General features: G+C 69.6%; 7 protein-coding genes, 1 long non-coding RNA gene and 2 other non-coding genes across 19 annotated transcripts; 3 read left to right on the top strand and 7 right to left on the bottom strand.

Annotated features, from left to right (window-relative positions):
* Positions 1-233: 233 nt before the first annotated feature.
* On the bottom strand, positions 234-1,605 carry LOC149128926 (uncharacterized). The gene is made up of 2 exons (XR_016226871.1): positions 1,488-1,605; positions 234-651 (listed from the first exon to the last, which is right to left on the bottom strand). It is a non-coding gene; the product is annotated as an uncharacterized LOC149128926 (long non-coding RNA).
* A 24,736-nt stretch (positions 1,606-26,341) lies between these two features.
* EGFL7 (EGF like domain multiple 7) lies at positions 26,342-32,675 on the top strand. The gene is given in 11 exon segments (XM_051841063.3): positions 26,342-26,503; positions 27,576-27,642; positions 29,875-29,996; positions 30,138-30,248; positions 30,752-30,867; positions 30,997-31,092; positions 31,228-31,270; positions 31,272-31,366; positions 31,794-31,858; positions 32,220-32,382; positions 32,481-32,675. Coding segments are annotated over 9 exon segments (792 nt in total). The 5' UTR covers positions 26,342-26,503; positions 27,576-27,642; positions 29,875-29,916; the 3' UTR covers positions 32,504-32,675.
* Positions 32,676-32,948: 273 nt separating this feature from the next.
* Positions 32,949-40,322, bottom strand: AGPAT2 (1-acylglycerol-3-phosphate O-acyltransferase 2). The gene is made up of 6 exons (XM_051841065.3): positions 40,031-40,322; positions 35,431-35,564; positions 35,115-35,290; positions 34,925-35,020; positions 33,860-33,932; positions 32,949-33,496 (listed from the first exon to the last, which is right to left on the bottom strand). Exons 1-6 carry the CDS (start codon positions 40,210-40,212, stop codon positions 33,321-33,323), a joined length of 837 nt encoding a protein of 278 aa, XP_051697025.2. The 5' UTR covers positions 40,213-40,322; the 3' UTR covers positions 32,949-33,320.
* Positions 40,323-48,762: 8,440 nt separating this feature from the next.
* On the top strand, positions 48,763-58,727 carry DIPK1B (divergent protein kinase domain 1B). The gene is made up of 5 exons (XM_051841056.3): positions 48,763-49,798; positions 52,538-52,672; positions 55,143-55,250; positions 55,356-55,532; positions 55,686-58,727. Exons 1-5 carry the CDS (start codon positions 49,736-49,738, stop codon positions 56,463-56,465), a joined length of 1,263 nt encoding a protein of 420 aa, XP_051697016.1. The 5' UTR covers positions 48,763-49,735; the 3' UTR covers positions 56,466-58,727.
* On the bottom strand, positions 56,590-72,186 carry LOC138843140 (histo-blood group ABO system transferase 2). Of its 4 annotated transcripts, XM_089322678.1 has the most exons (10): positions 70,154-72,186; positions 68,061-68,121; positions 66,389-66,445; positions 65,919-65,966; positions 65,055-65,090; positions 64,498-64,632; positions 62,603-63,499; positions 57,425-62,527; positions 56,978-57,093; positions 56,590-56,685 (listed from the first exon to the last, which is right to left on the bottom strand). In XM_089322678.1, exons 1-7 carry the CDS (start codon positions 70,401-70,403, stop codon positions 62,809-62,811), a joined length of 1,278 nt encoding a protein of 425 aa, XP_089178804.1. In that variant the 5' UTR covers positions 70,404-72,186; the 3' UTR covers positions 56,590-56,685; positions 56,978-57,093; positions 57,425-62,527; positions 62,603-62,808. The 4 variants fall into 4 exon arrangements, with proteins under 4 accessions (XP_089178804.1, XP_089178803.1, XP_089178807.1 ...); XM_089322677.1 differs by having other exon boundaries at positions 57,425-63,499; XM_089322681.1 differs by having other exon boundaries at positions 56,978-57,089; positions 57,425-63,499.
* LOC127489496 (small nucleolar RNA SNORA17) lies at positions 56,752-56,878 on the bottom strand. Its single transcript, XR_007917414.1, has one exon. It is a non-coding gene; the product is annotated as a small nucleolar RNA SNORA17 (small nucleolar RNA).
* On the bottom strand, positions 57,262-57,392 carry LOC127489495 (small nucleolar RNA SNORA17). Its single transcript, XR_007917413.1, has one exon. It is a non-coding gene; the product is annotated as a small nucleolar RNA SNORA17 (small nucleolar RNA).
* A 5,457-nt stretch (positions 72,187-77,643) lies between the features above and the next one.
* On the bottom strand, positions 77,644-80,017 carry MRPS2 (mitochondrial ribosomal protein S2). Its single transcript, XM_051841057.3, has 4 exons — positions 79,962-80,017; positions 79,769-79,885; positions 79,343-79,493; positions 77,644-78,442 (listed from the first exon to the last, which is right to left on the bottom strand). The coding sequence occupies exons 1-4, from the start codon at positions 80,002-80,004 to the stop codon at positions 77,884-77,886; spliced, it is 870 nt and encodes a 289-aa protein (XP_051697017.3). The 5' UTR covers positions 80,005-80,017; the 3' UTR covers positions 77,644-77,883.
* Positions 80,018-80,104: 87 nt separating this feature from the next.
* PIERCE1 (piercer of microtubule wall 1) lies at positions 80,105-87,401 on the top strand. The gene is made up of 3 exons (XM_051841058.3): positions 80,105-80,473; positions 81,051-81,129; positions 83,651-87,401. The coding sequence occupies exons 1-3, from the start codon at positions 80,331-80,333 to the stop codon at positions 83,837-83,839; spliced, it is 411 nt and encodes a 136-aa protein (XP_051697018.3). The 5' UTR covers positions 80,105-80,330; the 3' UTR covers positions 83,840-87,401.
* Positions 87,402-87,623: 222 nt separating this feature from the next.
* On the bottom strand, positions 87,624-95,581 carry PPP1R26 (protein phosphatase 1 regulatory subunit 26). Of its 7 annotated transcripts, XM_089322576.1 has the most exons (4): positions 93,251-93,597; positions 92,121-92,377; positions 91,744-91,853; positions 87,624-91,227 (listed from the first exon to the last, which is right to left on the bottom strand). In XM_089322576.1, exon 4 carries the CDS (start codon positions 90,988-90,990, stop codon positions 87,829-87,831), a length of 3,162 nt encoding a protein of 1,053 aa, XP_089178702.1. In that variant the 5' UTR covers positions 90,991-91,227; positions 91,744-91,853; positions 92,121-92,377; positions 93,251-93,597; the 3' UTR covers positions 87,624-87,828. The 7 variants fall into 7 exon arrangements, with proteins under 7 accessions (XP_089178702.1, XP_069922798.2, XP_069922802.2 ...); XM_070066697.2 differs by lacking the exons at positions 91,744-91,853; positions 93,251-93,597 and adding an exon at positions 93,635-95,581; XM_070066701.2 differs by lacking the exons at positions 91,744-91,853; positions 93,251-93,597 and adding an exon at positions 93,635-93,658 and having other exon boundaries at positions 92,121-92,373.
* Between the last annotated feature and the right edge of the window lie 36,085 nt (positions 95,582-131,666).

The raw sequence follows: 131,666 nt of genomic DNA, 5'->3' as shown, positions 1-131,666 counted from the left end.
GGGAGACAGCAGGGGGTGGTGCCAGTGATCGGGCCCCTGCCGCCCCCGTGGGAGACCCGGATGCAGATGCTGGCTCCTGGCTTCGGCCAGGTCCAGCCCTGGTCACTGCAGCCCCTTGGGGAGTGAGCCAGTGGACAAGGTCTCTCTCTCTCTCTCTCTCTTCCACTTCCTGTGTCACTCAGCCTTTCAAAGTAAACAAAATAAACCTTAAGAAAAAAAGACAGAAAACCATGTTCGCACAGAAACCTGCACACGCGTGTTCGTGTTCGCAGCAGGGGCCTGTGTGTCGGCAGGGGCCTCTCACAGTCAGGGCCCAAGGAAGCCGCCGGGACCCACGGGAGCGAGCGAAGCCCCAGAGCTCGGTGCGGCAGGGGCCGGCGGAGGCCTCCTCGGGCGCTGACCGCGGTGAGGGCCGTGGGCATCAGTGGGCGCCGGGCCGCACGCTGAGCCGGCTGGAGCACGGGACGTGGGCCATCTTGGTGCAGTGTGGAGGCCGGCCAGGCCGCGTCCCCTTCGGCCGGAGGACAAATGGCCGGTGGGGGGGGTGGCCCCGCGGTCCCCTGTGTTTGCTCAGCAGGCCCGGGCCCTGCTCTCAGCTGCTGGAGGCCGCCTCCCCTCCGGAACCTCCCAGAAGGATGTTTTTCCAGGGACCTGCTGAGCAAATGGCGTTTGGCCCTGGGCCCGGGCAGCCCAGTGGGGACAGCCCCCCCCCCGCTTAGAAGCATCTGGTTTCCTGCCACTTTGGGGAGCCCACTGCCCCTCCGAGCTGGACGGGCCAGGCCTCAGTGGGCTCTGTGTGCAGGGCCTGACCCAGCTTGTGTGGGAGGGGCTCGGGCCGCAGGCCCCGGTGGGCCCCGACCCCAGGCCCCTCAGGAGCTCGGGGACACCCTCTGCTGCGCTCCCACCCCAGACCTCAGCCCCACAGCCCAGCGCTGGGCCCTCAGACGCAGCAGGCGGCCTGTGAGTCACCAGCCAGCTTAGGACGTGGCCGCCAGGCCAGCGGGAGTGACCCGGGCTGGAGGCTGCTCGCACGGGGCCAGCCCCTCACCGTTGGCAGGCAGCAGGGGGGCTACTGGGGTGTGAGCTGAGCCTCCCCAGAGGGGAGCAGCCCGGGGCAGAGCAGTGTCCCAGGAAGCCGGGCGGGGGCAGCCCCAGCGCCTGCCTGGGGAGGACGGCCCAAGGCCTCATGAACCCAGGCCTGGGTCATCAGCTTCCGGGCCCCTCCCACCAGCGCGCTGGGCTTTGCAAGCAGCTGGACTGCACTGGGGGGGCCGCTCCGGGCCACGGGCCCTAGGGACGGTGCCCCGAGGGGGTCACAAGGACCCAGCCCCCGGCCTGTGCCCTGGGCACTCACACGGCCCTGACAGGCGCCCATCCTGGCATCATGGCCAGGTGCCTGGTTTTGCCGGGGCTGCCGGGTCCAGCACACACAGGTACTTCACCCCCTGCCCGCTCCTCCTGCCTCCCCCTCTCACCCAGGGGTGCACCTGGTGGCATGCAGATCAAGCCAAGGTCAGGAAGCAGCCCAGTCGGGGTTCCCGCAGCGCCCCCAGCCCCCCCAGCCCCGTCTGGGGCCTGGCGCTCCAGTTCCCAGGGTCCGCCCCCAGCTCTCCCGCTGGAGGGTGGGACAGGCAGGATGTGGGGGGGCTTTGCTGTCTCAGCCACAGGAAGATCACCTCCCCCTGCTTCCTGAAGCCAGAAGACGGCTGAGAGCAAACGCGGGAGCCCCTCCCCCTCTCTGGGGCCCGGGGTGCTTCCCCCCTCGGGCCCACCCCCAGCAGACCCTGCCCCGCCTCGGGGCGAGCTCTGCTCAGCCAGAAAGACCAATTAAACCAAAAGGAGGCAGGTCACAGGCGGCTCTGGTGCCCCAGCTGTCCAAACACCCGCAGCTTCCCGGCAGCCGCCGGAACGCAGGCTGGGAGCCTGGGGGGCGGCACCCACCTTCCCTGCACCGCCCCGGCCAGCTCTGCTCTCTCACCCAGAGAAGGTGGCTGGGGAGGCCCTCAGGTGACGGGGGTGGGGAGAGGACTTGGGGCTGCGAGGGCCCTGAGTGAGCCACCCGGTGGACCCCGTGTCTGGGGCCAGTGGAAGGCCGGAGCCTCGCGAACCCCACTCCAGGGGCCGAGCAGCCCGGGGCCCCAGCAGGCTGGCTGACCTCAGGCGACCTCTGGCCCTGTCCTGCGGCTCACCTGTGCACTGGGGACTAGGAGGAGGCCCAGGCCGCTGCCCAGCAGCTCCGTGGGGGCCCTGCCCCAGCCCCCACAGCCACGGCTCCGCCTGGGGACGTGGCGGGGCCCCAGCACCCGTGGGGGAGCCGGCAGTGGCTGCACACCGTGGCTCCTGGGCTTCTCCTGAGTGCCGACTGGCAGGGAGCCCCTGCCCCCGCTCCTCCACCCTGCAGGCCTGCGTCCACCACAGGCCAGCGCCCACTGCCCACCGCGCACCACGGGCAGCCCAGAGCCCGGCCAGGTGTGCAGGGGGCCCTGGTGCTGGCTGGGGGCGGGGGGAGTGTCCAGCAGAACAGAGTCCTCTGTGGACAAGACCGCTCCCTCCCCCGCGCCGCACCAGCCCGGCACCCACTGCTCAGTAAAGTGCTTGCCCAGGCACGATGGACACGGGCCAGGGGGCTGGGGCCGCTGCCCACGGAGCCCCTGAGTCCCACAGGCCCCGGCTCAGGTTCAGCAGGGCCCGGCTGCTGCAGCCGTCGAAGCCGCACTCACAGGCTGGGGCGGGGGGGGGGGGCGGGGGCAGTTCCGCAGGTGCACAGCTGGGGTCAGGAAGGGGCGTGAAGGCGGCAGGGCCCCAGCTGGGGGGGACGTGGAGGGCTGGGGTCCGCGGGGTGTGCTGTACACGGCTTCCCAAGCAGGGCCTCTTCTCCGGCTGCGGGAGCTGAGCTGGGAGCGTGGGGCCGGTGTGGACACAGCGGGGCCCCTTCCTGCTGTCCGCGTGGGAAAGGCAGGCGTGCAGCCCGCGAGGGTGCGCAGCCGGAGACAGCAGGCCTTGGCAGAGGGCCTGATGCATGCTGGGGCTGGCGGGGGAAGGCTGGCGGGGGAAGGCGGTCGGGGCCCACGTACCTGGTGTGCTCAAACGGCAGGGGTCCCGTCGCCCAGGGCAGCCGAGACCCTTTCTGGGAGGACTTCCTGCAGGAGGCGGGATTTCAGGGGTGCTTGGAGGAACCGACACTGGGACAGGGGTCGGGGGCGGCCGGGGGAGACGGGGAAGGGGCCAGGCCTGACTGCCTTGAGCTCACGGACAGGAGGGCGTGGGAGCCCCGAGCCTGCCAAGTGCCTCTGTCTCCCTTTCTGAGCTGGGCTCGGTGTGTACCGGCGGGCCGAGTCCTGGTGGCCCCTGCAGCCCCGGTGGCGGGGGGGGGGGGGCTGGGACAGGACGAGGAGGAAGCCGGCACGGGAGCCCGTGGTGCAATCCCCTGTCTGCACCGCGACCTAGGGGCTTGTGCAATGCACACCGGCCCGGAAAGCCGGCTGCCTGGGTCCGCACGCAAGGGGCAGGCCGGGGTCACCCGGAGGCTGCCCCGTAGCCGGGGAGGCTGGGTGAGCACTGACGGGGGCACAGCCGCCCAGCTGGTGGCACCACAGCTCCCCGGGCCTTCTCAGCTGTGAGGCTGAACCCTTGGCGCCTATGCTGCCTGGCCCGGGGGGCTCAGGGGCTCCAGGCCACCCTCTCCGCCCCCCGCCACGTGTGGCCACTGCCCTGTGTGTGAGACCCGCCAGGCCCAGCTCCCCTGCTGTGTTCTCCTGACCCCGCGATGCCCCCGGGGGCACTGCACCCCCACTTTCTCCCTGGGAAGTGTTCCCTCCTTAGCACACGGAGAGGGGTCCGCCCTCGGGCTGGGGGCTATCCCACAAGGAGGCCAAGGCAGGGCTGGGGGCCGCTGTGCAGGGAGGGCCAGGGGCCAGAGCTGGCCTGGGGCCTGGCGTCTTCCCTGACCAGCGAGGTGGCCGGGGAGGAGGCGGCCAGCACTGCCCCACTGCCCCTGGTGGTGACCTTGACACAACGGGGCAAGGAGAGGCCAGACCAGACTTCCCCGTGGCCCACAGCCGTGGAATGTGAGGGCAGAGACGGTGGGGAGGGGGCTGCAGACCCTCCCGGGAACACGTGGGCCCCGTCTGGGCTTGGTGGGCATGCTGGCCGCAGAGCTCGGAGCCCCCGGCCAGGCCCACATGACCTCACAGGCCCGGCGGGCACCAGGCGGGGTGGGGGCCTTCCCGCCTGGCCCAGCAGTATCTGGGCTGCCCCGCCTGGCCGAGATAAGCCGGGGGCGGGGCGGGGGGGGCTCCAGCCCCGGAGGGAAGCTCAGAGGGCTGCAAGCTGGGGGCTGCGGGGGGGGGCACCCAGGACACCTGAGCCCCCGTTGCAGAGACGGGAATGCGGGAGAAGCATGCTGGATCGTGGTCACAGCCATAGTTTGGGCAGACGGAGCTGTTCCCCCCCGGCTGTCACCCGCAGGGCACTCCCCGCCGGGACCCTGTGCCACCTTGGGACGCCTCTGCAGGTGTCGCCGGGGCCTCCCTGTGGGGACAGAGCCTCGGGGTGTGTGGAGCATGGCCCAGCTCTGCCAGGGCGTCCCTCTGCCAGGCCCTGCGGGAGATTCCTGGCTTGGAGAGGGGAGGGAGGCCCTGCCTGACCCTGGCCCAGGGCCCAGGGCTTTGTGGGAGCAGAGACGTGGCCTGCCCCTCCCCCATGGGGGGTCCAGAGAGAACAGGGATGGGGGGCTCTCAGAGGTCCCACTTCCTGCTGAGGCCAGCCTGGCTGCCAGCTCCCAAGCGAGTGTCGTAGCCCCACGGCCGGGGCAGAGGCCCTGTGGCGACAGACGAGGCCCCCAGCCCCCGGGGTCTGCCCAGACCGCAGCAGCGAGGGTCTCAGAAGAAACTGGGTCCTTGCCCACCCAAGACCCTTGCTAGACACGTGGCCACCTCTGGGGGACCCGATGGCCCCACCCCCGGGGGAGGGGTCCCTCTCGGCTTAGAGCCCACCACGGTCTGTCTCCTGGAAGGGGTAGGGGACCCATGGGGGGGTCCTGCTCCCAGGCACCCTGGTGCCAAGGAGAGACCGTGGCCCTGCCCAGGCATGCCACGGACGCCAGAGCCTCTCCACGTTGGCTCAGAACGCGGGGGCAGGTGTGGAGGCGCCGGGGGCAGGTGGACCCCGGCTGGACGCCCAATTGCATGTGCAGCCCAGGCCCAGCTCGCCTTCCCCTCCTGCCCATCCCAGGCCGGGGGCAGACAGCAGGTGGGCAGGTGGCCCCGGCCTCCTGTCCCCCGCTCCGGGCTCTGCAGGTGGCGCCCGGTGCCCAGCACCGTGGGGAAGGGGCAGCAGGCAGTGGGGACACTGCTGGGGCAGGGTCCTCAGAGGTGGGCTCTGTGCAGGAGGAGAGGAGGCTCCCAGAGGCAAGGGCCCCTCCAACCTGGGCCGGGCAGGCCCTGCCCACCAGACACCTCTCTCGGTGCCAGCCGATTCCTCCTGCCGCACCAGCTCAGCCCCGTGTGGCCCACGACGCACACATGGAGCCGAGCGCCCTGCTGGCCGCCGGCTGCCCTGTCTCAGCCTGCAGGCCCCCGCCGACTCCCCCACTGCCGGGAGCCCCTCCGCCGTCCCCACCAGTGCCGGGGTGTGTCCTGCCCGGCCTGCAGGTTCTAGAAGAAGATGCATCAGGCCCCCCAGTGCCTGGGTGGGTCCCGCACCCGGCGTTGTGGGGGGCCCAGTTTTGCTTCCAGGGGGCCCCAGGACTGGGGGGCAGGCGGGCCCAGGGAGCCTGTGGTCAAGGCCGGACCCAAGCTGCGGTGAGCGTGGGCAGGCACGGGGCCGAGGAGGCCCTGGTGAACGTCAGGCCTGGCCCCGGTCACGCTCCTGAGGGCCCGACCGTCTCACACGTGCAGCTGTGCAGAGAGCAGAGCCCTGCACCTCCTGGCCTTGACCCTGCCCCCCGCCTGGTCTCTCCCCTGCAGCCACCTCCTCTCCATGTTGTGTCTGGGCCTCAAGACCCAGCACAGGGCCCCTTCCTCCACGGAGCCTCCCAGGAATGCCGGGCCCTGCAGGGGCTGGGGCTGACCGCTCCAAAGGGGTCCCCAGGGGACTTCCTGGTGCAGGTGCAGAGGCTGGGGGGCTGCTGTCTCACTGGTTGCCTCAGTTTCCCCACTTGAGGACCAGGGTCTCGTTATCGGGGGCCACACACGCTGGGCTCCCAGGGACACCTGGGCACGTCCCCACTGGGCAGCTTCTCCCGCCCAGACAGCGCCCGCTGCCCCGGCTGCTCGGCCACTGGCCTCCTGCCCCCCACCTCCCACGGCACTGCAAGCCCTGGGCCCCCTCAGGGTCCTGGACCTCTCGGCCTGTCTCCCTTCCTCTGCCCAGTGGCCCACGAAGGGGCCAGGGGCAGGCCTGGGTGTGCTGGGGCAGCGCATGGCCCACGGGGAGTGTGGCAGCTCCTTTGCTGGCGTCTTGGGGGGCAGGTGAGCCGCTCACGTTGGGGAGCGGGGCCCTGGGCGCCCGGCTCCGACTTCAGCGGCCCTGACGAGGGCTGCTGTGGACCCCTGCTGGCCACAAGCCCACACTGCCCTGCTCTCGTCCTGTTGAGACAACGACTGACCACCCCTGTGCGTAACAGCGGCCGTGGGAGCAGCCCCCAGGGCCCGGCTTGGCAGCTCCAGCTGCAGGAAGGGGGGACTGGGCCAGGCCCTGAGAGACCGGGGGCGGGGCTGGCGCAGGGACGCACACCTGGCCACCTGCCACACCTCCTCCTCCTCCTCCCGGGCCCAGCTTTTTCTCACGCTCGGAGCTGGCAGGGGAGACCAGGCCACGCCAGGACTTGCTGTCCTGGGCCCGGGGAGGTGGGCGAGGCCTTCCTGTACAAGCCGAGACACAGACGCGGCTGGCGGGGAGCTGGGTTGCGACACCCACGGGGCCACTGCGGAAAACCCCGCCTGGCCGCACGTGTCCCAGCCCGCCCTGCCCCCAGGAAGGGGCAGCCCCACCCTGCCAGGGCCCTGAGCGCCGCCCCCTGCCCGAGGTCGAGGATGAGACGGGCATCTGGGGCCTCACTGCCCCTCTCTGGAGGATGGGAGGGCGGCCTCGGCTGCCTCGGAGCTGCTGCTGCGAGCCGGGCATGGCCACCCTCCCACGGCACACCTGCCCCAGGCCTGTCCCCACACCAGCCGGTCCCTTCTGGCGACAGACCCCAGACCTGGTGCAAACACCTGGCCGTCCAACAGGCTCTTCTCTGGGCACCCTGGGGCTGCCAGGGGCTCCCAGGAGCAATCAAGACCCCGGGGGTCGGCCGGCACCGCGGCTCACTAGACTAATCCTCCACCTAGCGGTGCCAGCACACCAGGTTCTAGTCCCGGTTGGGGCGCCGGATTCTGTCCCGGTTGCCCCTCTTCCAGGCCAGCTCTCTGCTGTGGCCAGGGAGTGCAGTGGAGGATGGCCCAGGTGCTTGGGCCCTGCACCCCATGGGAGACCAGGAGAAGCACCCGGCTCCTGGCTCCTGCCATCGGATCAGCGCGGTGCGCCGGCTGCAGTGCGCCGGCCGCGGCGGCCATTGGAGGGTGAACCAACGGCAAAGGAAGACCTTTCTCTCTGTCTCTCTCTCTCACTGTCCACTCTGCCTGTCAAAAAAAAAAAAAAAAAAAAAAAAAAAGACCCCGGAGGTCCCTGGCCTGAGAGATGTGTCAGCACAGGGCATGTGGCAGGTGGGAGGGACCCTCACAGACCCCGTCCACCCCCCGCCCCCGCCACACGCTCTGTTGCCGTGTGGGAATGCTGAGGCCCACACCGGCCCCCGGGGAGGATCCGGCCCTTCCAGCCTCGGTCTGTTGGCTGCTCTGCCTCCCCCGCCCCGACTCACCGGGAGAGGCCCACCATCCCCAGAGCCGGGCAGGGTGGGCAGCAGGTGCCCGGAGGCCACCCCTCGACGCCCTGCCCTCTCCGGCACCCTCCCAGGCAGGTGTGGGAGCACGGCCGGCAGGAACAGGGCCACCCGCTGAGGGTCGGCGCTGGGTGCGGCCAAGATTGCTCTGATCGGCAGAAGGGAGGGTCGGCCACTGAAGTCTGACGGGGACCCCGCGCGGCACAGGAGTCCTGGGGGGCAGACACTGAGGCACTGATCCCGGATCCCAGCTACAGTCTGAGCCTGCTCCCACCCTGGCCAGCTGGAGCGTTGATGTCACGTTGACCACAGACCACAGCTGCCAGCTGACCAATGTCCGATATTAGCGGCAAGTGGTCCCTGGCTGCCCTGATCTCCATGCTGAGCCCTGATCCCAGACACAAGCTGAGCCCTGCTCCCAGACATAAGCTGAGCCCTGATCCCAGCCACCTTGGGCAGATGCAGCAGGGCCGCCCTGGGGCGGGAGCCCTGGGGTGGGGTCCAGAGGGGCTGGAGACCCCTTGGTGGTGGGCAGGGATGTCAGAGGCTGATGAGAGCCCTGGGGTGGGGTTGAGACCAGGGTCCACCCTGAGTCCCCGAGCACCCCCAGGGTCCGGCTGGGAAAAGGAGCAAACCACGCCCTCTAATCTCTGCCTGTTTGCCCAGCGAGAGTTCAAACAGGAGTGTGGGGTCACAGGGGTCACGGGAAGGTGCCCCCCCTCCCTCGCCGTGTTTGCACTCCCGAGGGAGGGGTCTGCCCACGGCTGCCAGCTGGTGAGCTGAGGTGTTGACATTCTCTCTGATAGCGGCCCCGGGGCGCGGCCCTGGGGAGGGAAGACCTGAGACACCCCTGCCCTGATTGGCCGCGCCCGGGGCTGTTCCACACACACCTTGGCCGTGAAACCGAGGCCTTCATATTGGGGGTGGTGTCCAGGGGCTGGGCTGGGAGTCGGGAGCTGGGGCCAGGGCCAGGGAAGCCCCGGGAGAAGGCAGGGCCCAGCCCAAGTCAGCCCCGGGAGGCAGTGCGGCCTGGTGGTCAAAGCATCCGTAGGCTCCCTGACCTTGGGTGGCCAAGTGACCTGTGGGCCCTCAGCTTGCCCCGCTGTGACCCAGTCAGCCACCCCAGCCCAGTCCCCCTCTGGATAGCCCCTCCTTTCTGCTGACATTGGGGCCTATCTACCCCCCCAGGTTCCCAAGAGTCGTGGGACTCCCCCCAAGGGGGCTTTAGGCCCCCAGAGCTGGAGAGGGGCAGGGAGATGCCGGGCGGGTGTGCCTCTGCGGGGCAGCCCAGCCTCAGGCCCCGCCCCCTGGGTGCGGCACCAGCTGGTGGTGTGAGCGGCCCCCTCCTCCCAAAGAAATTAAATTGGAGCTGCATCTTTATTTTACTTTTATTTTTATTTTTATTTTATTTTTTGACAGGCAGAGTGGACAGTGAGAGAGAGAGACAGAGAGAAAGGTCTTCCTTCCGTTGGTTCACCCTCCAATGGCCGCTGCGGCCGGCGCACCACGCTGATCCGAAGCCAGGAGCCAGGTGCTTCTCCTGGTCTCCCATGGGGTGCAGGGCCCAAGCACTTGGGCCATCCTCCACTGCACTCCCGGGCCACAGCAGAGAGCTGGCCTGGAAGAGGGGCAACCGGGACAGAATCCGGCGCCCCGACCGGGACTAGAACCCGGTGTGCCGGCACCGCAAGGCGGAGGATTAGCCTAGTGAGCCGCGGCGCTGGCCATTTTTATTTTATTTTATTTTATTTTATGTTTTGTTTTTTATTTTTTGACAGGCAGAGTGGACAGTGAGAGAGAGAGACAGAGAGAAAGGTCCTCCCTTGCCGTTGGTTCACCCTCCAATGGCCGCCGCGGCCAGCGCGATGCGACCGGCGCACCGTGCTGATCCGATGGCAGGAGCCAGGAGCCAGGTGCTTTTCCTGGTCTCCCATGGGGTGCAGGGCCCAAGCACCTGGGCCATCCTCCACTGCACTCCCGGGCCACAGCAGAGGGCTGGCCTGGAAGAGGGGCAACCGGGACAGAATCCGGCGCCCCGACCGGGACTAGAACCCGGTGTGCTGGCGCCGCAAGGCGGAGGATTAGCCTAGTGAGCTGCGGCGCCGGCCTGTTTTTTATTTTTTGACAGGCAGAGTGGACAGTGAGAGAGAGAGACAGAGAGAAAGGCGGAGCTGCATCTTACAATGCCTGGGCGCACTGACTGGGCCGGAGACCGCGCCTGGGCACCCCACCTGTGCCCTCCCCACCCGTGCCCCCCACCTGTACCCCCCACGTGCACCCCCCACGTGCACCCCCCACCTGTGCCCCCCACCTGTACCCTCCCCACCTGTGCCCCCCACCTGTGCCCTCCCCACCTGTACCCCCACCTGTGCCCTCCCCACCTGTACCCCCCACCTGTACCCCCACCTGTGCCCTCCCCACCTGTACCCCCACCTGTACCCCCCACCTGTGACCTCCCCAACCGTGCCCCCACCTGTACCCCCACCTGTACCCCCACCTGTACCTGTGCCCCTCACCTGTGCCCTCCTCCACCCGTGCCCCCGCCCCCCCCAGAGAAGCCGCCGTCCATCAGGCCGGCTCTCCCACATCCCCTGGAGGACACTGAGGCCGGACCCCAGCCCCAGGACAGCGGCCTCCGTCCTTGTGTAGCCCGGGGAGGCCCTGACCTGCCTGACCATTTCACAGGTGACCAAGCCGGGCTCACTCAGGGTCACCACGGCGAGGTCCCCCGACTCCAGGCCACGCGTGGGGCCCAGCCCCGTGCTCTGGGAGTGGGGGGGGGTTGGGGAGAGCCGGGCGGGGGTCAGCAGCGCCCAGCCCCTCTCAGCAGCTTCCCCCAGCCTCCCCTGCAGGGTCTGCATCGAGCGCCTGGCGCCACCTGCTGGGCCGCGGCGGTGCTGCGGAGCTCCGGGGCCTCGGATCCGGGGAGGGCTCAACGGGAGGGGAGGGGCTCGGAGCCTGGGACCGCGAAGCCGGCGCTGGGCGGGCGCGCTGGTTCCTGGGGCTGCACTGCCGCCCTGTGGCCGCCGGCTCCGGTCTGGAGCACTGGGAGAGCCCCGCGGACCTACGGGACCCCTTGCTCTCACCCCTCGCCGTCTGGGGCTGCGACTCCTGGCCTGGCCGCCCCGGACGCCCGTCCCCACCCCACCCTGGCAGAGGAGGCAGGCCCGGACCCGAGCAGAGGGAGGTCGCCCGGGGCCAGCCAGGGCCGGCCGAGGACAGCAGGAATGGACATCAGAGCACAGGATACGGCCCGGAGTGGACAGGAGCGAGAGCGGACAGGTGGCAGAGAACCAGCGCCGCCGAGGCTGGCTACCAGAAAGCAACGAAGCGGCGACAGAGCAGGACAGACAGCGGGAGGGAAGGGAAGAGGCGCCCACTCGCCCCGCGGAGCTGAGAAGCCGTTGCCACGGTCACCAAGGGCCAGGCCACCAGATGACGCGGGGTGGGCGCTGTGGTGCTGCGGGTGGAGGCAGCTTGGGACCCTGGCGTCCGGTGTGATGAGCCTGGTTCACCCCCACTTCCAGCTCCCTGCCGACACGCCTGGGAGGCAGCGGGTGACAGCTCACGGGGTGGGCCCTGACACCCACGTGGGCACCTCGTGGCCCAGCCCTGGCTGTTGTGGGCATCTGGGGAGTGAACCAGTGGATGGAAGACCTCTCTCTCTCTCTCTGTCTCTCCCTCTCTCTCTCTCTGTCTCTCTGTCTGTCTCTCTCTCTGTCTCTCTGTCTCTGTCTCTCTCTCTATCTCTGTCCCTCTCTCTCTCTGTCTCTCTCTCTGTGTCTCTCTGTCTCTCTCTCCCTCTCTCTCTGTCTCTCTGTCTGTCTCTCCCTCTCTCTCTCTGTCTCTCCCCCCCCTCTGTCTCTCTCTCTGTCTCTCTCTGTGTCTCTCTGTCTCTCCCTCCCTCTCTCTCTCTATCTCTCTCTGTCTCTCTGTCTGTCTGTCTCTCTCTCTCTGTTTCTCCCCCGTCTCTCTGTCTCTATATATCTCTGTCTCTCTCCCTCCCTCTCTCTGTCTCTCTCTCTCTGTCTCTCTGTCTGTCTCTCTCTCTCTGTCTCTCTCTCTCGTCTCTCTCTCTCTCTCTCTGTCTCTGTCTCTCTCTCTGTCTCTCTGTCTGTGTCTGTCTGTCTCTCTCTCTCCTGCTCTCTCTCTGTCTCTGTCTCTCTCCCTCTCTCTCTCTCTCTGTCTCTCCCCCCCTCTCTCCTGCTCTCTCTCTCTTTCTCTCTCTCTCTCTCTAACTCTGCCTTTCGAATACATAAATGCATCTTTAGAAATGGAAGTGCGGGCTGTGCCAAGTGGCCTCCTGCCAGAGAGGACTCCATGGCTAGAGCTCGTGGGGCAGACACCGAGAACACCCCCAGGGGGACAGCCCGGCCGGCCGTGGGTGACGAGACGGGCACGGCAGCCGAGGTCTCCCCCAGACTCCCCACCCTGGTCAGGAGGGACGCAGGCGAGCCCAGGCCGAGGGCTGAGCCACAGGACGTCAGGGCAGCTCCCTCCAGGGTCAGCCGCCTGCAGCAGGAGGAGCACGGGGCCGGGCCGTGCGGTGGCCGCCATGGTCCTGGGACCCCGCGCGGTGTTGGGGTCAGGCTGAGGGCACCTGAGTGGGTTTGTCGGGGATGAGAATGTCTGAGCCTGCGCGCTCGAGCCGCCCCCCCCCCAGGAGGAAGCTGCCCCAGCGGCAGAGGCGGGACTTGAACCCAGGCACCCGCCCTCCTCTGCTGGTGAGAACACAGCCCAGTGCGTGCACCTGCTCAGCCGTTCACGGCCGGGAGCCGCCGTCGGCAGGAATTCCCACACTGGTGCTGGGTGCTCCGCGGGGAGCTGTCTCAGTGTAGGGAGGGGGCTCCCGCGACACCCACGTCTCCAGTGCTGCACACACGCCTCCCTCAGGAGTGTGGCGGCTCCCGCCAGGGGCCTCGGACCACAAGCGGTTCTGCTTTGAGACGCACGCCTGGTGGCCAGAGCGGAGCTGGCTGCTTCCCGACGCTGGTGGGCCTCGTCCACTCCGGCGAAGGCTGTGGAGGAGGGGACGAGCCCCTGGCCGCTCTCCAAGGTCCCCGGCCTGGTCCGTGGTCCCGGGCGCCGACGCCGGTGGTGAGCAGCCGTCTGTGCACGTCCTGCCGGCTCTGGTCTCTGGAGAAGCGCACGCAGCCCCCGCGGTCCCCGGGGTCATCAGGAGGCAGGATGGGGAGCAGGGGCGCGGGAATCGGTGTCGAGTGGGGACGGAGTTTGGGCTTGTGGGAAGTTCCGGAGGCGGCTGGTGGTGGCGGCCACACAGCCGTGCCCAGTGCCACTGGCCTGGGCGCTCAGCACGGTCGGTGCTTACCCGCTGTGCTCTCCACCCCGGCAAACCCAAGCGCCGGAAACGCACAGCTCGCTTGAGCCTCGGAGTCTGGCCGGGCCTGCAGGAAGGCGGTGCCGGTGCCTGTACCTGCTGAGCCCGGCACCAGGGAGTCACGGGGCCCCGGCCTCCCGGGTACCACAAGGGGCGCCACGGGATGCGGAGTGCCACGCCCCCCACGCGACAGACAGTGACGGCTGTGTCCAAACCCAGCAGCCCTGCTGCCCTGGAGCCAGGACCTCCATCGCGCAGCCGGTGCCGTGGCGATAGCGCAGGCCCCCTGGCAGCTTCCGGAAGCTTCTGGACTGGCTGCGACGCGCCAGGACTGATGGGCAGTGCCCTGTGCTGGGGGCTCCCCGTGGCTCCAGTCCAGGCTTCCAGGGAGATGAGGAGCAGTGAGGCGGTCGTGTGAGGAGGGGGCAGGCAGGGGCCGCCACGGGGGAGGCTGCGACTGGACAGGGCCAGGTTGGACGGGGACAGTAGCCCGAATCTGCCTGGCTTTGGGGCCTGGAGTCCAGTTAGACCTGGGGAACCAGGGAAGGTCGGCCATTCTGTCACCCAGATACATGTGTCCCTATCTAGGGATTGATTTATTTAAAAGCCAGTTACAGAGAGGAGAGGGAGAGAGGCCTTCCACCCTCTGGTGCACTCCCCCAAACGCCAGGACAGCCAGGCCAAAGCTGGGCGCCCAGAGTCGACACAGGTCTCCCGCATGGGCGGCAGGAACCCACCCGCTGGGCCATCACTCAGGCTCCCGGGGGCAGCAGAGAGCTGGAGACAGGAGCTGAGGCTGGGACGAGAACCCTGCTGCTCCGGGGTGGGAGGGGCGCGGACGTCGTGGCCACGGGGCTGGAGTCCTGCAGCCCGTGCGGCTACTCCTCCTGGCACACCCGCTATTCCTGAATCAAGTGGGTGCCGTGTGGGCCCCGGAGACTCCCTGATTCCCACGAGGGGTGCGGGTTTAACCCCGCGCCTCCCCACCTGCACCTGCATTTCTCTACCCTGCCCCTGTGCAGCCGGGATCCAGCGTCGGCAAACCCCGTTCCCACCTGAGCCGCGCGGTACACGCAAATGCCTCGCCGACCCTCTGTGTTCCCCGGAGTTGCCTCCTTCTCTGTTTATTTTTTTTACGATTTATTTATTTATTTGAAAGTCAGAAAGTTACAGAGAGGAGAGGCAGAGAGAGAGAGAGAGAGAGAGAGAGGGAGAGAGAGAGAGGTCTTCCATCCGCTGGTTCACTCCCCAGATGGCCGCAATGGCCGGAGCTGCGCTGAACCAAAGCCAGGAGCCAGGAGCTTCTCCCGGTCTCCCACGCGGGTGCAGGGGACCAAGGGCCCGGGCCATCTTCCACTGCTCTCCCAGGCCGCAGCACAGAGCTGGATGGGAAGTGGATCAGCTGGGTCTCGAACCGGTGCCCACATGGGATGCCGCCGCTGCAGATTAGGGCTTTACCACAGCGCCGGCCCCAGCTGGTCTCTCCTGTGTGCACGCCGCTCCGAGCAGCCGTCAGGATCTGCTGGGTGTCTCCGCCCCTGCCCGCCCTGGCTGCACTGGCTCGTCTCCCACCTGGGGGTGGGGACACAGGGCCAGAGGGGGCGCGGCCCCTTCTTGTAAGGGAAAGACCTAGAAGTGCCATCTCTCGGGGGCGTTGGCCGAGGCTGGTGGTGCAGCGGCCAAGCCCAGCTCAGTGAGGGCTCTGTCTCTCTTGGGCAGCTGCCAGGGCCCCGCGGACGTCGAGGGCTCGTTCCCCACCAACGCGCCCACGAGCCCCGAGCAGAAGGGTCCTCTTCCGCACTCTGCCAGGGACCAGCTCTGCCTCTGTCACCATGGCAACCCCCCCCCAGTGTCCCACCCTGGAGTCCCAGAGTTCCGGGGGCCAGTGCCCCCGCCTCCAGAGCAGGGCGCGCTGCCGGCGCCTGGACGCTCCTCTCCAGCCGCAAGGGCAGGAAGCAAACATTACCGGTCACCTGCGCACCGCGGGGGGGGGGCCCAGAAGCACAGGCATCGCGGGGAGAGTGCACGCGTGGGAGGAGCCCCGGGGCTGGTGGGGGGGAGCTGAGGTTCAGCGTCCGGCCCGGGGCCTGGCCGTGGGGTGGGGCCTGGCCTGGGGGGCGGGGCCTGGCCGTGGGGCCGTGCCGGGGAGGACTGTGGCAGCGCTGGGTCTCCCTTCCTTTCCCATGCATCTTGTTAAAAAAGCAATTGTTTAAAAATACGTATGTATTCCTTTATCATATTTCAGAGGCAGAGAGGCTCCCGCCCGTGGGCCACTCCCCAGGGAGCTCAGTCCGGGTCCCCCGCGTGAGTGGAACTGGACCCCGGGGGCTCGGATGGGGTCATGGGTGCCCAGCCACCCTAAGCCCAAAGCCCATCCACCCCCGATCCTCGGGCAAGGGCCCCCAGGGCTGCTCAGCCCACGGAGGCGGGGACCACAGCCCTCAGCCCAGGGGCCCCAGGCAGGCCCCCAGGGTCCAGACGAGGCCTGGCAGAGCCTGGGACCGGCGCTGGTCAATCTCAGCTCCGAAGCCGTGGTCCACTGGGGAAGCAGCGCCACCCTGTGGGCGCGGGGTGAACTGCAGCAGACCTTCAAGACCAGACGCCAGCCCCCTCCTCCAGGCTGGACAGGACCTGTGTGAAGGGCCAGTCAGCTGACCCCAGGGGCAGGCCCCGTGTCTGGGTGCAGGGCTCCAAGAGGACTGCGTGCTGAGACCCCTGTCCCAGCGGTCTGGTCAGGCCAAGGAGCCTGCAGAAGGGAGTGTCTCCCCCTGCCCCCAGCTCTGCCACGGGGCCAGGGCTGCCCAGCACCCCCGGGCGCTTCCTGATGGCCCCAGATGGGCGAGGTCAGCCGAGAGGCCGGCATGGACTTCCTCCGGCCTCCCAAATTAGCAGCGCCAGGGCCTGCGGCCAGGCCGGGGCTCAGTGCAGACGTGCCTGGACGCCCGGCCGCCACTCCTCGGGCCCGCCTCCAGCCCCCATGGACGGGAAACTGAGGCACAGTGGACAGCGGCCCGAGGGACCCCGCCCACGCTCTGTCTCTGTCAGATGGCTGCGGGGGTCCCATTCCAGGCACAGCTGTGGGTCTGGGGTCGCTTGTCGGTCTCCTCCCCACCTCCATCCAACCTCCACTGAACGGGAAGCGTGGGGGTGTTCATGGGGACCCTGCAGGGGCTATGGCTCCAGCCTGGGGGCCCGGCCATCACCTCCCACTCCTGGCCCTAGGCTTAGCGGGCTGGGGGTCACCCCCAGGGAACTGGGCCTCTCCCCGAGCTGGGTTTCCTCCAGGGCGGGGGCAGCGGCAGGGAGGGGGGGCTCAGGGGTGCCTGGGGTGGAGCAAACCACTGGCCACGCCTCTGGCCCAGCCCCCGGAGCCCCCTTGGTGGCTGAGCCCTGAGCCTGCAGGTCCCGGGTCCCCCGCCCTGCCCGCCGGGCGTCCTCCAGGTCCCCACCGGCCTGGAGCGAGCCAGTGTGGACCACGCTGAGGCCCCGTCCACCAGGGGGCAGCTGGGGCCCGCGGCCCACGGAGCTGCGGGGTCTGAGCGTGGCTCCCGCACCTGCTGAGTTTCATCACCTCCCAGGACCCCAGGGCGCCCGCCCCGCCCCCGCCCTGCCCCGCTCGGCCGGCAGTGCCCTGCAGGGGGAGGGGCGGGCAGGAAGGCGGGCTGTGCGCGCTTCCCGCCGGCTGGGGTGCTGCGAGTGCAGGCCCTGATAAGGCGCACATGGCCGGCTGCACGTCCGCCTTTTGTCCCCGGCCCCGACCAGCCTTTCCTGAGCCGGCCTGCCAGGGCGGGAGGGCCGGAGCCGGGCGCCTCCTCCCCTCAGCCTCCCCTCTGCCGGGGTTCCGAGTTCTGGGCCCAGGTCGCCCTGGGGTGCAGCCCCCAGCCTCAGCTCCCCGGGAGGGTCCCCGGGCCCCGCGCCCGGCACAGGCACCGCCATGCCTGAGGTCCAGGGCAGTGGCCCGGCTCAGCCCTCCCCGCGGCCCCTGCCCTCCGTCCCAGACTGGCCACCTCAGCATCTTTACTGTCCCGGCCACGGCGACCACTCAGGCCACGAGGTGACCCGGCTCCTGAGCTCCGGGAGCCGCCCTGGGCTGAGGAAGGACCCCAAGGCCAGGGTGGGCTGGGGGCTGAGATGCCCCCGCCCTGTCCACGTTCAGGGCCTCCTCTGTGTGGAAGGTGGACCTGGGCCCGGGATGCTGCCCTTCAGGGGCCACCAGCCCCCCGCCCCAGCAGGGCCCGGGAAGGGCGGGCTCCATCCACTGCCCCCTGCCCACCGTCCATGTCCACCGCGGGGCAGGGGCGTCCCTGGGGGCCTGTTCTTTCTGCACCACGGCTTTCGGACAATCTCAGCCACATCGTCACCCGCGCTCCGCAGGGCCCCACGGCTCTGACACCTTACTCATTCCTCAGACCACGGCGAGGGCGCCAGCAGCGTGGAGTCCAGCATTTTCTAAGATTTTTATTTGAAAGGCAGAGTTAGAGAGAGGCAGAGGCAGAGAGAGGGAGAGAGAGAGAGGGAGAGAGAGAGAGAGGGAAGCCTTCCATTTGCTGGTTTACCCCTCAATGGCCACAACGGCCAGAGCTGAACTGATCTGAAGCCAGGAGCTCCATCCGGGTCTCCCACGTGGGTGCAGGGCCCAAGGACCTGGCCATCCTCCACTGCTCTCCCAGGCCACAGCAGGGAGCTGGACCGGAAGTGGAGCAGCCGGGATTCAAACTGGCACCCACATGGGATGTGGCCCGGTTTGGCTTTACCCGCTACGCCACAGCCCCGGTCAAGGAATCTCCCGTTTCAACCACGTTTTTCCCGATCACATTAACTTTTAGGACACGGCTAAGAAGCACCCCGGCCTCACCCAGGCGCTGTTTGGGGGTTTTTCTTTTCTCTTTTAATTTTTCTAATACTCATTTTCCATGGGTTTTGCTGTGTGCATTTCCTTTTTTTTTTTTTTTTTTTTTTTTTGCACCAAAACGCGCTTTTCTTTCGATTCCATTTCCAGCAGACTTCTCGACGAGCCCTGGGCCAGGCAGGGCATCGGCTGGAGCCCAGGCCGAAGCTCCGAAGTCATGGTCGGGGCGCGGAGGGGGCGCCCCAGCACCGAGACACCGGACGCAGCGCCCCTGTGGCGGCCTGGCCCAGCCCCTTCCTCCTGCTCGGGTCCCCTGCCCAGTGCCCTGGCTGTTATCTGACATAACGACAAGTGACAGGTGGACGTGTTCATGGCGGACGTGTTTTGAAACGTGGCGCCCTGCGGCAAGGGCGCGTTGAGCTAATGAACACGCGAGCCGCCTCCTGTGCCCAAAGCCCAGGCTCCCAGCCGCTGGCCAGGCGCAGAGCGCGGCCGCATGGTGTCCAGGCCGGCCTGGCGCGCGCCGCCCACCCCTGCTCCGGCACACGGGGGACCGGGCCGAGGTGCTGCTCCACCAGCTGCAGGCCCCGCCCGGCTGCTGACGGCCCCTGGGGAGCAGGCGGCGCTGCCGCCACCGGCGAGGTTGCTTCTGCACGCGGATTTCATTTCCCTGGGCGTGCGGCTGGTGGCGGGGTTGCCGGGTCTCACTGCTGTTCTATTTTTAATTCTGGGGGACCCTCGCGCTGTTTCCCGCACCATTTTAAAGTGTGCTTAGGGGCTGGCCTTGTGGGGTTGTGGGCAAAGCTGCCACCTGCAGTTCTGCCATCCCGTACAGGCCCCGGTTCGAGTCCCAGCTGCTCCATTTCCAATCCAGCTCCCTTTTAATGCACCTGGGCGAGCAGTGGAAGATGCCCAAGTGCCTGGGCCCCTGCACCCGCGTGGGAGACCTGGAAGAAGCTCCTGGCTCCTGGCTCCGGATCAGCCCAGCTCCGGCTGTTGCAGCCATCTGGTCAGTGAGCCAGCAGGTGGAAGATCCCTGTCTCTCCTCTCCCTCTAACTCTGCGTGTCAAATAAATAAATCAACCTTTAAACAGCCAGAAATACGGTGCAGCCCCCGCAGCTGCCTGCCAGCCACTCCCTCTGCACTCTGGCCCCCAGCGACCACCAGGCCGGGTGTCCGGGACACTTCTCAGTGCTGCAACCACAGGCCGGTTTCTTCCCCTGGCCTGGCTGCGTCCCGAGGTCCCCCCACTGTCCCTGGCCAGGGCTTCGTTCCTTCCCATGACTGGACGGCGCCCCTGGTCTGCGGCAACCCCGTTGTGTGTGGGCTTCTGCCGCTGGGCGTGTTCCAGCAGTGGGGAGCCGCACACAACATGGCCGCCGCCAGGGAAGGCAGAGGCGGATCTGGGGGCTGGGGGTGCTTCCGTGCCCCCCAGCTGGCACTCAGGACAGGCGACGACTCTGCGAGCCGCGATGATGGTGCCCACGTGGCCTGAGACACCACAGAACGTCCAGTGTCGAGTGACCCCTGGTGCGCACTGGACTCTGGGATTGTGACGTGGCCGGGGCGGTGGGGGGGGCTGGGGCACGTGGGGACTCTGGGGGCCTTTGTCCAGGCCACTGGGAGCTGTGGGCGTTTCCTGAGTGGGTGCCTGGGACAGCCCCAGGCCACCTATTTGCCTCTCCTTGAATCACAAAACAAAGCAAGTTTTCTTGTCCAGGTGGCCCCTGGCCTCCCCCTGGCTCCTGCCTCTCCCTGCCCCCCCACTCACCATACCAGGTGGGGCCTGCCCCCCACCCCCAGGTCCTGTCTGAGGCTGGGCCCGGCCGCCCCCAGGGGAGGGGACCCCCTTTTCCTTTAGGAGCGGTGGGGAGGGCCGGAGCTCCGTGGCTGTCCACCAGCCCAGCAGTCCTGGGGGCCGGGACAAAGGCCCCAAGGCCGCCCCTGGACATGTCTCTGTGCGGGCAGCTGGCGGGGGAGGGGCTGGCGCCCATTCTGGCCCCCGCCTCTCTGGGCCGCACGTGCCCGTGGGCCGCAGCCTGAGCCGGGGTTTCCTGCCATTGTCCAGAGCCGGGCTCGGCTCAGGAAGCTGCGATCCCCAGGCCAGGCCTGGCTGGGTGGGGGCGGGCTGGCGCACATCCTGGCTGAGTCCAGCAGAGTCACGTGGGGCTGCGTGGTGGCCGGTGGCTGTGGCCCTAATCCCCCGAGGTGGAGAGAGCCTGCCCTGCAGAGTGACCGCCAGGGCCTGGGGCAGAGACAACCCCACGTCCCCCCCCCCCCGCCCACCAAGGGCCCAGGGCCCCTGCACCTCGTCACCCACGGGGGCGGCTTGCTGGGTGTCCTCGGCCTGCCGCGGCCACTGGCCTCCCAGAGCCAGGGCTGGGAGGCGGCAGAGCGTGCAGGGCTCTGCTGGGGACCTGGGCCCGGACTCTTCGCCGTGTGCCCCGCAGGGCTCAGGCCGGAGCCTCTCTGGGCACAGTGGGGCTCCCGGTGAAGCCCTCCGGGCCTGCTGCGTGGCGTGAGGGCTCCCCACACAGGGTCTGGCCTGTGCTGGAGTTCAGAGCATGGACAGAGACCCAGACAAGATGGGGGCTTATCTGAGACCACCCAGGACCCTGCCCAGACAGAGCCCCTGTGTCCCAGCACTGCCTGCTGTCCCCAGACTGCTGGGCAGGGTCCTCGTCTTCCTGGTCCCAGCCCGCCGTGGCCCAGGCCGGGCCAGGCCGGGCGCAGCGAGGAGCTGGCTGTTCTGAGAACATTCCAGGTGGCGGCCGGTGGTCACGGCACATCCTGGGGCCCCCTCAGCCGGGCCAGCACCGCCTGAGCTGGGCGGGTGCCGTGAGGGCAGGGGCTCTAGGCCGGCCTCCTGCGCCCGCCCGCCGGCCCAGCCTCTGACACCAAGCGGGGCGGTCAGGCTCGCCGGGCACCGGCACTTGGTGTCCTTGCTCTGCCTGCAGGCGCCTGTTCGGGGGAGGGCACAGACCTGGCTCTGGAATGCAGCCTGCGTGCCAACGCCCAGGCCCGGGCACTGGCGGCAGCCTCGGGCGAACCTCGGCCCCTCCCTGTGCTCACGCTGCCCTGCGGGAGGGGGGGGCAACCCTGCTTCAGGGGGGCCTTGTGCCCGGCAAGGGCAGCTCCCGGGAGTCCCCTGCTCCGTCCGCCCGCCCACGGGCCTGGCAGGACCAGGAACCACTGGCTGGGGATGGGAGCTCGGGCACTGGCCGTGGAAAGCACGGAGTGAGTCGTGGACATGACAGCCACCGCAGGCCTGCTCCCGCCGGCCACGGGGCGGGGCCTTCCGTGGGCAGGGCTGTCTGTGGCACAGGGCGCCTCGAGGCCACGCTCAGGGGAGCCCCGCAGGGCGGCAACGCCTCCCGCCCCCGCCACCACACACAGCGGCGGGAGCAGGGCCGGGCACTGCGGCTCAGATTCGGGATTCCCTCTGAGCTGGCTCCGTTTGTGCCACGGCACAAGCTACACCCCCGTGACGGCCGTGGGCCCCGGGGTCACCTGGCAAAGACCCACAGCCCCCAGCCCGGCCCTCTGCAGCCCCCAGCCCGGGCAGCGCCGGCCCGCCCCCAGGAGCCCCGTGGACGCCCGGGCCCTGAGAGGCCGGCAGGGAGAGCCCGGCTTCCTGCGCGCCGCCGCTGACGCGGTCGCCTCCCCCCACCAGGGCGGCCATTGTTCTCCGGGCCCCTTCCCGATCTCCCCGAACACTCACTTCCTGTTCTCCAGGCCCCTTCCCGATCTCCCCGAACACTCACTTCCTGCTTCCGGTAGGAAACAGAGATTTCTGGTGGGGCCGGGCAGATGCTGGGTCCTCCCTCCTTTCTAAAGGATGTTAAAAAATAGACCGTGGGGGCTGGGGGGGCCAGGGCCCAGACCGTCCACCACACGGCCAGGGCTCCCGAGACCCCCCACGGCCTGACCGACACCCAGCTGAGGCGCGAGCCGCGGCCCTGGCCGGAGCCCCACGCCCACCCGAGCAGGGGCAGCCTTGGAGACGTGGGCTCCCGGGAGGGTCTCCCCAGCTCCACCCCGAGGGCTGCTGCCTCCAACCACTCGGAGCAGCGGGCACCCACGGTGGGGGGCTGCTGAGGCCTTGGGCTAGGACCCGGCCCCACCAGCCGCGGGCTCATGGCCCGAGCGGTGTCGGTGCCTGGCCACTCGCGAGCCCCACAGCACTCAGCCGGCCTGGGCCCCCGGCTCCCGGCTCTCCCCCTGGGGCAGGCGCATCTGGCTCCCAGTGGGGGCAGGGCTGCTGCACCCTCACCGCCCCCACACCCTGACTTCCTTTCCTGCCCGGGGAGATAAAGTGCCCCCCGCCCGGGTTCACGGCACAGAGGGGCTTCCGCCCAGGACGCCTGCCAGGTGCGAGGGCGGCCCCCTTCCTCAGCCGTCACGGGGAGCTCACAGGGCTGGGAGCAAGCCCTGGCCACGGGGGCTGGCCGCAGCTGCATGGGGTCCCCGCGTGGGGCTGCCCTGCTCGGGAGGGCCCACCCGGGGACCCCGCACCCCCAGTTTCACTCCCTGGAGCGTGGGACAGCCTGAGTCACTCCCACGCTTCAGCACTGAGACCCCACTGGTGCCTGCAGTGTCGCAGTCGGCACAGAGGCTGCGGTGAGACGGGCAGGACTGCGAGAGCCGGCGGGCGAGGGACACTGCGAGGGCGGCTGGGGCGGCGGCTCCCCGAGGGCCAGCCCGACGTGACGCCCCAGAGAACCAAGTCTGTCCACCTGTCCGTCCGCCGCGGGCCTGAGAGCCCGGGCATCCTGCGGGTGCACACGCACTCGGCTCTCCGCCACGCCCCAGGCTGAGGATGGCTGAGGGCGCCATGGCCCTGGGCGTATGGCGGCGGGGGTTCCTCTCCCAGCTGGCGTGAATGCCCACGTGCTGTCCACCCCCACCCCCGCACCTCGCTGTGTGCACGGGAACCGGCTGTTCTCCAGTGGAGCCCGGGTGTGGGGTCTGACGTCACCTACGAGAGACTGGACTTCAGGAGGGGGCTGCAGAGGGGGTCACGACCCACTGGGCACGAGTGGCAGGGCGCCCTGGGACAGGAGACCTGGGCCAGGGTGAGGGCCGCGGGGGCAGCAAGGGGACAGCCGGGTTTGTTCAGGAGCCAGACTCCTGAACAAGGACTCCGGCCACGCCTCAGCCCGAGAAGTGCGTGGGTGGCCCCGAGGCAGGGAGCAGGGGCCGAAGGCTGAGCCCCGGGCCCTGTGTCCAGTGCCTCTGTATCCCAAGAGCTGGCCCCAGGCAAGCGGCCGACGAGGGGGCTTCTCAGCTCGGGGTGCTGTTACGTGAGGCTCTGCGCACACGGGGGCTTCTAACAGACACGCGGTGCTGAAGGAGAGGACACGGCAGGGGATGGACGGAGCGAGCGGGCACCGCCGCGGACGCCTTGCTGCCCGGCGGACACCCGCTTCTCCCACCCTCCCTGCTCAGCCTGCGCAGCGCGTGGGGCTCGTGCTGCACCCGGCTCGGCCGCCTCCCTCCCAGCCCCGCCGAGAACCGGTCGCTGAGCCAGGCGGGCCTTTGACGGGAAGGTCCGGCCACTGTGGCGGTCCTGACCCGCGGGTCGGGTGCTCTGGGGGCAGACAGGAAGCTCCATCCCTCCACGGGCTGTGCGCCGTCCCTCCTTCCTGCGGCCGGGCTCACACGGCCACCCGTGCCCTCCGCCGCGTGCGGCCTGGGATGCCCCTGCTCGCCCTGCTGCGGGCTTGGTCTTTCCTCTCCTGGGGCTGCAGAGCCCAGAAGCTCAGCAGTGAGGGGTCCGACGAGGGGCCTGGGGAGGCCTGGGGGGCTCTGGACCACTGCCCCCGCCCCTCCTCCACTGTCCCGCCCCGACCGGCACATCTGGGAAGGTAAGGCAGCTGCCGGCACAGCCAACGCCAGGAACATCAACAGGAGGGCCCCCACACGGCCCAGCCCCGCCAACAGGGGGCCACATGGGGGACGGCCCCGGGCTGGGGCGTGAGCGGGGCTAGGACTGCCCCCACTGTCCTGCCCCTGGGCCTCCGTCCCGGGCTGGCCTCCGAGGAGCCGGGAGGGGGCCAGGCACCGGGCACAGCGGGCAACGGGCACTACTGCCAGCCCCGCCCCCACCGCTGCTGCCCAAGTGGAGGCGAGGCTTCCTGTTGTGTGTGGGGGGGTGGGCGCCTTCAAGCTGGGGGCGGGGGAGGGGACATAGCCCCAGCAGAGCCCCCTGGGCCTAGAGCACAGAGCCCATGGCACCCTGGGGGTGCCCGTGGGGCAGAAAGTGCTGAGTCAGCACCCGCCTCTGTCCTCTGCCACCCCGTACCACCCTGTCCCTGAGGTGCCCCTAGCACTAAGACCCCTGCCCACCGGCCTCTGCCCCCGAGGGCCCCAGGAGGCCGGCATGACGGGGCTGGCGCTTTGGGGAGCCGAGCAAGGGCCCTCTTCCTGGGTGGTTCTGGGCTGGGGCAGGGCAGAGCTGGTGGGCAGCAGGCGGGGTGCGGGCCCCTCACTGCCGGCACCCAGCAGCCCTGCACCTGCAGGGCAGGTGGGAGGAACCTAGGACAGGGAACCTCCCCTGCAAGTCCGCCATTCAGTCCAGCAGAGCGCTCCCCGGAGGCAGCCCGTCCCCGTAGCCTGTTCCGTCCTGGCTGCCGGCTCCCAGGGGCAGGGGTCTCGCCCAGGGGAGTCCTGATCCCACCCACCTCTGCCCTGCCCTCTCCTGGGCTGCTTCTCTCTCTCCCAGCCTTGGTTTCCCCTCTGCACACAAAACCAGGCTGGCTCCAGCCCCAGGGGGTCAGGGCAGATCCCTGGGGTGGGGGCCGGGGAGGGGAGGGGCAGGCGGGGCAGGGGCACCTCCTGAGCAGCTGAGCTCTCCGTAGAGAGAACGGGGCCCAGCGAGGTGAGGGGGTGCTGAGGGCGTGGCCAGTGAAGTGAGGCTGGACCCCGGCTGGGGGCGGCTGATGCAGGACAGATGGGGGGGCTGCAGCCTCGGGGGGGCACCTCCCGAACACGGCCCCCAGCTCCCCGTGCTCAGACCGGCATCTGAGCACCTCCAAACGCCACAACCACCCCGCAGCTGCTCTGTCCCCCGGAAGAGAAGGGGCAATGCAGGCCGTCCCACGCGGCAGGGCTGGACGCCCGGGGCACGGACCACAGCCTGGCACCTGCAGTGGACGCATCTCTGGCCACGGGGTGGGGTGGGCGCTGGTCCCCGGGGATGGTGACAGGGCCAGTGGCAGAGGGGACATGTCCCTCCTGTCCTCAGCGGTCCAGGAGGGGTGGAGTTCTCAAGCTGTGCAGCTGGGTGGGGCCTGAGAGACCTGGGGGCCAGACAAAGGGAGGCGGTCCCAGGCAGCGGGCAGCAGGGGCTGAGCCTGAAGTGGGCTCCAGCCCGGGGACACTGGGGCCAGCGGGGCTGCCCATGGAGCAGCCCGTGGCCTGGGCGCGTCCTCTGCAGCTGCCCCGTGCACCCCGCATCCTCCCGCCCCACCATTGTCCCGGCGACTGCTCCGTGGCCTGTGGGCTCCCGCGTCTCCCTAAATGGGGGTGCAGAGGCCGGGGCCACAGGCACTGCCTGAGCACCCCAGGTGGCCAGAAAGGCCCCACATTCCTGCTGCACCCCCAGCCCGCTGGCGTCTGCTGGGAGAGTCCAGGAGGGGTCTGGGGCCGGCCCCGCGGCCCCCTGGGAGGCTGGGGCTGTGCCTCTTGGCTCTGCTTGCACCCCTGTCCTGGGGTCCTGGATAAGTCCCTCCCATCACCCCCACTGTGGCCAGCACTGGCCCCTAGGCCCCTCTCTTGGACTGCCCAGCCTGTCATGCCCACCCCAGCCCCTGCCGCCCCTGCCCCGGCCAAGGCTCCAGCAGTGCCGGTCCCTCTCCTGGGCGGCTGTCCCTCTGGGCTCCCACGCGATGTCACACACATCTTGGGGACCCGAGGGGAGGGCCCAGGGTCCTGTGGCCCAAAGATACAAAAGGTCTGCACTGCTGGCCTGGGAAGTGTGGCCTCTGGCCCTGGCTCCATGTCCCCTGTCCCACGCTGTCCCAGGGTCACCGGACAGGCCGAGCAGAGCCAAGCCTGCCTCTGACTGCTTCAGGGCCACACTCTGAAGTCCCAGGGGATGGCTCCCCCTCCCCAGCCGGGGCCCCCGCCCGCCCCCCGGCCTCCTGTTTGTTCGCAGACAGCTCCCGTTATCAGCAGAGAACACACACAGGAAGTCCGGCCGGGAAGGGCCCGTCCCAATCCCGATTTACGGGGGACGGAGCATAAAAAGCCGCCCTTCCTTGGCCGGGAGGAGCCTCCCCGGCCGCAGCGTCCACCCGCTCACGAGATGCAGGCTGCAGTGCGGTGGACAGGCGGGCAGTCCTTGGGAGGGCGGCCGCTGGGCTCCAGGCTCCGGCACGGGGCAGGGTCGTGGCGGTGGCCATGGCCAAGCCTCGGCCCAGGCAGCATCAGGTATGGCGGGGGGCCCTGGAGGGGCAGGGAGCGGGCAGGGCTCTGGAGCCTGCTCCCTGGACGACGGTGCCGTCCCCACTGCGCACGGGGGCCCTGGGAGGAGCATCCTTGGCTGAGCGAGCACCTACCGGGGGCGGCCCGGTCTGGATCCCAATGCTGTCATCCCACGGTGACGCCGGAGCCCCAGCTGCCCAGGGGCTGCCGCTGTGGCCCGGCACCCTTCCTTCCCCTTGACCTCCCACCTCTGACCCCACCCCGCTTCCCTGGAGAAGCCCCCGGGGCGGCTGTGAGGCTGAACCCAGCAGGGGGGCTGGGTCCCTTCACTCGCCTCTTCCGAGCCCCGGGGGGCACCAAGGGCTGGTGCTGCCTGTTTCCCCGGCAGTGGAGGCGCACTCTCGGTGGGGGGGCATTGGGGAGGGGGCTTGGCCCCAGAGGAAGGAACCCCAAAGCCGGATCTATGGCCAAGATGCTCCCCTGCTGGGCTGGACTTGGGGTGCCCATGCCTCGGCAGGGGTGTGCACGGGCAAACGGGAGACCCTGTCAGCCCTGTGGACCCGGGGTGGGGGGTCCCACGCTCTCCCTCTCTCTCAGGCTCCGCCCTGAGCAGCTGAAGCCCCATCCCAGAGACCCCCGAGCCCCAAAGCTGCCACAGGCCTCCCGCTTCCCCCACTGTGATCTCAGAAGAGCAGGCAGGAGCTCAGGCCTCGGCCCCAGGCCGGACAGAGGCTCAGGCAGCAGAGGGCGGCAGGGATGTCAAAGGTCAGGCGGCCACAGGTCGGGGGGTGCCCAGCCAGCCCCCACAGCGGCGGGCCCTTCCTGGGGACGTGTGTCTGTCTCACCGCACAGAGCCGACAGCGAGAGCTCCAAATGGCACTGTCCGGTGGGCAGGCGGCCGGCTGGCACAGGCTCAGCTTGGAGCATGGTGGGGCAGACGGGTGGCGGGGGCTCAGGAGGGGGTCTGCAGGCCTGGGGCGGCCCGAGGCTGGACCCGGGGCCCATTCCCAGGCGGTGGTCATCAGAAGGACCAAAGCTCTGCCAAGGCACTGACCCACGCCCCGTGTCTGGCCTGCAGGTCCCGGCACTGCCCGGAAGCGCAGCAGCCGCCAGTGTCCGGGGAATGACGAGCCGCCCCTTGGCAGGTGAGTGGGCAGCCCTGTGGCGCCTCTGACCGGGGCCCAGGCTCGGGCTCCAAGGACTGGGGAGGTGATGCACACCCTGGGGTCCCCCGCTAGGAACTCAGAATGGGAGTGACCACAGGGCTGGGAGGACGTCCTGGGCTGCGGAGCGACCCCGGGGAGCACGGGGGTGGCCCTGCCGTCCCCCCCACGCTGGCCGTCCCAGCAGCTCCTACTCTGGCCCTGCCTGTGATCTTGGGCCAGTCCGGGTCTCTGGGCCTGGGGGTGGGGGTGTCCACACCCCTACCCTGCCCACAGCTCCAGGGACGTCATTGGTCGCCAGCTCCCAGGGTGGGATCTGACCCGGCCGTCAGTCTGGGTGCTCTGAGCCGTGAGCCGAGGCACCCCCACCCCACGTCCCAGAGGCCACACTCCCCGCAGCGACTCCCGGGGTGGGGTGCGCTCAAGCAGGGGTCGCAGCCCCGACTGCTCGCTGACTCACTGCCCCGCCGCGGGGCCTCAGTTTCCCCATCGGCGCAATGGGGGCGGGGCGAGCCGAGGCCAGGGTTGAGGGGGCCGCGAGCCCACGGGGGGGGGGGGCGGCGGGGGCAGGGCTCCGGCAAGGCCGCCAGGTGGGGCGGGGCCGGGGGCGGGCCGGGGCGGGGCTCAGGGCCCCCACAGCGCGGGCTCGCGCGGCAGCGGCGGCGGCGCGTGCGCGCCCCAGATCGGCGGTGAGTGCGGAGGAGCCGGGCGCGCGGGCGGGGGGCGCCGGGGTGGGGGTCTGCTCGCCGCTCGGCTGCGGGCGGCGGCGGAACCCTCGCGGCGGGAGAGGCTGGAGAGCCGCTGGGCGCGGCGGTGGGGGCGGCCCCGGGGGGCGGGCGCAGAGCGATCGCGGGGACCCGGGAGGCGAGGGCCGGGGGCGCCCGCACCCCCAGTCGGGTCCGGAGAATGGGCCGGTGGCCGTGGGGCGCGGCTCCCCCTGCCGGTGACGCCGACGCTGCCGGCCTGCGGGGGGCGGGGGCGCCGCAGCCCCCTCCCTGCCCGGGGCGCGCGCATCCACCAGGGCCCCTGGGCCGGGACCCCGCAGCCCAGTCCTGGGGGGCCGCCGACGCCGCCCATCTTCCCGCCCCCATGGGGTTGGCCGTGCAGGGGAGGGGGCGGCGGAGGGGACGCCCCCACAGAGGCCGTCGGCTCGCCCCGCACCTGACGTCCCGGTGCCCTGTGGCCCCGGGCTCCCCCTCCTGGGGCGTGGGGGGCGGGGGCGCGGGGGGCGCCACTCGAGGGGCCAGGCCGGGGGTCGCTCAGCGCCGCGACACAGACGGGAAATGAGATTTGCCGAGGCCAGCAGCGGCTCCTGCTCCTCAGCCCAGTTCCCTTTCCAGACGGGATCACGAGGGCCTGGACGGGCGTGCGTGGGGCCTGCGGCTCTGCCTGGCACCGCTGCCCCCTGCCCACTGCCAGGCCTGCCCTTAACGGAGCCCCCAGGACCCCCACCCGTGCCCCGACACCTGCACCCCCCAGAGGACCCTGCCCTCGCCTCCCTTGCACACGGTGGGGCCTGGCCAGCAGCCAGGGATGGGCACCTGCCCTTGGGGTCACTGTTTAGGAGCCGGCCTGTGAGCCACCGCAGGGGCCACGGGGAGCTTGGAGCTGGACAAGCTCTACCCCAGGCAGTGGCCGGCCTGAGGCTGGGGGAAGGGCAGCCCCCACCGTGAGAGCCCGGCACTGGCCTCCCCGGCCCCCAGGCCCCCTGACTGACCAGGATGCGCCTGCCACCCTTCCCCCCACTCCCTTCGTGGCCACATTCTGGCCTGGGGTTTCTCACATTCTCAGGAAGTCTGGCCAGGCCTCCTGGCTCCCCCCACCCCACAGTGGCTCTGTCCCCCTTCCCCGCCCCTCCCCACGTGGGCCTCCGGCGTGGCTGCTGGCCCGGCCACAGGTGCACTCCAGAGGGGAGGGGCCCCTCCTAACTGCAGCCGCTCCCCACACCTGCGCCCTGAATCCACGGGTCCCAGCCGGCGGGGCTCCCGGTGGCCCGGGACGGCCCTCGCCGACCGGGAGTGGGGTGCAGCCGGCCCTGCCCCGCCGTTACCAGGAGGACACTCACCCTGTGCCCCAGCTTCCCGGCCTTGGGGGCCCCAGGAGCCCCCCGTGGGGGCCCAGCATCTGTGGCTGGTGCTGCGTGGAGGGCAGAGCGGGCACTGTTGGGGGCTCAGCCCCTGTGGGGGAACTCACGGGCTGCTCCTTTGTGTCCAGGCCGCCCCGCGTGCAAGGCCATCCCAGCCGGACACCCCGGCCATGTGGGGCTCCCGGGAGCTGCTCCTGGTGTGGTTTCTGGTGCTGGCGGCTGGCGGCACCGAGCACGTCTACCGGCCCGGGTGAGCAGGGCCTGGGAGCCTGCACCTGTCCCCCAGCAGCCCCGAGACCTGGGGGCCGGGGGCCGCTCTGCTCTGGGGCTCTGGGGCGGGGAGGGCCCTGGCTCCGCCCCCTCCGACCCCCAGCTTCCCCTGCCTCCGTAGCCGCAGGGTGTGTGCGGTCGGGGTCGCCGAGGCGCCGGAGTCCTTCGTGCAGAGAGTGTACCAGCCCTTCCTCACCACCTGTGACGGGCACCGGGCCTGCAGCACCTACCGGTGAGGCCCCAGCCACGCGGCCCCGGGACAGCTGGGGGCGGGGCCAGTGAGGAGAGGGCCCGCCCCCTCCGCTTTTGGCCACCTGCCCATCCAGCTCTGCAGACTGCCCAGTTCTCATTCCCCTGGGATGCCTGGCTCGGGCGGCCCGGCCTGGAGACCCCCGAGCCCGCCCACCTCGCCCTGCGCCGGAGTGACCGGCCTCCAGCAGTGTGTGAGGGGCCGGCCCCGGGGCGGGGGGGAGCCATCGGCCACCCAGGGCTCAGGAAGGAAGCGGTGGGGTGGGGCCCTGTGGGAGAGGCTCTGGGCCCAGCTGCCCCTCTGGTAGGAGGCCCCAGGTCCTAGGCCACCGCCTGGCCGTGCAGTGCCTCGGGCCAGCTGGGCCATCCCTGGGGAGATGGCCTGTCTGCTCTGGGCCTCGGCTCCAGGTGTGCCTCACGTGGGGACAGCCCCTGCTGGGCCGCTGCACTGCCTGGGCCCCTCTGAGCCGCCCCCCTCGCCCCCAGGACCCTGTACAGGACTGCCTACCGCCGCAGCCCGGGGCCGGCCCCAGCCAGGCCTCGCTATGCCTGCTGCCCCGGCTGGAGGAGAAGCAGTGGGCTCCCTGGGGCCTGTGCAGCAGGTGAGGGCGCCCTGAACCCGCCACCTGCTGCTCTCCTGTCCCCCGGGAAGCACCCGCCCCCAGCCTTCCCCCTCACTCGTGGGGCCCTGGGGACCCAGAGTGGGTGTGACAGACCTCCCCCGCCCACAGCCGTATGCCAGCCGCCGTGTCGGAACGGAGGGAGCTGTGTCCGGCCCGGCCGCTGCCACTGCCCTGCGGGATGGCGGGGTGACACCTGTCAGACAGGTGAGGCTGGCTCCGCCCTGGGGGCCCCTGGAGAGGCTTCTCCCTGTAGGGCCTGCGGTCCCTGCAGCCGTGGCAGGCGGGCCTCCGGAGGGGCCGGCTGCGGCCCTGCCCCATCTGACGCCCCGCTCCCTGTAGACGTGGACGAGTGCAGCTCTGGCAGGTCCGGCTGCCCCCAGCCGGTGCCAGTGCTGGGAGGGGCACAGCCCCTCTGCGGACGGGAGGCTCTGCCTGCCCGAGGGAGGGGCCCCCAGCTCGGCCCCAAGCCCGCCGACAGGTGACTCAGCCCCTCCCCCCTGCTTTGCTGGGCCTGGGGAGCTGGCTGCTGGGGGGTGGCGTCTCCCTGGGGCTCGCCTGCACTTGGGGGGGGGAGCGGGGGCCCCAGGCTCAGACTGAGGCCCGGGCTCCCGCAGGTGCCACGGTAGGCGGGGGCCTCCCCCGGGACGGGGAGGGGGGCGGCTCTGGGTGGGGGTGGGGGCCTCGTCTCAGCCCCGTGCAGGCCCCACGGCCTGGAGGACACCGGCCGCGCCTCGCTGGTGATGGGACATTATTACTTTCGGTACGCGCTGTGCCACTTCAAACTCGTACCGTGAGTAATAATGCGCCGTCAGCAGCCCAGCACCGCAGCGCCGGGCACCGCGAGGACCTCCCGGCGCCCCGCCCAGCGCTCTGCCTGCCCGACTCAGCCCCTCATCTGCCCCCAGGGGCGGACGGTGCCGTGAGGGAGGAGGTGCGGCAGCTGCGGGCCAGGGTGGACGCGCTGGAGCAGGTGAGGCCCCGACGCTCCCTGGGACACGGCTGTCACCCGCGGGGTGGGGGTGGGGCTCCCTGTAAGGACCCTGTCCCAGGGGAAGCATCCTGGCTGCTGTCAGCCCTGGGGACTCCCCGGGACGGGACCCCCCCACTTCACCTGTCCACACCAGGACGGTCCTGTGGGGCCTCCCAGCGGGACTCTGGCCCAGCGACCCTGTTGGCTTCGCAGCAGCTGGGCAGGCGGGCACACCCGAGCCACCCGGCCTCTCCGAAACGCAGCTCTGTCTGGGGCGTCCAGAGCCCTGCTGGCCCCCGCTCGGCTCTCGGGGCGCAGAGGGGCGCGGGGCTGGCCGGCGTCACACGTGCCTTCCCTGCAGAGGCTGCAGCTGGCGCTGGCCCCGCTGCACAGCCTGGCCGCGCTGGCCTCGGAGCACGGGCTGCCGGACCCGGGCAGCCTCCTGGTCCACTCCTTCCGGCAGCTGGACCGCGTGGACTCTCTGAGCGAGCAGATCTCCTTCCTGGAGGAGCAGCTGGGGTCATGTGAGCGCCGGCCACGCCCCCAGGGGGCACTGGGTGCGGGGGGGGTGGGGGGGCTGAGGCTGGAGGGGGTGCTGAGCCCGCCTCCTTGTGCACCCCAGGCTCCTGCAGGAAGGAGCTGTGACAGGCCGACCGGCCTCCTGCGCCCCCGCCTGTGCTGGGCAGAAATCCCCTTCGTCTTCCTCAAGACTCGGGCATGGGGCGGGGCCCCTACTCCCCACGACCCCGGGGGCTTCCAGGGTGGGTAACTCGCCCCCAGTTCTTTGTCAGAATAAAAACAAGGCTTGATTGGCGGACGGAACTGGGCCCCAGCAGGCCCGGGGCTCTGTGTGTGTGTGGGGGGAACGGAGCTCCAGGGCAGCAAAGGGCCTGGTCCCCATGCCCAGGGGAGGCCACAGGGCCAGGCCGGCCCCACCTGCACCTGGGGCCACAGGGCAGACCCCAGGCTCCTCCCCGTGCACGCCCCCTGGATGAGGCCCACCCCCCAGAAGGAGCAGGGTGTGTGTGTGTGTGTGTGTGTGTGTGTGTGTGTGTGGCTGCTCTGTGAGTGACCGCAGCGTACCCGGCACTTCCCAGAGTTCCTTTATAAAAATAACCGAGACAGCGTTGACAGCGAGCAGGCCTCGAGGCTGGGGGGAGCAGGCCCCGCCCTCCGGCTCCAGTGAGACCACCGGGAGGGAGTCCCAGCCCCTGCCGGCCTGTGGTCTGCGCACGCAGTGGGCTCTGTCCCCGCCTGCTCCGAGCCGTCCCAGGACCTGGTGCTGCTGCTCCTCCGCTGGCCTGGGGCCCTGGGCGCGAGGCCAGTCTGCCCCGGGCCCTGGCCCTGAATGACAGCCAGGCGGCCAGTGGGCGGTGCAGTGCTACTTGGCAGCCGGGGGGGGGGGGGGTCCCTCAGTCCGTCCTCGCACAGGCCCTGCCCGTCCCCCCAGCTGTGGCCGGGGCTACTGAGCGGCCTGGGCCCTGGACCCCTCGGCCGCCCCGTCCCCCTGGGGCGTCTTGGATATGTGCAGAAAGGTGCTGCGCATGGCCTGGTGGCAGGTGTCCAGGAGCGTCGGGACGTCGGCCACGGTGAGGCCGCTGGTGGGGACGGCGTCCAGCACTTCCACCCTGATGGTTCCTGGCGGGGGGGGGGGGGTGGCGTCAGCCCGGGGCCCCTGCTCCTGCCGCCCACGGCAGCGTCTCCGCCCCACAGCGTCCCCAGCCCCCCTGACTTCCGTCCCCAGAAACCCGTGGGGTCTTAGATATGGGAGACAGAGTTGGCTTCCGCCAGCCCGGAACTGGAGGGGTTCGCGGGCGGAGGCCATGTGCTCCCGGGTGCCCCCTGCCCAGCACGGTGCGCGCAGGCCCCGGCCACCAGGGACAGGAAATGAGGGGAGGCCGTAGGGGGCCACAGCTGCGTCCTGGGAAGCTCTCGGGGCCCCCAGCTGCCCAGTCCTGGTCCCCGCGGTGCCCACCCAGGCCCCGGGCATGCGGACCGCACCTGAGGTGAACAGCTTCGTGCTGATGTCGTAGAAGGAGGAGAAGGACGAGTAGACCACGGGGATGATGGGCACCTGTGACAGAGACGGGCAGCGGGGGCGGCGGCAGGGGACCCGCCCCATCCCGCCTGGCCTGGGGCAGCTGCAGGTCCACAGGAAGCCTTCCTGGGTCAGCCCCGGGCATTCAGGGGCCGGAGGCAGCACCCTCCCTCCCCACCCGCTACCCCGCCCAGGGAGGAGTAGGGGGCGGGGCCTGCTGGTGCCCGGCAAGTCCAATGGCGTCCACTGGTGCCTGGGGTAATCATTAACCCCAAGGCAGCCACAGAGGCTGTAGGGAACAGGCCCTGGGGGAGGGGAGGGGGACGGCGGGAGACACAGCCCGGGCAGCCCAGGGACCCCAGGAGCACACGGCCTCCTCCAGGACCTGTCCTGCTCCCTCCCCTCCCCCACTGCCGCCGGCAAGGGGGTGGAGACCTCAGCCCCAGGTGGTGCTGGGTGGAGAGCCCAGGTCTCAGCCCCACCCCACTAGCTAGGAGCCTCTGGAGGTTTCCGAGGCCTTGCACCAGGGGGCGCTAGAGCCCACCTGGCTGGGCTGAGGGCAGAGAAGCTGAGACCCCAGCCCTGCCTGGACCCCTGCCCGCAGCCTGGGCACCCGTCAGCACAGGGGCAGGGTGGGCGGGGCAGCCTTCGCCCACCGGACGCCCCGCCCACACCCCAGCCTCATCACCCCCTTCCCAGGTGTCCCTGGAACACACTACAGTCCCGAAGGACCCAAAAAGCCCAAAGTGCAGAGGTGGCGCCCGCGGCTCTCTCGGCCTAAGCCCCAGTCTGGCCCCACCAGGTCCAGGCTGCCCACTGCCAGGCCTCCATCCCCGCCGACACGGGCGCGAGGCTCCTGGGACCCGAGAGCCCGGGCGTGCAGGGGCCACCAGGGTCGGGCGCCTAGCGTGGAGGGGAGGGGCTGGCCTCGTGGGAGCTGCAGGGGCGGGAGGCCCGGGGGACAGCAGGCCTCTGCCCGTCCGGGCAGTCCCCTGGGCCTGACCCGTGCGGCCCGAGTCCTGGCCTACCTGGGCCTGGATCGCCAGGTAGAAGGCGCCTTTCTTGAAGGGTAGCAGGTCGCCGTTGGTGTTGCGCGTGCCCTCGGGGTAGATCCACACTTTGAGCTGCAGGGGGCAGAGGCGGGCGGCTGCGGCCTGGGCTGTGCCACGGAGGCCCCCGGGACACCCCCCCCCCCCCCCCGCCCCGGCCGGCACTCACGTTCTCCCTGACCATGCGCTCGCTCAGGTCGGCCATCACGCTCACGGCGGTGCTGGAGCGCTGACGGTTGATGAAGAAGACGCCGCCCAGGTACATGATGAGGCCCACGGGCCCCAGGAACAGCAGCTCCCGCTTGGCCACCTGCACACAGCGCCTGGGGAGCACCTCCATGAGGCCTGCGGGGACACGGGACGCGGGGCGGCGTCGGAGCAAAGGCCACGCCCCCGCACCGCCCCCTCCCCGCGGCCCCGCCCCCCGCCCCGCCCCCTCCCCGCGGCCCCGCCCCCGGCCCCGCCCCCCGGCCCCCCGCCCCTACCCATCATGTCCAGGATGCTCTGATGGTTGGAGATGATGACACACGGCTGCTCCACCTCCAGCTTCGGCCGGCCCCGGACCTCAAAGCGGATGCCGTACACGTACTTGAAGCCCCGCACGAACCAGCTGATGATGCTGTGGGCAGAGCTGCCGTGAGCCGGGGGCCTGGGGGCCTGCGGAGCCCCGCGGCCGCCGCCCCCACCCCAGCTGGCCGGCCAGAAGCAAGCAAGGCAGCCACTGAGGGTGGCCCTCCCTGCCCGGCCCCGGGTGCTCAGCCCGGCGCGGGGGCGAGCTGGCGGGCAGCAGGAAGTGCCCGGCTGCTCCTCTCGGAGCCCGGGCAGAGGTCGCAGGGCCACGTGGGCGCAGCGGGGCCCCCACACTAACGCGAACCGGGCCGAGCGCGTCAGGCCAAGCCAGCGTTCTTCCTGCTCAACCGTGGTGCAACCCACTTAACGCCGAGTTCCACCTTAACCGCCATCGGGCCCGGCTCAGGGACGCCGGCACCTCCACGCCGCACCACGGCCATTTCCGGAACTTTCCACCGTCCCAAACCGAAATTCCAACCCACCCAACACTGACTACCCCTCTATCCCCCAGTCCCTGGTTCTCGGCCCACCCCACCCTGCGTCCGGGGAGCCGGGACCCAGAACAGCCGTCAGTCCCCGGATGGAAGCTGGGGGACGCCCCCAGGACCCCCAGCCGGAAGCACCCCCTCAGCCATCAGGGCACCTGGGGCCCCAGGTCCCTCGCCAGCTCCAGGGTCACCACGGGGACAGGAGGAGACGCCAGCGAGCACTTCCCCAAAGAGCGACAGCCCAGCATCCAACACCCAGGACCAAGGGCCGACCCGCGAGCCGGCAGACGCAGGCTGCGACCGGGGCCCTGCTTCTGGCCGGCACAGGAGCGCGGTGGCTCGGCCTCCGCTGCGATGCCCGCGTGCCTTGGAGAGCCGGTTCGGCTCCCGGTCCTCTGAGGCAGCTCCCTGCAAACGCGCCCGGGGAAAGTGCTTGGGCCCCGGCCACCCGCGTGGGAGACCCCGGTGCAGCTCCTGGCTTCGGCCCGGCCTGGTCCCGGCCGTGGCGGTCATCAGGGGAGTGAACCAGCGGGTGGAGGATCTCTTTCCCCCTCGGCCTTTCAAATAAACAAATCTTTGAAAGACAACAGTGGCCCTGCCCCATGCTTTCTGTGGGCGCAGCCGAGGGCCCCGCCCGCCGGTGCTGGCACGGCGCTGGGCACCGTGAGCTGCTGGCCGTGGGCGCCCTCGCCCACCGGTTCCCTCGGGGCAGCTGGCAGTGGCCGGGGCACTTTGATCTCCTCCAGGAATCCCGCCTGAGGCAGAGCGCCTGGGACGCAGGGAGGAGATAGCCCCGGGCGGGCGCACCCCCAGCCCCGGAGTCTGATGCCCCACACCTGAGCTGAGGGGCCAGGTGACTCCCAGGTGCACGGAAAACGTCACGGTCACCTTCAGGCTGCAGAGGGCGCTGCTGAGACACCTCAAGTCCAAAAAGAGCCCCGACCCCAACCCTGCTCCCCGGCACTGGAACCACAGCCGGCTGGACGGACCGCCCCCCCAGCCTGCCGCGCGGGGCACCTGCTGCGCACCAAGCACCCTGCCCAGGGCCCCACAGCTGCCACACGAGGAGCTCCCCCCCCCCGGCCGGGGTGTCAGGGCAGCACTTCCTGCCCGGCTGCCTTGCCCTGGGCACCCAGTCCTCCTGTGTCCACACACGCCGTCCCGCCCCGAGCTCCCACGGGAGTATGGGCTCCCCTCTCCCCCACAGGAGCCGGGGCCTCACAGCCTGGGGGGCAGGTGTCACTGTGCTAGGCCCAGGGCACGGTCCCAGCTGCCGTTCCTCACGGTCCCCCCTTCCCCAGCTTCTCTGGGAGCGCCACTGGCCACTGCCAGGCCCGGCGTCCTGGCTGCCCAAGCCTGGCCCTGGGTTGGACTGGGAGCGGGTCCTGGATCCTCCCTTCCCGCTGTGACCTTGGGCAGTGCCCTTGCCCTCCTCTCACTTCCCTTACCGCGTGAAAAGGCGGGGACACAGAGGTGCTACAGGGGCGGGGCTGGCACAGCCAGTGGCCCCTGCTGGACACCGAGGGGCCCCCCGAGAGTGGCTGTGACGGCAACGAAAAGCAAAACCCCGCATAAATCAAGGGGAAGCCCCCCTGCCCCAAGACGGCCAGGTGCCCCATGGCTCCACACCTGCCCGGAGCTGCCGGGAGGTCAAGGCCACGGCCAGAGCACTGCCCCGGCTGTCCTCGTGGGAGGCCGCTCGCTGACCCTTGCCCTCCGCTCCTGTTCCAGGAGACCTGGGTTGGACCCCACGGGCCAGGCCGGGCTTTCACAGAGACGAGCTGGGGCTCTCCGGGGCCTGCGCAGGAGCCCCGCCTCCTCCGGCGTAGGGGACGGCGCCCTGCGAGGACGCCCGGCATTGCAGCAGGTTTCCCGCCAGCTCTTGGGAAGGCTGGAGCTGCAGGGCAGGGGCGGGGAGGGGCGGGAGACTCTGCCCCAACTCACCAACGCGTGGCAGGGCCTGGCCCGGGCGCTCAGGACACCCGTGGGGAGGCCCCACCTCGTGGTCAGGGCCAGAGCCGAGCCGGCCGCACACAGGGATCCCAGTGTCCCCGTCCCACCTGCTGGGACCAAACCTCTCCGGACACCCACGAGTCCGCTGGCCTGCTGGGGGCGGCACGTGCTGCCCAGGGCGGGAACGACGCCGGCCCGGCCTTGGGGAGCGGCTGGCACCACCAGGTGGCCGTTCCATTCTGAGTCCGGTCCCGGGGGTCAGGCTGCACACCCCGTTCCTCTCCGGCCACAACAGCTGTGCCCCTGGCCCTGGGAACGGCCAGGCCAAAGCAGGCGGCAGCTCTCGGGGCCCCCGGCTGCCCGGTCCTGGTCCCCGCTGGTGCTCCAGAGTGCACTCCATCCGTTAAGCGGCGTTATCTGGCTTCCTGGCCCTGCGGGGCACCCAGAGGCAACACACACAGCCCCTCTGGGCTCTGGGCACACGGGGGCGTCCTGGGGCAGGGGGGCTCGCGTGCACCCAGCCTGGGAGGGGTGCTGCCCTGAGGAGCCCCTGCCTCAACAGCTCGGCCTCCCTGGGCACCCGGCTGCTCGGCCGTCCATGGGCAGGGGCGTGGGCAGAGTGGGGCCGCCCCTCCCAGAGTTCCCTGCAGAGGCCACGCCCCCAGCCCCTGGCCCCGGGCAGCACGCACAGGAAGTGAACAGAGTCCGGGCGGTGGGACCGCGGGCAGCTACCTCTCCTGCTTGCGCACTCAGGCCTTGCTCAAGTGGGGCACGTGCCATTGTGTTCCTCGCACCGGGTGAGGTCCTGGCCCACCCAGGCTCAGGGGGCCCGAAGTGAGGGGGGCAGGGGGCCGGTCGGTCAGCAGCACCCGCCACTCCCACCCTGGACGGGCCCCTCCCCCACTCTGCCGTCCCACTGCCACTCTCTCTGCTGGGACTTGTCAAAGGGACACAGGGCCTGGGGTGCAGCCCCTGCGTCCAGTCCTCCCTTGTCCCCGGGGACCCACAAGCCACCAGAACAAAGCACCTGCTGTCGCCCAGCCCGTCCCGTGGCCACCCGGTCAGCCAGACTCAGGGTGGGGCGCGCGGTCCTGCTGGTCTGGCCAGCCTGCCAGGCCCAGCCATCGCCTCAACTTTGAAGTTCAGTCGGCAGCCGGGAAGGAGAGGCCAGGCCTCTAACAGACAAGGAAGCCGCCGGCCCTGAGGCCAAGTCGGGGCCCCAGGATCCCCGGGACTCCCTGCAGGCCTCCCTGGGCCAGCGGGCAGCACCCCCCCAGCAGGCCCTCCCTCCCACTCCGCAGCTCCAGGAGCTGAGTGGGGGTCCTGGCCTCAGCCTCCCCCCCAGCAGGCTCCCCCCAGGGAAGAGGCTGGACCGGCATCACCCAGCTGGCCCTGGACGGGGGAGGGGGCCCCGGACACACACCGGCGCCGCTCTCTCCCCCTCCCCCTCCAAGAGTGGCGAGGGCGGGAGCAGTGGTCGCTGCCCCTGGACCCCCGTGAGTCCCAGTGCCCTCTGACCCCGGGCCACGGCCAGGAGACCATTGCAACGGCCACCAGCCGAACAGTCCAAGCGGGGCAGAGAGACATGTGGCAACAGCCCCTGGGGATGGCAAGGGGGGAGAGGCCGGCAGGAGCCTCCCCTCGCGCAGCCACGCCCCCCAGGAGCAGCCCCCGGCCGACCGTTGGAGTCCGCCCAGCCCGCCCCCGCCCCCGCGCCCTGAGGGCACTCGCTCGCCGCCGGAGCCCGGGCGCCGACTCCCCCTGGCCGGCCCGCACCGGGGCAGCTCCGGTCCGGTCTCCCGCCCTCCCGGGAAGCCGGTGCGGACGGGAGAGGAGGGGGCACCTGCAGGCGCGCTCGGACACAGGTGCATCCCTCCCCTGGGGCGGCCCGGGGCGCGGGGGCCCCGTCCGCGCCGTCCCGCCTCGCTTTCCCGGCCCCGCCCCGCCCGGAAGGCGCCCGGCTCCCCGCACGCCGCGGCCGAGGCCCGGGCGCCCGCTCGCGCGGGGCTCTGACGCAGCTCGGCGGGCCCCGGCGGGGCGGGCGGCGCGGGCGCCCCCTCCCCGGCCCGCTTGCCTCATGTTCTCCACCGTGCGGCCGCCGTGGCGCAGCAGGCAGACGAGCGAGGCGAGCGCCGACACGGCCAGGCACAGCGCGCAGTAGAGCGCGATCCTGGCGCAGAAGTTGGCGGCGCGGTGCAGCCGCAGCAGCAGCAGCAGCCCCAGCAGCGCGGCCGTCAGCCAGGGCCACAGCTCCATGGCGCGGCCGCCACGCTGCCCCGACGGCGCGGCCCCCCCGCGCGCGCCCGCGCCCCTTATTGCGAGGGCGGAGGGCGGGGCGGCCGGGAGGAGCGAGCGCGCCCGCCCCGGAGGCGGCAAGGTGCGCCCCGCCCGCCCGCGTCGCCCGCCCCGCCCCGCGCCCCGCCCCCGGGCCCCGCGCCGCGAGCCCCTGCGCCCGGAGCCGGGGTCCCTAGGGCGAGCGGGAGGCGCAAGGGCGCTGCTACCGCGCGCCAGTCCCGGCGCCGCGCGGAGGGGCTCTGGGGCCCCGCCCCGGCAGCCAGCGCCCCCCCCCCCCCCCCCCCCGGCAGGACGCCAGGCCCCCTGGGTCTCCACGGGAGGGGCACCTGGGCGGGTCGCCGAACCCCACCCGCGGGGCCCGGAGGGCGCGGCGGCGGCCCGGGGCGGGGGCGGGGCGCAGAGGGACCGGGCGAGCTCCGAGGCGGGGCGGCGGGCGGGGTTCCCGGCCTCGGATGCCAGGGGCAGTGTGTCACCGCGGACGCTCCTGGTGCGGGGCCAGCCTGGACGTCAGGCGATTGTGTGCGCACCAGCCCAGCCTGGCGGCCAGCCGGGCCAGGCAGCCGTGGCCTGGGCAGCGCAGGTGGCCCCTCCCCGCGCGATCCTGTGCCCAGACGCCGCCCGGAGCGCAGCTGGCCGCTGCGTGCGTCTTCCCCTCGGGCGGGCCGTGCGCCCGGCTCTTGGGCCCTGCCTGGGTGGTGCTGGCCCCCTGCGCCTTCCAGCGGGAGGTGACCCGTTTCTGAAACCCCGCCCTCCCCCCCACCATGTGCCTGACTCCCAGGCCGCGGGCGGGAGCGCGCACTTCCTCTTCGGAGGAGCGAGGACTCCGCCCCGGGGGGCGGGCCGGCCCGCCTGGCCTGGAGCCACCGGCAGGTGTTCTGGGGCTTTTGGTCAGTGGTGCACTGTGCCACTGCCTCACACCGCCCAGTCTGCCGTCTGCCTCGGCCCTGGTCCCGGTCCACCCCGACGGTGGGACTGGCCAGCCTGTCTCTCTTCCAGTTCCTGGGACAGGATCGGCCCCACCCCAGGCCCGAGGGCCCTGGGCCTGCCCTGCTGAGCCTGGGCCGCCGGCTGGCTGCTGTGGGATTTTCTGCTTCCTCCACGGCCAGCAGTGAGGCCGGGGAGAGCGTGCAGGCGGGCACAGGCAGCGCGGTGGGCAGATGCTGGGGTCTGGAAGGGGCGGATCCCCACGGCCCTGGGACGCCCTTGGTGCTGTCCGTCTCCCTCTCCCTCACCCCAGGGCCCAGAACGACCCCTGGCACGAAGCTGGTGCACCAGACGGGCTCCGGCCGGCAGCCGCCGCTTCCCTGGGGTAGTGGGGGGGGGGCAGCAGGAATGCAGGGGCTCCTGACGACCCTGCTCATCCCCAGACCAGGGGCATTTGCCCGGTGACCCCTGCGCAGGCCGTACCCAATGTCACCTTTGCCACCAGCATGCTCCTCCCCAGGGAAGGAAGTGTGGAGAGCCGGCTTCCCTCCTGTGGGGCCGGGGGCGGGGCAAGCATGGGAGGGGCTGGGGGAGTGGCTCCAGGGAGCATTCCGGGCGGCCAGAGATTTTTCTGTAAAATCAGAGCTTCTCGGGCCCAGTGGGTTAAGCTGCCACCTGGGGTGCCAGGTCCCTGTGGGAGCTCCGCCCCCGATCCAGCTCCCTGCTCCCGCACCTGGGAAGGCAGCAGAGTGGCCCAGGCACTGGGGCCTCCGCCGCCCGGGGGGAGCCCCGATGGAGCTGCTGCCTCCTGCTTGGTCTTGCCTGGGCCTGGCTGTGCGGGCATCTGGGGAGTGAACCAGCAGGTGGAAGACCTCTCTCTCTGTCATCTGCATTTCAAATAAATAAATCTTTTAAACATTAATTAAACTGAGTTTAAAAGTTAATTTAAAGCCGGCGCCGCAGCTCACTAGGCCAATCCTCCGCCTGCGGCGCCAGCACACCGGGTTCTAGTCCCAGTCGGGGCGCTGGATTCTGTCCCGGTTGCCCCTCTTCCAGGCCAGCTCTCTGCTGTGGCCCGGGAGTGCAGTGGAGGATGGCCCAAGTGCTTGGGCCCTGCACCCCATGGGAGACCAGGAGAAGCACCTGGCTCCTGCCTTCGGATCAGCGCGGTGCGCTGGCTGCGGCGGCCATTGGAGGGTGAACCAACGGCAAAGGAAGACCTTTCTCTCCGTCTCTCTCTCTCTCACTGTCCACTCTGCCTGTCCAAAAATAAAAAAAAAAGTTAATTTAAAAAGGAAATCCAGTTCTCAGCGCATGGCTTCTACGTGTGTTTGTTCCCAGAGTAGAGAAAGGCGCAGGCCGGGTGGGCGGAGCCAGGGCCTTCTGAGTCTGCCCCAACTCCCCGGGTGGGGGTCCTGCGGTCAGCGGCTGCTGGCCCTCCTGTCCCCCGCCTGCTGCCCGGGCCTTCGCTGGACCCCTGCCCCGGGCATTTACCCCTCTGCGTTGAGGCGCTGGCTCATTGGGGAAGCAGAGCGGGACCCAGTGCCGCCCTGGCTGCCGGTCGCTCCGGAGAGTAACCCAGCCGCGGGGCCTCAGTTTCCCCGTCTGTAAAATGGCTATGCTTGCATCGCCTGGCGTGGCTGGGCTGGGGGAAGCTCTCTGGGAAGCCACGCGGGACCCCACCCTTCCCTGTAAACCTGCCCAGGGCGGAAGACGTGGGGGAGCCAGGAGCCAGCGCAGCTGGGAGGGGCCGCCCCAGGCCACCCCTGGGGTGGGCGGGGCGGGCCTGCCCGCGTGTGGTCGGGTCCCTGGGTGGGTGTGCACGGGCCCCGGCTCTGCTCCACCACCTGTAAACAGACCAGGCTTGAATCTTTCATGAGCTCGAGCTTAAAAATAGATGAGGTGCCGCGTCCGGGCCCGATTCCCGGCCGGGTGCGGGCGGGGCCGCCCACAGCGTCCCCAGGCAGGCGGGCTCCCAGGGGCCCTGGCCAGGGTGTGCGGCGGGGCCCGGGCAAGGACACCGTCCGGAGCTGTCGGGTCATCAGCTGCAGCCGGGGTGGGGGCCGAGGGGCCCCCCATCAGCAGCCCCTCAGCCCCAGCCTCTCCTGCGCGTGACCTTGCGTGTGGAGGTGACACGGCCGGGCGACAGCTCACACGCGTGGCGGGCTGGAGCTGAAGCTCAGACCTTGGGAGGCCGGAGGTGCCGGAAGGCTGGGCATGGCCCCGGCGTCCTGGGCCCACAGCACTGCTCAGAGCCGGCCCCCAGCGCTGCCCCGGCCCCTGGAGGGCCTCGACCAGCAGAGGGCGTCTGTGGGGGTCAGACGGGCAGTGCGTGCTCCCCGTGTGGGGCGGCCTGACCCCTGGCCCAGCTGGCGTCCTGGGCTCAGTCAGCTGCTCTGGCCGTGCCCCAGGCCCCCAGCAGGGCAAGGAGGTCCCAGGCCCGGCTGTCACCTGCGCAGAGGTCGCCCTGGCTGGGGGAGGGCTGGCATCACTCCCACCCCCACCCCCACCCCCACCGAGCAGGCAGCACCCAGTCCCGCCCAGTGCTGGCCCCCACTGCGCACCCAAGCCAGCCGAGGTTGGGAGGGGGAGGGGCAGGGGGAAGGCCCTGCCCCTGGAGCCTCCTGGTGGCTCTGGCCAGGAGCCCAGCCTGGGGACGCCGCGGCCCCCCTCAGTCCTCTGCAGGGGAGGCCAAGGCTGGTGGTTTGGATTCAGCGGGCCCTCCCAGGCTGGCCACCTCGGCACGCCCCCTCCGCCCGTGGCCCTCCGTGTGCTGTCCTCGGTCAGGGAGATGTCCCTGGGGCTGCTGGGCCCTGGCTGCCTTCCTCTGCCGGACGCCGGGGTGGGGGTGGGGTGGGGCTTGCTCAGGGCTCAGAAGAGAGCAGCCGGGGCCTGGCATCGCCTGCAAGCTGGGCCAGGCCTGGGCGGTGGGAGCTGGCGCCGGGGTCCTGCGAGGTCCTCCCGGGGTCCCCAACCTCCCCTGCCTGCCTGCACGCCCTCTCTTGCCGGGGGCTCCCCGAGGCCGCTCTGTCTGCCTATCTGCCCCGGCACTGGCTCCTGGTGGGTGCTCAAGGCCCTGGGGAGTGAATGAGCTGCACCAGGGGAGGAACGGAGGCGCCTGCCACTCCCAGGGTGCGGGTCGGGGGGAGGCCAGGGCGCTGAGCTGAGCCCGGCCCACAGCCGGCCCCTGAGCCACGCACGGCACCTGCAGGGCGGCCCCCAATGTCACCCTAGGAGCCACAGTGCAGCCACCACTGGGCAGAGCCGGCCACAGGCGGCCCAGTGCCTCCGTCCCTCCTCTCCCTGGTGGAGACCCTGGGCTGTCTAAGCTCCGGCTTCCACATCCCGCATGCTCAGACACAGGGTGGCGCGGGCTAAGCTACCACTGGGGACACCCACGGCCTCTGTCGGGGCGGCCGGGGTCCCGTCCCGCCCCAGCTCCCCATCCAGCTCCCGACTGGGCCCCGGCACCACGCGGGAGACCCCAACGGAGCTCCAGGCTCCTGGCTTCGGCCTGGCCCAGGCCCGGCTGCCGCAGGCCTTTGGAGGGTGAACCAATAGGTGGAAGACCCCCGCTATCTCTGCCGCTTTGCCTTTCAAAGAAATAACTAAAAGAAATGTCGATTCTATCAAAAACAAAATCAAACACTGGGTGAGTGACCCAGAACCCTGCCTCCGCTGTAAACCCAGCTGATTCCACAAGGACCTGCGACCTCGTGCGACCCAGGGAGTGCCAGCACGAGACACGGGCTGTGGCGGGAGTGGGCAGGCCCAGGGGGCAGAGGGGAGCAGAGGACTACCCGGGACCACCGGCCCCGAGGCACAGGTCACGCACTGCACAAGTCCACAGGGTGCCCGCCGTGTGGCAGACCCAGAACCGCGGCCTTTGGCACCCGCCACACCCTGCTCTACGGGAGTCCTGTGCCAGCCCCACCCGTCTCTGGCCCAGAGGTGAGAGGCAAGGTCCAAGGGCTGGGCCCCCACGTGGCCCCACCCCACTGTGCACCTGGGCCTGAGTCAGGGCCTGGAGCAGATGGGGCACCCTGGGGATCCAGCCGGACCCCCGAGAGCGGGAGGCACAGCCCCACCCGCAGCCTGGGAGCAGCTCCTGGGCTGTCCCCCCGGCCTGGGGTCCCCAGAGTTAGCAAAGAACGGGACTCGGAGTTCAGAAGAGGGGGTACACGGGGCACGCATCCTTGTGTGTCCCTCCCTGCGCTGCGGTATCACTGGTTGTTCACACGACGCAGGTCTAAGCAGGTCCGGGGGTGCGGGGGTGCGGGGGTGCCGCCTGCTGGGCGCCTGTCTTCAGCCTCCGGCCCTTCCTCCAGCCGGCTCTTCGGCGGGCTGGGCAGCACTGCCCCCTGGTGGCCAGGCCCCAGAATGACGATGGCCGGCAGTGCGCGCGCGGCTCCCCCGGCCCTCGCTGTGTGGCGGCCCACGTGGCACCTCTGGCCCTGCAGGCAGCTGGCCAGCAGCGGAGGGTATCTTCGGCTCGGCGGTCACCCCTGGACTGTGCGTAGGGACTGAGCACTGCTTGGGTCCCACCTGTAAGATTTATTTACTCATTTTGAAATGCAGAGTCATAGACCTCTCATCCGCTGGTTCCCTCCCCAGAGGGCTCGTCGGGGGCAGGAGCCCAAGCACTTGGGCCGTCCTCCTCTGCCCGCACCGGCGCGTTAGCAGGGAGCTGGATCGGAAGCGGAGCAGCCGGGACTCGAACCTCTGCCCCGATGTGGGTGCCGGCGTCGCAGGCGGCAGCTCAGCCTGCTGTGCCGCCAGTGCCAGCCCCGGGGCCCCGCTGTGCCCCCCCCAGCAGCTGGTGCAGTGTCCCGTGGCTCTGGTGGACAGACCAGGCTGCATCTGTGGCTGCCCCGGCAGCACTGTCCCGGGTGTGGAGTCGGCGGCTGGTGAGGATGACCAAAGAAGCAGCCGGGCCTGAGCGGGGCCTGAGTTCAAGGTCACACACTCAGGGGTCAGCAGCAGCCACACAGCCTGCGGGCGGGAGCAGACCACACGACCAAGAACTGGGGGACAGGGAGTGCAACGGGGGACAGGGAGTGCACACGATGTCTCTGTGCCCCCCCAGGGTGACAGTGAGCTCTGAGGTCCCCTGTCCCCCCCCCCAGGGTGACAGTGAGCTCTGAGGTCCTGTGTCCCCCCCCCCGGGTGACAGTGAGCTCTGAGGTCCCCTGTCCCCCCCCCAGGGTGACAGTGAGCTCTGAGGTCCTGTCCCCCCCCAGGGTGACAGTGAGCTCTGAGGTCCCCTGTCCCCCCCCAGGGTGACAGTGAGCTCTGAGGTCCTGTGTCCCCCCCCCAGGGTGACAGTGAGCTCTGAGGTCCCCTGTCCCCCCCCAGGGTGACAGTGAGCTCTGAGGTCCCCTGTCCCCCCCCAGGGTGACAGTGAGCTCTGAGGTCCTGTGCCCCCCCCAGGGTGACAGTGAGCTCTGAGGTCCTGTCCCCCCCCCAGGGTGACAGTGAGCTCTGAGGTCCCCTGTCCCCCCCCAGGGTGACAGTGAGCTCTGAGGTCCCCTGTCCCCCCCCCAGGTGACAGTGAGCTCTGAGGTCCCCTGTCCCCCCCAGGGTGACAGTGAGCTCTGAGGTCCCCTGTCCCCCCCAGGGTGACAGTGAGCCCTGAGGTCCTGTGTCCCCCCCCCGGGTGACAGTGAGCTCTGAGGTCCTGTGTCCCCCCCCAGGGTGACAGTGAGCTCTGAGGTCCCCTGTCCCCCCCCAGGGTGACAGTGAGCTCTGAGGTCCCCTGTCCCCCCCAGGGTGACAGTGAGCTCTGAGGTCCCCTGTCCCCCCCAGGGTGACAGTGAGCCCTGAGGTCCTGTGTCCCCCCCCAGGGTGACAGTGAGCTCTGAGGTCCTGTGTCCCCCCCCAGGGTGACAGTGAGCTCTGAGGTCCTGTGTCCCCCCCAGGGTGACAGTGAGCTCTGAGGTCCCCTGTCCTCCCCCAGGGTGACAGTGAGCTCTGAGGTCCCCTGTCCCCCCCCAGGGTGACAGTGAGCTCTGAGGTCCCCTGTCCCCCCCCCCAGGGTGACAGTGAGCTCTGAGGTCCTGTGTCCCCCCCAGGGTGACAGTGAGCTCTGAGGTCCTGTCCCCCCCAGGTGACAGCTGAGGGTCCCTCTGGGACGGAGCAGCACTTTTCCAGGAGGAGACAATCCTGGGCCGAGGCGTGGGCACGTGGGTGCAGCCCGCCCTGGGGGCCGCGGTGACGGCCCAAGGCCCACGGGAGACCCGGGTGGCGCCGCTCTCCTGGCTCAGCCCGGCCCGGCCCCCATGCTGCAGGCTGTGGCAGCGAAGCCGCGTTGGTCCCTGGGTCTCTCCGTCACTCTGCCTTCACAGGACCCGGCAGGGAACTACTAAGTGCTGTGGACGCAGGTTCCGGGACACCGGAAGCAGTCACGGCGGGCAGATCCCGGCCGACTCCGCTCAGATGAGGTCCCCGGAGACGCAGACAGGAAGTTGTGTCCGCCGTGATCGACCCTGTGAGATGCCCGTGGGGTCACCCGGGGGCGGCCTGGAGCAGCTCTGGAGGCCAACAGCTGGCGGGGAGGTTAGGAGGCCCAGGGCAGCCCCAGTGGTCACTTCTCGTCCAGCAGGGACGGGACAGAGACTGTGGAGGCCTGGCCCTGTGACTGAAATGCCTCTCCGCCTGAGCCCCTCCTCCAGGAAGCCCTCCTGGGCTCTCCAGCTCACGCACCCTGCCCGCGGTGCAGATCGGCTCTGGCTGTGTGTTGGTCCCTCTCTCTCTCTCTCTCTCTCGCTCTCGCTCTCTCCCCTCTCTCCTTTCCCTATCTCTCATGTTGGGCACCCTGGGGGCCCTGAGGCTCTGTCCATCCATCAGTGATTAACCCAGCGGAATCCCAAGTTCATTGAGAAATTCCTGTTAGCTGCTGGGTGTCCCCTGGGGAGCTGGCCGGAGCTGACCGGAGCTGGCCGGCCTCTGTCCAGTGTCCCCAGCACACTTGCCAGGCCGGGGGTTCCGCCCGCTCCCCTGGCTGCCAGGCAGCAGGGCTGGGTCGGGCCTGGAGCCGCCTGTCCCTGAGCACGGCCGGCCAGGGGCAGCGGCTCTCACGGCCACTCTTCCCTCCAAGACAGATTCCACTGCCATGGCTGCCGGGGTGTGGGCTCCGCCCCCGAGCCCCTGCCCCATGCTCAGTGTGGTGAGACCCACAGCAGCCAGGACCTCCCGGACACGGACGGCCCTGGGAGCCAGGGGCGGGGTCCCAGGACCCCCCTGCAGATCTGCACTGAGCAGCTGGTGGGAGAGGGGTCCCCCCCGCCTGGGCCCTGGACACCCCCAGGAGCCAGCACCCAGGGTCGCCCTGCTTCTGGTGGGGACGGTGGCGGGGCGCCAGGTCCCAGGCCAGGGTCACACCACCACTGGGACGGCTCCGCGCAGCCCAGGGCGGCCGGACGTGCCGGGCTCCTATGCAGGTTCTGGCCCCCGCTGTGGCCGCGTCCCGGGCCGGCCAGGTCCTAGGGCTCTGGACGTTTGTCCCCATTCTCCCGGCCATGGATCCCAACAGGGGACGATGCATCCGGTCACTTCCCGCCACCTCAGCGCCAAGGTGTAGTGAGAGGCCAGCGGCACGTGGCGTCACCGGAACCACCTACGCCGGCCCCCGACTCCACGGCCGGCACAGTGCCGCGCAGGCCAGGGTCCCCCGTGGGCGCGGGCTCCACAGCCAGGCCAGGCAGCCCCTGATGGACTTCCGCCTCCCTGCACACCCGCCGCTCCCGTGGGGCACTTGGGGGCGTCTGCGGTCCGGCCCAGGCCTGGCTGCTGCGTGCCCTGGGGACTGAACCAGCCCCTTCAAGACGCAATGAGAGCGAGCGTGAGCGAGATGAGGCTGTGGACCGGCCCCTGCTCTGGAGCCGCGGGCGGCCCGGCGCGGGAACACGGGTTCTACTGATCGGTTCGGCACCGCCTGCTTCCCGAATCCCGGGCGATGTCACTCATCAGAGATGCGAGTGACAGGTGACAGTCACGGGAGACGCCCCCTCCCCCACGGCGACACCACCGCGGGGAGAGGAGGGTGCCGGGCCCCTCGCCATCCCACCCGTGACCGCGCCTGGCTGACGCCGCGCGCGAAGCGAAATCCGAGGCTCGCAGTGGCTCCGCCCTGCAGCGCCCCACACGCGTGGCCGAGGGCGCGGGGCGCAGGGGCCGCGCGCGGATCCGCACCCCGCGGCTCGCCGAGGTCCGGAGGAAAAGGCGCCGGGCGCTCGGGGGCCGGCGTTGTCCGCGGTGGCCGGCGGGGACTGCGGCTGCGCAGCTGGGCCCCTCGCCGGCGGGGGCTGCGGGCTTCACCGCGCGGCTGCCGCCCCCGGAGCTGCCCCAGCCTGCGGGGACCGCGCGGGGCCTGGGTACCCTCCCCGCCCCCGCCGCCGCCCGCGCGCGCCCGCGCCGCCCGCCGCCAGGCAGGCGCGCGCTCGCCTCTCGCGGGCCCGGGACGCTCGGCCCGCATGGCCAGGGAGCGGCGGCCGCGGCGGGCCGGGCCCGGGCTGAGGCCGAGCTGAGCCGCGGGGCCCGCGCGGCCCGGCCGGCGCCCACCATGCGGCGGCTGCGGCGCCGCGCGCACCTGGTCCTCTTCTGCCCGTTTGCCAAGGGCTTGCAGGTATGCGGGCGCCCCCTCCCCGCGGCGCGCCCCTCCCCGCCCTGCCTCCGCGCCCCCTCCCCGCCCCTGCGCCCCGCGCGGTACGCCTCCTCCTCTCTGCGCCCCACGCCCTGCGCCTGCTCCCCTCTACGCCCCCTCGCGCCCCCGTCCGCCTGCGCCCCGCGCCCCTCCCCCGCGTGGGCCCCGCAGTGCGCCCGCGCGCCCTCTCCTCGCCGTGCGCGGCCCCGAGCCGAGCTCCCAGCGGCGCCGACCCCCACCCGCCTGCCGGGGAGGGCGGTGTCTAGACCCGGGGATGGGTCCAGCGCGCGGAGACTGGGCCGCGGACCCAAGATCTGGCTGGGGAGAAGGGACCACCCCGCAGTTGCTGCGGTGGCTGTGAGGCCTGGGGGTTGGGTGAGGGGCGAGGGCTGGGCCGGGTGGCAGCCGGTGCCGCCCCTCCCCCGGCCGGGAGACCCCAGGGCCAGGGCCGGCTCCTCCTCTTTGCAATAACGTTCGCTCTTCTACTGCAGCGAGCTGGGCACAGAGAGGCGCCCTAGGACGTGGCCGCCCTGCCCCGGCCTCCCGCAGGCCACGCCAGCCCCCCTGGCCCTTGGGGGGCCCCTGGTCAGAAGTGCCCCCGGCCTCCTGGGAGGTCAGGGCCGTGGTGGGCCTGGGCCAGCCCTGAGGGCGTCCTAGGACGTGGCCGCCCTGCCCTGCCCAGGGTGGCCGGCAGTGCCCAGAGCTGGGCCTCCCTGTGGGGCTGGGTCAGGGAGGGAGCCCCAGCCGCCCCCCGCCCCGCCCCGCCCGTCCTGCATCCATGCAGGCCTGGTCCCAGCCTGGGTTCTGGGTGAGGAGCATGGGCCTTGCGCTGCCCCTGGAGCTCCCCTGCCCGCCCTCCAGGCCCCCCAGGAGTGGCCCCCTGGCCCTGGAGCCCAGGGGTAGGCTCTGGGGGGCGGGGGTCTCCCATTGAGGCGGGGGACCCACCTATGCGCCTGGGTCTGTGGGAGTCAGGGCTGCTCCTGGGGCAGGCCAGCTGGTGGGGGGAGGGGCAGGGGATGCCCAGAGTGAGCTGGCCCTGCGCCCCTCCCCCCACCCGTCTCTGCTTTCCTGTTTTTATTTTTTGGAGCAACCTGGCGGAAACAGATGCGGTGCTGGGGACCGCGGGCCCCAGGCCAGAAGGGTGCCACTTCCCTGCCAGCTGCTTCCCTCTGGCCTGTGAGGCTCCGGCCCCTCGCCTGGCCCTGGGGGGTCCTCCTGGGAGAGGTCGTGTCCAGAGGGGCCCCTGCCCCAGCCTGGAGCTCGCCAGGCTGCCCAGCAACGCCCCAGCTGTCGGGATGGGAGGCCTGGCGCCGTGGCCGGGCTCCCTCCGGGGCTCCTTGTCCCCCGGCTGTGGGTCGGGGTGCCCCAACCCCCTGCGTGGGGTCAGCCGTCTGGAATCCAGGCCCCGCTGTCCCCGGCGGCTTTGCTGGGCAGCTCCGGCACCAGGCCTGCGGTGGGAAGGGGGCGGCGCTCGGCTCTCCCCGGAACTGCACTTGGAACACCGGGGGCGAGGCAGTGGGCGCCCCGGCCAGGAGCTCGGGAACCCCAGGCCCTGCGCCCCCATCTGCAGCCGAGGGTCCCAGGGAAGACCTGGGGACCCCCAGAGCGTCGCCCCTGGGCCCACCCTGCGTCTGCCTCAGTGTAGCAGGTGCACAGGATCCGCCTGCACAATTCTCTCACCTCCCAGACTGAAACCGGGCGCAGGCAGCACCCCCCCGCCCCGCCCGCCGTCTGCGCTGGGCAGCTGTGGGGACCTGGGGCGGGGGGGCCCTTGTGCTCTGCCCGCTGTCTCGTGTGACGTTCCCATGGCTGTGCCCTGCGCCAGACTCAGGAAATGCCTTTTTTTTAAAGACCTATTTATTTATTTATTTGAAAGCAGAGAGGGAGTCTGGTTCACTCCCAAAATGGCCGCACGGCCGGAGCTGAGCCGATCCAGAGCCAGGAGCCAGGAGCCTCTTCCGGGTCCCCGTGTGGGTGCAGGGCCCAAGCACTTGGTCCATCTTCCGCTGCCTCCCCAGGCCACAGCAGAGAGCCGGGGCGGAAGTGGAGCAGCCAGGACTTGAGCCGATGCCTGAATGGGACGCCGGCGCTGCAGGCGGCTGCTTTACCCGCTACGCCCACCCCGGGGTTCCGCCTTTTTAGGGCCGAGTGCTGCTCCGTGGCTCAGAGGGACCCTGCCGCTCCTGCGCCCCCACCCACTGGCTGCTTGGGCTCCTCCGCCCCTGGCTGAGCGCCTGGGGTTGGGGTCCCGGTCCCGTCCTCCGGGCTCAGCCTGCAGTGGGCAGGCCAGGGCCCTGCTGGGATGGGCGTGTGGCACAGCGGCTGAGCTGCCTCTTGGGGCACCCGCTTCTCGTGGCCGAGTGCCGGTTCGAGTCCAGGCCGCTCCACTTCCGCTCCAGCTCCCTGCTCATGCGCACCCTGGGAGGCAGCGGGTGACGGCCCCAGTGCTTGGGCCCCTGCCACCCACACGGAGACCTGGACGGAGCCCCAGGCTCCCCGCTCTGGCCTGGCCCAGCCCTGGCTGTTGTGGGCATTGGGCATCTCTGCCTTTCCAATAAAAACTGGAAACATCCGTGTGTGAAAGGACGCGGCCGGGGCCTGTCTGGGGGAGGACCCCGCCTGCCGGCCACCCCCATGAGAACTGCAGGTGTGTGGGGGGAGCCGGGAGGGGCGCTGGCCCTGAGACCCCCGGTGCTTCCTCATGCACCCCCACCCCTGCAGGGTCGGCTGCCCAGCCTCAGGGTCAAGTGCGCCCTCCTGGTCTGGCTGGGCATCTTCGCGGGCAGCTGGCTGGCCTATGTGCACTACACGTCCTACTCGGAGCTCTGCCGTGGCCACGTGTGCCAGGCCGTCATCGTAAGTGTGCGGCCGCGTGGGGTCATGGGGGCGGGGCCTTCTTCCCAGGCCCCTCCCCCCATCCCCGGGGAGTTGGGCCCAGGGTGCCTGCTCTGGGTGGGGAGGGGAGAGGCTGACGGGGAGGGGGCTGCTGCGGGAGCCCCAGCAAGCACAGGCGGCTGCGGCCCGGCCTGTGTCTGCGGGAGCCCCGGCCTGTGGCTGGGAGGACGGGGGCGGCCTCCAGACACAAGTGGGAGGGAGGTCACTTCTGCCCGGGGCTGGACCAAGGGCCCCGTCCTGAGCTGCCCTCGGGGCTCCCCTGGGGCTGGGTCTTCCAGGCCCTCAGTGGGTGAGGGCAAGTGCTCACATGTGTCCGTGCGTGTGTACATGTGTTCAGGCGTGCCTGCATGTGCTGATGCGTCTGCATAACCACACGTGCACTCGTGTCTGTGCATGTCTGAGCGTGTTTGCGTGTGCTCACGCGTGTCTGGGGAGGCCGTGCAGGCACGGGGTTGGTTCCTGCTCTGCTTTCCCCATGCCCGAGGCTCCCCCTTGGCCTCCCTAATCCCGCTGCTCCAGGGCGGTCCCTGCCCACTGCCCACTGCCGCGGGCCCTGGAGGGAGGGGGCGAGCGGAGGCCAGCGCGCCCGTGTGCACAGGGCTTTCGGAGCAGCTGCCGGAACCCTGGCCTCTGCACAGAGGACACCGTGGCTTCCACTCCCCAGAGGCCACGCCCGACTCTGCTGAGTCCTGGGGGCTCCATCACCACCTGCGCTGGGGGGGGGGGGGGCGTTACTGAGCAGCTGGCCAGGTCCACACACCCGGGGCAGCGGGCAGCGCCAGCACTCACCGTGTCTCAGGTGCCGGCTGCACTCGGCCTGGTGCTGGACACTGGCGCCCACAGACGGGGAGCCAAGGCCGGCTGGTGAGGGGAGGGGGCAGGCTGCACGCACTGCCTGCCTCAGGCTCTGGGCAGGCACTCCCCAGCCTGGCCTGTCCCTGCGGCCTGCAGGGTGTACCGGTGGCAGGTGTACGGCCACAGGTGCGTGGTAGCAGACGCCCCCTCCCGTGTTGACCTGGGCAGCCACATGCGCAGGCCTGCTAGCAGGCGCCCGCGTCCCCTCTTCCCTTGTGAGCGCTGTCAAGGGCAGAGGCCCAGGCAGGGTCCCCAGCCTCCACTCTGTCCCCGTCCTGGTGTGGAGGCCCCCCTGGGGCCCTTCCATGGTTGGGACATCCCAACACCCTGTCCCTTCTTCCAGGCCTGGCGCCCAGCGCCATGGCAACTGGTGGTTCACACCCAGGAATTCACCCTGTGATTCAGGGGCAGCCGGGCCCCCTGTGGGACCTGGGGGTGGGGCACCATGGGACAGCCACCACCCCCAGCCCGTTAATCACAGGAGTGTGCATCTGGCTAATGAGGTGGCCTGGGGAGGGCCTGGCTGGGGGCTGTGTAGCAGCAGTGACTCAAAGCCGGCTCCATGCACGCCAAGGCCTGAGTCGGGGGCCTGGGCCCTCGGCCCTCTCACGGGTGCACCCTGGGGGCCATGGGCCTCTGTGGCAGGGGGCTCCACTGACCGCACGGCTGGGTCTGCCCGTGTGCCCCCGCTCTCCTGCTCACCCCAGGGGCATTGAGATCGTCCAGGGCAGGGGCCTGTGTCGCCAGCGTCCACGTGGGCACCCACTCCAGTCCCGGCTTCTCCTCTTCTGTCCAGCTCCCTTAATGCTGGGGCCCCTGCACCCACCCGGCTGCTGTGGCCATCTGGGGAGTGAACCAGGGGGTGGAAGAGGTCTGTCTCTCCTGTCACTCTCCCTTTCAGATAAACAATGGAGGGGAGGGGGTCATCTGCTGCTTCACTCCCCAGTGGCCGCAATGGCCGCTCAGCCAGGAGCTCCATCTGGGTCCCCCATGAGGGCACGGGGCCCCAGCACTTGGGCTGTCACTGCTGCTCTCCCAGGTGCATTAGCAGGGAGCTGGACAGGAAGAGGAGCAGCCGGGACTTGAACTGGTGCTCACAGGGGATGTTGGCACCGCAGGCCGGGGACCCAACCCAGAGCCACAGCACCGACCCCAGCACCATGAATCTTAATAAAAGCTCGGGGAAAGTGGAATTCAGGTGTAACACGCGGTTTCTGAAGTTGTGGGACTGTGCGTTCACGATGTCCCACTATTCCCACGGACTTTGTGAATGGGGAGGAGACAAGGTGGGGGTCGCTATGTCTGCAGCCCGGGCCACGAGGATAAGCCAGGCAGGGCAGGGGCCTCCGGCTGGGGCTTCCACTCCCAGGCAGAGCTGGGAGGCCACCCCATCCCAAGGCTGTGGCCGCAGGTGCCAGGGAGGGTGAGGTCCTGGCTCTGAGCCCACCTCCCCGCCACCCCCACAGCCTGTCCCGTGCCTTCCAGGTACCCCTGGGCTGTGGCCGGGCCCTGGGCCGGCGGGCAGGGGCTCTGAGGGCGCAGTGTGTGACCCCGCTCTCCTGGCTCCTGCCCCCAGTGTGAGCAGTACCGTAAGGGCATCATCTCGGGCTCCATCTGCCAGGACCTGTGCGAGCTGGGCAAGGTGGAGTGGAGGACCTGCCTCTCCGTGGCCCCGGGCCGGCAGGTAGGGCGGGAGGCCCCGGGCTGGGGGCAGGGCTGAGTGGGGGTCTTGGGCCAGCATGGAGGCCTGGGTGGGCGGCGGGAGGGCCACGCCTGCGGCCTCGCACAGGTGTACAGCGGCCTCTGGCAGGACAAGGAGGTGACCATCAAGTGTGGCATCAAGGAGGCCCTGGACGGCCAGGCCCAGTCGGACGCGGCGCCGCGGCGGGAGCGGGCGCTCTTCGACAAGCCCACCCGCGGCACCTCCATGAAGGAGTTCCGGGACATGACCCTCAGCTTCCTCAAGGTCAGCCGGTGGTCCTGGGGGCGGGGCTCAGGCGCTGAGCGGGTCCGTCAGGAGCAGGGGAGGGTGTGCGGGCCGGGAGCCCGCCTGGTGGGTGCGAGGACGCGTGGGCCGGGCTGAGGGAGGCGCCCACGGCCGCTCTCGGTTCCCACACAGGCGACCCTGGGGGACCTGCCCTCCCTGCCCGCGCTGGTGGGCCAGGTGCTGCTCATGGCCGACTTCAACAAGGACAGCCGCGTGTCCCTGGCCGAGGCCAAGTCCGTGTGGGCCCTGCTGCAGCGCCACGAGTTCCTGCTGCTGCTCTCGCTGCAGGGCAAGGAGCACGCGGCGCGGCTGCTGGGCCACTGCGGGGACCTGTACCTCACCGAGGGCGCCCCCCGCGGCCCCGGGCCCGCCGCCGCCCTGCTGCCCCCCGCCCTGCAACGCTGGCTGGGGCCCGCGTGGCCCTGGCGCGCCAAGATCGCCGTCGGCCTGCTCGAGTTCGTGGAGGAGCTCTTCCACGGCGCCTACGGGACCTTCTACATGTGCGAGACCACGCTGGCCAACGTGGGCTACACGGCCACCTACGACTTCAAGATGGCCGACCTGCAGCACGTGGCGCCCGAGGCGGCCGTGCGCCGCTTCCTGCAGGGCCGGCGCTGCGCGCAGAGCGCGGACTGCACGTACGGGCGCGACTGCAGGGCGCCCTGCGACCGGCTCCTGCGCCAGTGCAAGGGCGACCTCATCCAGCCCAACCTGGCCAAGGTGTGCGCGCTGCTGCGCGACTTCCTGCTGCCCGGCGCGCCCGCCGACCTGCGCGAGGAGCTGGGCCGCCAGCTGCGCGCCTGCAGCACGCTCAGCGGCCTGGCCAGCCAGGTGGAGGCGCACCACGCGCTGGTGCTGCGCCAGCTCAAGGCGCTGCTCTGGGCGCGCATCTCACACACCAAGTACTCCTGAGGGCGGGCCGCGTGCCCGGAACGCGCCGCCCACGAAGCGCTGACGCCCCCCGCCCCGGCCGGGCTGAAGGTGGGCTCCAGGCCAGCGCCGCGGCCCGCCCCAGGGGACAGCACTCGGACACCCGTGCCACCAGGCGCCTTTATTGCGTTCCGCCGAGTCCATCGGCTCCGTCCAACCCCGTGTCCAGGCTCCGGCGTCGCTCGCCGTCCTCCGGCCGCACCTGCGAAGTGGACAGGGCTGGAGGCGGCCGGGCCGCGCCCCCCGTCCCGCCGGGGCCCGCCCCGCTCGTGTCAGGCTGCAAACCATTCTGAGCGCCCACGGTCTCCGGGCACCGAGCGTAGAAACAGCCACTTGCTCTCTGCCCGCGGCCACGCACAGCTCCGCGGCCGCTCCCGCGGCGGTGCCGGGCCAGGCCGAGCCCGCGGGCAGCGCCCCCCGCCCCGCTGCAGGGACGGGATGCCCAGCCCCTCGAGTGGGGGGACACGGCCCAGCCCCCGGGCCCCGAGCCTCACCTGGAGCCGGCGGCAGGCCACGCTCGTCCTCACGGCCCCGGCGCGGGGGCCCATCACGCACTCCGCCGCCAGCCGGCCGCCCCGCCTTCACGTCGGGAGCTTCCCACGCCGCCTTCCTGGGCCGGACAAGTGGAGGTGAGGGCGGCGCGCGCAGCACCGGGCCCGACCCCCACCCCGTCCGGCCCCACGCCGGGACCCCCGCGGTCAGCCGGGGGCGGGGTCCGAGCGGCCGCGCGGGGCCCGGCTGAGACCACGAAGCCCCCGACGCCTCGGCGCCTGCGCGCCGTGTCCGGCTACTAATCATTCGGGCGCTCACGGGCCAGAGCGCCGAGCGTAGACATAGCCGCGTCCTCTCCGCCACCTGCTGACACAGGCGGGGCACGCCAGCCGCGCCTGCAACGCCTCGAGGGGCAGCCGCCCACCGGGACCCCCGCGCCGCGGCCTCACCCGACTTCCGCGCCCTCCCGGGGCGCGCCGCGGCAGCCCCGAGCCCAGCGGGCCAGGCGGGAGGCCAGGCGGCCGGGGCCAGCCCGCAGCCGCGTCCCCTGCCCGCCGCCATGGCCGCCGGAAAGGACGGAACGGCGCCGCGGCGCAGCCTTTATAGCGCGTACGGCGGCCCACGAGGGCCAAGAGACGCCGCCCCGCGCCCGCCGCCGCCGCAGCGCCCTCTAGCGCTGAGCTCCGGCGAGGCACGCGGGGCGATCCGGGCCGCGCTGGCTCTGCCCCCACCGACCCCGGGCTGCGCGCGACCCCGAGCCAGAGTCTGGTTCCCCCGCGGGGGCTCTCAGCGCGCCCGCCCTCGTGGGTCGGTCCCCGCAGAGGCCGTGGCCCCTCTCCTGGCAGCCAGGTGGGGTGGGGGTGTCCCGTCTGCTCTGCCCACCGCTGGGGTTTGTCTCCGCCGAGCTGAGATTTGAACCTGGACCCCAGTTCTGACCCGGGGAATGGCGAGTCTGTTGCAGAGGGACCCCTGCCCTGCCCCAGGGACGACCAAGGTGGGAGGCCTCTCCCTGGAGCCGGTGATAGAGGGGCAGGGGCTTTGCAGAAACAGAAACCCCTCCCCCAGCCCAAGACCCCAGGGACTCCAACTGTGAGTGCTGGGCGTGTCTCAGGGCCTCAAAAAAAAAAATCTGTGCTTGGTGCCGGCGTCCCATAGGGCGTCAGTCCAAGCCCTGGCTGCCCCACTTCCGGTCCAGCTCCCTGCTGATGGCCTGGGAAAGCTGCTTGGGCCCCTGCACCCGCGTGGGAGACCTGGAGGAAGCGCCTGGCTCCTGGCTCCTGGCTGGCCCAGCTCTGGCCAGTGTAGCCCTGTGGGGAGGGAACGAGATGACGCAAGATTCTGTCTTTCCCTCTCTCTGCAACTCTGCCTATAAAATAAAATGCATCTTAAAAAATGTGCTTTATGGGCCGGCGCCGTGGCTCAATAGGCTAATCCTCCACCTTGTGGCGCCGGCACACCGGGTTCTAGTCCCGGTCGGGGCGCCGGATTCTGTCCCGGTTGCCCCTCTTCCAGGCCAGCTCTCTGCTGTGGCCAGGGAGTGCAGTGGAGGATGGCCCAGGTGCTTGGGCCCTGCACCCCATGGGAGACCAGGAAAAGCACCTGGATCCTGGCTCCTGCCATCAGATCAGCGCGGTGCGCCGGCTGCAGCGGCGGCCATTGGAGGGTGAACCAACGGCAAAAGGAAGACCTTTCTCTCTGTCTCTCTCACTATCCACTCTGCCTGTCAAAAAAAAAAAAAAAAAATGTGCTTTATGGCCGGCGCTGTGGCTTACTAGGCTAATCCTCCACCTGCGGCGCCGGCACCCCAGGTTCTAGTCCTGGTCGGGGCGCCGGATTCTTTCCCAGTTGCCCCTCTTCCAGGCCAGCTCTCTGCTGTGGCCCCGGAGTGCAGTGGAGGATGGCCCCAGTGCTTGGGCCCTGCACCCCATGGGAGACCAGGAGAAGCACCTGGCTCCTGCCATCAGATCAGCGCGGTGCGCCGGCCGTAGCGGCCATTTGGGGGGTGAACCAACGGAAGGAAGACCTTTCTCTCTGTCCCTCTTTCTCACTAACTCTGCCTGTCAAATAAAAATGTGCTTTATGATCTGAAAGGCAGAGAGAGGGAGAGAGAGAGACAGAGCGAGGGGGAGAGGGAGAAGGAGAGCGAGCGAGTGAGCATGGGGGGGGAAGGGGAGAGAGAGAGACAGGAAGCCCCCATCTGTGTCCCCCCCCCCCCAGCCTGGGGGAGCGCCTCCTGGTGAGGCCCTGCCCACCACTGCCGTGGTGCTGGCTTTGGCACTGGCACCGGGCTGGCTGCAGCTTGAGAAGGCCCTGCGCCTGCCCTGGCTTCTGGCCATAACCAGAGTGGGGCTTAGCTCTGGCTCTGGCCGTGGGGCTGGCCCCGGCGCTGGTGCAGAGCCGGCTGGAGCCGGTGCCCACGGCTGCTCGCTCTGGCGCTTTACACCTGCGCCGGCTCTGACCGCAGAGACGCCCGCGCTGGCCCTGCCTCTGGCTGCCGAGTGGGCTGCGCTGGCTCCTCCTCTGGACCTGGCGCTGCTGTGCGAGCTCCTAGTAGCCAGGACTGGTGCTGGCGACCCTGCCGGAGCCGGCCCTGGGCAGGTGAGGGCCCTGCTTCGCGGCGGGAGAGCCGGGGCGGCGCCCGCTTCCAGCGCCCGTGCTGGGGGTGCACAGCCGGGGCCACAGCTGCTTTGGGTCCTGGGCTGCGCGGCTCCATCGCTCAGCCGGTGCAGCGGCCGGCACTGGTGCGGCTGCAGGGCTGCAGCTGGTCCTGGTTCTGACCCGGACTCTGCCCCTGGAGCTTTCCCAGAGTTGGGTGTGGCCGGGGTGCGGCCGGAGGCGGTGCTGACGCCGGGTTTCCTTCTGAAGCTGCCGCTGGCTGCATGCGAGTGGCTTTGGAGCGAGCTGGCACAGAGCTGGTGCTGGAGCCGCCACGGAGCCAGCCGGACTCGTGGTGGCGGAGGGGACCCTGGCTCTCGGCTGAGCGCTGGCGCTGGAGCCAGCACTGCACGTGCACCGTGAGAGCTGGTGCAGAAGTCGGCGTGCTCAGTAGCGGGCCGAAGCGCTGGAGAAGGTTCTAGAACGAGCTGGCTCTGCGTGCAGAGGAGGGTAACAGGCGGGTCTCAGGCTGCCCCTGGCGCTGGCGCTGGCGCTGCGGATGGCACTCACTCTGGAGCAGGTTTGGTCGGCATTGAAACTGGTGGGGGCCCCTCCAGAGAAGCCCCTGCCCTGGGCCCCCCAGGTCTCTGCCCAGGCCACGCCCCAGCCTGGCACCTGTCCCCACACGTGACCAGGACCACAAGGGCATTGTCTCGGGCTCCGTCTGCCAGCACCAGCCCTGGGCCCCTCCGAGGACCGCACACCCCCAGCCCGGCCCTCCTCACCCTCAGGCTCGGCCTCAGCCTCCGTGGGCTCCCGGTCCCCCAGCTGGGTCAGGGGCGGGTGAGCACGGAGCGCCAGGGCCCAGCCAGGCGTGTGGGCTGACTCAGGCTGACGGGCGCCCGGGGCAGGACTGTCAGGTGCCCAGAAGCAGGGGGCCCTGGGAGGGGTGGGCAGGCAGCAGAGCCACGGGCTCACGGCCCCTGTGGGTCTGGGCTCCCAGCAGAGAGTACACCCAGCTCCACGTGCAGCCAGGCGGGTGGGAGGCCCTGGTGGGAGCCGGCTGCTGGTGCCTTGGGCCGGGGACCAAGTCTCGGGTGCAGCTCTGAGCCCCGGGCCCCTCCCCCACTGCCCCGGGGGGCCAGTCCTCCCTCCCCAATCTGCTCTCCTGACCTCCGCTGTCTAGGGGGAATCCCACAACTGTGGGAGCCGGGGGCATGGCCAACCCCCAGCCACACCCAGTGTCCTACCGTGGGGGCGGGAGCCTCCTTCATGCTCTGGGTGGGAGCCGCCCCCCATCCCGGGTGGGCATCCCGCGGCCCCTCCTCCACAGAGGTCTCCCCCACTTCCCTGGGGTGGGGTCCGTGAGATTCTTCGCACTGCTGGACACCCTGGGACCCAGACACATCTGGAAGGTGAATGGACGGCGTGGCCGGCTCACTGGTGTAGACCGTGTTCTGGTTTCTCCACCGTTTGCCGCTGTGAGCGAGGCTGCTCGCTCAAGTCCACGTCTGCCGGACACGGGCCTCGGGCGGGGGACCTGCTGGAGCCCGCGGCAGCTGTCTGCGTTTGAAGGATCGCCAGACTGCCGTCAGTGTGTTCTGGGTGTCCCCGTCCCGCAGCGCACGAGGCATCCGACGGCCTCCGTCCTCGCCACCGCCTCTCCTTCCTGTGTCCAGCCAGAGCCGTGCCGGGGCCTCTCCCTGCCGTGTCCCCGCGTGGAGCGGGCGCCGGGTGCTTCTCGGCCACATGGACAACGTCTCTGGGGAGACAGCCGTCTCTCCTTTCCCCAGTATTTGAGATCAGCTCATCTGGGGCCGGCGCTGTGGCACCGGTTCAAGGCCCGGCTGCTCCACTTCCGGTCCAGCTCCCTGCTAATGCACCTGGGAAAGCAGTGGACGATGCCCAAGTGCTTGGGCCCCTGCGCCCACGTGGGAGACCCGGAAGAAGCTCCTGGCTCCTGGCTTTGGATCAGTTCAGTTCTGGCCTTCGGGGCCATTTGGGGAGTGAACCAGCAGATGAAAGACCTCTCTCTCTCTCTCTCTCTCTCTCTCTCGGGAGCCCGGGGCTCCATCTGCGTCTCCCACGTGGGTGCAGGGACCCAGGGCCGTCTTTGCTGCTTTCCCGGGTGCATCAGCAGGGAGCTGGGCCAGGAGCGGAGCAGCCGGGACTCAGACTGGCGCCCAGCATGGACGCTGGCGGCATGGGCGGCAGCTCGGCCTGCGGTGCCCCGGCACCAGCCCCGGCTCCGCCGTGTGTGTTTCTGAAATCCTTGCTTCTTGTGCTGTGACCTCAATGTCTCGTTCATGACTGGCCAACCAGAGGTGTTGGGAGGGTCGCGGCGTGGCCTGTGCGGGGCGCAGAGGGGGCAGCCAGCGTTGGCTGTGGTGCATAATGTATGCACTACACATAATAATGCACACGCACAAACACGCACTACACACACACCACATACATAATGCAGACGCACACAACGCACACATCACAACACACACAACACACACAACCTACACACAACACACACACTGCACATGTACAGCACACCCACGCCACACCACGCTGTACCAGTGTACGCACTACATACAACACACACGAGTGCACCACACGGCCCACAAGAGAACGCGAATGGGTCACAGCTGAAGGCGAGAAACAGAGCGACGGGGTCCTTAGAGGCAGCACAGGAGGAACCCGGCCCCCGACCTCGACAGTCTCTGCACACGCCTGAGGCCTCGTCCCAGACCACGGCCACCGCCCGGCACAGGGCCCGGGCACGCTCGGCGGGAGCTGCTGGTGGCCACTGGGAACTTGTGCCGGAGAAAGCGCCGGGGCTGAGTGTGTGTCCATGTGCATGGCTGTGTGTGCATCTGTGTCTCTGCACGTCTGTGTGTCCACGTGCACGTGGCTGTGCATGTCCGTGTACCGTGTGCGTGTCCACATGGCTGTGCGTGTCCGTGTACCTGTGTGTGTGTCCACGTGGCTGTGCGTGTCCGTGTACCGTGTGTGTGTCCACGTGGCTGTGCGTGTCCGTGTACCTGTGTGCGTGTCCACGTGGCTGTGCGTGTCTCTGGGGGGGGCAGAGGGCTGGGCCTGCCTGGACATGGGCTGGGCAGCTCGGCTGCAGCCGTCTCTCTCCACGGGGACAGGAAGTGGAGCCCCTGCCCCCTTTCTCCCAAAACCGCTTCTGGCGCGGGGCGGCCGGGAGGGAGCGCAGGCGGCCAGGCCCCGCCCTCCACGCCCCTCACGGGCTCCGCATCTCCTCGTGGTTCTTGGGCACAGCCATGAACCTCAGCTTCTTCATGACCGAGGGCCAGCCCAGCAGCCGCTGGTCCCACAGGTACTCGGGGGACAGCACCTTGGTGGGCTTGTGGTACAGCAGGTACCTGTTCAGGTGGCTCTCGTCATGCCACACGGCCTCGATGCCGTTGGCCTCGTCCAGCACCGTGGCCTGGTGACAGGCGCTGGCCAGCCGCTGCACCTCGGCCACCGAGCCCCCGAACAAGGCCCCCATGTAGTAGAAGTCGCCCTCGTCCGGGGGGATGTACGCCTGGGAGCGCGGCCGCCGCTCGTAGGCGAAGGCCCGGCGGTCGGCTCTGTAGAAGCCGGGGTGCAGGGTGCCGAACAGCGGGCTGAGGATCTCCACGCCCACGCGGTCCCGGAACTTCATGTCCACGTCGGCGCACACCAGGTAGTCCACCTCGCGGCGGAAGCGCTGCTCCGAGAAGCGGCTGATCACCTCCATGCGGTGCATGGACACGTCCTGCCAGCGCGCGTGGCTGCGCACGGCCAGCACCGCCAGCCGCCGGCCCTCCCGCAGCAGCACGTGGGGCACGTCGGCCGGCCGGTCGGTGAAGACGTAGTAGGTGACGCGGTGGCCCACCATGAAGTGCTGCTCCGCCGTCTCCAGGAACAGCCGCAGGAAAGCCACGTACCTGCAGGGAGGCGACGGCAGGCGGGAGCGGGGTCACACCCACCCAGGAGGCCATGGGGAGCGGGGTCACCCCTGCCCCAGGAGGCCACAGGGAGCGGGGTCACACCCACCCAGGAGGCCACAGGGAGTGAGGTCACCCCTGCCCCAGGAGGCCACAGGGAGCAGGGTCACACCTGCCCAGGAGGCCACAGGGAGCAGGGTCACACTCGTCCAGGAGGCCACAGAGAGCGGGGTCACACCCGTCCGGGAGGCCACAGGGAGCGGGGTCACACCCACCCCAGGAGGCCACAGGGAGCAGGGTCACACCCACCCAGGAGGCCACAGGGAGCAGGGTCACACCCGTCCAGGAGGCCACAGGGAGTGGGGTCACACCCACCCAGGAGGCCACAGGGAGCAGGGTCACACCCGTCCAGGAGGCCACAGGGAGTGGGGTCACACCCACCCCAGGAGGCCACAGGGAGTGGGGTCACACCCACCCCAGGAGGCCACGAGAAGCGGGGTCACCCCTGCCCCAGGAGGCCACAGGGAGCGGGGTCACACCCACCCCAGGAGGCCACGGGCTGCCTGGCCCTGGGGACACAGGACCTCCTAGGCTGCAAGCAGCACACGCCACCCTGTCCTGCACTGTCCCAGGGGTGTCCAGGCTGCGCCCCACTTAACCTCTCCTCCAGGTTGGGGAGGGGCCCCCAGCTGGGGGCAGGGAGCTGCGGCACAGCGGGTGTGTTCACGGCAGCTCAGATGGGCGGGCAGGTTAGACTCCCCCCAGGGCAGCTCTGATGGGTGGGGCAGGTTAGACTCCCCCCCCAGGGCAGCTCTGACGGGTGGGGCAGGTTAGACCCCCCCCCCCCCCCCCCCGCACCTGAGCCCTCCTGCTGGATCCACTGCGCCGGCCCTGGGGCGACAGTGTCCACTGCCCACAGAGAGCAAACCACCGCCCAGGCGAGTCCTGGGTGCAAGGCGGGCGTGGAGGCCGAGGTGTCCCCCCCCCCCCCCACTCACTTCTTAACGGCAAACACGGTCAGTCCCACGGTCACGTTCTGCAGCCGGAACTGCTCGTCCAGGATCTCGGGGCTGAAGGTCCCCTCCCACACGATGGGAGCCAGCCAGGGGGTCAGCACGAGGACATCGCTCCGTCTGCACAGGGACAGCCACGTGGCAACGTGGGGCCGGCAGGAGGGTGGGCAACACAGCCGCCCCCACCCGGGACCCCGACTCGGCCTCCGCCCCCAGGGCCGCCCCTTCCGGAGGACTCGGCAGGACACCAAGCCGAGGACACCCAGACTCCAGCCAGCGGCTCGCGGCCGGCTCAGCCCGCCCCAGCCCCGCTGCCCACTCGGGACCAGGAGGCCCCTCCCACTGTAGGAAGACCCCCCCCACAGCCCCCAGGCCCCAGGGGGATGAGGACAGCAGGGGCCGGGCCAGGGCCAGAGAACAGGACAGGAGCACTGTGGCCGAGCCTGGAGGCCCCGCAGAGGACGGGAGAGGGAACGCCCCCCCTGCCCCGCCCAGGACCAGTGCCCGCCCTTGCCCGACCCCAGGACACGCCCGGAACTCACGAGGGAGTCAGCACCTTCGGCTGGGGGTACAGCATCCTGCAGGACACAGCGCGTGGTGAGTGCCGGGAGGGGCGGGGCGCGGGGGCGTGCACAGCACGGCCCACACACGCTGCCTGAGCCCACGCGGTGCCTGTCGGCCACCATCGGGGACCCCGGGAAGGACAGGCTCAGTGAGCTGGGAGAGGACCGGGCCCCGCAGGCTGCAGGGAGGCCCACGGGGTCCCTGTGAGTCCGTGTGGTCAGGGAGGGGCTGGACATGGCCCAGGGAGGGGCAGCAGAGGCGCGGACCACGGCCAGCTCAGCGGTCACAGGAGCTGCTCTGACGGCCCCCACCTGAACCCCGCGGGCCCCCCCAAAGGCAGATGTGGAGGGAGAGGTCCACGGGGTCGGGCCTGCTGGGAAGATGAAGATTCAGGAAGCCCCACAGTGACCAGGGAGCGGCCAGGCAGATGACCCCCCCCCCTGCCAGGACTCTGGTCTGTGGCAGGTGCAGGGGGGGTTCCACAGATAAATACAGATAAGCCCAGAGCCAGGGGAGGGGCAGGCCCTGCCCCCACTGCAAGCTACACCCCACTTAGGCCCACCCACATCTAAACCCCACCCACGTTGAAGCCCCACCCCCACTGCAGTCCGCCCACACTGCGGCCCCGCCCCGGGCCCCACACCCTGGCCAGGGCTCCCCGTGCTGCTGGCCGCCGCCTCAGAAAGCTCAGGACCCGCAGCAGGGCAGACCCGCAGGCTGCACTCGGCCGCCCAGACGCGCGGGACGGACGAGGGCGAGGTCAGAGCAGAGCCGGGAAGGGGCCGCGGGATTCCAGGCCGAGGGCAGATGCGCAGCTGGGGGACGGCACGAGGCCACCGTACCTGGACAAGGCCACCACGGGCCGGCCGTCGGGGTCCCCAACTGCCACGCTGCAGAAGGAGAGCACAGGAGACGGGGTTGGCACCGGGAGCAGAGGCCGGGCCCACGTGCACAGAACCTGGGCCCGGGGGACAGCGCAGGGCGGGGCTGCAGCGGGGTCTGAGCGGTCACAGCGGGCGTCCTGGGGTGTCGGGCCTGGCACTGTGTCCCGGTGTCCCTGTCCCGTCAGACACTGCTCACTAAGCACTGCCCAGCAGGGGCCACTCAAGGGCTCCAGGGAGGCCGAGTCAGGGCCGCAGGGCACAGGGAGGTTGCGGCTGGAGCCAGAGCCGAGGGCAGCAGTCCCTGGGCCCCTCCAAGCCGTGGAGGGGCCGGGGCTGCTCTGGGCAGAGCCTGGAGGGGAGGGGCGGGGGAGCCCAGGGAGCAGCGACCAGGCCTGAGGCCGGCACCCCCCCCACTCACCCACACTCACCCAGGCCCGACTCCCAGGCCTCCTGGCATCGGGCGTCTGGAGCTCAGGAACCCGTAGCTGCGGGAAGGGGGGAGGGGGTCAGGACGCAGAGCCCAGCCCCCCGTCCCCCTCCTGCACACAGCACAGAGCCTCCTGGGAGGCTGCCAGGTCCCGGCCCAGCCCAGGCGGCCGCAAGGTGGGCTGGGGCTGTGTGGGGGCCCGTGGCAGCTGCAGGGTCCCCCCGCCGGGTGTGTGCAGCCTGAGGCCACGCCAGCACCTCTCCTCCCTGTGCGGCACACGCCCCAGGAGCCCTGGCCGGACCTCACTCTGGGGTTCCAGGAGCCTCTGGAAGCAGCTCACGGCCTGGCCTGACTCGGCTTCCCCTCCCGGCCCTGGAGGACGGAGTGCCCTCCCCACGCCCCCTCTGTGCCCGGGACGGAGTGCCCTCCCAGCGGCCCCTCTGTGCCCTGGACAGAGTGCCCTCCCAGCGTCCCCTCTGTGCCCGGGACGGAGTGCCCTCCCCACGCCCCCTCTGTGCCCGGGACGGAGTGCCCTCCCCACGTCCCCTCTGTGCCCTGGACGGAGTGCCCTCCCCACGTCCCCTCTGTGCCCGGGACGGAGTGCCCTCCCCACGTCCCCCCTGTGCCCGGGACGGAGTGCCCTCCCCACGTCCCCCCTGTGCCCGGGACGGAGTGCCCTCCCCACGTCCCCCCTGTGCCCGGGTCGGAGTGCCCTCCCCACGTCCCCCCTGTGCCCGGGACGGAGTGCCCTCCCCACGTCCCCCCTGTGCCCGGGACGGAGTGCCCTCCCCACGTCCCCCCTGTGCCCGGGACGGAGTGCCCTCCCCACGTCCCCCCTGTGCCCGGGACGGAGTGCCCTCCCCACGTCCCCCCTGTGCCCGGGACGGAGTGCCCTCCCCACGTCCCCCCTGTGCCCGGGACGGAGTGCCCTCCCCACGTCCCCCCTGTGCCCGGGACGGAGTGCCCTCCCCACGTCCCCCCTGTGCCCGGGACGGAGTGCCCTCCCCACGTCCCCCCTGTGCCCGGGACGGAGTGCCCTCCCCACGTCCCCCCTGTGCCCGGGACGGAGTGCCCTCCCCACGTCCCCCCTGTGCCCGGGACGGAGTGCCCTCCCCACGTCCCCCCTGTGCCCGGGACGGAGTGCCCTCCCCACGTCCCCCCTGTGCCCGGGACGGAGTGCCCTCCCCACGTCCCCCCTGTGCCCGGGACGGAGTGCCCTCCCCACGTCCCCCCTGTGCCCGGGACGGAGTGCCCTCCCCACGTCCCCCCTGTGCCCGGGACGGAGTGCCCTCCCCACGTCCCCCCTGTGCCCGGGACGGAGTGCCCTCCCCACGTCCCCCCTGTGCCCGGGACGGAGTGCCCTCCCCACGTCCCCCCTGTGCCCGGGACGGAGTGCCCTCCCCACGTCCCCCCTGTGCCCGGGACGGAGTGCCCTCCCCACGTCCCCCCTGTGCCCGGGACGGAGTGCCCTCCCCACGTCCCCCCGTGCCCGGGACGGAGTGCCCTCCCCACGTCCCCTCTGTGCTCAGCAGAAGGGAAGGGTGGGGTGGAGCTTGAGTGACAGCCATCGCCGCCCCTCCCCACTGCTGCAGTGCTGGGGTGGGTGGCTGGGGGTGCCCCCGTGTCTAAGGCTGCCCCTCCCCCCGCCTCGCCCAGCACCGCAGGTTTCTTACCCAAAGAAGACCAGGAGGAGAAGGAGCCCAAGGAGCAGGGGCTGCAGGGGGCAGCGTTTTCCTGGAAAACAGCAGGGGGCGGCGATGAGCCCTCCCCCACCTGCCACCGCACCTGTTCCCTGTGCCTCACACAGCGGTGCCCCCAGCAGGCGGCGGGGGACCCCAGCCCGGCCCCATGTCTCCCGCCCCGGCCCAGCCCCAGCTCCACGCCGCTCCCCTCCCACTGCGCCGAGGGGGGCGCCGTCTGTCCCCCAGCTCCGTGCCCGGGGCTCCTCCGGCCTCTCCAGGGCTCCGGGCCCTGCCCCCGCTCGCCTGCCCTGGGCCCTGGGCCGTCCTCAGCTCACTGCTGGGCTGGGGGGGTCGCCTGCTCACAGGGTGGAGGTCGCTGTGCCTGAGAGGCTGCTGTCCCCAGGTGGGCCCCTTCCTAGGGACTGGGCGCTCCTGTCTCAGCGCCTGAGTCCTGTGCCCTCGGAGCCCAGGAGCAGGGAGGTGGGCGCCCGCGGCGGTGTGCACCTCCCCCGTCTGCAGGGCGGGAGACACTGGCTGTGGGAAATCTTATTGTTTTTTTTTTTTTTTTTTTTTTTTTTTTTTTTTTTTTGACAGGCAGAGTGGACAGTGAGAGAGAGAGACAGAGAGAAAGGTCTTCCTTTGCCGTTGGTTCACCCTCCAATGGCCGCCGCGGCTGGCGCGCTGCGGCCGGTGCACCGCGCTGATCCGATGGCAGGAGCCAGGAGCCAGGTGCTTTCCCCGGTCTCCCATGGGGTGCAGGGCCCAAGCACCTGGGCCATCCTCCACTGCACTCCCTGGCCACAGCAGAGGGCTGGCCTGGAAGAGGGGCAACCGGGACAGAATCTGGCGCCCCGACCGGGACCAGAACCCGGTGTGCCGGCACCGCTAGGCGGAGGATTAGCCTAGTGAGCCGCGGCGCCGGCCTGGTTTTCTTTAAAATATTTATTTATTTATTTATTTGAGAGGCAGAGCTAATGAGAGGGAGGGAGGGAGAGAGAGAGAGGGAGAGGGAGAGACAGAGAGAGAGAGGGAGAGAGAGAGACAGAGAGAGGGAGAGACAGAGAGAGAGGGAGGGAGAGAGGGACAAAGGGAGAGAGAGAGAGGGAGAGAGAGAGAGAGAGAGAGGGAGAGACAGAGAGAGAGAGAGAAAGAGAGAGAGGGGGAGACAGACTCCCCAAACGGCCACAATGACCAGGGCTGGGTCAAGTTGAAGCCAGGAGCTTCATCTGGGTCTCCCACATGGGCGCAGGGCCCAAGCACTGGGGCATCTTCCACCGCTTTCCCAGGCCACAGCAGGGAGCTGGATGGGAAGAGGAGCAGCCGGGACTCGAACCTGCGCCCGTGTGGGATGCCGGCATCACAGCCTCACCACAGGGCTGGCTGTTTTTCTTTTAGGTCTCAGGTTTTAGCTGTCAGCTGCAGGCAGTGTGCCGCTCTGGGGGCTGTGTGGACGGCGGGGCAGGGGGCTGTGTGGACGGCGGGGCAGGGGGTGGTGTGGACGGCCGGGCAGGGGGACTGTGGGAAATCCCTGCCCCTTCAGTTTCCTGTGGAGCCAGATCTGCCCTAAAGGTCAGGTCTGCGAGCCACAGGCTCTGTGATACGGTGTTGAGCCTCACTGGGGGGTGAGGGAGCAGTGACGTGGGGGAGGGGGGCCGCAGGCCGGGGGACGCCCGGGCAGCTGGCAGGTGTGGTGTAGACTGCACGGGCGCTTAGGAGGACAGTGGGCTCTGCCTACCCCGTCACCCAGGCGTGTGAGAAAGAAAAGTGGGCACGAGTGCAGCTCTGCCGGCTGACCCGGCCGTCCAGGGGGCCGGCGGCAGGGGGACAGGGCACTGCCCTCCCAGCAGGATGTCTTGGCCAAGGGTCCGCCCCCTGCCCTAACTCGGCCATGGCCGCGTCCTGCCTTCCACCGCCTCCTTCCCTTCGCAGACCCAGCCCCACACAGCAGCCCCCAGACCCCCGGGCTCTGCCCACTCTGCTGGCCAGGCCGTCTCTGAGCCTCCGGCTGGAGCAGCTGTTGAGACGGTCAGACACCGCGGAGGGCACAGCAGCCCAGCTCCGGGGCCCACGCCGCTCCCGCTCACCTCGGCCGTCCATGGCTGCTCGGGGCCCTGCTGGCCGGAAATCCGGAGGTGGAGGCCGCGATGCGAGGCGGAGGTCGGCCCAGCCGGCGCTCGGACTTGGAGCCAGATCCACCTGCAGGAAGAAGCTGGCTCCTTCCCCACCTGTGCCTCCAGGGCGTGTTTCTGATTTGTCCAGGACTGGCTGGGCAGCCGGCCAGGTCCACAGCCAGGACAGGAACGCAGCAGCCCAGCAGTGCCCGGGCCGGGGCATTCGGGCTCACGGAGCCTTAAGCGTATGCCGGCTTGTCTCCCGGACGCTACGCAGAACACTGACACGTACGTCAACTGTGACAGCCAGCGACGCTCCCCAGGGCCCCGGTCCTGTCTTCATCCCTTACCGAGGTGGTCCAAAAACATACGGCTCTGCCTGTAACCGCCCGGCCGGGGCCCTGCATCGCCACGCCCGGTCGCTGGCCTGTCGGCACCCGATAGCCGACACAAACTCGACCGACCACTAGGAGAAGGCCCCCAACCCCTGGAGGGAGCTCCTGGATGTGGCCTTTAGGGGTCTAAGAGCTGGAAAACGGGACAGGAAAACTAAATTGAACACGCTGGCCTCGGCCTTCCGGAACCAGCACCCCAGCACCCAAAACAAGGCCCCTGCTGGCCCTGCCTCCACGGCAGCCAGGCCGGGCACCGGGCACGAGGTTGCCCCTAGGGGAGGCCGCCGGCCAGGCCAGTGGGGCTGTCCCGGAGCCACCTCGACTCCTCGGGGCACGGCGGTTCCGATGAGGGGCCGGGTTCTTCCACCCTGGGCGGGGTTCCTGACTCAGGGAGAGGGCTCCGGGGCGTTGGGACGGGGGGCGCCCAGCTCCCTTCTTTTGCGCTGGACACGGGGCCTCTTTCTCTCTGTGGGCAGCATCCTCAGGCCGCACTCTGGACCCTGACACCTCTGCCAAAGTGGTCTCGGGCCTCCTCATCAAAGCAAGAGTCGCCCGACTCCTCCCCTGCGCCTCGCTCCGGGCAGGGTCCTTGTGATGCCACAATGCCCCACGCCCCTTCTTCAAAGTAAAAGTCTCACTCCACTGGAGCGGGCCTGGGCTCGAAACCAGCGAAACAAGGGGTGGGCCCTGCACGGGGGGAGCGGGCCCCCTCCTCGGGCCTGTCACGGTGGCCCTATGGTCCTGCAGTTTGGACCAGGCCTGTTTAATCTGTTCCAACATCAACGCTGTCTCTCAAGCCCGTGTTGAGGCCAGGCTGCCCCAGCAGCTGGCTCAGGGCTCCCAGCTCCTTCCCCGGGGGCCCCGCTGCCCCTGAGGCCCCTCCCAGCAGGAAGCAGCCACGTGGAGTCCAGCGTCTGCAATTGAGGGCAGTACAGCTCCCAAGAGGCCACCTGCCCCGCTCCACCTCCCCCGGCTGGCACGGGGCAAGAGGAACGCTCCCGGCCTCCAGCAACCTCTGCTCCGAGGTCTCTGGGTGAGACCCTCCGCTGCAGGGCTGAGAGCGACGGCGTCTCTCGACAGGAAACCCCCGAGAGCGGCCACGAGCGTGCCCGTTTATCAGCCACCAGGCACAGACTTCAACAGGGGAGTGGGAAGCCTGGGGTGGCAACAGCAGTTCTACGGAGAAGAAGGGGCAGCTGCCGAACCCCCACCAACCGGCTGAGAGGCCACCCAGGTCACGGAGGCCCTGGGCGCCTTTGTGCAACCGGCCGCATGCGGTGGCGCAGTGCGTATCACCACCTCCCGAGGTGGCAGCATCCCGTCTGGGCGCTGGTTCGAGTCCCGGCTGCTGCACTTCGGATCCAGCTCTCTGCTGTGGCCTGGGAAAGCAGTGGAGGATGGCCCGAGTGCTTGGGCCCCTGCACCCGCGTGGGAGACCTGGAGGAAGCTCCTGGCTCTTGATCAGCCCAGCCCTGGCTGTTGTGGTCATCTGGGGAGTGAACCAGTGGATGGAAGAGCCCCCCCCCCCCCCGCCTTTGCCTCTGCCTCTCTGTAACTCTGCCTTTCAAATGTATAAATAAAATCTTTGACGCCGGTGCCGTGGCTCACTAGGCTAATCCTCCGCCTGCGGCGCTGGCACACCGGGTTCTAGTCCCGGTCAGGGCGCCGGATTCTGTCCTGGTTGCTCCTCTTCCAGGCCAGCTCTCTGCTGTGGCCCGGGAGTGCAGTGGAGGATGGCCCAAGTGCTTGGGCCCTGCACCCCATGGGAGACCAGGAGAAGCACCTGGCTCCTGATCAGCGCGGTGCGCCGGCTGAAGCACGCTGGCCTCAGTGGCCACTGGGGGGTGAACCAATGGAAAAGGAAGACCTTTCTCTCTCTCTCTCTCCACTGTCTACTCTGCCTGTCAAAAAAGAAAATCTTTGAAAAAACAAAAGCTGACGCGATCCCCCCGGAACACCTGGGAGGCCCCTCTGCCGGGGGCTCTCGGGCACCGCAGCTCCTCCTGCAGCCAGCAGCCCGACAGTGTCCACGCCCCAGGGCCACCGGCTGCCCACGGGGTCTCCCAGCGAGGTCGCAGCCAGGAAGGAGCCCGCCAAGGCCGTTCCCTGCGACCTGGCCGTCCTGCCTCCCCACTCAGGACCCGGGGTCACTGTGACGAGTGACTTGTCCCCAGCACCTCATCTACACGTGGGGGCCCACACTCCGCCAAGGCTCACGTGGGCTGGCGGATTTTAGCAGGCCTCTGGAGACAGGGGGACCCCGAGGTGAAGACCATGGCCACCTCCCTGCAGGTCAGGAGCCCAGTGCCCGCACCGAGCAGGCGCTCAGGGGCCCTGCCCAGCTTCCCCACGCACAGCCGGTCTCCACTGGACACCGCGTGGGCGGGCGGCTGGGTCCCGGCCCTGCCCACCTCTCCTGCGCCGTGGACATCACTCCCTGCGGCATCCCTGGGCCATGTGCCGTGGGCTTCTCCCACCAGAGTCCTGTCCGTGGGCGCAGGGGCAGGTGCTGTCGCCACTCTGGTCGCCTTGGTGGATGGTGCCGCGGCTCACCAGGCGCCGAGTGTTGGTGGAGATGGTGGGGCAGGTTCTTGTCTGCACGCAAGAAAGAATTCGGCGTGAGACAGGAGCTGTGGTGAGCAAGGCGGCAGGCCTAATGGGGGTGGGGCTCTCAGAACGGATGGGACAGAATCGGAGAGAGTGCGAGCGCCTGGTCACCCGAGCTGGGGACAGCGAGGTCACATGGTGAAATGGAGACAATGCACCTGGCCGGCCGGGCGGGCGGCTCAGCGGAGTGGAGAGCTGGGCGGAGTCTGTGTTCAGACTGGGGTCCACACGGGGTCCAGTGGGGCTGGTAAGGGCAGGGGTCCACAGGGTTCAGTGGGGCTGGTAAGGACGGGGTCCACACGGGGTCCAGTGGGGCTGGTAAGGGCAGGGGTCCACACGGGGTTCAGTGGGGCTGGTAAGGACGGGGTCCACACGGGGTCCAGTGGGGCTGGTAAGGACGGAGTCCACACGGGGTCCAGTGGGGCTGGTAAGGGCAGGGGTCCACACGGGATCCAGTGGGGCTGGTAAGGACGGGGTCCACACGGGATCCAGTGGGGCTGGTAAGGACGGGGTCCACACGGGATCCAGTGGGGCTGGTAAGGACGGGGTCCACACGGGATCCAGTGGGGCTGGTAAGGACGGGGTCCACACGGGATCCAGTGGGGCTGGTAAGGACGGGGTCCACACGGGGTTAGTGGGGCTGGTAAGGACGGGGTCCACACGGGGTCCAGTGGGGCTGGTAAGGGCAGGGGTCCAGCCCCCCCAGGACACAGGGCTGCTGCGTGTGGATCAGGCGACTCCCCCAGGGCTCTGCTCGGTGCTGTCGGGGGGAGCCCAGCTGGCCGGGGCAGAGGCGCCTCCCCCAGGCCCTGCCCTGGCGGAAGACGTGAGGGCTCACTGCTCCGCGTCCTCAGGCCAGGCGACCCGCGTGGTGCTGAGCCGCGAGGACCCTCCTGGGGGGCTGAGACCCCCTCTAAGCAGGGCCTGGGCCGGACTCCGCCGTGCGAGATCCCGGGCTGGGCCTGCAGACTGTTCCCCTCAGCCCCTCTCACACAGGCTGGTTTCCAACTTCCTAGCAACACGAGGACCCCCTCCGCAGGGAGAAAGGCCCCCTCCCCACACAGGCCCTGTGGGGTCCTCACCCAGGGGCTCTCAGTGTGTGCAGGGGGTTCCCGGCGCCCTGCCGGGGAGCTGCAAACCCAGGTCTCAGATGGGGACACGGAGGCTCCAGCTGCTCTGTCCACCCGCAGAGCCCGGCCCCACCAGCCCGCGGCAGCGTCCCCGGGTCACTGGCCTCCCTGCCCCAGGATGGCTGTGGCTGCCTCCAGGGGAGCCGGGTGCAGGAGGGGAGGGGCCGCACAGCACGGGCAGGGACTGAGCGCCCGCGTCCCCACTTCACCGTGGAGACAGCGACACCGCACCACAGGAGTGAGAGGGACACAGCCGTGGAGGAGAACTGAGCACAAGGGTGGTGGAGGGGAAGGAGGCTCTGGGGCGGCCCTGGGGGGACCAGGCGCCGGGGCTGTCTGTGGCCAGGTGCCTCACCGCGGCCAGGGCCAGGACGGGGCCCAGCTCAGCTCCACGGCCTCCACAGCCCGGAGATGGATGGCGGGGGGCAGACGTGGCTCCGGGGGGCCCTGGCTGGGCTGGCACAAACCCAAGCTCAGGAATGCAGGAGCTGATGGAGGAGGCACCTCCAGGTCTCCACGCACACAGAGGGCGCCTCTGCCACCCGGAGCCCACCACGGGACCCTGCCCAGCCCTGGAGTCTCCTCCCAGTGGGAACCAGCCCTGAGCCCCTCCTAGGATCCCACACGCCCAGCCCCGCCCCCTCACACTTGGGTGGGCTCCAGGTCCCCCAGCTGGGGCAGCAGCAGGTGGGCACCAAGCCATGCTGAGCTGGACACGGGCCCCAGCTGGTGCAGGCTGGCCAGGTGCAGCCAGGCTCCCACGAGGGAGCAGAGTGCTGGGGACAGGCCAGGGGACAGCAGGGTGAGGGGCCTGGCCTCTCCGGCCCCCTGCCCTCCCCTGGGTGTGGGAGGACGCAGCGGGTGGGCCGGGCTGGCTGGGGTAGCTGTGGAGGGGATGGATTCTCACGGCTCCCGGGTGTCCAGCACCCCCACACCTGCCCCCCTCCTCCTGCAGGCAACACCCCTGACCTCAGCCCTCAGGTGGGGGTCACAGGAAGTGTGGTCGGCCCCAGCCACACCCATGCCCCACTGTGGAGACCGAAGCCTCCCTCCTGGCCCCAAACCCACCCACTCCTCTGCTTGGCCGTCCTCATGGTCAGGCCCAAAGTGTGCCCCTAGAGGGCAGGGGGCACTGCCGGGTTCCGGGCTGACTCCCCGACTTGAGGGGAAGCCCGGGCGTTGGTCTGCGCTGTTCCTGAAGTTGCTAAGGGGCTGCACACGGTGGGCACTTGGTTGTTTGCTGAGTGACCTCACCGGGGGTCCCGGCCAGGGCCACCCACGTGGAACCTAGAAGGTCCAAGGCCACAGGAAGTGAGGCCCGGAGTGGAGTCCCTTCATGGGGACAGGAAAACTCTAAACAAGATGTCTTGTCCTGGGCAGCCCACTCCTCAGCGCCTGGCCCCGGGGAGCTCTGGCTGTGGGTCACCCCACATAGTCCCCGTGTCACCCAGGGAAACTGAGGCCCAAGGACCCAGCGGGGAGGCAGCAAACGTGGAGTGGACGAGCAGCAGGAAGCTGGGGACAGAGCGGTCCCCCCTCTGCCGGGCAGGCACCAGCTGCCCCACCGCGCCTGCCCCGGGTCCCCGCCCTGCCGGCCAGACAAGGTGGGCACCGGTGCGAATGCCACTGAGCGGACGCCTCGGCAGGACCGGATCCCAATGTGAGCGGTCAGCTCCGGGCCCGGGGTCCCCCCGCCTGCCCACTGTGACCATCCCCTCTGTTGCTCTGATCCTCTGAGGGCCGTGGCCGACTGACCCTGGAATGACTGGGACGGCCGCCCGGCGCTCCCTCCTGCCCAGCCAGCCGTGGTCATGGTCCCACCAGGCTCCAGCCCTCCCCCAGCTCTGACCGTGGGCCGAGGCAGCCGGGCCAGGTGGACCTGCCCTAGCTGGCTGACCCCTCTGTGTGGCTATGGGGCGGGGGCTGACCAGTGTCTGCAGCACCTGAGAAGACCCCCAGGCCAGGGTGGGTGCTGGAATGTGGGTGCCTGTGGGGAGCAACTGAGACTAGACTGTCACTGGAATTCAGACTTATTCCGTGCATCCGCTCTCCCACAACATGGCGCTGGGAGAGACCAAACTACTTTCACGCAGCTGCCTCATCAGTTTGATAACCTGCAGGAGCTGATCCTGCTCCTGATTGGAGGAGAGCAGCGTGCTCGGCGTGTGGGCAGCAGAGTTGGGATTGGTGGAAGAGGACTATAAAGGAGGAGAGAGACAGCATGCACCAGGAACACCTGTGCAGCCCCCGAGAGAGCCGGCCGGCGGTGTGCCACTCCCCCGCGGAAGTGGGGAATGTGGCGGGGGAACCGCCCTTCCACGGAGGTGGAGGGGCTGGCAGCTAACCCGGGAAGGGCCGGGCAAAAGGAACAGCGCAGGGTCCAGTGTCGTTCCTCCGCAAATGGGGGAGCGACAGGCGCCTGGGAACCGGGGGGCACAAGGAGGTGATGTCCCCTCCCTCCCTCAGAGGAAGGCGTGTGGGCTGAGACTGCCCCCCCCCCAGCTGCGGTCACACCAGCACCACCCACCAGCACCCCAGCTGGGAGGCGGCGGTGCAGGGGTCACTAGGCCTGGGACCCTGGACAAATCCCTGGCCTCCCAGGCTGCCTCTGCCCCAGGGGGTCGTGCCAGCACCTGCTCCCCAGGGACCCCTCAGGTGCTCGCTGGAGCAGCCCCCACCCAGCAGCCTGGGCCCTCCTCCTGGGGGGGCAGCTCCTTGGGTTCTGCCTGCTGAAGCCGCCCAGGCGACAGCCTCCATCAGCGCTCACCCGTCCCACCCAGCGCGGGGGAGCCAGGCCCACCAGCAGGGCTCCCAGTGTAGAGGGAGGGGTGCCTGTGCCCCCGAAAGAGGCCCCGCCCACCTCACGTGCACTTGCACCCCCGCTGTCACTCCAGGTTCTGCCCAGGCCCAACCCCACCCCCGTCAGGTGTGGGGAGGTCTCCTCGCAGGGAGGGGCCTGCATACAGCCCCTTCACAGCTCAGCAGCTCCCAGCTGGGGCTCGGCTCCCCGCGCCCTCCCGGCTGGCCACGTCCGGCACCCTGGGAGTCTCACCCAGACGGGCGAGGCCAGGCCGCCGACCCACCAGTCCCCGGGTTCATGGACGGAGGACGCCCAGTATCCTTAGGAACGAGGGCTCCGAGTCCCCACAGTGCCCCTGCTGTCCCTCCGTGCCTGCTCCGGCTGGACGTGCAGGTGCCGTCCGGTGGGCTTGCCGTGAGCCCCCTGTGGCAGCGGGCCACCCCGGCGCCAGTAGCAGGACGGTGCTCACCGCGTGGCCCCCCCTCGAAACACCAACTCGCACGCGGCGGAAGCCGAGGCCCCACGCCGCACTGCCCGAATCCAGGCTTTATTTCTGTGGGGACGCGCACGTCTCTGCAGCCGGGAGCCGGCCAGAGGGTCCCACGGCTCGCACCGCGTGCGGCGGGGGATTCAGACGGAGAGAAGCCGGGTGGTTTCCTGGAGGCGGCAGCGCCGGCCGCTGGGCTCCCGGGAGACCCGAGCTCGAGCGGCGGCTCGGACGGCGGTCTGTGGGCGCCAGGCCAGCGGGCGGGGTCAGGCTCAGGGCGCTGGCTAGGGCGCAGGCCCGGCGCCCTGGCCCGCGGCGCCCTGCAGGCGGTACAAGGCCTCGACCTGCCGGCGCTTCTCCTTGGCGCGGCTGACGGCGAGCCGGAAGAGGCGGCAGAAGAGCTGCACGGCGGCCGGGGAGTCGTCGTTGCCGGGCACGGGGTAGGTGAGGAGGCACGGGTTGCAGTTGGTGTCCACCACGCCCACCGTGGGGATGTTCATCTTGGCCGCGTCCCTCACGGCCACGTGCGGCTCGAACACGTTGTTGAGCGTGTGCAGGAAGATGAGCAGGTCGGGCAGGCGCACGGCGGGGCCGAACAGGAGGCCGGCGTTGGTCAGCAGGCCGCCCTTGAAGTAGCGCGTGTGCGCGTACTCGCCGCAGGCGCGCGCCGTGCTCTCCACCAGGTGCGAGAACTGCCGGCTGCGGCTCACGAACAGGATGACGCCCCCGCGGTAGGCCACGTGCGCCGTGAAGTTGAGGGCCAGCTGCAGGTGCGCGGCCGTCTGCTCCAGGTCGATGATGTCCTGGTTCAGCCGGCTCCCGAAGATGTAGGGCTCCATGAACCTGCCGGCGGGCGGAGGCTCAGCCGGCGGGCCCCGCCCCACCCCCGCCCCCGGCACGCCCCCGACTCGGCCCGGCCCCGCCACGCCCCCTCGTAAACGCGGGAGACCTTCCAGCTGGCCCCGCCCCGACTCGGCCCGGCCCCGCCCCCGGCACGCCCCCTCATCAACGCGGGAGACCTTCCAGCTGGCCCCGCCCCGACTCGGCCCGGCCCCGCCCCCGGCACGCCCCCTCATCAACGCGGGATACCTTCCACCTGGGCCCCCCCTCGGCCCGGCCCCGCCCCGACTCGGCCCGGCCCCGCCCCCGGCACGCCCCCTCATCAACGCGGGATGCCTTCCACCTGGGCCCCCCCTCGGCCCGGCCCCGCCCCGACTCGGCGCGGCCCCGCCCCCTCGTAAACGCGGGAGACCTTCCAGCTGGCCCCCCCCCTCAGCCCGGCGGGCCCCGCCCCCGGCACGCCGCCGACTCGGCCCGGCCCCGCCCCCTCATCTAAACGCCCGAGGCCTTCCAGGTCTGGCCACGCCTCCCAGGAGCCCGAATCCTGTCCGGGTCTCCCACTCGGGCGCCTGCCTCCCGTGTCCCAGTGGGGGCTTCACCTGCCCCCCCCCGCCCCGGCCGCCACTTCCGTCCCCCCCGCTCATCTCCAGATGCCCTGGACAAGGCTCGTCCAGGGGTGGGGCTGAGGCTTGTCCACGCCCCCCTCCCTGCGCACTGCTCAGCAAACCCCACCGCGCCCCTCCCCCGCGCCTCCTGGGCTCGACCCGGCCACCCCCTCCCCGGTGGGCTGCTGGGACCCCCCCCCCCCGCTCGCGGCTGCCCCACGCTTCCCCTCACCCTCCACCGTCCTGCCCGGAGCCCCGCCCCCAGGCGGCGCCCAGCGGGGGCCCCGCGCCCACCCACCTGTGCCGACAGCCGGCTTTGTGGCCCAGGTGCACGCGGGCCTCGAACAGGCTCCTCACGGAGAAGAGCTCCCGCACGTTGAAGAAGTCGGCGTGCTTGAGCGGCTCCCGGAGGACCTGCTCGCGGACGTCCGGGGCCAGGCCACCGACACCTGCGCACGCAGACCCCGGACTCGCCCACGCGCGCCTCCGGCACCGCCACCCCGCGCCCCGGGGTCTCCGGCCGCAGGCGGGGAAGCTGCGGGGGCCCACCCCGGAGGTCCGAGTCCTGGACTCCGAGGTCCGTCACTGGGACCCCCCCCCGCCCGGACCAAGCCCCTCCCCGCCCGCGACCCCCAGAGGCCGCGGGCGCCCCGGGGTGGGGGTGGGGGTCCCGCTGGGCGGAGGTGCCCGAGGCCCCCGCCCCGCCCGCGCCCCGGGCCGTTACCGCAGTGGTCCTCGCGCTCGCTGACGGCCGGGGCCGGGCCGCTGCCCAGCGTCCTGCAGCCGGGCCGGACGGGGCCGCGCGCCGCCGTCGCGCAGAGCTGGGGCCGGCGCCAGGCACCTGCGGGAGCAAGCACGCGTGACTGCGGGGCCGCTCGCCCCCCGCCCACCCGGCCCGCCCCGGGCCCGGCCCTCACCCGCGCACAGCAGGCGCGACAACGTGGCCGCGGCGGGCGCCATGACGGCCGGACGCGGAGACTGCGCTGCCCCCGGCGGGCAGAGCGGCCGCTGCGCGCGCGGCGACAGCGCCCCCTGCAGGCCCGGAGGAGCCGCGGCGCCAAGTGCGCGGGTGCCGGACGGAGCGCAGACTCGGGCCGGGGCGGGGGCTGAGCCGCGCGGACGCGCGCAGTCCGCAGCCGGGGCGCGCACCCCTCGGGCGCCTTGCGGAGGAAGTCCCGGGACCCCTCCCCCGCGCGTGCGCGCTGCCCCTCTACGGGCGCGTGGCCGGCCGTCGCTTAGCTACGGGACGCGCCCCGGGGACCCCGGCCAGTTCCCGCGGAGCAGCCATGTCCCAGGAGGAGCCCCCCGCGTGCGTGGGCGAAGCCGAGCCCCGGGCCCCCGCGGTCCCCGAGAAGACCAGCGACTACTACTGCGTGAGCGAGTGCCTGCCGCGGAGGTTCAACCACCCGGGGTGGTTCCGTGGCTACAGGTGAGGGGCGGGGGCGCCAGGGGCCGGTGGGCACGGAGTCCGCCCGAGGTCAGGGTCCCTGCGCACCCCGAGCTCCGGCTCCTGCGCTGCCCATGTAGCTCCCCGCGGGTGCGCGCCCCAGGGGGAGCTCCTGGCTCCTGGCTGTGGCCTGGCCCAGCCCGGCCGCGCGGGCGTTTGGGGAGTGACCCAGCGGATGGAAGCTGTCCCTCTCCCTCTCTCTGCTTTCGAATAAAATGAAAGCGTTAAGAGAAAACCGACACGCAGTCCGGCTCCCCAGCCCCTGGGTCATGGTGCGCTGGGGGAGGCCCAGCAGGGCCCAGCACTGAGAAGTGACCGGAAGCCCCTCCGTGTGGACGCCGGCCAGTGCCCCTCCTGGAGTGTGCGCCCCCAGCTCGCGCTGGCCGGCGGCGGCGGTGGTGGTGGGTGTCCCAGCGGCCAGAGGCTGTCCCAGGGGCTGGCGGCATGGGGCCTGGAGGCTGAGCGCCGGCCCCAGTCCTTGCCGGGGGAGGGCGGGAGGCCGGCCGGGGCGGTCAGCCTCGCGGAAGACGGGCGGACAGCGAGCGTGTGTCACCCCCAGGAGCGCGCAGGCGGCCTCCATGTACAGGACCAGCAACCAGGTGTACGGGAGCAGAGCGCCCACGGTGCACGAGATGCCTGTAAGGGGCCGGGCGGGTCGGGGGTGGGGCCCTGGGGTCCCCCCGGGAGGGCAGGGCAGGGAGGAGCAGGTGGGCGCCAGCCCAAGGGAGTGGCGCACGCCTGCCGCGGGGCCCACGCAGTCAGCTGAGCGCCCGTGGGCTGGAGGCCGCCGTCTGTCTAGAACCCCACTTCGCTTTCTGAGCTGTGGGTTGGGACCCCAGGAAAGGAGCCCCGCTCCCCCGTGTGCAGGGACGCATCCTCCCGAGGCGGGAGTCCGCAGGTGCGTGGGCGGGCACGGGGCCCAGCCCCTCCCCCAGTCTGACCTGCCTCGCTGGGTGCCCCGCCCACACCCCCACGAGGACCCCTGGTGTGTAGTGGGGATGCGGCCCCGCCCCAGTCACACGTGGGATCTGGGGGCCGTATGTGGGGCTTGCCTGAGGAGGCCCTAGCTTCTCCGGGAACTCTCTGGAGCCTGTTGGAGGCGCGGGCCCAGCGCCAGGCAGCCGCGGCTTTTCCCGGGGAGCAGGTGCACAGTGCGGGGTCAGAGCCGGGTCAGAGCCGGGTCTGCTCTGGCCGAGCCCGGCACGGAGCAGGTGCGCGGCGCGGGGTGGGAGGAGCCCGGTGTGGAGCAGGTGCACGGCGCGGGGTGGGAGGAGCCCGGTGTGGAGCAGGTGCGCGGTGCGGGGTGGGAGGAGCCGGGAGCGCGGGGTGGGAGGAGCCCGGTGTGGAGCAGGTGCGCAGTGCGGGGTGGGAGGAGCCGGGAGCGCGGGGTGGGAGGAGCCCGGTGAGGAGCAGGTGCGCAGCGCGGGGTGGGAGGAGCCCGGTGAGGAGCAGGTGCGCGGGGCGGGGTGGGAGGAGCCGGGTCTGCTCTCGCCCAGCCCGGCGCAGAGCAAGTGCACAGTGCGGGGTCAGAGCCAGGACTGCTCTCGCCGAGCCGGCCCTGCGCTCCTGGGCCCGGTGTGGAGCTGTTGGCCTCACCTCGCGTGGGGTTCGCGGGCGGCTTTGTGTTTGGCGGTGGTTCTGCTGCTCTGCCCCCGGGGGTGCCTGTTGGGGTGCACTTGCCAGAGCCCACAGGATCCGGCAGGGAGAGCCCGCGGGGCGCCTGTGACCTCAGTCTGATGAAGGGTCAGTCACGCAGGACGCACGGTGCTGACGACGGGGCAGCTCTGTGTGTGTCTGTATGTGTGCTTCTGTGTCTCTGATGTGGGTGTGCCTGTGTGTGAGCCTGTGCGTGTGTGTGGGTGTGCCTATGTGTGTGTCTGTGTGTATTTGTGTATGTTTCTGTATCTGAGTGTACCTGTGTGTCTGTGTGGCTCTGTTTCTGTGTGTCTCTGTGTTCGTGTGTGTAGGTGTGTATTTGTGTGTGTCTCTGTATCTGGGTGTGCCTGTGCCTGTGTGTGTGTCTCTGTATGTCTGTGTGTCTCTCTGTGTATGTCTCTGTGTGCCTGTGTGTGTGTCTGTCTGTTTGTGTGTGTCTCTGTATCTGGGTGTGCCTGTGTCTCTGTATCTGGGTGAGCCTGTGTCTGTGTGTGTTGTGTGTATCTATGTGTCCATGCGTGTGTGTCTGTGAGTCTGTGTCTCTGTGTGTGTGTGTGTCTGTGTGTGTCTCTGTATCTGGGTGTGCCTGTGTGTGTATCTATGTCTGTGTGTGTCTCTGTGTGCCTGTGTGTGTGTCTGTATGTGTCTCTGTATGTCTCTGTGTGTGTGTGTATTTGTGTGTGTCTCTGTATCTGGGTGTGCCTGTGTCTGCCTGGGTGTGTGTCTCTGTATGTCTGTGTGTGTCTCTGTGTGCCTGGGTGTGTGTCTGTGAGTCTGTGTGTGTCTCTGTATGTCTCTGTGTGTGTCTCTGTATGTCTCTGTGTGTCTGTGTCTGTGTGTGTCTCTGTATCTGGGTGTGCCTGTGTCTGTGTCTCTGCCTGGGTGTGTCTCTGTGTCTCTGTGTGTGTGTGTGTCTCTGTAACTGGGTGTGCCTGTCTGTGTCTCTGCCTGGGTGTGTGTCTGTGTGTGTCTCTGCCTGTGTGTCTGTGTCTGTGTGTGTCTCTGTATCTGGGTGTGCCTGTGTCTGTGTCTGCCTGGGTGTGTGTGTGTGTGTGTCTCTGTGTCTCTGTGTGTGTGTGTGTGTCTCTGTAACTGGGTGTGCCTGTCTGTCTGCCTGGGTGTGTGTCTGTGTGTGTCTCTGTATGTCTCTGTGTGTGTGTGTCTCTGTATGTCTGTGTGTGTCTCTGTATCTGGGTGTGTGTCTGTGGGTGAACTTCCTGCCCGAGGTTTCTGTAACCTAGAACCTCTCTGGAGTGAAATCCGAGCGCTGCGGACGCCGTGTCCCCGGCACCTGCTCCCCACAGGAGCTGCGCCCGCCAGCGAGGGGCGAGGGGCCGGGCTCCGCCTGTCGGGGAGGCGCAGGCCGCCCCCTGCCGCTGGGCGCGGGAACCTCGTTGCAGCTCCTTGGCTTGGCCTGCGCAGTCGCCGGGCCCGGCAGCTCCTCGGCTTGGCCTGCGCAGTCGCCGGGCCTCGCCGCCCCACACCGGCCCCTCTGCCTTGCAGAGAGTCTTCTATCCGTATTCCAGCAAGTTTTCCCGGGAGTTCGCGGTGGGCGGGATGTTCCGGAGCAGCTCTTTCAACGTGGGCCTGGAGAAGAGCCTGGTGACCGGGCCCGGCAGCCACGTGACCGCCTGTGACCGCCGCGACTTCCACCCCAGCTACAACGCCAGCCGGCCGTCCATCTGCGACTGAGGCCGGCCGGCCGGCGCCCGCTGCTTCTCCCCTGAAGGGTCTTTGGTCCCCGGGATGGAGGGGCGTCCAGATGGGGCTGGGATGCCCTGCGCCGGCCGGCCGGCGCCGAGACATGCGGGGACGGCGCTCGGATGGTTTGCGTGGGCATTAAACATGTTGCCGTCCCTGCCTTGTGTGACCTTCGTGACCCTGGCGTCTGGGAACCAACACGCTGGGAGTGGACCACGCAGCCCCCGCCTGAGCTCTGCTGGGGTCCGCACTCACTCACGGAGGGAGGGAGGGGACCGCTACCCTCAGAGCGTCCTCGGCGCCCCCCGGCCGGCGCCCCGGTGCCCCGGTGCCCTGTGCTTCCTGGAAGATGGCAGTGGAAAGTGAAGAAGGCAGGCGGGGGGGGGGGTTGACCTCCAGCGCGTCCTGGGTCAGTGTCCACTGTGGGTGCTGGGTCCTCCGTGGGGAAAACCCTGCCCTGACGGACGCACCTTCTGGAGCTGGGAACCCTGGAAGGCACGGACGCCGCCTGGAGGCACCCTCCTGTCTACACTGGCCGTCTCGTCTACACCGTCTGCTTCCCACGTGCTCCTCCCCGACCCTGTGAACTGAGGGGGAATTCCACGCCGCCTGGTGTCTCTTGGTGGTCAGAGCCCCCGTGTGACTGCGTGCAGGTGGAGGGGCTCAGGCCACAGGGGCTCCGCCCTTAGGAGGGACCAGGGTAGCCCCCCCCCCGGCCCGCGAGCTCCCGCGAGAGCAGTTGTCCTGCTGGGCCCTGGTGCCCCGGGCGAGGCGATGGCACTGGGCCCTGGGGACCTCCCAGCCGCCAGGGCTCAAGCCTCGTAGGCCCTTGTTACCGCGACAGAGACTCATGCTCCTCGGATGCTTGGTATTCACACACAAAAGCAGACATTTGGCACCGTTCTTAACGTCCAGTTAGGGACTGATGTGGTTCCCAGGGAAAATCAATACATTTAGGAGAAGCTGGGATCCGTGTAGGGTCTCCCTCGGGGGCTGGCAGCGTCGGCCGTCAACAGGACCAACAATCATTCGGTAAACGACCAAGATGAGGGTGGGCATGATGGCAAAGCCGCCACCTGCCAGCCAACCGGGCTTTGAGTCCCGGCTGCTCCTCTTCCGATCCAGCTCTGCTGTGGCCTGGGGAAGCAGTGGAAGATGCCCGAGTGCTTGGGCCCCTGCACCCACGTGGGAGACCAGGGAGAAGCTCCTGGCTCCTGCTTCGGGCTTCAGCCCAGCCCAAGCGTGGGGTCATCTGGGAAGTGAGAGGATGGAAAACACCTTCCCCCCACTCCGTCTCCCCCTCTTTCAAACGAAAAAAATCTTAGACCCAAATGCCAGGGTTGGTGTTATGGCGCCATGGGTTAAGCCACCACCTGTGAGGCTGGAGCCCCATATGGGCGCCGGTTCAAGTTCCATCTGCTCTCTCTTTTTTTTTTTTTTTTTTTTTAAGATTTATTTATTTGAAAGGCAAAGTCACAGAGAGGCAGAGAGAGAGAGAGAGAGAGAGAGAGAGAGAGAGAGTCAGTCTTCCATCGCTGGTTCTATATCCAAATGCCAGCAAAGGCCAGAACTGGACAGATCTGAAGCCAGGAGCCAGGAGCTTCTTCCAGGTCTCCCACGTGGGTGCAGGGGCCCAGGGACCTGGGTCATCCTCCACTGCCTTCCCAGGCCACAGCAGAGCTGGATCAGAAGTGGAGCAGCTGGGACTCGAACCTGTGCCCACATGGGATGCTGGTACCACTGGCAGAGGCTTTACCTGCTATGCCACAGCGCCAGCTCCAGGAATAGTGATTTTTCAAAAAAGACGAGACAGACTTCAAAATCAAACCGAGGCACTCTCGTCTGTGTGCCTTGGGAGTGGGCGGGGCCCCTGGGGAGGTTCGCACCTGCAGCTGTCAATCATTGGACTTGCAGAGAGCTCGTCTGACTCGCCCAGCACCTGGGTTTTTCCGCAAGGCGGATGCACACATACCCAGGCTTCTGCACCTCTGTGGAGCTGTCGGACGGGGCTGCAAGCGCACGGCGGCCCCCTCCCCCACAGAGTCCTGGTGGGCAGGTGCAGGGGGACCGCTGGCCGTGGCTTCTGCCCTCAAGAAGGCCAGCACCTGCCAGCTGGACCCGGAGTGTGGGCGCAGAAGCAAAGTCTTCTCAACAGCTGTGGCAGGTAGATGAGTCCTGTGCCCAGCTCTGTCCACTCTGAGGGCACGGGAACGGGCGGTCCCTCCCCAGCTGTCTTTTTTTTTTTAGGATTTGTTTATCTGAAAGGTGGAGTTGGGGGCGGGGGACACAGCGAGAGCAAGAGAGAGAGAGGTCTTCCATCCGCTGGTTCACTCCCCAGATGGCTGCAATGGCCCAGGCTGGCCCAGTCCAGAGCCAGGAGCCAGGAGCTTCTTCTGGTCTCCCTTGCGGGTGCAGGGGGCCAAGGACTTGGCCATCGTCCACTGCTTTCCCAGGCCACAGCAGGGAGCTGGATGGGAAGAGGAGCAGCCGGGACTTAACTGGCGCCCACAGGGATGCGAGTGCCGCGGCCAGTTTATCCCGCTGCGTCACAGCACCGGCCCGTCCAGCTGATCCTTCAAGGTGTCCGGCCACAGCGGAACCCGGCGAGTTGTGCCGCCTGAGCAGAGGGTGAACGAGGCCCCAGGAGCTCCCGATGGGTCTGGGCCCACGTGGGGGCCGGCAGGTTGGCGTCTCCACAGGCCACTCCCTCTGGGAGGTGACAGAGCAGACCCCAGGGTACCAGTGTGGGGGGCTGAACAGAGATGTCCTAGACTCCCCCCGCAGCGAGGCAACCCCGGCTCTGCAGGGGGCCCTGTAAGAGGGAACGAGGCCTCCCCCAGGGCAGGCGCCGAGAAGCCCCCGTTGCTACACACGGGGCCGCAGGCAGGCAAAGCAGAGGCCGACTCAGGGCGGAGCTCGGTTTATTTGTATGAAAAAGCCGTTCTCGTACAAAACCAGCTGGTCTGCGTCTCCGAGGGTTCACGGCGCCTGCAGAAAATGGAACGGAACTTAAAGCGCGGGTCTCACGGAGCCGCTCTGCCCAGAAGCACTTGGTGGACGGATGGATGGACGGACGGACAGGCCCCCATGAGGACAGCAGGCCCGCGGCCGGAAGGCAGGGGACGGCCTTGGGGGCCGGGCTCAACCCCGGGGGCGTGGCCGCCCGTGCTGGACGCCAGCGGCCGATGGACAGTCACAGCGCAGGTGTTACGGCCGCCGGAGCCGCCTCAGGGCAGAAGGCACAGAAGTGAAGTCAGTGGCGCTGGTGGAGCCAAGGCCACCGCCTCCAACCAACCTGCAGCGCTGCCAGGGCCACGGGGGCCACGGCGTGGACGGCACTGCCCGGGCCGCGTGGGCCAGGCGCCAGGCCTAGAGGGTAGGTGTGGGGAAGGCCCTCAGCCCCTGGTGTCTGGGGAGCGGAGCCCTGGAGTTAACTCCAGCAGCGCCCACGCCCGCTACAGACCCGGGACAGGAAGTGCCGAGCGGGGACACACCGCTGCCTTTCGGAGCCGTAACCGAGCGAGGTCAGTGTGGGGGTCAGGGCCCCAGCGGCGGGAGAGCGGGCACACAGGGAGGCAGGCCTGGGACCAGCCGTGCCCCCGCCCGTTATTCTGCGTGCAGGGGCCACTGCGCGCCGCCCACCTCGGGAGCCTCAGGCTGGGCCCGCAGGTGCGGCACAGACAGCGGCGGAGGGCGAGAACCAAACGTCGGTGACCCTAAGACGCACACGCAGACCATAGAGACCCGCAGGCCCTACAAAACTCGACACAGTATCTTCCAAAAATACTTTTTACAGTACTTTAAATAATTTACAAAGAGCTACAAAAGTCATATTTACTGGGACACATCTGTTAAATAAAAACCTCGTCTCGCGTTAGCGTACACGTATGTGGGGCCCACCGAGGGCCGCAGGTGTCGCCCGCGCACAGGTGGGCACGCGCACCTGCCTCCCGCACCAGGGACAGCCCCACAGCTGCCCTTCACGGCCGCGCCCCCACCCCGTCCTCCACGGAGGCGTCGCTCAGCTCGCTGGCGTCGCTGCCCAGGGCCTCCGGGTCCTGGGGGTCGGTGTTGCCAGCCCCGGGCCGATACCGCAGGTCTGCACAGGGCCCGCCCGAGCCCGAGCCCCTCCTGTCCTGGGAGCTGAGCCCGGCCTGCGCCTTCCTTCCAGGCCAGGGCCCGGCTTCCTTCCCCAGCAGGTGCGAGCCCCCGAACACGGGGCTGTGGCCGGCCGGGGCCTCCCGGAAGGCAGAGAAGCGGGGGCTCTGCAGCGGCAGCCCCAGGTGGGCACTGAAGAGGCCGGGGTGCTTGCCCCCCCAGGACACGCCCCTCCCAAAGTGGAACAGCTGGGTGGACAGCAGGGGAGAGAAGCCGGAGAAGGACGGGCCCTTCCTGGGGTCCAGCGTGAGCCCCAGGGGGCCCCGGGCCGGCCCCTCGGCCCCCTTCTCCTTCTCACCCCCGAGGCCCACGGTCCACGCCGAGCCCTTGCCCTCTGAGCTCAGCGCCCACGGGCTGGGCAGCCTCGCCGGGTGGGCAAAGTCGCTCCAGGGCAGCGGGAGGTCGGCCTGGGGCCCTGGGCTGGGGGTCAGCAGGCTGCGGCTCCCGTAGCTCACGTGGAAGGTCCCCCCGGCGCCTCTGGCCTCGCTGCCCGCTTTCGGCAGCTGACCGGGAGCGCCGTCGGAGGCCGCGGGCTCCGCCCCTCGCGGGCTCTGGTCTTTGTGGACGTAAATGCCGCTCCTGCTCCCGGGAGACCCCTTGGCAGAGACCACCCCGCTGGCACTCCTGGGGGCCGCCGGCGCGCAGCCGGCCAGAGCAGCGGTGAGGCCGGGGCCCAGCTCGGCCAAGGGGGCGCCCTTCCCGCCCTGGGCAAAGAGGCTGGCGGAGCCGAGCGCGCCCCTGGCCCTCTGGCTGCGCGTGCACACGCCGGGCTGCGGGGCCGGCGTCCCTGTCCCTAGAGCGAGGGGGCCCCCGGCCGGCATCTCGCAAGTGCCCGCCGCCGACTCCCTGGCCTTCTCCGCCAGGAACTTCCTGATCTCCAGTTCGATGCTATCGTCGCTGTCCACTGAGCTGGTGTCCTCGGACACGGCCGGACGCGGCCGGTCCCGGGCTGCCGCCTCGCCGGAGCTGGGGCTCCCCCTGGAGGAAGCCCGGCCCCTCGGCCGGGACACGGGGCCGGCGCCCTCGCCTGCCGAGGCGGCCTCGGGCCGGGTGCAGGCGCTCGGGGGCTTCCGGCGGCAGGGGGAGGGGCAGCTCTTGAGCACCTGTGGGCTCTGCTCCCCGCAGCCCCTCGCGGGGCCGCCCAGCCTGTCCGAGAGCCGCGCCTCGGGGGTGCTGAACCGGACCTTCTTCCTGCCCGTGGCCCGGGGGTCCCTGCCTCTCTTCCTGAGCTTCCGCTTGGACCGCAGCAAGTCCTTGATGGCCGTGTCCAGGTCCTCGTCGCTGTCCAGCGAGCTGCTCTTGTCCTGGGAGCCCTCCTTCTCCTCTGCCCTCCCGGGACCGGGGGACGCCTGCGGGTCACTGAGCCGGGCGGCCCTGCAGGGCGCAGGCTGGCCCGAGGCCTCGTCCTCTCGCGGGAGCTCGCCGCCGGCCCACCCCTGGCCGGGCAGGTCCTGCCCGTGCTGGCCGGGCTGCGCTCTGCCCGGGCCGAGGCCGGCACCCTGGCCGCCGTCCCTCGGCTCCCTGGTTTTCTTGGGCGCCGGAGGCCTCAGGGAGCTGCCACAGCCTCGGCGCTTCCTCCTGCAGCTCAGCGGCAGCTCCGGGGGCCTGGGGAGCGGGGTCTTGGGGTCCCCGGGCTGGCTGTGCGGGCCCTGGGTGGGCTGTGGGCCGCCCTCGGCTCTGGCGAGCAAACTCCCAGCCTGGGCCTTGAGGGCCAGGAACGCCCGGATCTCTTGCTCTATGCTGTCGTCGCTGTCCACGGAGCTGCCGTCGCCGCCGTCGGCGTGGGAAGGCACGTCTGGGGGGCGGAGGAGCAGGCTGGCGGGCGGCCGGGTGCCGCTCCCCTCCCCGGGGGCGGGCAGGATGGCCTTGGAAATGTCCAGGATGGCTTCGGCACACAGGAGCTCGGCGGACGCGTCGGCACGGCAGCAGGGGGGCGCGGCAGCTCTGCCGGCCCTCGGGATCCTGGTCGGGGGGCCGGGGTCCGCAGCCTTCACGGAGCCCTGCTTCTTCTTGCCGGGCGTTCTCCGGTGGGTTTCGGGCAAGCCGGGCCTGGCGGCGCTGCTCCCGCCGTCGGTGGGCGGGCCCCCGCCGGCCTGCCTCCGGGTCTTCTCGAGCTGGTACAGCTGGATGGCCTCCTCGATGCCGTCGTCGCTGCTGGAGTCGCAGGCCGCCGGGGCCGGGGCCGAGCTCTGGGCGCGCGGCGGCCTCCGCCCGGCCCCGCCTCTCGGCTGCGCTGCCTCGGCCCGCAGGCCCCGGGGCTGCCCGTTCGCCTTGGCCCACCGCGGAGCCTTGCGGAAGACGAACTCCCTGGAGGCTCCCGCCGGGTCCGGCCGAGCCGGGGGCGCCGCCCTCCCGGCCGGCTCTCTGCCGGGTCTGCTGGTGGACCGGGCCGGGCTCTCGCCGGGGTCCGGGCTCCTGTCCGCGGCCCCCTCGCCTCTGTGCGTCTCCTGCTGTCTCTTCTGGCGCAGGAACTGCTCGATTTCCGCCCGGATGCTCTGTTCGAAGGAGTCGTCGCTGCTGACGCTGGCCGGGGACGCCGAGCCCCGGTCCTCGCCGCCCGGGTCTGGGCAGGGGGCGGCCGCGGCGGCGCCGGGCGCGGGTTCTGGTTTGCAGCTCCCGGCGTGCTGTGCGGCTCCAGCCCTGGCCCTCAGGTACTCCTGGATGGCCTCCTCGATGTCCCGGTCCACGGAGTCATCGCTGTCGGGATCCGGCGCCGCCGGCTCCAGGCCGCAGGCGGCGAGCAGGGGCTGCTGCCCGTGGCGCGCGGGCGGCCTGGCCTGGGGGCCCCGCTCGGCTCTGTGGCTCCGGGGCGCGGCCGGCTCGTGGCTCACGCCGCGCTGCAGCGAGCTGATCACCATGCGCACCCTGGCGCTCACCGAGGCCCTCGCGACGGCGGCTTCCGGCTCCGAGAAGCACCCGGGAAACCTAAAGGCCTCCCATTTGGAGCGCAGCGCCGCCACCGGGGGTGCGTTCATGAGGAACATGCTAGCGGGCGGCGCGGGGGCGGCACATGCTGCAGAGGGGGGCCGGCACGCGGGTGGACGCGGGGCCACGGGGCCTCGGCTGGCACAGCGGAGCCACCCAGCCCGCGACACGCAGCCCCCTCCTCTCTGCACCAGGGCGGCAGAGGCTTCCGCTAGCTCCCAGCGGGGACACGGGGTCTGCGGCTTCACGATCCAGGGTTAGGGCGCCTCAGCCCACTCTCCACCGACCAACGGCTCCTGAAAGACAAAGACACACGCCGTGAGCCACGCGGGAAAGGATCGCCCCCAGCGCCTTCCGTTCTCGCTGGTGCCGAAGCCTTGTCACGTTAAAATGTCAGGAGTGCAGGGGCCGGTGTCGTGGCGCAGCGGGTTAACGCCCTGGCCTGCAGTGCCGGCATCCCATATGGGCGCCGGTTTGAGTCCCGGCTGCTCCACTTCCCATCCAGCTCTGCTGTGGCCTGGGAAAGCAGTGGAGGATGGCCCAGGTGCTTGGGCCCTGCACCCACGTGGGAGACCTGGGAGAAGCTCCCGGCTCCTGGCTTCGGATCGGCCCAGCTCCAGCCACTGTGGCCATGTGGGGAGTGAACCAGGGGATGGAAGACCTCTCTCTCTCTCTCTCTCCCTCCCTCCCTCTCTGACTTTCAAATAAATAAATAAATCTTAAAAAAAAAGACATAGATTGTGAGGGTCTCCTGGGCCACCCCATCATTTTCAGCTGATTAGCAAAGAAGCTGCTGTCCCAAACTCGGTCACCTGTGCATCGTCCACGCTGGGCGGTCACTTCACGGTCTCCCCATCCCCGACAGACTGTGGGGGCCCCAGTAGAGCCACTGGGCGGGTCCTGGGGACCGGCTGGTAAGGGCCTTTTCAGGGACGCCCGGGGACATCGCAGACAGCACCAGCGCCTCACGGAGCACCAGCCGCACCACGGGCCTGACCCCACCCCGTCCCCCCGCGCCCCAAAACCGCAGCACACAGCCATTCGGATGCGGGGCAGGGAAACCGAGCTCCCCGAAGCTGGCCCCTGTGGGGCTGGGGGGGGGGTGGGGCCGGCCCTGGCGGGTCTGCGCCTGTTGTGGGCCCCCTGCCCCAGGAGCCCTCCCTCCCCAAAGCTCGCATGGGGTGTTTACCTGGCCTGGGGGCCCTGGCCGGACGTGGCCACACGGCGCAGCCAGAATCACCAGGAGTGCGCCACACACGCCCAGCTGCAGGCACCGCTCGTGGGGACGCGCGGCCTAAGAGCTCACTGCAATTCCCAGAGGTCCACGGGCGGAGACGGCGGCCAGCGGCGCTCCTGGGCGGTCTCCGCTGCCCCACGGGCACCCGGCCGCATCCTCTGCCGGCTTCGGACGGGACCTCTGGCTGACGCCCGAGCGACGGCTCCTAACTTATTGTGGAAAGAGACAGCATTCACCGGAGGGCTGGGAATCGAACTCCCACAGAACCTCCCCCCCCCCCCCCCCCCGCACCGGTTCCTGGCAGGCCTGCGGGGGGAGCCACGTGTGGGGCGTGGCGCACGCACCACCTACCTGCCACCACCTCCCTCCACAAAACCCAGCCCAGCTCACACCCGCGAACCACCCACTGTGACAATCCAGAGCCCAGGAACAAGGCGGGAAAGGGGGAGAGGTCCCCCTGGGGGGAGCTGCCCCCTGGGAGGAAGGTGTGACCCGGGCCAGGGGCTCCCCCTTGTCAAACCACGGCCTTGCACCTGCTCCCCACACCTCGCAAATCTGAGACAGGGAGGGCGGCACCTGGGTCCCTGTCCACTTGTCTGTGCCAGACGAGCGGCTGGGGGCCGCTGTCCTCAGCTCCGGGGGTCCCAGAGGCTGGGCCTCTCCAGCCCACCGAAGGGGCGTGGGCCGGCACTCAGCTCCCAGCCTCAGGCACAGCGCCGCCACCGCTCCCCCCTCCCCGCAGAAGGGGGCGGGGCACCTGCACCTGGGGCTCACCCCCGACCACCGGCGGCTGCGCCCTGTGTGCGGGCGCCGCGGGGGCTCCTCGCCCTGCCTGGGGGGGCGCTCCCCCCAGACTGCGCCCTCCGCCAGCAGGGTGGGCACCTCCCCCGGGAAGGTCAGGCCTGCGCCCCCCGGGAGGCTCTCCCCTGGCATCCCAGCGCCGGCGGCCCTCCCGGAAGCTCCGCCCGGCGCAGGGCGTGAGCCGCAGTCCCGAGGCCCGCAGGCCTCGGCCGTTCCGGATGGCAGGGGCCGCCCGGGGCGAGGCCAGGAGCCCCCGCCGCGGGCCCCCACCTGCGCCTCACCTGGCGCCCGGCCGCGCCCGCCGACTCTCGAGGAACACGGGGAGCGCGCGGGGGCGGGACCCGGGGCCACGACCCCCGCCGGGGCAGCGAGCAGTCCCCCGGCGCCCGCGCCGCCCGCCGCGGCCTGTACCGTCCCGCGGCGCCTGCCCGCTCACCTCGGCCGCGCCCCGCGCCCCGCGCCCGCGTCCCGGGGGAGGCGGCGGGGCCAGCGCGCTCCGCCCTCGGCCCGGGCGCGGGGAGGGGGCCGGGGGCGTCCGGCCGGGCCACCGCCTCCCCGCGCACCGCCGCCGCCGCCCCTCGCCGGGGCGCGCCGTGGGCAGCGCGGCAGGGGCGGGGCCGGCGCCGGGGGCGGGGCGACCCCCGCGCCCCCTCCCCGCGACCTACCCTGGGCGGCGGCGGCGGCCGCGCTCCGGAAGCCGTGCCCGTGGCTGGGCATCATGGGAATGGCACGGCCGAGTTCCGGGGGAGGCGCACGGCCCGGCCGGACCCCCGCCCGCGAGAGCGCGCCCACCTGCGTCCGCGCGGCCGCCCGCGCCGCGCGGGGTGGGTCCGAGGCCGGGCAGCGCGCGCGGTGGCGGGGTGGGGGTTCCTCCGCGCGCGCCCCGGGGCCGGCCCCGGCCTCTCGGTCCTCCCGCCCGGCCCAGCGCGCGTCCTCTGCTCCAAGTTTGTGTGCGGCGCGGGGCTGACCCCCGCGGGCCCCCCGCGCTGCCTTTGGCCTGGGTGTGAGGACCCCGACGCGCCTCAGACTTAGAAGGGGCCGGGGGCCGAGAGTGGGGAGAATGGCCCGCGCAGGGTCGCGCGCGCCGGAACCGCGGGAGGGGGCGGACCCCGCCCGCACACCTGCGGGGACGGAGCGGGGGAGGGCGCCCAGGACCCTTGCCCGCCCTCGGGTCGGTGGCCTGGCTGGGCAGCGCGGAGGTGGGCACAGAGCGGGCAGGGCCGCAGCCTGGGGCACGGGGCTTCAGCGCCTCTGGGCGCCCCGGGGTGCGGGCGCATTGCGCTCACGCGACGTCGTGGCCCGCAGAGCGCGCGGGGGTTCCCCGTGTTTATTCACAGTTTCCCCGAGCAGGGCTGAGATGCGCAACTTTGATGAGCCGGCTTTGGAGGATTTCCCAACTGCTCTCTGCCAGGAGGCCCCGGGAAGGCGGCGCCGGCCGCGGTGCTGGCCCGGCTCCGTGGGCCCCCCGGTCTCCGGCCGCCCACGGGAGAACGGGCTTTTCTTTGCCTGCTGGCCGGGAGGGGCCGCTGTTGTGTCCTTGGAAAGTTGCTAGTGGGCCGTGTGCCTTTTTTTTTTTTTTTTTAACATTTATTTATTTGAAAGTCAGAGTTACAGAGCGAGAGAGACACACAGAGAGAGAGGGAGGTCTCCCATCCTCTGGTTCACTCCCCAGATGGCCGCAGCGGCTGGAGCTGGGTCAGGCCGAAGCCAGGAGCTTCTTCCGGGTGTCCCGTGCCGGTGCAGGGGCCCAGACACTTGGCCATCTTCCACTGCCCTCCCAGGCCACAGCAGGGAGCCGGGCAGGCGGTGGAGCAGCCGGGACTGGAACTGGGGCCCGTGGGGGATGCCGGCCGCTGGGTGTCTTTTTCATGACCTGACGGCTTCTGCCGCTGAGGGTCGCCCTGGGGGTCCGTGCCCTGGGCTTCTCGTTCCCCGCTTGGGTTCGCCGTCTGTCTGTGCGCTGTCTGCTGTGATCCCTGTACCGAGCTCGTTTTAACCAGACTTTCTCTCGTGGTTCCTGGCTTTGGCGCCGGGCCTGGGACGGCCGTCACTGACCTGAGGTTTCACCGGCCTAACCCCCGAGTGTCAGAGGGAGAGAGCGGAGGACGAGGCCGAGGGCCGGCCTGAGGGCGTGCGTGGGCCCACACGGCGGTTATCACGACACTGGGGCGCACAAGGAGGCAGCTGTGTGTCCCGGCACCCCTGGTGGGCGAGGGGCTGGTGGCACTGGGGACGCCTGCAGGCTCCCGGTCTCCAGGGCGGGCGCCGCCCGAGGCCACCTCCCTGCCTGTGGAGGTCAGGGACCCCCAGGGTCTCTGCACACAGCCCCTGGCTGCTGCTCTGGGGACAGGGACATCCCGGGGTGTCGCTCCCCCTCTTCGTGGAGGAACGACACAGGACCCTGCGCTGTTCTTTCGTCTGCTCGGCCCTCCCCGGGTTTGCTGCTGGTTCTTCCCGGGTTGGCTACTATCCCTTCCACCTCCGTGGAAGGGCAGTTCCCCCTGGCCGCATTCCCCACTTCCGCAGGGGAGCGGCACACCGCCGGCCGGGTCTCTCGGGGGCTGCACGGGTTCCCTTAGATGTTCCCCATAGATGTCCCTGGTGCATGCCGTCTCTCTCCTCCTTTATAGTCCTCTTCCGCCAATCCTAACTCGGCTGCCCACACGCCGAGTACGCTGCTCTCCAATCAGGAGCAAGTCCTACAGTTAATTGGTTGAACTGGAGGCAGCTGTGCGGAAGCTGTTTACTTCTCTCCCAGCGCCATATTGTGGGAGAGCAGATGCATAGAATAAGTCCTAATTCCAGTAACAGTCTAGTCCGGTTTGCTCCCCACACCGGGGGCCGGTCCTTGCGCCTCTCTGGGCCTCCGCCTGGCCGTGGGGGGGAGGGGCAGAGACGGTCGGGACTTTCTGTGGCCACTGTCCCCAGTGTCCAGGAGCATTGGCCGAAGGGCTGCCTGTCCACATCCATTTCCCCGGACTGAGTGAGCGGCCCCTGGCCCTGCTGGCCGGAAGGCCCTGCCGCGCTGTCCAGGGGCACAGGGCGCTGAGAGGCGGCCCCACTTCTACACCCCGGGGGTTCAGCCTTGACGACTTGTCCGCTTGTCCAAGCGAAGCCCCAGTGGCTGTGACGAGAGCTGCCCAGCGTGGACGATGCCCGGTGTGGGGGTGGGGCTAACGAGGGCAAAGCAGGCTGCGTGTGGCCCTGTCCGGGTGCGGCCTTGTCCGGGTGCTGTTGCCAGGCAACCTGGAAGCTGGCGGAGTCCCAGCCCCTCTTGGTGGGCCAGTCCTCAGCAGGTGACCGCTCTGGGGAGCGGCCTGCAGGGCGGGCGGGTGAGGAGGAAGGGGACCCTGTGTTGTGCTTGCATTTTCATTTTTTTTTAATTTTTTTAAAGATTTACTTATTTGAAAGGTAGAGTTACAGAGAGACAGACAGATCTTTCATCCTCTGGGCCAATCCGAAGCCAGGAGCTTCCTCCAGGTCTCCCACGCAGGTGCAGGGGCCCAAGCACTTGGTCCACCCTCCACTGCTTTCCCAGGCCACAGCAGGGAGCTGGACAGGAAGTGGAGCAGCCGGGACTCGCACCGGCACCCACCGGGCCCGTTTGTGAGAAGTGTTCTCACTGCTTATCACCGCTTAGCTCGAGTTCTGGAGGCCGCGTCTGGCCCGGCGGAGGGCGTCCCAGGGTCTCCTCCTCGCAGGCTACCCCACGACCTGGTCTGAGCCCCGAGACTTCCAGCTGTGCCTGGATCGGGCTGGGGTGTCCCTTAAGAGTGCACCTGCTGGCTTCCTGTCTCACCTGCGTTCCCGTCATGCTCCTGGCCGCTCTGTCACGTGACCATGACCAGAGGCTGCATCAATCGGGATTGTAAGTGAAATATACTTTTTATTAAGAATAAATTGTTGGGGCCGGCGCTGTGGCGTAGCGGGCGAAGCCACCGCCTGCAGTGGCTCTCTCTCTCCCCTCTCTCCTCTCCTCTCTCCCCCTCTCTCCTCTCTCTCTCTCTCCCTCCTCTTTCCCTCCCTTCCTCCCTCCCTTTCTCCCTCCCTCCCTCCCTCCCTCCCTCCCCCCATCCCACCTTCTCTCTTTGTGTAACTCTTTCAAATACATAAATCTTTAAAAAAAGAGGATAACGTGTATTTACTTGAGAGGCTGCTGTCCACTGCTCCCCCCCGTGTCTGCAGCAGCCGGGAGCTCCGTCCGGGTCCCCCATGCGGGTGCAGGGCCCAGGCCGCCTCCCAGGTGCTGCTGGCCGTGCGAGCGGAGCCAGGGCTGCAGCCCAGGCCCGGTGGTCGGGGCCCCTCTGCCTGTGTTCCCTCCGCAGCCCCCAGCCCCGGAGTGTTGCCATGGCGACAGGGCACAGCCCAGGGCCCCTCCCAGAGGCCTCTCTGCGGTGAGTCGGGGGTCACAGGTCTGACACCGCCTGCCTCCAAGGGGGGAGACGGGTCCCACATCACACGGGAGGGGAACTGGGAGACGTGCACGTGTGTATCTGCGTGGGCGTGATTGTGCGTGTATACGTGTGCATGTGTGTGTGATGCACACCTGCGTATGCAGTGCATGTGTGTGCACGCACATACGTGTACGTGTGTGCACATACGTGTATATTGTGTGTGCGTGTGCACGGCATCGCCCTTGATTGCTGGAGACTCCGAGCTCCTGGGCACCAGAGCTGTGTTGGGGGGCAGCGGGGCTTCCTGTGACGGCACCCAAAGCCCGACCCTGGGGGCCCCCCTGCGGGTTCTGCACTGTGGGTGGGGACAGAGGGGGCGCCCTTCCCGTGGCAGGGCCTGGCTGGGCGTGTGCGGTGGGTGTGGCCGGGCGGTGCTGTTCCCTCAGCTCTCCCCGGGAAGCCGCCTGCCTGCACTCGGGCGTTTTTGCAGCCTGTGGCTTCCTGCCCCCGCTGGGGGAGCCCCCACGGGGACGTCCACCTGCCCCAGGGCTGCCCCTGCAGGGCCCTGCTGGGGAGCCGGTGGGGGTCGCGGGTGAGCATCCTCGGGGTGACCAGCAGGACAGCGGGAAAGCCCGGCACGTGGCTCTTAGCTCGGGAGCCCGAGAGAAGGAGACGCTAACCCAGGGCCCGGTAGCTGAGCGGGGAGACAGCCGGGTGCTGGAACCCCTGGACAGAGGCCCACGGGCCCTGCCTGTGTCCACGGGCCCGAGGACGCTGCGTGCAACCAGCTGGGTTCCGTGTCAGAGGCGGGGGTTGGGGGCAGTGGGTTTTGCACCAGAGGCTCAGGGGTCGGCTTTGGGGGCAGCTGGGGGGAGGCGGCGACCCTCAGGCTTGGTGGGGGCCGAGCCCAGGGTGTCTGAGGCCTCTGCCCCAGGGCCAGGAGGGCGGGGGATCCAGGCAGCGGCCGCCTGGCTCTGGAGGAGGGGGCAGGTGTGCAGGCACCGGGACTCCCGCTCCTCACGCTGGGAGCGTTGCCGCGGCCGCCGACAGCCCCCCTACACCTGCCCCTGCCCACCCCTGCAGGGCCGCCCACGGCCTCACACGGGAGACCCCGGGCCTTCATGGGGACACCCAGGAGGGAGGGACATCCACGCGGGTTCCTGCCCCTGCAGTCTCCCTGGGGGTCTTTGTCCTCAGGCCCTGGGGGTTGGAGTCGTCCGTTGTGAGCCCACTGGGTCTTCCTCATTTTATTTATTTAAGAAGTTTTGCTTGTTGTGATGAATGACTTCACAGGATGTTTTATTTTTATAATGTTTTTATTTATTTATTTTTTTTTTGTAAAAAGGGGCTGGCACTGTGGTGCAGTGGGTTAACGCCCTGGCCTGCAGTGCTGGCATCCCATACAGGTGCCGGTTCTAATCCTGGCGGCTCCACTTCCGATCCAGCTCTCTGCTGTGGGCTGGGAAAGCAGTGGAGGGTGGACCAAGTGCTTGGGCCCCTGCACCCGCGTGGGAGACCCAGAGGAAGCTCCTGGCTCCTGGCTTCAGATCAGCCCACTCCAGCCGTTGTGACATCTGGGGAGTGAACCAGCGGATGGAAGACCTCTCTCTCTCTCTCTCTCTCTCTTTCTACCTCTTAAATAAATAAATGAAATCTTTTTTTTAAAAAAAGATTTATTTACTGATTCAAAAGGTGGAGGTACAAAGAGAGGGGAGAGAGAGAGACAGAGAGAGAGAGAGAGAGAGAGAGAGAGGTCTTCCATCCGCTGGTTCACTCCCCAGATGGCTGCAACGGCCAGAGTGGGGCGCTCCGTCCGGGTCGCCCACGCGGGGCATCTCCCACTGCTTTCCCAGGCCACAGCAGGAGCTGGATCGGGAGTGGAGCAGCTGGTGCCCCTGTGGGATGCCGGCACCACAGGCAGTGGCTCAGCCCACTCTGCCACGGCGCCAGGCCCCGAGGGTTTTTTTTTTTTTTAATAAAAAGTTTTCTTTATTTGAAAGGCAGAGTGATACAGGGAGAGATGGTTCATTTGGCAAATGCCCACAACAGCCAGGACTGGGCCAGGCTGGAGCCAGGAGCCAGGAGCTCCATCCGGGTCCGGCAGGAGCTGGGTGCTTCGGCCGCCGCCTGCTGCCTCCCAGGCGCCTCAGCAGGAAGCAGGGTCAGAGGCGGAGGAGCCGGGAGCACAGAACCAGCGCCGGGACGTGGGACGTGGGGGGCTGGGCCTGACCCCCTGTACCGGGACTCCGCTCCCCTTGGCTTTTCCTCCTAAGACGTGGCTACCTGGAAGGCGGCGCGGTGGGAAGAGAAGGAGAGGCAGATTCACTGGCCCACTGGCTCACGCCCCAGATGCCCGCAACAGCTGGGGCTGGGCCAAGTCAGGCCAGGAAGCAGCGTTCCGAGTGCCAGTGACCCAAACCCCTGAGCCATCGCCCGCTGCCTCCCAGGCTGTGCGTTAGCCGGGAGGGGCTGCGGGGGCCCCCAGCAGCGACTCGACCCTGGTGCCACATCCTGGCCCCACTGGGTCGTCTCAGGGGGGCCTCCGCGCAGAGTCACTTCCGGTGCTGTCCAGGACTCTGGCGCCGGGGCTCCTGGGCCGGGGGAGGGGAGGAGGGCAGAACAGGGCTTCTGCTCCAGGGGCGCCGGGGACACAGCTCCGCAGTGCCTGGGCAGCAAGAGGAACGGAAGCCGCCGCGGGCCAGGGGCACTGCAGAGGTGCTGGGAGCCCGAGCGGCCTGGGAAGAGCCGCGAGGTCAGGTGTGGACGAGGGCAGCACTGCCCAGGCGTCCCGGCCGGCTCCTCTGTGCGCCGCTGAGATGGGCGGGCAGGCGTCCAGGCTGGGCGCCTCAGACCCGGGGGGGGGGCACTGGGCGAGGGTGGGACCCGCATGGAGTAAAGGCAGCAGCCCCTGGTGCCTGAGGGGAGGGGGGGGGGCGACCTCCCCACCCCGCGGCTGGGAGCGCAGGAGACAGAGCCGCTGCCTGGGTGGCCGGCGTCCCCGGGCCCCGGGCCCCGTGCCGAGGGCAGCTGCACTGTGTTTGGGGTGCGTGTCCTGGGCCCCCCGGGCTCCCACTTTGGGGAGAATCTCGGCCCTGACAGCAGCTCCTGGTACCGCAATGAGCTGGAGCGACGTGGACGGGACCGAGGCCCCTTCCCTCCTCTCCGCATGTGCGCTGGGGGTCGCCTGCACGGATCCTCTCCCCCTCAGTCCCTGGCGGCGGGCGCCCTCCTGCCGGTCACTCCAAGAGATCCGTGGCAAAATACAGAGTGGACCCCTCGTGCCTGAGCGTCGTGGTTCAACCCACGAGTAACTTGAAGTCGTGAGGTCTCAATAACGCATAGTTTTAAATTTATGTATTTGAAAGGCAGAGATACAGAGAGAGGATGAGCTGGAGTTTTGTCTGTCTGCTGGTTCACTCCCCAGATGGCTGCAACAACCAGGCTGGGCCAGGCTGAAGCCAGGACAGGAGCTGCCCGCCCCGGGTCTCCCACACGGGTGCAGGGGCCCAATCACCTGGGCCACCTTCCGCTGTCTTCCCAGGCCACAGCAGAGAGCTGGGGTGGAAGTGGAGCAGCCGGGACTGGAACCGGTGCCCATATGGGATGCCGGTACTGCAGGAGGAAGCTTGGCCTTCTGTTGATTGATTGATTGATTGATTTCTTTTTGGAGGCCTAACCTTCTAAGCCACAGACAGGCCCCGGGGTCTGGATAAGATTCAAAAACAAATCGAACGGTTTTGGAGACAACAGACTCGCCGAGTTCTGCGGTTTTCCTGCCCACGGGAGCGGCTCTGTCTCGTGTAAATGTTTCCAGGGCAAATGGGACAGGGTGGCGGGCTCAGAGGGTCCCTGTGAGCCGCGTGCAGCCACTGACCCCTGACAAGGAGGGAGGAGCAGCCCCTAGGTGTGGGCAGAGGGGGCGGGGCCTGGTGCCACTGGGGAGGTGGCCAGCAGCACCGGTGCGGCCAGGAGCAGGAGGGCGGGAGGGAGCGAGGGCAGAGCCGAGTGGCCGCGCGTACCCGGAGCCCTGAGCTGTGCGAGGCGGCGCCCTGTGACCGGGAGGCGGCTTCTCGGGCCGGAGAGGGCTTCCTGCGCGCGCCTGACCGCAGCCGTGCGGCCTGGCCGGAGTTCACGCAGCATCGAAGGAAGCCAGCGCGGTTTCCTCGCGGCCCCAGCCCCGCCCCCACCTCTGGCTCCTCTGCCCACGGCAGCAGCGTCCACTGCTCCGCTGGCCAGGCTCCTGGCTGCAGCAGCCTTGGCACAGACGAGACACTGACACGGCAAACACGCGGCCGGCTGGGTGCTCGGCTCCGGGTGTCCCGTGTGGCCTGGGTCCCAGTCCCGGCCCAACTCCCAGCCACCTGAAAACGCACGCCTGGGAGGCAGCAGGTGACAGCTCGGGTTCTTGGGGTCCCTGCCACCCACCTGGGACCTGGCCTGGGTGTGGGCCCAGCCCCGGCTGCTTTGGGCTTTTAGGGGAACGAACCTACCCTTGGAAGTTCTGCTTTCAAGTAAGGACAAGTCCCGGGCGCACGCAGCTGCAGGCGTCCTGCGGGGGCGTGTCCAGAGCGGTCGCCGGCTTCTGCTCGTCCTCATAGCATTCGTGAGGGCGGTGGTGCCAGGGCTGGTGGCGGCTGGTCCTGGCCGGTGTTTGCCGCCTTGCCCTGTGGCTGTGGGGGTCTCTGTTGAGAGGCAGACCCGTTGCATCCGGTGGGGAGCCCAGGAAGCAGGCTTCCCGAGTGAGGCTCGGGGTGCGGGCTGACCACTCTGTGGGCCAAGCCCAGCGTGGATGGCTTGCACAGGTGCACGGGAGGGCCGGGGCGGCTGTCGGAGAGGCAGGGTCAGCCTCCCGCTCCCGGGTCCCTGCGCTGGCCACCTTAGAAACACCGACCTGTGTCCCCCCGTGCCTGGGAGGCCGCCTGGGTCCATCTTCTATTTATTTATTTTAGATTTATTTGTTTATGTGAAACTCAGGGTTACAGAGAAAGAGAGAAGGGGGCGGGGGAGAGGTCTTCCATCTGCTGGTTCACTCCCCAAATGACCGCAGTGGCTGGAGCTGGGCTGATGGGAAGCTTCATCCGGGTCTCCCATGCAGGTGCAGGGCCCAAGGACTTGAGCCAGCTTCTACCGCTTTCCCAGGCCACAGCAGAGAGCTGGGTCAGAAGTGGAGCGGCCGGGACTGGAACCTGTGTCCGTATGGGATGCCAGCTCTCCACGGCGACTTTACCGGCTATGCCACAGCACCAGCCCCCTGTCTGGGAGCTGGGCTGGGCCCCATGTATGCCAGGCTGTGGGGCCAGAAGGTCCGGGTCCCTCCTGCTCTGCTTGGTGCCTCCCTCAGGCCCGGGGGCTCCTGGCTCCCCACCCGCGGGGCCGAGTGTGGGTGGTGAGAGCCTCCGCCGACTTCTGCTGGATCTGTCTGTGCTCGTGGGCCCGGGGCTGCGACCGGCAAGGGGCTGTGACTGGCCCGGGGCTGTGACCGGCAAGGGGCTGTGACTGGCCCGGGGCTGTGACCAGCAGGGGCTGTGACTGGCCCTGGGCTGTGACCGGCACGGGGCTGTGACTGGCCCGGGGCTGTGACTGACGCGGGGCTGTGACCAGCAGGGGCTGTGACCGGCCCGGGGCTGCGACCGGCAAGGGGCTGTGACTGGCCCGGGGCTGTGACCAGCAGGGGCTGTGACCAGCAGGGGCTGTGACCGGCAAGGGGCTGCGACCGGCACAGGGCTGTGACCAGCAGGGGCTGCGACTGGCCCGGGGCTGTGACCGACCGGCACGGGTGTCCCCGTGGGCCGCTGCTCTCCTGCCTCTTCCTCTGGCTCGGTGCCTCCGGCCCCTGCACAGCGGCCTTGGCTGAGGAGGCGGGAGGGGCTCCCGAGCGGGGCAGGGCCTGGGCTGGAGCCCCCCCAGGAGGAGCCAGCCCGTGGCCCAGGGCTTTCTCGCTCTCACGCTGTTCCCCACGCGGCCTGCGGCGGCTCATCCAAGGGGCCGTGTGCTGCGGCGTCAGTGTGACTCCAAAGCTCGCATGGGAGACCAGCCTGGCCCGGCCCTGGCCGTTGTGGCCACCTGGGCCGTGAACCAGCGGATGGAAGACCTCTCTCTCGCCCTGTCACTCTGACGTTCAATGAATAAATCTTAATAAAAGAAAATGCACCTGCCGAGCCCGTGGGCCTGGCGACGGTTCCTAGCTACAATGTGGCCTCGGGGAGCCACAGTGAGACCTGCTCTGGGCGGGCAGACTCGGAGGAGCCCGAGGGGGCCCGGGGTGGGACAGCGTCTGTGTCGGCGGGAGATGACCACCTGGGAATCGGCCGCAGGCCAGAGAAGCCAGGCGCGGCCTCAGACGCTGTGGGCTGGACGAAGGGACCCGAGGCTGTGTCCCAGGGTGCGGGCGGAGGCCGCTGTGCCTCGGAGACGGCCGGCCGGGGTGCTCGGCTGTGTTGGAGCAGCAGCTGGAGCGGCAGAGCTGGCCGGGCGGGGGAGGGGCGGGGGCGGGGGGAGGGAGGAGGGAAGGGAGGAGCCCCTCGTCTCCGGGGACTCCCTGCTCCCCAGCTCGGTGGCTCCCGGGCGGCTGCAGCACGAGTGTGCGTGTCTGTGTGTCCGTGGGTCGAATGAGGGGGAGGGTGCCAGTGGGGGAGGGGGAGTCTGCAGGCTGCTGGCCCCGCCGCCTCCAGAGGACCCCCGGGTCTGAGCTGGGGCCCAGGACGCAGTGATCTCGCAGGCTGACAGCTGGGCGAAACCCACGTCCCAGCCCCGGGAGGCAGGCCCGCCGTGGCCTTTCTGCTCGGTGCCGAGGGCCTCGCTCACCGGCCTGTGGCCAGGAAGACCTGGTTGCCTGGAGGCTGGGAGCCGGCGTTGGGGCCGGAGGGGCCGGAGGGGCCAGGCAGGCGGGCACGTGTGTGCGTATGCATGCGTGTGTGTGCACACGCCTGTGGAAATGCACTCCTGCCGTGGACTGGCCTCCAGCGCTGCTGCCTGGCCGGGGCCTGGGCTTCTGCCCCTTGTCCTGTCCCCGTGGCCCCGCCCCCGCCAGTCCCGCTCCCCCATAGGGGGGGAGGAAGAGGGGAGGGGGAGGGGAGGAGGAGGGGAGGGGGGAGGAAGAGGGGAGGGGGAAGGGAGAGGGGAGGGGGAGGGGAGGAGGGGGAAGAGGGGGAGGAAGAGGGGAGGGCGAGGGGAGGGAGGGAGGAAGAGGGGAGGGGGAGGGGAGGAGGGGGAAGAGGGGGAGGAAGAGGGGAGGGCGAGGGGAGGGAGGGAGGAAGAGGGGAGGGGGAGGGGAGGAGGGGGAGGAGGGGAAGGAGGAGGAGGAGGGGAAGAGGGGGAGGAAGAGAGGAGGGGGAGGGGAGGGGGAGGGGGAAGAGGGGGAGGGCAGAGGGAGGGGGAGGCTGTGCCCATGCTGGCGAGAGGCCCTGCTCTGCCGTGGGCCAGAGGCCCCACCTCCGTCCCACTTGGAAGTCAAAGCGCCCGTTGTCTCTCCAGAGCGGCCCCCCCCGCCGTGCCCGGGGCCAGGCGGCGTCACACTGGCCAGAGCAGGGCCGCGTGAGGCCGTGTGCAGAGGCTCTGACCCCGAGGAAGGTTCTGGAAACACTCCCGGGGAAGCCCCGATGCACTGGCGGCCGTTTCCCTCGCGAGGGACCAGCGGTGCAGGTGCAGGTGGGGGCAGGGCTGTCGGGGTGTGGAGTCTCCTTGGGGCGATGCGGCCCCTGGGCCCCGGGCACACCCCTGCCCTCCCCGGCTCAGCGGCTCCCTGTGAGGCTCCGGTCTGCGACGGCCACGCCCACGGCCACCCCGCCCCCACACCACCCTCCACCCTCAGACCCGGGGGTCGCTCCTGGAACCCAGGGGGCCCCTCCCTTCTGCTCAGTTAAGGGGAGCAGGCGGTGCCGGGCGGAGATGGAGGAGCGCCCCCAGACCGGTCGTGGGCCCCCACTCGAGGCCTGGCCTCTCCCTGACCTCTCTGCTGGGTCCGTCCTCCCTGGGGTCGGCCTGCCTGGGACCCACTTCCGCCCCGGGCAGTCAAGAGCATCGTTGAGCGAGAGCCGGGGGCAGCGGCCGCTCACCGAGACTTTGCCGGGCCGGGCTCCCGTGCCGCTGCGGGGAACTTGAGGTGTTAGCCGGGAGACAGCTGGAAGTGACCGGACAGCTGTCTGTCAAAGTAGCCAGCAGGCTCCCTGGCCATCCAGTGCTGTGTCACGACCCCACCTTAACTGGGTGACGGGAATCTGACCCGGCCTGGAGCTCCCGGAGCCGGGGTCGGGAACTCACGGTGGGGGCGGGCTTAGCCGCTCTGACCACAGCACCTGCGCGTGGCTGCGTGAGCGTCTGCGCTTGGATCCCTGCGGCCCGAGCCCCTCGCCCACTGGAGAGATGCTGCCGGCCTGTGGAGGGTGGGCGTGCGGGGTGCATGGGCCTCCCTGGGCTTTGTTCCCGTTCCTGAGAGAGGAGGCGGCCAGAACCTGGGAGGGCGGTGCTGGGGGAAGCCGGGCCCCAGGGGCAGGGCCTCTGCTGGACGTGTGGGGCACTGCGGGGTGACCACAGCCCCTGCAGTGGGAGACGTGGGTGTGTGTGTTCTGGGCGGAGCCTGCGCTGGGGTCCTCGGTGGAGGGAGCAGAGGGAGCCCTTGGTGGGGGGGTCAGCCCTGGACCCTACTGGACTCTGGGCTGGGAGGTGGCCCCCCGAGGGTCCCTGGGCACGTGGGGCGGTGTGGCTGTGGAGCGGGGTAACGCCCCCAAGCCCACATCTGTGTGAGGCCCAGTGGCCGAGGGCCAGAGAGGGGCAGGAAGGAGTGGACACCCTGTGGGGCCCTGACCCCGGGGCCAGTGTCCTCAGAGCTCTCCCGGGGGCACTGGGCAGAGGAGAGGCCACGCGGGCAGGGCCGCCAGCCGGGTCAGCGCAGTGTGGCTGTGATGGAGCTGGACCCCAGGGAAGGCCGCCCTGAGCGTGGAGTCCCAGGAGGCGCTGCGACAGGGGGCATGGCCCCCGTGCGGCCCAGCACCGGACATGGACGCTGGCCCATTTCTCATGTGGGGCCGCGGTCTCCGCCCCCTGCCCGCCCTGCGCTGGCCCTGGTGCTCCTGGGACCGCAGCCCCGGGGTCCTGTCGCTCCCAGCCTGCACTCAGTGGGGGCGCAGTGAGCGACGTGTCCAGCAGGGGGCAGCCGCGCACTTCTCGCCGGATTCTGGGAACTCAGAAGAGCGACCGCAAAGACCCCCATTGGGGCTGACCCGGGAGAGGACCGGGTGTGCAGGGTAGGGTCTCCCCCAGTAGCCCCTGGGCTCCCCGCACCCCACCTCTGACCCAGAGCCCACACAGGCGCCCGGGGACAGGGGAGCGTCCTGACGCCGATGCTGTGCCCAGGGGTCAGGGAGTGACCCGGAGCCGCCCCTCTTTGGCCTCTGACCCCCTCCCTGGCCGCACTCCCGCTTCAGCCAGGGCCCCAAGGCTGCGGGGGGCAGGCCAGCCCCAGGCTCCTGTCCAGAAGTCAGGTGGGGAGCAGGGTGACGTCACCCCATGTGCAGGTGCACGGTGGGGCCGAGGGCTGACAGCGGCAGGGGGACAGCTGGCCATGCCCGGAAAGAACTGTCCTTGGGATGCTGTCAGCTGACCTCACACGTGCCAGCGCCGCCCCTCCCTGGTCCCCGCTGCACCTCTTCTGCCCCGTGTGTGACCCCTGCCCGTGTGTGACCCCAGCCCGTGTGTGACCCCTGCCCCGTGTGTGTCCCCTGCCTGTGTGTGACCCCTGCCCCATGTGTGACCCCTGCCTGTGTGTGACCCCTGCCTGTGTGTGACCCCTGCCTGTGTGTGACCCCTGCCCCATGTGTGACCCCTGCCTGTGTATGACCCCTGCTTGTGTGTGACCCCTGCTTGTGTGTGTCCCCTGCCTGTGTGTGACCCCTGCCCCATGTGTGACCCCTGCCTGTGTGTGACCCCTGCCTGTGTGTGACCCCTGCTTGTGTGTGACCCCTGCCCCATGTGTGACCCCTGCCTGTGTATGACCCCTGCTTGTGTGTGACCCCTGCCTGTGTGTGACCCCTGCTTGTGTGTGACCCCTGCCCCATGTGTGACCCCTGCTCGTGTGTGACCCCTGCCTGTGTGTGACCCCTGCCCGTGTGTGACCCCTGCCCCATGTGTGACCCCGCCCCATGTGTGACCCCTGCTCGTGTGTGACCCTTGCCCCGTGTGTGACCCCTGTCCCATGTGTGACCCCTGCCCCATGTGTGACCCCTGCCTGTGTGTGACCCCTGCCCGTGTGTGACCCCTGTCCCATGTGTGACCCCTGCCCCATGTGTGACCCCTGCCTGTGTGTGACCCCTGCCTGTGTGTGACCCCTGCCTGTGTGTGACCCCTGCTTGTGTGTGACCCCTGCCCCATGTGTGACCCCTGCCTGTGTATGACCCCTGCTTGTGTGTGACCCCTGCCTGTGTGTGACCCCTGCTTGTGTGTGACCCCTGCCCCATGTGTGACCCCTGCTCGTGTGTGACCCCTGCCTGTGTGTGACCCCTGCCCGTGTGTGACCCCTGCCCCATGTGTGACCCCGCCCCATGTGTGACCCCTGCTCGTGTGTGACCCTTGCCCCGTGTGTGACCCCTGTCCCATGTGTGACCCCTGCCCCATGTGTGACCCCTGCCTGTGTGTGACCCCTGCCCGTGTGTGACCCCTGTCCCATGTGTGACCCCTGCCCCATGTGTGACCCCTGCCTGTGTGTGACCCCTGCCCCGTGTGTGACCCATGCTCGTGTGTGACCCCTGCCCCGTGTGTGCGTCCTGCTCTGCTCTGGGAGCTGTGTCGACCTGCGCCTGCCGCTGCTGTGGGGAGGTGGACACGGGGGGTCCTTGCGGAGGGTCACAGGGCCGCTCTGACCCACAGCTGTGACCGTCCCCAGCACACAGCCCCGTGCCGCCCGCGTGTCCCTGTCTCCGCCCAGCTTAGGGTCCAGGGCCGCGCACCCCGCACTCCTGCACCCGACCTGGCCGGGCCGTCTGCCGCTCCCGAGAGGGGCCGTGGGGTGGGGGGACACAGCCTCGCGGAGCCGGCGCCTGGGCTGGGCCTGGGGGCCCTGCAGGGGGGACACAGTCTCGCTGAGCTGGTGCCTGGGCTGGGCCTGGGGGCCCTGCAGGGGGGACACAGTCTCGCTGAGCTGGCGCCTGGGCTGGGCCTGGGGGCCCTGCAGGTGCAGCCGCCCTCAACCCCGGGGCCCCAGCGCTCCTGGCTCAGTCTCAGGCTCTGGTGCTCTGGGACCGTGCACGCCCACCCTGGCCGCCCTGCGCCGGGCCTGGCCCACCCGCCCAGCCCTCCCCCCCTCCTGCCAGGCTGCCCGCGGGGCCTCAGCCCCCACCCCACCTGCCTCTTGTCTTCCTCTTGGAGTCTCTGCCCTGGAGCCCGGCCTCGGCCTGCGCTCCCACCCCCACATCCACTGCCTCTGCTCCACCCGTCTGTCTTGCTTGTCCCAGGTCACCCCGAACCTGGACCCCGGGACCCCCTCTCTGGAAGGGCCTTCTCCCTGTCTCATCAGAACCCCCGGCCTCCAGGCTCTGGCCTCTGCATCCCCCGCCATTGGTCCTGCTCCCGCCCAGGCCCCAAATCCCATGCACTTGGGGTCACCCTCGCTTCCCCACACCCACAGCCCTGGCCCACGAGACCCCGTGGCGGCTGTGAGCGTGACGGGCTGCCAGCGTGGGCTGAGTGTGAAAGGTCAGAGCGGAGTGGCGGCCACTCAGGGGCGGGGCCTGTGTCTCCTCGCCGGGGCTGCACCTGCCTCTGTGGGCTTCCCTCCCCCTGGGGCCTGCCTCCCACACCCCATCCACCTGGACGGGCTGCCCAGGCAGGAGGGCGACAGCGGCTCGTGAATGTCCACCAGGGGGCGCTGTGAGCTCACCGATGGCGGCTGGACGGGCTGGTGGAGGGCGCACACCAGGCCTCGGTGGGACAGTGTCCAGGGGGCCTGTGGGCCGGGCAGGGCCAGTGAGCAGGGTGCCTGCTGGGTGCACAGCAGGGGCGGGCAGCCAGGGACCACGGCCGTCTGGGTGTTGGCAGGGACCCGGGGTCTCCCTGGGCCTGGGTCCCAGGCTCTGCCCCTGCCCGAGTCCCCCAGCTCTGTGCTTGGTGGCATGACCTGGGGTGACCCCCAAGAGGGGCTTGGCGAGGGCCACCCCTCAAAGCGGCCTGGGCTGGCGGGCAGGGCCCGAGGGCTGGAGTCGTGGCCGCGCCTGCAGCCGATCTGAAGTCTTCAAGGAGAAAGGGAAACCTGGCGTGTGACGGACCCAGCGGGCGAGGCGGGTGGCGGGTGCCGGGTGCCGGGCGGGACACGGAGCAGGGTCGGGGCTGCCGCCATCTTCCCCCCTGAGGCCCCCACCACCAGCTGCCCCAGGCACGTCCTGTTCTCCTGGCTGTGCCGTGACCCCGGCGCAGGCTCGGACGTCCATCTGAGGATGGCGAGCCACCCTCCTGTCCGCTTCCCGGCTCCGCCGTGCCCTCCTCCCGGCTCTGCCGTGCCCTCCTCCCGGCTCTGCAGGCCTGGCGTGGCCTCTCCGTGCTGCACGTGCACACCACCTGGGCTCCTGGCCGGGCCTGCTGTGGCCCCTCTGCCCCAGAGCACCACGGTCCTGCACGCGCTGCCCCCTGCCCCCTGGGGCCCGGCGGCCTCTCCGTCTGGTTGCCTGGTCCCTCCCCGCCTCCCGGCGTGTCGGCCTGGCAAGCACCCGAGCTGCCTTCTGTAGTGGCACTGTGCCCACGGAGCCCTCCGTGTGCCTCCCGTGTGGCCCCCAGCCCTCCGTGTGCCTCCCGTGTGGCCCCCAGCCCTCCGTGTGCCTCCCGTGTGGCCCCCAGCCCTCCGTGTGCCTTCTGTGTGGCCCCCAGCGCTCCATGTGCCTCCCGTGTGGCCCCCAGCCCTCCATGTGCCTCCCGTGTGGCCCCCAGCGCTCCATGTGCCTCCCGTGTGGCCCCCAGCCCTCCGTGTGCCTCCCGTGTGGCCCCCAGCCCTCCGTGTGCCTCCCGTGTGGCCCCCAGCCCTCCGTGTGCCTCCCGTGTGGCCCCCAGCAGAGCCCCCAGCCCAACGTGTGAGCCCAAAGGACTGGGGCAGCTGGCCGAGTGCCGGGCCCCGAGGATGCTGGGAGCTTCCTGCAGGGGCCGGGGCTCTGGGCTGAGGCCACAGGCCCAGGGAGCAGCCCCCGTCCCCGCCCCGGCACCTGCCGCGGTCCCAGAGCCAGAAGTGTCTGCTCCCTGCAAATGAACTTGGCACTGGGCGAGCTGGCGGGGGACCGTGCCGGCCCCTGCCGGGCTGGCCTCCTTCCCGACGGAAGACAAATGCATTTTAATTTGTTCCAAGTTGATGCAAAAAATAGCCCCCTGGAGAAACCGGGTCACGAGTGAAGGAACCTGAGCTGGCCCGGACTCCGGTCCTGCCCACGGAACGAGCCCCGTTCTCTGTCTCAGGAGCCGTCCCGCACGGGGCGGCTGCCTCTGGGTGGCCGTCCCGTGCTCGGAAAGTTCCAGAAACGAGGGCTCTGGACAGAGGCAGGCAGCCCGGGGCCAGGACAGAGGGGACGCTGTCGCCCAGGGCCGCCCGCCCCGCAGCCCTGCTGGGTCCCAGCGCCCCGGGCGTGTCAGGCCCGCGGCCCTCACCTGGGCCGCCCTCTCTGCCCGAGCTCGCTGGCCGTGACCGCCTCACCTGTGGGGTTGCACCACACCTGCCTCTCAGGTGCGTGTGCATGGGGGGGGGGCGGCCTGTGGCTGTCGCGCTGCCCCCGCCGCCCCGAGTCCGCACGTGGACTCTCGGCCGAGCGGGGACGTCCGCCGGCAGACCACGGGCCAGGTTTGCTCGGTTGCTCTGGCCGTGTGCACCCTTGGCCAGGGCGGCTGCCTCCCCTCGCCTCCCCTCTGCTTCCCTTGTGTGGGGCTCAGACGGTGGGGACCCGTGGAGCTCCTGTCCTCACGCCGGCGAACCCCACTGGGATGCGAGGAGACTGGGGGCCGGGGCCAGGGGCGCCGTGGCCGAGGGACGTCCCGGGCGGTCCTGAGCTGCTGCTTCCGAGAGTTCTCGGCGCTGGCGTCCTGGACTTCTCTCAGCAGGGGCGCCGGTGGGGACCAGGGCCGTGTGCACCGTCCCGGCCGGGAGCCCCCCGTGCTGTGGACTCCAGGGTCTCTCCCTCCTGGAGGCTCTGGGCAGGAGGGGTCTGGGCCCTTGTCAGGAGGGGGCACCGCCAGGGCGGCTTCCCCGGCCAGCACGGGGCGGGGACTGCGGGCTCCCGGTGCCTGCGGCCGCACCGCGCCTCTGCCCCTCAGCTGGCCCCGCTCCACGCTCGTCGCCTCACTCTGTCCGCCTCTTCTTCTGCACCGTGTGTTCTTGCTCCACAGGTAAGCGCGGCGTGTCCATCTGTCCAGGCGGCCAGCCAGCTGCCCATCCACGCATCCACCCCACACCTGTGTTTGTCCGTCCACTCACCCATCACCCATCTGTCCATGCACCCACCAGCAACCCACCTGTGTATCCACCCATCCACCCATCACCCACCCACCCATCCATCCAACCGTCCATCCCCCAACTAACCCACCTGTGTGTCCGTCCATCCATCCATCACCCATCCTTCGTCCGCCCAGGCACCCACGCCTCCCTCCACTCCCTGTGGGTACCCTCACCCTGCAGGCGTTTTCCTTGAACCCCTCACACCTGCCGCCCTGGGACTGGGACCGTCCTGGGGGCTGTCCCCCAAACGGGAGACCTGGGTTCGCCTTTTGTCTGCTCAGAGTGGTCTTCTGGGGCCAGAGACAAGTGTGATGGCCGCATCCATCCGTGTGGGGAAGACAGCGCCTGCTAAGGGGCCTGGGAGCGGGGCCTGGGGGCGGGGCTTCCTCCGGGAGGGGCGGCCAACCCAGTTCTCCCCGCGGCGTCTCCTGATGTGGTGTGGAGGAGACGCGCATGGAGGAGCCTGCGCCGGCTGCCCACACGGGGGCGGTGCCACCAGCCTGCCCACGAGCCATCTGCCTCGTTCCGTCTCTCCTCCCGCCTCGGCCCGGGGGCTGCCTGGTTCCCAGCACAGTTGCCAGCTGAGTACGTGGGCCCTGGACTCCTGTCCCCACCCCCCAGCACCCACAGTCTTCCCAGAAGGGGCCCGGCGGGCTCAGCAGGACCAGGGCACGGACTCGCCCGGGGGTCGGGCACGGCGCTGCACAGTTCACAGGGCGCTTCCTTACGGAGGGATTGCTCACTGCTGAGACCACGCTGCGAGGCATGGCCGGCAGCGATGGAGCGGTGGCTGGGGCCGGCCTGGTGTGCCCAAGACCCACCCGCAGGGACGGGGGCTCCTGCCCTGTGAACGGCGTGGCTGAGGCGCGGGAGGTGGCAGCGTGGTCTGGACCCACACGGGGCTCGGCAGTGGGACCTGGGACCTCAGTTCCTTTGTCCGGCTGCTCCGCTGGGGGGGGGGGTGGTCCTGTATGGGAGGGGCAGCCCCTCCGGCCCTTGCTCCCCCCCACCCCATGCAAACTGTCCCGGCCACGGCTCCCTGCCGTGGTCGTGCGCACTTCATTCCAGGGCTTGGATGCATAAAACCCCGGGACATCCTCCTTTGGGGTGTGGCTTCTGCCTCCTTAAACATTTCGTGGACCCGCGGTAAATTTTTATTGGAGACCCACAGACGGCAGAGCCAGTCTTGGTGCCTCTCTCCTGGGGCTCGGGGACACTGTGGGGCCGTGGCGGGGTCAGAACCGGGGAGAAGCGGCCAGGTCCCTTGTCCCAGGCCTGCTGACCGAGGGGGAGGGGAGCCGAGTGTGGCTGGGCGGGAGCGTCGGCTGGGCCCGCCCCTTCTGCTGTCTCTGCAGCAGGTGCGCGGGGCAGGTTCGAGGAGGAAGGAGGAAGGAGGAAGGCCTGCTGGCCCCGGCCTCTTCTCTCCCCTCTCACGGGGGCTCCCAGGCCCCTCTCCCGGCCCCCACGGGGCAGGGCTCCGGGCACAAGTTGGGTTTCCAGCCCCCTGGGTTCCCCCTTCCCCAGCTCTGTGCCTGCCTGGCCCTGGCCATGAGCCACCTCCAGGTCACAAAGAGGTTGAGAGACCCCGGGGGCGTGAGACCCCTTCTCTATGACGCCCTCGTCTCCCACACAAGGGACGAGGAGGGGGCTGGAGCTGGGGGTGACGCAGCTCAGGTGGGGGCTGGGACAGCTCTGGACCTGTGGTCCCGGGAGGGGTCTGTCCCCAGGCTACAGTGACCTCTCCTCCAAATGCAAGCACGACCCGAGGGACACTGGGCGTCGCAGAGGGATGGTCAGGTCCCCGGCCCCCTCTGGCCCCAGCTCAGCACCTCGTGGGGGTCCTAGGCCACGGCATAGAGCTGGGGGGGGGACCTGGCCGACACCTCGAGCTGAGGAGATGGGCCCAAGGGTCCCGGGGGTTCACGCGGCTGCACAGAGGGAGGAGTGACAGAGGTTCCCCCGTGAGGGCAGGTGGCCGAGGATCAGCCACACGGGCGGGTTAGTGGGAACAGCGGCCGGAGCAGACACGGAGCCGGAGCCAGAGCCGGAGCCGGGAGGGTGCTCGTGCACAAGGGGACAGGAGGCCCCCGGTGCGTGGGCCCAGCTCAGAGGGCCTGGCTCGGTCCCGAGGGGTTGTTCTGGTCCCATGTGTGAAGCTGAGAGCATCAGACCACTTCATAGCAAACTCCCAGGGGCATTCGTATGGATGAAAAACACCCAGCGCCCGGCCAAGCGGACCCGACCCCAGGAGAGGCCGCAGCCGAGAGTGAGCACCCAGCGGCTGCCCTGCCTTCCAGTGCTCACACGGGGCGAGCACAGAGCCACGGGAACCACGGAACCACAGAACCACGGAACCACGGAAGCTCCAGCCTGGAGGCCAGAACTCCGACGTCCAGGATGAAAATACGGCAGCTGACCCAGCACTCGGACGCAAAGATGAGCGGGCCGAGGACACGGCAGTGGGCGGCACCCAAAGCAGAACCCGGGAGAAGAGCCCCAGGCGGCAGCAGAGCCGGGAGCCGCTGGGAGCCGCGGGAGCCGCTGGGAGCACTGGGAGCCGCCGGGAGCGCCGGGAGCCACTGGGCGCCACCGGGAGCCGCCGGGAGCCGCCGGGAGCGCTGGGCATGTGCTCAGCTGGAGTGAGTCCCTGAAGGAGAACAGACAGGGGCCGCGGCGTGTTCGCAGGGATGACGGATGATAAACTCGAAAACCCCAAACCCCACCAAGTCAGGAAGCTGGGGACCCCAGTGCCAGAGCACCAGGAACTCCGCAGGAGGGCGCGCTGGCAACAATCGGCGCAGAAGGGCCGGCGTGGCGCAGCGGGTAAAGCCGCCGCCTGTTCCGGGCGCCGGTTCTGGTCCCGGCTGCTGCTCTGCTGACCCAGCTCCCGCTAATGCACCTGGGAAGGCAGCGGAAGACGACCCGAGGGCTGGGCCCTGCACCCGCGTGGGAGACCCGGATGGAGCTCCTGTCTCCTGGCTGCAGCCTGGCTCAGCCCTGGCTGCTGTGGTCATCCGGGAGCCAACCAGTGGATGGAAGACACCTCTCTCCCTCCCTCCCTCTCTCCCTCTCTGTCTCCCTCCCTCTCTCTCTCTCCCCCTCTCTCCCTCTCTCTCTCTCCCTCTCTCTCTCTCCCTCTCTCCCTCTCTCTCTCTCTCCCTCTCCCTCTCTCCCTCTCTCCCTCTCCCTCTCCCTCCCTCTCTCCCTCTCTCTCTCTCTCCCTCTCCCTCTCTCTCCCTCTCTCTCTCCCCCTCTCCCTCTCTCTCTCCCTCTCTCTCTCTCTCCCTCTCCCTCTCTCTCCCCCTCTCTCCCTCTCCCTCTCTCTCCCCCTCTCCCTCTCTCTCTCCCTCTCTCTCTCTCCCTCTCTCTCTCTCTCTCTCTCCCTCTCTCCCTCTCTCTCTCTCCCCCTCTCTCCCTCTCTCTCTCTCCCTCTCTCTCTCTCCCTCTCTCTCTCTCTCTCCCTCTCTCTCTCTCCCTCTCTCTCTCTCTCCCTCTCCCTCTCTCCCTCTCTCTCTCTCTCTCTCCCTCTCCCTCTCTCCCTCTCTCTCTCTCCCTCTCTCCCTCTCTCTCTCTCCCTCTCTCCCTCTCTCTCTCTCCCTCTCTCTCTCTCTCCCTCTCCCTCTCTCCCTCTCTCTCTCTCCCTCTCTCCCTCTCTCTCTCTCCCTCTCTCCCTCTGTCTCTCCCTCTCTCTCTCTCCCTCTCTCTCTTTCTCTGTCTCTCCCTCTCTCTCTCTCCCTCTCTCTCTTTCTCTGTCTCTCCCTCTCTCTCTCTCCCTCTCTCTGTGTGTGTCTCTCCTCTCTTGGTAACTGACTTTCAAATAAATAAATCCTTCAAAAAAAACAGTGGGGGGGGGGTTGGAGAGGTTGGAGCTGCCCTCAGCGGGCGGAGACGGCAGCAGGTGCCCGGCGCGCGGGCATCAAGCAGGGGAGGAAGCCCCGTCTGTCCAGGGCTCTCTGTCCGGTGGGCGTGGTCTTAGAAACGAAGGCAGGAACCAGATCAAGGCTCTGGCTGTACCACGGGGCGCGACGGACGTCTTCCCAGAAGGAAAACCAGGCCGTGGGTGATGGTGATGTGAGCCCACACACAGGGGAGGCTGTGGGTGATGGCGACACGTGTCCACACGCAGAGGAGGCCATGGGCGATGACAACACGTGTCCACACGCAGAGGAGGCCATGGGCGATGACGACACGTGTCCACACGCGGGGGAGGCTGTGGGTGAGGGCACGTGTCCACACGTAAGGGAGGCCGTGGGTGATGGCGACACGTGTCCACGCGTGGGGGAGGCCGTGGGCGATGACGACACATGTCCACACGCGGGGGAGGCCGTGGGTGATGGCGACACGTGTCCACGCGCGGGGGAGGCCGCAGAGGCTGGACGGGAAACCCACGCTTGTTCAGTGCAGGGAAATTCTGAAATCCATGACCCGAGGGTTCCTCGGGGGCCCGGGGGGACCGTACCCCGTGAGGGAGCGTCTCTGTGATCCCAAACATCCTGAGACATGTGCCGTGTGTGCACACGCGCCACACACACACCACACACGTGCCACACACATCACACATGTGTCACACACGCACCACACACATCACACATGTGTCACACACGCACCACACACATCACACATGTGTCACACACGCACCACACACACCACACACGTGCCACACACATCACACATGTGTCACACACGCGCCACACACATCACACATGTGTCACACATGTGCCACACACCACACAGTCGCACGTGTCACACACGTGCCACGCACGCCACACACATCACACATGTGTCACACACATGTCACATGTGTCACACGGTGCCACGCGCACATGTCTAGAGGCGCCTGAGCAAGGCTTTCACTTGTCCTTTAGATCTCTGCACACAGTGTGGCTCCGGTACCCGGCTGGCTGTGACCAGCACGGAGACCTGGCCGGGCGGGCGGAGGGCCTGGGGCCAGGAGGGGTCGCACGTCCCAGCCAACATGACCGCCTCCGCAGAAGTCACGGCCAGAGTGAGCTCGGACCTGTCCCCGCCGCCGGTACTGTACCCACACCTCCCAGCCCCGGCCCCCCGCCCCCGCCCCCGGCCCCGGGCCCCTGGCCCCCCGCCCCGCCCCCGGCCCCGCCCCAGCCCCTCCCTGGCCCGGGGGTCTCTGCTCCGGCGCTGCTGGGGCTGCCCCTCCAGGATGTGAAACGCGGGCCAGGGCTGCCGTCGTGGCGCTGCTCGGCTCTTCCCGCCTGCCCGGACGACCAGGTATGGTTTGCCGGTCCTGCTCCGTGGCCCACAGCCTGGGGGTGGGAGCTGGAGGGCGGCTGGGGACCCCGCACGCTACCCCCCACCCCGGTCATTGTCCCTTCTGCTGCTTCTTCAGGGCCACTCGGGGCAGTCACAGCCGGGGCCGAGGCAGCCCAGACTTGTGCCCTGCGGCCACCCATCCCCCGTCCTACCCATGGATGGGCGCTCATTTCCAGGTCCCGGAGGACCCAGGAGGAGCCGGGGGAAGCAGGGGCTTCTGTCACCCGGGGCTTGGTGGGAGATACAGTGCAGTGGCCTCCGCGGGCCGCCACCCTGTAGCTCGTCCCTGTGGGCCTGGCCAGTCTGCTGGGGGCAGGAGTGCGGCCCAGAGGGAAGATCCAGGTGTTGCACATTAACACCAGCAGGGGGCCACCAAGAGCCCCTCCCTGCCCGGCTGCCTCCAAGCCCCGGATGCCTCTGACCTCTGCGCCTGCCCGCAGTGACCGCGTCCCCATCACAACCCGCACGGCCGCTCTGGCCCCGTGGTCCAGGGCCAGGCTCGCAGCTGGCTGGAGAACCAGGCCCCGGCATCCAGGCCCAGTGTGGGCTGGGCAGGGCTCAGGGGTTCAGCCCCTGCTGGACACCGGGCGCCCGCTCGGGGAAGCTCAGAGGGTCCTCCCGCCCCTGGCTCCTGCTGCGGGTCACCTGTGCCGCAGCAGGGTCTGGGGCGAGGGCGGGCGTGGACACAGCTGTCCTGCAGCCCCTGGAGGTCCAGGTGCGGGCGGCACAGGGGCCCCTCCCAGTTCCTGCTGCAAGGGGCAGAATTGCATCTTAAAGATTTATGTATTTCGAAAGAGTTACATGGAGAGAAGGGGCGGGGGGAAGAGAGAGAGAGAGGGAGAGGGAGAGAGAGAGACTCCCATCTGCTGGTTCACTCCCCAAATGGCTGCAACGGCCAGGCCAAAGCCAGGAGCCAGGAGCCTCTTCCGGGTCTCCCACACGGGTGCAGGGGCCCGAGCACTTGGGCCATCCTCTGCTGCTTTCCCTGGCCATTAGCAGGTCCTGGATTGGAAGAGGAGCAGCCAGGACTCGAACCCACACCCATATGGGATGCCGGCACTGCAGGCGGCGGCTTTACCTGCTATGTGGCAGTGCCGGTGCTGCGACTGCCTGGTGTCATGGCTGAATCGTGGTCCCCGTGTGCACACGCCACAAGTCCTCTCTCCAGTCACCTCTTGGTGGGTGAGCACGGGGCTGCAGGCGTCTGTGCGGCACGCGCTCCGGGCTCAGGGTGGGGCCGCTCTGCAGGAACACGGCACGGTGAGCCGTCAGGGGTTCCGAGAGCAGACGGGCGCTCCGAGGCTGCACCCACAAGCTGGCCGGGGAGGCGGGCGGGCACCGGGGGCCTGAGAAGCCTGTGCCGTCTGCGGCTCGCCCTCCCCACCCCGTCTTCGGAGAGCCCGCGGCGCGCGCATGGCAGCAGCACCCCCGTTACGAGCCCTTACAGCCGAGCCACTGCGTCACTGAAACGGAATCTGCGCATCTCAAATGCATTACGCTCTGCGCCCCACGTGCGATCACAATTAGAGGTAAAAATGTGGGCCAGGAGGGGCTGTGAGCGGCAGATTGGCTGCCGCGGGCGCACGGAGGCGTGAGTAACAGGAGGAGACAAGACGGCTTGGCAGGGCGCCCCGTGTGAGCGGCGTGCGCCGGGCGCAGGGGCTGCGGGACCCCCAGGCTCGGCCCCCCGGGATTCGCGCCCTCTGCTGACCCGGGCAGGTGCGTGGGGTGAGGGGGCTCAGAGACGGAGGTGGGCCTGCCGGATGCCGGGCCCGTGGGCGGCATGCGCTGAGCCCGCCACCCACGTTCCCTGTCCAGAGTCCAAGCGTGCGGTCCCCCGGTGCCGGGAGTGCTGGGGGTTGACAGCAGCTCTCAGCCTGACCCTCTGCGGCGTGTCCCTGGCCCACGCCCCGCCTTCGCTCTTACCCGTGGCTCACAATAGCTCTGGCCCTGACCCGGGAGCGGACTGAGGCCACTCTCAGCCCGTGCAAGCTCCGAGCCTCCGCTGACCACTCTGGCTGCCTCCTCACAGTGACCGTCTGAGCGACTCCGCCCGCCCCCCCCCACTTCCTGACCCCCACCCCGCCCCCCACCTCCTGATCCCCCACCCCGCCCCCACCACCTCCTGACCCCCACTCCGTCCCCGACAACCTCCTGACTCCCCACCCCGCCCCCCACAACCTCCTGACTCCCACTCCTCCCCCCACCACCTCCTGACCCCCACTCAGCCCCACACAACCTCCTGACCCCCACCCCGCCCCCCACAACCTCCTGTCCCCCACCCCGCCCCCCATAACCTCCTGACCCCCACTCCGCCCCCCACAACCTCCTGACCCCCACTCCGCCCCCCACCACCTCCTGACCCCCACCCCGCCCCCCACAACCTCCTGACTCCCACTCCGCCCCCCACCACCTCCTGACCCCCACTCAGCCCCACACAACCTCCTGACCCCCACCCTGCCCCCCATAACCTCCTGACCCCCACTCTGCCCCCCACAACCTCCTGACCCCCACTCCGCCCCCGACAACCTCCTGACCCCCACCCCGCCCCCCACCACCTCCTGACCCCCACTCAGCCCCACACAACCTCCTGACCCCCACTCCGCCCCCGACAACCTCCTGTCCCCCACCCCACCCCCCACAACCTCCTGACCCCCACTCCGCCCCCCACAACCTCCTGACCCCCACTCCGCCCCCCACCACCTCCTGACTCCCCCCCGTCCCCCACCACCTCCTGACCCCCCCCGTCTCCACAACCTCCAGACCCCCCACCCCGCCCCCCACCACCTCCTGTCCCCCACTCCGCCCCCCACAACCTCCTGACCCCCACCCTGTCTTCTGGGAGACTGACCTGTGAGAGGCAAGTCCAGTCCTCCTGGGCCTCAGGTGGGGCCCAGCACCTGGGCAGAGCCTAAAGAGGCCCCCAGAGGGAGGCAGGGACAAGGCTGCCTGGGGCCACGTGTCCCCGCCTCGCCACACGTGCCCAGGCCGGCTGGTGGCTGGGACAGGGCTCCTTCCCGCAGCCTGACTTTGCCAAGGGCCACAGAACAGCGCGGCACGAGGCTCGCTCGCCACCTCGCGTCCCCCGAAGGGACCAGAATCTCTGACGACGCGATCTGGCCGCCTGCCCGCAGCTGCCTGCTCCGCGCAGCCACCACCCAGAGCTGTGTGCACGTGGCCTCAGGTTGGCTGCCGGCGGAGGGAACAGCTCCATAGACCAGGTGAGCTGGGGCTCCGCACCCTGGCCGTCTGGATGGCCGCGCAGGAGCCACTAGCGCCACGTTCAGACCCACGTGGTTCTCTGCCAGCTCCAAACGGCTCAGACCAGCATCCCCCGACCTGCACGGGCTGCAGCGTGCCAGGGGCTTGTCACCGTTTGGCTGGGTTCGCGCCCTGGAGCTGCCACAGCAATGGCCCGCAGGCCGGTGACTCCGCCACTGAGTTCTTCCTACCCGAGGTGTGGGCGGGACTGGCTCACTCCCCAGACGTCCACAGTGGCCCCTGCCTGGGGCCAAAGCCGGGAGCCCGGGACCCAATGCAGGTCCCATGTGGGTGGCAGGAACCCAAGAACCTGGGCCGTCCCCGGGGGTCCCAGGCTGTGCAGAGCAGGGAGCTGGAGTTGGGAGAGGAGCTGGGAGGTGGGCACCTTACCTGCTGCTAATCCCCGCCCCTCCGCCTCTCCCGAGGACACCTGTGACGGGGGCGGGGTCTCAGCGGCCGGCACGGGGTCCGGGAGGGACCTGCAGCAGTTTCTAAGGCACCTCCAGGGTGGCCGCTGCCCCTGCTCTGGGCAGCTGTGGGGCCCACCTGGGACGGGCCAGGCTCCCTGGAGGGAGGGGGGCGGTCCTGCAGGGCAGGGGCTGCCGGTGCTCCGAGGGGTGCAGGCAGTGAGCCACCTGCTGGGTGGGGGCAGCCCCCATAGCTGCCTCTCCCGACCCGGGACTCCCAGGACACTCACTGCCTCTTGCGCCGTCATAGCCGGCCGCTGCCTGGGGCTGGGGTGCCCCTGCGTGTGGGAGGAGCCCCACGTGGCTTGGGGGTCGCACCCCTGGGCTTGAACGCAGCGTGACTGAGCGCTGGTGCATGGCCAGGACCCACGGGCCACGGGGAGTGGCTCAGCCCCTTCCCCTGCCGTGGCCACCGGGTCCTCGGGCGCCCACATGTTCTCACCCTGGAGAGAAGCCCTGCACGCTGCCTGCCTGCTCCCTCGGCTCACCCCGCCCCCTGCCCCTGCAGGAACAGGTGGGTGTGGTCCCACTTGCAGTGTCTGAGGACCGGCCCTCAGGGTGGGGGGGTCCCGGGCAGGGGTCTGTTGGCCCTCCCTGGATGCCGGACCTGGGGCTGCAGAGACCCCGGGGTGCACAGCCACGGCCGCACGCCCTCACCTCCTGGGGGACTCGTAGGAGCCCCCAGCCCATCGCCCCGTTTTGTCCATGTGGCTGAACAGCCCCCACTGTAGCCCTGGCACGGCCGCAGGCACCTCGTACCCATCCTGGACCACAGAGCCGGCTCCCTGGGCCGAGGGCGAGGCTGGGAGGTGTCGGGAGCCACGGCCGGGCCTCTGCCACCCCCTGCAGTGTGGCTAGGGCTGCAGGACCTGAGCCTCGGTCGGGGGCTGGGGACCCCAGGCCCTGGTCCTTGGGGCAGGCACAGCCTGGGAGGTTTTGTGACCCCAGGGAAGGCCGAGGCGGGCTGGCACTGGGCTCTGCCGCCAGCCCGGGGGGAGGGGCCGCCTCGGCACCACGGCAGGCTCCATGATTGATCACGGCAGCTTCCCCGCGATGCGGAGGATCTGGGGAGCGCGTCAACAGGAAGCAGATTTAATTAGGTGCGTGGTGCGGGGGCGGTGATTAGCTAGCCGGTCCTTTGATGCCCCCGTCACACGCAGTTAATTACAGCCAATGCAGGGGAATTCATGTCGGGCCCCGCTAATGATTTTTTGGGGAAGAATAATTTTATTTACACAACATGGGCTGCAAGAATTATTGAAATGAGAAAAAGACGGGGATGGCGAGGGCTGACGGCTCCCGCAGAGGAGGGAGTCCGCCGCCCGGAGCCTCAGGGCCGGGAAGGCGCGGCTGTCCCCGGCCCTGCCACGGCAGCAGGGCCCCCCGGGGGGGGACTGCGGAGGTCGGGGGGCAGGCTCCGGGCAGCGAGGTCACCGGCCGCCGCGGCTTCAGGGGCCCACGGCTTTCATTTCCGTGGGCGCTGCTTACACGCACACACACAGATGCATACGTGTACAGTGCACACGTGCCCATACACATGTGGTGTGCACACACGGAAGTACACACCCACACACATTTGCACACAAGCACACACACGTCTTCTCTGAGAGACACCGCCGAGGGCTGACACAGACACAGAAAAGAACCTGGTCGTGCTGACCCTGGGCATGCGTGGGAGGGGCTGTCCCTGGGAGAAGCCCCCGCAGCTGCAGGACCCCGCCACGTGCCCGGGCGGGGCCGTCCACTCTGCGCTGTGCCCATGGACCCCGCTGGCGTAAAGGCCGTGGCGCCGTGGCCGTCCCCGGTCATGGCCGGTGCTCGATGCCCTGCGGTCTCCCGACGCTGGCACGGGCTGGGCGCCTGCAGGCGAGCGTTTCCCTATGGGGGGTGAGCACCCATGCACCCGGGCCCTGAACGGGAGCTTCCCGGGGGAGGGGCCTCCCCACGAGGGCGTGCAGGCAGCCCCACTGTGGGAGCTGGGCGAGCAGGACAGCTTCCACGCCGCCTGGGTCACCCGGGCCTCGGCCAAGGTGACTCCAGGGGAAATTCGGCTGCTCGAGGTCAAAAACCCGCCAAGCCTGGATGCCCGGTCTGGGGACCTCTGTGGCGCCGAGGCCTGGGGACGGGTAATTAGCAGATCTGCGTGGCTGACAGCCGTGGCGGCCGGGGGTCGCGTCCGGCCGTGCCTGGGCCGTGTCTGCCAGAAAACAGCAGCTTCGCGGCCATCGCAAGCCCTCGTTAGCAGCGTCAGACATAACGAGGCTTCCCTGTGTTCTCATCACACAGAAATTACTCCCCAAGCAGCGGGGGGTGGCGGTGCGGGCACTGGTCCCGGACGAGCAGCTGAGAGCAAGCCCACAGCGAGCCCACGGGACAGCCTGGAGGGGCCCCCGGGGCAGGCAGACGTAGCCGGGGCTGAGCTGGGGGAGCCGGGTCTGGGAGACACCCTGGGAGCGCCTTGCTGCCTTGGAGGGTGGAGACCCGGTGGTGCCAGGCGGCCACGTGGGCGCTGCAGGCAGGAGGCGCCGGGCACGTGGTTGGGGTAACGCCCACCCCTGGGGGATCGGCGGAGTCCCGGGCAGGGGTGCGCTCGGGGGGTGCGCTTGAGCAGACGCGGGGCTCCCTTGCCCGTCGCCCCCGAGCTGCTGGCCGGGTCCTGCCTGACTGTGGGGGGGGGGGGCTGGATGCCCTCAGCTGGAGTTCGTGTCCACGGCCAGCTTTGTTAACCCTTAGATGCCTGGGCGGGGCGGGGAGGGCAGGGGACCTGGACAGCCGGGAGGCCTGCGGCGGCGTGGGCCGGGGCCGCTGAGAGCAACACCTGGCCCCCGCCCCACGGCCTGCGGGTTGAACACGGCTGTGCCCCCTGCTTCTCCCGTGGGTTGGCACACAGTGGATCTTGTGCGACGCAGGGCCCCGCTGAGTGGCCCGACGGGAGGGTGGCTCCGTGACGTAAACGCACTGTGTGTCGAAGGGAGGGGATTTCTCAGTTTCTGGGAAGGGGCCGGCACTGTGGCGTAGTGGGCTGGGCCTCCGCCTGTGGCGCTGGCATCCCGCACGGACACTGGTTCAAGTCCCGGCTGCTCCACTTCCGATGCAGCTCTCTGCTGTGGCCTGGGAAAGCAGTAGAAGATGCCCCAAGTCCCTGGTCCCTGCACCCAGATGCAGCTCCCGGCTCCTGGCTTCAGCCCGGCCCAGCCCGGCCATTGCAGCCATTCGGGGAGTGAACCCGTGGATGGAGGACCTCTCTGTCTCTGTCTCTCCCCTTCTCTGTCTGTAACTCCACCTCTCAAATAAATAAATCTTTAAAAAAAAGTTTCTGGGGAAACGGGAAGAAAACGTCGGTTTATTCGGGAGGAAGTGTTCTGCACTCGCCGCTCGGTTTTGCCACCTGCTGCGTTGCCAGTGAAGTTTCCGGGGGCTCTCGGCTGTCCCCGCAGTCGGCGGCCACCGCGGAAGCCGTGCTGGACTCCTGCACGGCCGCCGACGCCCAGCAGCCCAGCCACCTGCGCATTCGTCCAAGGTCAGCGCAGCTCAGCCTCCCGCCTGGGGAGCCCGGGGGGGGCCCTCCCCCGGGCCCCGGCTCCACCGATGCCCTCCTGGAGGCGCCGGCCCGGCGGGAGCTGCTCTGGCCGCTGTCCTCCGTGGCGGTGCTCCTGAAATGATTTTCCTGGTACTGAGAGAGCTGGCGAACCTCATTAGTCCCAACAGCGCTGATTCGGGTTCGACATCATCCTGGCCGGGGCCGGCAGGCGTGGCTGCAGGCGATGAGTGAGTGAGTGACAGGCGGAGGCTGGGCGCCGTGCACGAATGCATGTGTGATGGCTTCGGGAAGAGGGAGGGTCTTTGGAAACCTGTCTGGTGGCGGCCTGCAGCCCCCGCCGTGGAGGGAGAGGGCTTGGGAGGTCTGTGCCCGAGCGGCGGTCTGCTCAGCCCCCGGCTTGCTTCCCTGGGGTGGCCGGGTGGGAGGAGTGGGGAGTGGGCTCCCAGGCGGCACAGGTGCAGGTCACGCCGCTTGTCCGTCCACCTGTGGCGAGGTCCAGGACTGTCCATGTCTCGGCTCCCCCGGTTCCCGAGGCCGCAGGTTCCGTGTGTACGCACGCCATTGTCTGTTCACCCGGGAAAGCCCCCAGGAGGGGGGTGGCTGGGCCATTGATTCACTCCCCAGGTGGCCACAGTAGCCAGGGCTGGGCCAGGCAGAAGCCGGGAGCTGGCTGCTCAGTCCAGGTCTCCCACGTGGCGCGGGGACCCAGTGCTGGGCCGTCACCTGCCGCCTCCCAGGGCGCCGGGGTGCCTGAGCTGCCGGGCTGGTGACCGCCGTGGAGCCAGTGTGTCTGATTCCCCTGGGGCATGTGTGTAAGACGGCCTGGGCACCCTCGGGCCCGTGTTGTGTTGGCCTCTGACCGCTCTGTGCAGGTGGACGCTGGGGGAGAGTGCAGCAGCGCTGGCTGTGTCGCCGGTGCCCAGCCCAGCCGGGGCCACACACACACACACACACCCACACACAGCCCGTGCTGGACACCGCAGGCCAGGCTGGGGGCAGTGCCGTCCCCGGGGTGGGGGGCTGGCTTGGAGGAGGCGCTGCCCGAGCTGCGAGCCTCCCTCCTGTCCTGGAGCAGTGACTCCGTGTGCAACAAAACGGCACACCCCCTCCCTCCGGACTAACGAGGGCAGGGGGCTGGGACCCCCACTTCTCACCCTCACAGAGTGGTTGGGAGAGAGAGAGAGAGAGAGCGAGTGAGCAGCTTCACTCCCCGAATGCCCACAGCCGCCACAGCTGGGCCTGGCTGAGCCGCCCCCCCCCCCCGCCCCTGAATCCTACGTGAGCACTGGTCTGAGCCCTGGCTGCTCGAAGCCCCCTGCTGATGGCCTGGGAAGCCCCTGCACCCATGGCGGAGACCCGGATGGAGGCCCCGGCTCCTGGCTTTGGGCCGGTCCCGCCCCGGCTGTCGCGGGCATTTGGGGAGTGAACCAGCGATGGAAGAGCTCTACTGCCCCCGCCCCCATCACTCTGCCTTTCAAATAAATTTAAACATCTTTAATAAAGCACAGGAAGCTCCGTGTTCGGGGCGGAGAGCCAGGTCTGGGCCCCACGGAGGTGTGCGCTGGGAGGCGAGCAGGAACCTCACGTCCGACCAGAGACAGGCTCGGAGCCGGAGGGACCGCGAGAGGCACCAGGGAGCCAGCGGGTTCCTGATGGGGCCGGCCAGGCTGTCCGGGCGGGGCCCTGAGCCGCAGCTCCCCACTCTCCTCCTCCGGAAGTGGCCTGCGTCCCGGCGACGCGCACGGCCCACTGCAGGGCGTCACCATCCAGCCATCCACCCCGTCCACCTGTCTATCATCTGCCCATCATCCACCCATGATCCGCCCATCATCCATGCACCCATCCACCCCCGTCCATCTGTCCATCATCCGCCCAACATCCGCCCAGCATCCATCCATCATCTATCCATCCGCCCCCTCCCTCATCCCTCCCTCCCTCCCTCCCTCTCCCTCCTCCTTGCCCCCTCCTCCCTTCATTTCCGAATCTTCCAGCACTGGTTGAGCCGCTGTCTTGTGCCAGGAGGCAGAGGACCCAGCGCTGCCACACAGGGCCCTGTTGAGAACGTGCCGGGCGAGAGGCATTGCTTGGGTCACCGTACAAACCCGGCTGCAACACGGACTACGAGGGGTGTCGACAGGGCGGGGGTGCGGCCGGCCTGGTGGGCTTCCCTCTGCCTCAGTCTGCTGCCCTGTAACCGGGAGGGACCACGGCGCCTGTCTCACGTGCCTCCTGCGAGCGTGCAACTCAGAATAAAAAGAGAGATTTATTTATTTTTATGAAAGGCAGAATGAGTGTGTGTGTGTGTGAGAGAGAGAGAGAGAGAGAGAGAGAGACAGACAGAGAGAGACAGAGAGACAGAGAGAGGCCTTCCTTCCTCTGGTTCACTCCCCAAATGGCTGCGACAGCCGGAGCGGTGCTGATCTGAAGCCAGGAGCCAGGAGCCTCCTCCGGGTCTCCCACGTGGGTGCAGGGGCCCAGGCAGTTAGCAGGGATCTGGATCAGAAGAGGAGCAGTCAGGACTCTAACCGCGCCCACGTGGGGTGCAGGCACCATGGGCAGCGGCTTTACCCGCCAGGCCGCAGCGCCGGCCCCCGGATTTCTTTTCTCGGTGCTGGGGTTGTTCCGAGGCTGTTCCGCGTCCGTCACTGGTGCTATTTCTGGGCACTGAGAAGGGTGGGGCCGTGAAGAAGGAGCACGGCTGGGGGTGGGGGCAGCTTCTTTAGCGGCCGTGGCGGGGAGGGAGCAGGTGTCGCGGGGGGAGGGCCGAGGGAGGTGGGGCCGGGGCAGTGCCCACGGTGGTGTCGGCGGCACGGAGGAGCCAGAGCGCCCGTCCCCGCCTGAGCCAGGGCCACCTCCTCTCTGTGTCTCCTTTCTGATCCTCCCCACATGGCGGGGGGAAGCCATGCCGTGCGGCTGTGGGACCTGTGCCCGTGCTGGCGCCGGGAGAGCAGCGCTTGTCCCCAGCTCGTCTTTGAACGTCGGTCTTTGCAAGCTCCGGGATCAGAGTCGGCCGTTGTAGGTTCAAAGATTTCAAAGAAGGTTCTCTGGGCTGAGGCCGGCGACGGAGGCTCCCACAGGGCTGGGCCGCGGCTGCCGATGCCCCATACTGGCTCTGAGGTGTCCGGCGGGGGCTTCTGCTCTGGGGACAACTCGCAGACCCCACGCCCAGCCGGCCCGGGCCGGGCAAGGTCCCTGGGGGTGGAAGCTGTGCCTTCCCCCTCTGTGGCCACTTGAGAGGCCGGGCCTGTCCCCAAAGACAGCTCTGACTTCCTCAGAGGTGGGCAGGCAGGTCCCGCCCCCCAGGCCCGTGGTCTCGGTGGTCCCGGGGCCCCTCCCCGACGTGTTGTCTCCCGCCGTCGCCCTGATGCCCGGGACATGGAGACCGAGGCTGAGTGAGGCTCGGGCCTCGCACCTCCACGCGGGCTGGCAGCCGCTGCTCCTGCACACACCCTCTGGAGTGAGTTTCCAGCGCCGTTTCTTCAAAGTGTGGGAGCTGACGGGCAGCAGGTGCCCCGATGGTGCTGGCGGAGAGGCAGGGAATCTGGGGCAGGACGAGGCTGCTGACCGCAGACGGAGTTCCCACCACCCCCGGCCTCCTGCCTGCGCGGAGGCCCCCAGGCTGGCAGGTGGGCAGGGCCGGCGCCCAGCCGTCTCCCGGGCGAGGAGGCTGTGGGCGTCGTCCTGCCCGCTGGGCGCCCACCTCTCTGTCCTCTCTGACACACAGAGGCCTCGGCGGCCCTGGCGGTCACGGCGGCGTCCTCGCGCCGCGTGGAGCAGGCAGGCGCGGCCCTGAGGGCCCCGGGCACCCGGGCACCTGCTCTGCAGAAACACAGGAAGCTGGGCTTGTCCCCTCTGGGGGGGCGTCTGGGGGACTCTTACCCTGGGCTCCACACAGAGCCGACCCTGCTGTCCCCCAGAGAGAAAACTCTGGTTTGAAAACCGCAGGTCCCAGCCGGTCAGGGGCTGCCTCAGCGGCTGCTTGGGGAGGCCGGGTCGACTCCTGCGGGCGAGGGTCCCTCAGCCCCTCCGGTCTCGCCAGTACCCAGGGTGTTGTGGGGGAGGTGGCGGGGAGCCGCGGGGGCCTGAAACCAGGGGGCTTTGTCTCACGCCTGCTGGCAGACAGGAGCCCTCTCTGGGTGCGGTGGGGGACACCCCAGGCCTGAGTCAGATCCCAGGGCCCACCCAGTGCTGCCACGCCCAGCCCTGGCCAAGGCCTGCCCCCAGCCCGTTTTTAGCACCCCTGGGACAGGCCCGAACCTTGCCTCGGTTTGAGACAACTGGGAGGGGCTGTGTGACCTGCCAAGGTCAGACTGGCCGTGATGCTGTCTGCCCGAACCTGCCCAGGTTGTGTGGCCCCTCCCCCTCTCAGCAAGCCCCGCCCACCACGGGTCGGCACCACCTTCCTCAGCCCAGCGTCCCGGCCCCTGCCCCTCAGGTGGGCCCCGCCACACCCCTGCTCCACGCACGCCTGCGCCGTGGAGCCTCTGCCCTCGCTGCCCTAGCTGACCAGTGTGCGTGTCCACCCAGGCGGTCCTGGCCTCGGGCGCGGGGGAAGTCAGAGCCCCTCTCCTGTCCCTCCCCGGCACACAAGGGCGGGGGCACAGGCCCATGGCTCTGCTCACCTCCCGGCAGCGTCCCGAGCCAGTCTCCCTGGCTGCAGTGGGGGCTTTGCTGTGGGGTTGAGGTGGGCGCGGGGTGGGGGGGCTTGCGGCCCTCTGCCCTGGGCTGTGCGCCCCTCTGGGGGAGGAGCTCCTGCCTGGATCCCGGGACCTGAGCGTCTCTCCTGAGGGAGCAGCTGGGGCGGCTACCTCCGCTCCGGCCCTGTCCTCGGGCAGCTGGCGCCTGGACGGCAGCGGCTCCTCTGAACAGCTGGCGGCTTGCAGGGCGGCTTCCCTCCGGCCCGGACGCTGATAGGCAGGAAACGATGCGTGGGACTGGCGAGCAGGCCCAGTGTGACCTCTGGGCCGCGTCCACGCCCAGGCAGGGACGGGAGGGAGGGGGGCAACCACCCCCACCCCCACCCCCACCCCCGCGTCCCCTGTAGGGCAGTGTCCCTGGAGGCCGACGGTGGACGGACGCCGGCGGTGCACAGCTGGGTCGGACAGAGCCCGGGAGGATGCTAATGTGTCCCGGCCTCACGCTGGGCTCTAGAAAAATCTTCAAGCTGGAGGGATCTTAATTCACCTTAATTAGCAATGCCTGGACTGACGTCAGCCTCACGGCTGCTCCAAGGGGGCTGGGTTCTCTTTGGGAAGCATGGTTGCCATGACAGTGCAGGCAGAGGCCACACAGTCACCGCACGGGGCACTCAGCCCGTGCCCTCCCCCCGGGTCACCCTGTGCCCAGCCGGGGCCCCCGGGGCCCACCCTGCGGCCTGCGCGCTCTGGGGTGAGCCGTGCCCTCAGCTGCCCTTCACTTTCCATGGAAGCCCGGCCGACCCGGGCCAGCGCCCGGACATGCAGGGGTCCAGCCCCCGCCCCCGCACTCCCACCAGGCTCTGCTGAATGAGCCCAGCCCGGCTCGGAGCCAGTGCTTTCCTGGCCGCTGTGGCCCTGGCACGCTCGGGCCACCCCTTTCACAGCCGGAGACCTGGCCCTGGAAGGCAGGGCTGGCCTTACCTGGTCAGCTCCCCTGGGTCAGCTCCCCTGGGTCAGCTCCCTTGGGGTCAATTCCCCTGGGGTCAGCTCCCCTGGGGTCAGCTCCCCTGGGTCAGCTCCCCTGGGGTCATTCTCACCTGGGTCAGCTCCCCTGGGGTCAATTCCCCTGGGGTCAGCTCCCCTGGGGTCAGCTCCCCTGGGTCAGTTCCACTGGGGTCATTCTCACCTGGGTCAGCTCCCCTGGGGTCAATTCCCCTGGGGTCAGCTCCCCTGGGTCGTCCTCACCTGGTCAGCTCCCCGGGTCAGCTCCCCTGGGTCATTCTCACCTGGTCACCTCCCCTGGGTCAGCTCCCCTGGGTCATCCTCACCTGGTCAGCTCCCCGGGTCAGCTCCCCTGGGTCATCCTCACCTGGTCAGCTCCCCTGGGGTCAGTTCCCCTGGGTCAGCTCCCCTGGGGTCAATTCCCCTGGGGTCAGCTCCCCTGGGTCGTCCTCACCTGGTCAGCACTCCGGGTCATCCTCACCTAGGGTCGGGTCACCCCTGCCTTGGGGCAGGAGGAGGGACGTTCGCACTGCACCCGAGGGAGGGGCTGGGTCCCAGCTCGGGTCCAGGCTGGTTCCGAGTCCCCGGAGTGAACCCTTCAGAGGGGTGTGGCTGAAGTTCCCCGGGATAGGTAGCCCGAGACCCCCGCCCCAGGGACACTGACCCCCACCCAGGAGACCCGTGCGATCAGGAGCTGATCCCCAACACCCATGAGATTCCCTCCTGCCTTGAAGTGGACCAGGAAAAGGGTCACACGCGGGACTGTCCCACGCTGGAGAGCCCCCGCCCCCACGAGTGGCCTGGCCCCTCCCAGGACAGACCCCCCCCCAGGCTCCCGCCCAGCCCCCCCCCCCCCCGTTTGCCCAGGCCCGGGTGCAGTGAGCATTTCACGCCCATAGGAGGCGATGGCATTTTGCTGACTTCAGTTCGCCGGGAGCCTGGTTTCCGTGCCAATTTGCCTGCTTATGGTAACCGCGGGGAGCAGGCGGCCTGGTGCACCCACGCCCCTGCCACTGCCCGCGCCGGACAGACGACTGGGTCGGAGGCTCTGTCCCCGGAGGCTGGGTCGGGGCGGACAGCGCTGGCTCCGCCGGCCCCTGGGGCAGGGAGGCCCTTCGGGCCCCAGCACAGGGCTGCGGGCCCCCGCGGGGCTCCCCCGGCCTCCTGGCTCTGTGCCATCCCTTGGCGGATTCCGCAGAGGTGGGCCAGGAAGCTGCCGGAAAATTCTTGAGAAAAAATGTGCAAGGAGGGGCTTTGGCGCGAGTTCACGCGGCAGCATGGGTGGCAGATGGTGGGATTATCTGGGTGGGCAGTTTTCAATGTTTTTAAAAAGATTTTATTTCATTTACTTGAGAGGTAGAGTTACAGTCAGAGAGAGGGAGAGACAGAGACAGAGAGAGGTCTTCCATCCGCTGGTTCACCCCCAAGATGGCCGCAACGGCCAGGGCTGGGCCAGGCTGAAGCCAGGAGCCAGGGGCTCCATCCGGGTCTCCCACGCGGTGCAGGGGCCCAGGACTTGGGCCATCGTCCACTGCTTTCCCAGGCCACAGCAGAGAGCTGGATCAGAAGAGGAGCAGCCGGGACTTGAACCGGTGCCCGTATGGGATTCTAGCGCCACAGGTGGAGGCTTAGGTCAGTAAGCCACAGCGCT

This window comes from Oryctolagus cuniculus, chromosome 1, assembly GCF_051225735.1.
Source record: "Oryctolagus cuniculus isolate XC-2025 breed Fujian yellow rabbit chromosome 1, ASM5122573v1, whole genome shotgun sequence".
In the NCBI taxonomy this organism is placed as follows: Eukaryota; Metazoa; Chordata; class Mammalia; order Lagomorpha; family Leporidae; genus Oryctolagus; species Oryctolagus cuniculus.
Note: the sequence above shows the minus strand (reverse complement) of the source record. Positions and strands in the feature narration are given on the sequence as shown.

Bases quoted from the DNA above. Each gene is read 5' to 3' on its own strand.
- MRPS2 (XM_051841057.3), bottom strand. From the start codon at position 80,004: ATGGCGCCCGCCGCGGCCACGTTGTCGCGCCTGCTGTGCGCGG. The intron at 79,494-79,768 runs GTAACGGCCCGG...CTGCGTGCGCAG, and splicing joins CGAGCGCGAGGACCACTGCG to GTGTCGGTGGCCTGGCCCCG. The intron at 78,443-79,342 runs GTGGGTGGGCGC...GCCCGCCGGCAG, and splicing joins AAAGCCGGCTGTCGGCACAG to GTTCATGGAGCCCTACATCT.
- LOC138843140 (XM_089322677.1), bottom strand. From the start codon at position 70,403: ATGCCCCGGCCCGGGCACTGCTGGGCTGCTGCGTTCCTGTCCTGGCTG. The intron at 66,446-68,060 runs GTAAGAAACCTG...CCCTTCCCGCAG, and splicing joins CTCCTCCTGGTCTTCTTTGG to CTACGGGTTCCTGAGCTCCA. The intron at 65,091-65,918 runs GTACGGTGGCCT...TGTGTCCTGCAG, and splicing joins CCCGTGGTGGCCTTGTCCAG to GATGCTGTACCCCCAGCCGA.
- PIERCE1 (XM_051841058.3), top strand. From the start codon at position 80,331: ATGTCCCAGGAGGAGCCCCCCGCGTGCGTGGGCGAAGCCGAGCCCCGG. The intron at 80,474-81,050 runs GTGAGGGGCGGG...TGTCACCCCCAG, and splicing joins GGGTGGTTCCGTGGCTACAG to GAGCGCGCAGGCGGCCTCCA. The intron at 81,130-83,650 runs GTAAGGGGCCGG...TCTGCCTTGCAG, and splicing joins CCACGGTGCACGAGATGCCT to AGAGTCTTCTATCCGTATTC.
- AGPAT2 (XM_051841065.3), bottom strand. From the start codon at position 40,212: ATGGAGCTGTGGCCCTGGCTGACGGCCGCGCTGCTGGGGCTGCTGCTG. The intron at 35,291-35,430 runs GTAGGGGCGGGG...GTGTCCCCGCAG, and splicing joins GAGCATCCTGGACATGATGG to GCCTCATGGAGGTGCTCCCC. The intron at 33,497-33,859 runs GTGCGGTCCGCA...CCCCCCCGCCAG, and splicing joins CACGAAGCTGTTCACCTCAG to GAACCATCAGGGTGGAAGTG.
- PPP1R26 (XM_070066697.2), bottom strand. From the start codon at position 90,990: ATGTTCCTCATGAACGCACCCCCGGTGGCGGCGCTGCGCTCCAAATGG.
- DIPK1B (XM_051841056.3), top strand. From the start codon at position 49,736: ATGCGGCGGCTGCGGCGCCGCGCGCACCTGGTCCTCTTCTGCCCGTTT. The intron at 49,799-52,537 runs GTATGCGGGCGC...CCACCCCTGCAG, and splicing joins CGTTTGCCAAGGGCTTGCAG to GGTCGGCTGCCCAGCCTCAG. The intron at 52,673-55,142 runs GTAAGTGTGCGG...TCCTGCCCCCAG, and splicing joins ACGTGTGCCAGGCCGTCATC to TGTGAGCAGTACCGTAAGGG.